The sequence below is a fragment of the Micromys minutus genome (assembly GCF_963924665.1).
Source record: "Micromys minutus genome assembly, chromosome: 10".
Taxonomy (NCBI): Eukaryota; Metazoa; Chordata; class Mammalia; order Rodentia; family Muridae; genus Micromys; species Micromys minutus.
Window position 1 is genome coordinate 30,650,293 of NC_137979.1, and position 117,130 is coordinate 30,767,422.

A 117,130-nucleotide genomic window follows, 5' to 3' on the forward strand; every position below is an offset into this window, starting at 1 on the left:
GCAGCCTTCAGGTGAAGATGTAGAACTCTCAGTTCCTGCATCATGCATGCCTGCATGCTGCCATGTTCTCACCTTGATGATAATGGACTGAACCTCTAAACTGTAAGCCAGCCCCAGTTAAAGGTTGTCCTTACAACAGTTGCCTTGGTCACAGTGTCTGTCCGCAGCAGTAAATCCCTAAGACACTAGCGATGCCTACATAGGGAAACCCTGTCTCCAAAAACAAACGAACAAAAACGTAGCCCAGGCTATACAGTGTTAAGAGCACTTTTCACTAATACAGAGGGCCTGGGCTCTGTTCCCACCACCCAGCTAACACCTATCCGTGACTCCTGGCCCAGGGTATCCAACACCTCATTCCTTTTGGCCTTCTTAGGCACCACACACAAGGGGTGTGAAGCTTATAACTGTCTGAAAGTTTTTGAAGGGCCTAAAAGCTACAGACTCACTCACTTGAACATAGTTGATAAAGTCTTCCTTAATGAGGGTTCTCCGATTTATCTTGTATTCTAGGTCAGAAGCCTTCTTGATGATAGCCCTGCAGAGAAAGACGGTTGGTTACACTGTAACATTTGAGAAGTTACTTTTATTTCAAGATATATGGAAAGCACATGTTTAACAGAAACATCTAGTTCCTGAACCTTTATCTCCACAAGCAAAGCACTTATTTTTATTCTCTTACACAATTACCTCTGTGCTGTTAAGAACATCCACATATAATCTTAAACTTTCAGGAGAATCACCCTAGTTGCCAGGATCATTGCTGTTCCCACCAGCAGAGTAAAGTAATGCCTAATGCTTTTAATTATTTATATATACTACTAACAAAGATTTCTCCTCCAAATTTAGGCAACTTAGGGGCTTGTCTTTGTGTGTGTGTGTGTATATACATTCCCTAGAATCAAACCCAAGGCCTTGTGCATACTAAGCAAGCATTCTGCAATGCTCTTAGACTCAAAGCTTAGGTTTTTATGTTAACCACATCTCTATCCTAAAACCCTGGATCTCTATATTATCAGTATGTAAGTTTTTAAAACCTAAATTGTCTCTATCTAAATATTACTACAAAGGAGTGAGCACACATGTGTTCTAGGTAAAGGCAGAATATGCAAGACAATATTTAAGAATAACACATTTAGCACCCCACCTCCCTCTGTTTTTCCAGACAGGGTTTCTCTGTATAGCCCTGGATGTCCTGGAACTTGATTTGTAGACCAGGCTAGCCTAGCCTACAGGGATCTGCCTACCTCTGCCTCCCAAGTGATGAGATTGAAGGCCGTTGCCCCCACTCCCGGCTATATCTAGCACTTTCTAAGAGACCTCGCTGTGTTTCCTAATGTTTACTTTGCAGATCCTACACTCACATTACTGTACTTGCATCTAGAGTCATGGTAAAGTGAATTGTCACAGAAAAATCACTAAAAGTAATTGATTTTTACCGAGTTACTGAATGCCAACCATGGGAGCTGAGGCAGGGCTCTAAAGAAGCCTATGAAATGAGTTGAAAGGTCCCCAGTACAAGTTTAGTTAGGAAGGCCTACCCAATGCCCCTGGGCTTCCATGCGCCGTTCACAAATATCTAAAGTTGTATACCCCAAACCTTTAAACTATAACCATTTTTTAATCTGAATTCTCCCGCCATTCACATTGCCCAGTAGTCCCTTCATGGGCTAGAATCCTGGCTGTATCACCTCACGGCCCCAAGATCCTGACTGTCAGTATGACTGACGAGTAAACAGATTGATGGATCGTCTTGCGATACGTTAAAGTTGAATTCTGACCGTCACCAAATTCCAGCAACTAGCTTTTCCCTCTTCTAGAATGGTAGTTAAAAACAGGCTCAGAAAAGTCCGCTCGCCGGTCCCCTCCACACTCGCCCGAAGCTCTCTTAAGTCCGCCCCAGTCCTTCCTCTTCCCTGATCCTCTCACTTAATCTCCGCGTGACTGAAGAGTCCGATGCGCTCCAGCTGTTCCAACTCCGGGATTCGGTCTTCTATGCGTTCCTGAATTATCTCCGCCATGAGGGTGGAACTTCACAAGCAGCCGAGCGAAGAACACGCGTAGAAAGGGCACACCTTTGAGCCTGCAGGCTCACCCTCAGTGATTGACTGACCTGGCTTCGTAAGTCCCGCCTTTTCCGCTTCCGCCATTAGGAAAGTCCTCTTTTCTATCGAAGCCGCTGTCGCCTCCTTGTGGTTGGCTATAGGATTGCAGCAAGAAGCCCTTCCGGTCTAGAGCACATCTTCTTGCGGGGGCGGGGCTGGGGTGGGGTTGGGATGGGGTGGAGCCAAATCCTCGCGCCACGGAGACCGGAAAAAGGTCCGCCGGGAATACCTGAAAGAAGGATCATGAAGAACGCTTCCTACTGGAGGTTTTCGGTTTTTATCTTGCTCCTGTCGCGGGTTCTGGCTTCCTGTCATCCAGAACACTGAAAACCAAAAAATGTAACTGAAGATGATATTGTTAATTATGCAAATTCGATGAGGCTCTAGGACCGCCGACTAGCTACCCGGGTCTTAGCAGTCTGCTAGCTTCACGAAACCAGTGTGGTAACCGCATTTTCACGTGCCAATGAAAGCCTCTAAATGGCTGGTTCGTTTGCAAATGGTGAGAAATAATTTATTATTTAAATAATTAGGGCCATCGTACTACCAAGCCTGGAAACCCAAGTTCAGTAGAAGGAAAGAATTGACTCCTGCAAATTATCATCGGACCTCAACGTGCGTTCTATGGCGCGTGTGCCCGCCCACGAGAATACACACACAATTTTAAAGTTAAAAATAAATATCTTGACTTATGTAGACAAAATATTTCAAAATATTAGGCGCTGGATAAATAACAGAAACTCATTTGTTTCAGAAAGCAGGACTTTGATAGTGAAAAGTTTGAAAGTTGGTGAAATAAATCAATATTTACACAGATCTTCCTTACAACATTGTCCAAGCAAATTAGCATTTCTAAGAGAACCATCTGGGTCGTTAACGCACTTAGGAAGTAGTATTGTTGCATAATTACTACAACCTAAAAAAAAAAAAAAAAAAAAATCTGTGGTTCCCTTCGCTGTTAAGTCCTAGAGGATGTTAAAAAGCCAAAGCAGGACTTGATACTAGACCTGTTATTAGAACACTCACCATTACCTTGGTCTTCTGTGTGATTTATGAGAGGGAACTAGACTTCCCAGTTACCCAGATCCGCCTTTCCTTTCCTTTCCGTTTCACATTTTGTCCCACTGATCTCAGAACTGACACAGAGGTTCATGTGGGCTTCATTGTTTCTCAGCCCTGTCAGATCTAAGATCTGAGAAGTAGAAGAAAGTCATGTATGTAAATTAAAGATGCAACTTCTTTGTAATAGTAAAACAGGACTTGTCATTAGCCAGAATGGAGATGACTATGAATAGCAAGTTCAGAATGGACAGGAAGTCCCCCAACACTGAAGGGTAGAAAATTCCCTAGCAAGTAATAAAAGATCAACAAATAAATGCTGGAGTGTAAGGCATTGACATTTCTTTAAGTACAAGAAAGTCAACAAGCCCTGACAGATTGTAATCCTTCATTTAGAGGGAAATTTGACAGAGAGTAACAAGCTAACTACAATTCTTAAATCAACCATGCTCTCCACTGTTGTTTTGGTATTTAGCAATTATATTTATCTATAATTAAAATGGCAAAATCACCTTTTTACCTCAGCCTGTCATAATAACAGCTGTCTCACTCTGTGCCCAGTACTGTGAGCATGGCTGAGACCTTTATGTGTCAATCTACCTAATCATATCACACAAATGTTTTAATTTAATTTTGGTTGTGAGCCTCCCCTTTAAAGGCTGAACCGTCTCTCCAGCCCAGTGTTTTTATTCATTTAGGTGGACCTGGTGGTGAACACTTTTAATCCCAGCACTTGAGGGGCAGAGGCAGGTGGCCTTTTATTTGCTTGTTTGGTTGTTTTGTTTTGGTTTTTGGTTTTGGTTATGGTTTTTGAAACAGGGAGTCTATATGCATCCCAGTCCATCTTGTAACTCTCTCTGTAGACCAGGCTGTCCTCCAATTCAGAGATCCATCTACCTCTGCATCCCCAGTCCTGAAATTAAAGGCATGCAATATCACACACAACTCTTTTTTTATTGTTGATATTGTATTTGTTGTTGTTATATCAACCTAAAAAGGCTGAAAGCACCTACTAATGGGTGGGAGGGACATCTAGTTCAGTGGCTAGAGATAGAATGCAGACAGTCCTGAGCTCAGTCCTCAGAAACAGCCCACCACCACCACCCCAAAAAAGGGGGGGGAGGAAAAATTACCATCCTTCTTCTCTAAAACATTTCCATGAATTTTGCATTGCATTTCATATAACTTACTAGTACAGCCAAGAATGACCTTGAACTCCTGATTCTTCTGCCAGTATCTCCCAAGTGCTGCTACTATAGGCCACAGTGCTTGGCTTTTTAAATTTTTATTTATTTTTTTATGTATATGAATGTTTTGCATACATCTATGTATGTGCACCACTCGTGTGTGATGTCTGAAGAAGATGGCAGATGTTGTGAGTTACAGAGAGTTGTGAGTGGCCATTTTGGGAAGTCCTCCGCAAGAGCTGCAAGTGCTCTTAACCACACCCAAGCCATCTCTCCAGCTCCATGTGCTTGACTTTTTAAGTAGTTGTTTTGTTTGCTTTAATCTTTTGTATGTCTAATGTATGTATGATATGTATTAGTGTATATGATATGTGTATGATGTGTGTTTGTGTGTATGATGTGTGTTTGTATGTATGATGTATGTTTGTGTGAATGATGTGTGTTTGTATGTATGATGTATGTTTGTGTGAATGGTGTATGTTTATCTATATGAGTGTGTGGAGCCACTGAACAACTTCAGGTACTGCATCCTGCCTTCCACTTTTTTCGCTTGATGCCTAAAACAAACTACCTGGCCCTTGAGTTTCCAGGATTCTCCTGTCTTCATTCTTGTAGAAACTGGATGACAGGTGGGTGTTTTATGTAAATTCTAGGGGTTCCAGTTTCTGGGGATTCAAACTCAGGGGCTCATACTTATATGGTAAGCACTTTGCCCACAGAACCAGCTCCCAAGTCAAGTGGTTATCTTAATATAGATTTTCATTACCATTTACCCAATTACCAAGAAAGAGAGATACCAGGAAAATGGATTCTGATCACCTACAACCTTCAGGGAACAGTTGGTCTCCATTTTGGTGCTGATGAGCCAGTTTGGAAAACAGCAAACAGCCTTCTGCTAAAGTCCTGAGACAATCTCACAAGGAGCCCATTATCAGGACACTAACCAGAAGCTACACCGCCTACTCCTACCTTTGACGCACTTGGATGCAAATTTAAAAGTAAACTTGAACATTTCCTTGGGATAGTCATATCGTACATCTGAAGGCCAAATTCATATAGGGTTCAGGGGCTCAAAATAGCAAAGAGAAAGAGATGCTAGCCTTCCCCAAGACCCTGTCATTATTTGAAAAATAAAATTAGCTAATTTCAGACACAATGAGAGGCAAAGCACCTGGAATCCCACCCCCACACACACATTGTTCAAAGTCCCCCTGCCTGCTTCCCCTACACAGAGAACCCTGAAGGACTTCAAAGTCAGGCATAAGTGAGAGACACAAACGGGTCTTTGATGCCTACAAACTTCAGAGGCCCCGGGTTGATTCCACAGTGGAACCAGTGGAACGTCTGCACCTTTCAATGTTATCTAGCACCGTGAAAAAACAAAAGCGTCCATGTTTTAGGTGACATTTGTTAACACGCATTAAGATATTTGGAACCAGTAACTTTTCTTTTTTTTTTTTTTTTTTCTATTATTTACAGCTCCTTTTTCACCACAAACTGCACTGGATAGTAAATTACTTCTGGCACTCAGCCTTGTCAGCTTGCCAAACTTCAACTGGAGCAAGTTTTTACAGCCCAGCTAATAAGCCCTGGAAATTAGGAGGTTCACATAATGGAAATAATGACTCGGATTTAACTGCAGGAGACAACGAGAGAGCCTAATAGATTCTACTTCTTAACGTTTGTTCTCCTAATTAAATCGTCACTTTTTTTTTAAGTTATCGTAGTTCAGAGCACATAGAAATGCAGAGGCTTTCTTTTCGTTGAAAAAAATAGTTTTGTGTCATTTTCCTGTAGTTTTTTTTTTGTGTGTGTGAACTCAAAAATAGCAACTAGATAAACAAAAAATAAATGAATTAATAAATGGAGGAACAGGTGAGAAAAAAAGAACTACAGAGCAGTTTAGGCAAACAACTTAACTATTAAAGTTAAATGGCATCTTTTAAAACCATATTCCAAGGTCCAATTCTAGACCTGGCAATCCTCTGTATGCGTTCTCTCAAAACGATGCCTGATTAGCTACAACTATTACTTTTCCCAGCTTACCCAGTTACAATCAAAACCATGTGCTATCCTTTTAAGTCTTTTCTAGACAAAAATTTCCAAAAAGCTGAAAGTGAAGACCATGTTTGATTTTTATCAAATGAAAACTTGAGACATAGTGTCCATTTCTCTAAACCTAATTGTTACATCTGCTCCCATCCACAATTCACAAGTCCAAGGGGGATGGATTCCTTTGCCTCCATCTTACTTTGCTTCCCATAAGCTCAGTTCAAAAGACATTGATGCAAAGTAGTTTACAGTTTGTGGTGTGTGCTTGTGTGAATGTGAGAGAGTGGGAGACCATGCATGTGTGTGTGAGTGTGTGTGTGTGTGTGTGTGTGTGTGTGTGTGTGTGTGTAAGCAGAGGTTAACATGGAAACTTCCTCTGTCACTCCCCACCTTACCTCCTGTTAAACCTGGAGCTTGCTTTGAAGAGTTCCAGTCAGTGTCTCCAGGGATAAGATGACTGCTGGGCTGGTGCGACCACATCCGCCCAGATTTTACATGGGTTCTGAGCATCCAAACACTGCTCCTAAGGGTTATATGCTCATGGTTTCAAGACTTTACCGACTGAGCCTTCTCCATATCCCCCAACTAAAGTTAATTTTATCTTATTTTGAGACATAGTCTGACAGTATAGCCCAGGCTACCTCAAACTGGCGATCTTCCTACCTTCCCTTCCCAAGTGCTAGCATACCTTCTCTTCCATGTGTAAAAATCGAAATATTCTCTGGCTACATTACCAATATGGAAGTCTCTAGCCACATGTGTCTTTTGACTATGTGAAATTGGCTAAAACAGATGGGAAACTGAATTTTTTAAAAGTATCCGTTAAAGCTGGGCACAGTGGATTTAATCCTGGCACTCAGGTGGCAGAGTCAGGTAGATAGCTATGAGTTTGAGGCCAGCCTGGTCTATATAGTGAGTTCCAGGACCATATGGGCTACATAGTAAGACCCTATCTCAAAAAAAATTTTTTAAGTTAAAGGAATGGTTAATATTTTTTTAATTTGTTTTTTGTTTTTGAGAAATGGTTTCTCTGTATAGCCCTGGTTCTCCTGAAACTCCCTGAAGACCAGGCTAGGCTCAAACTCAGAAATCTGTCTGCCTCTGCTTCCCAAAGATTGGGACTAAAGGTGAGTGCCACTATTCTCAACCCCATTTTTTAAATTTCTATGTGCACACACACCACTGTCCTGCTCTCTTCTTCCACCGTATGGATCTCCAGGAGCAAACTCAGTCTGAGGCAGGATAGCAAGTGCCTTTGCTCACCTCACCAGTGCGAGAGAAGCTGCATTTCAAATATCGCTTGACTCGTTCTCTTTTTATTGCCACATGTAGTTAGTCATTTCCAGGTTGAACAATACCGACCTAACTTTATTTTAAGATTTATTTATTGTGTATAGAATTCTGCCTGGGTGTACACTTGCACACCAGAAGAGGGCATCAGATCCCATTACAGATGGTTGTGAGCCACCATGTGGTTGCTGGGAATTGAACTCAGGACCTTTGGAAGAGCAGCCAGTGCTCTTAACCAAAGAGCCATCTCTCCATCCCCCGATCTAACTTTCAAACTTTAGCATCAATTCTAAATTTTAGTATACCCAACTGCATATTCAAAGGCTTCACTTGGAAATCTTAGCAGCATTAGAAATTTCATATACTTGTAGAGTTGTGACTATAGCTCAGGGATAGAGCACTTCCCCTAGCACTACCATATATAATGTGATTTAATATATGCCCATGCACACAGATGCTCTCATACCAGATCATGGTCTGGTGCCATGGTGGCAGCCCACACCTGAGATGCCAGCACTTTGGAGACTGAGGTAAGAGCATCACTTGGACACATTAGTTCAAGTCCAGTTGGGGAAGTCATCAAGATGGCTCAATGGTAGCCAACTCTGACAACTTGAGTCCCAACCCTAAGACCCATACTTGTGTTCTGAGTATGTCCTTCCACTGTGTGCACCATGGCACCTTAGCATGTATGCCTCCCCTACACACACACACACACATACACATACACACACACACACAAATAAATGTAATTTTTTTTTTAGGAAAAATAAATAGGCCAGGTGGTAGTGCCGCACTTGGGGGACAGAGGCAGACAGATCTTGGGGCTACACAAGAAACCTTGTCTCAAAAAAAAAATTATAAAAGCTAAAAAAAAAAAGAAGAAGAAATACAAAGATAAAGGAAGGTATAGGTGTACAGCTCTGGCAGGTTGCTTGCTTAACACATGTAGGGCCTTGGTCTAATCCCTCAACTCTACAAGAAGAAAAAAATATAAAAAGAAAATTATTTGGTAGAAATGTATTATTATTTATAGTACAAAAAAAAAAAAAAAAAAAAAAAAAAAAAAAAAAACCCTAAGAAAGATAGGGCCTTGAGAGAAAAAAGTTGGTTATTCTTGGTTTCTGAGACAGTCAGAATCTCAGCTGGTTGTTCAGGCACCCAACGTGATTCCTTCTCCCAGTGTCCCAAGTGCTAGGATAACACAGGCCACCACAGGCCACCACACCTGCCCAGCTGACAAGGGAACATTCGGAGGCAGCAAAACACACAGTAGGAACTATGCATTTTGGAAAGACATAGGCTACGGAGGAAGGGAAGAACACAGAAACTGAAAGGAGGCTGTAGATTCAGTGAGCCCCATTAGTAAGAGGACCCTGGACTGAGGTTCACGAACACCCACAGGTAAGGTCCTATCTTGACCTCTTTGGAATCCAAGTCTATTGGAGCTCTGTGCCTTTGACATCCTCTGTGTTAATTTACAATGGTGACAAACTGCCAAACAAGGAAACACTCATGTTCTCTGCAACTCTCAAGTCCCTCCCACAAACATTGGGGTGCAGATGCCTACAAAGAATGAGGGCATTTGTTTTCATACTTTCTCCCAAATAATACAACTGAGATGATCTCCAAAGCTCAGGGCAAATGGAGCCCATGAAGCTTTGAACGTTTATGACAAAGCTTAGGACAAAATGCTGTCTTACAAATCCTTTGGTTTGTCAAGAGAAAGTATAAGGGGGGGGGGGTGGTCATGAGCAAAGCACAATTATGTCTGAAAATGTCATAGTGAAACCTCTTCTTTTCAAAACCTACTCTTTCTTTTTAAGAAATCACTTTATTCTAATTATCTAATTAGCATTAGCATCACACAGCTGGTTTAAGTAAACCACACAAACACATGCCCAGTCCCAAACTCAGCAGAGTACTTCCGCACAGCTCCAATGCTATTTGGAGACGATATAACCTTGTTGGGCTTGTACAGTTTACTATCAAATGCATTTAAAAAAAAAATCAGTGAATGTATTTTTATGATTCCTGATACTTCAATATCCAGGTCGTTGAATTTACTTATCCGTCATGAAAAAATGAAAACCATAACAGAACTGAAACTAGAAAAACAAATCAGCTTTCCAACCCCAGGGTCATTTTGCCATTTTGTACTAATTACATAGTAGTGTATTATGATAAAATAAAATTTTCTCAAATTTTGTTTTTTCATTATTTTTATAAATATTCAATTATTGATTTTTGTGACAGGGTTTCTCTGTGTAGCCCTGGCTATTCTGGAACTCACTATGTAGACTGGCCCCAAACTCAGAAATCCAACTACCTCTGCTTCCAGAATGTTGAGATTAAAGGCATAAGCCACCACCACTCAGCTAAACATTTAATTTTTATTATCATTATGTTGAACATTTACTTTCTGAAAAAGGAGAAAGGGTAAATAGCAAGGGATATGGTAAGTTAGGCTCCACTTTCAGCCTGAACTTAATTTGCTTTCGTCGAATTTGAAGCTGTAGATTTACAGAAATAGATTACTTTTTAGTCACTTTGAACAACTGCTTGTATTTTTTTGTGGGAGTGGTGCCTGTTTGTTTTTATTTTTAGAGAAAGAAATATGTAGACCAAGCTGGTCTCAAATGAATAGAGGTCTGTCTTCTTTGAATCTCAAGTGCTAATGTGAAAGCATGTGCCACCAAACCCATCTTACATGTGACAAAAGCAATATACTGGTAGAAACTTAAATACTTTATGTTAAGCATAGTTGAATTTATTAAAGATATTTTTAAAATTTTTGAGTATAGGTGTTTCATGTGCATATACATATGAGCACCACAATTGTGCAGTGCCTTTGGAGACCAGAAGAGAACAGCAGACCCCTTAAAGCAGGAATCCTTTGTAAATTACAGTTCTTTGTAAGTAGGTATGTGGATTTCTAACCCAGGTCCTCTAGGAGCAAGCAATGCTCTTAACCAGTGAGCCATCTCTCCAACCCTTAAAGATATTTTTATTAATTATAAACATTAAAGATATATTTAAGCACTAGGGTTACCTTTTAGCTGTCTTCACATGGGTCAGGCATGGTAGTGTCATTGCATTTCTTTAATTCCAGCACTCGGGAGACAGTTTGAGGCCAACCTCATCCTGCAAATTCAGGACAGCTAGGGCTACCCAGAGAAGCCCTGTCTCCAAAATAAAATAAAATAAAATAAAATAACTTTTTTAGTGATTGTAATTAAGATTCATTAAGACCGTTATGCTTTATTCTGAGTACAGTTTGGCAATACGTAGCCACACTTTAAAATGCAAACGGTTTAAGCCCAGCAATGTCAATATTGCCAAACCTGTCCTGTACAAGAATGGTCAGTGAAGCACTGTTTGTAATGGCTTTAAAAAAAAAAAAGAGGAGGGCCGGAGAGATGGCTCAGTGGCTAAGAGCACTGACAGCTCTTCCAGAGGTCCTGAGTTCAATTCCCAGCAACCACATGGTGGCTCACAACCATCTGTAATGGGATCTGATGCCCTCTTCTGGTGTGTCTGAGGACAGCTACAGTGTACTTATATATAATAAATAAATAAATCTTTTAAAAATTTTTCTTTAATTTCATGTTTTTTTCAGACACACCAGAAGAGGGCATCATATCCCATTACAGATAGTTGTGAGCCACCAGTGGTTGCTGGGAATTGAAATCAGGTCTTCTAGGAAGAGCAGTCAAGGATCTTACTCTCTATTCTCCCAATGGGGGAAGTGTTTAAACAAGATAAATAAACAGGAGCGGATGAGATGACTCAGTGGATAAAGGCACTTACTTGCTTACTTGCTGCTCTGCTGGCCACCTGAATTTGTTCCCTGAAACCCATGTAAAAGTGGAAGAAAAGGACCAGCCCCACCGAGTTGTCCTCTGACCTCCACAGAAGGACTACACACCATACACACACACACACACACACACACACACACACACACCACACATACACACACACACACATACACACTCACACATACACACACACCACACACACACACACACAAACATACACACACACATACACACACACACACACACAAACATACACACACACATACACACACACACACACCACACACACACACACACACACACACACCACACACACACACACACCACACCACACACACACACATATACCCACCATACACATACATACACCACATGCACGCATACACACACATCATGCACCCACACATACAATAATAAATAAATAAAATTTTAATTGATAGATAAATCTTGGAGAATTGTTCCCCAGACCATTCGTATTCATATCAAGGGAATGGTGTTTCCAATGTAAATAATATAATGAAGACATTGTTTGTTGTAATTTCTGCTTAAAGAAAACACTTAATAGAGACTAAAGAAAAGCTCGAAAATTGAGCGGTGGTTCAAATCACATGTTCAGTATCGTTTTAGGTTTGGCTAGGATATCAAGGTGAAATTATACTTTACCTGAACTTCTCACTGATAACCCCTGCAGACGACCTCGGCTTTTCTTCTACACATTGTTAGTTTTAATCGTCAGAATCGTTTCTGCCTAAAGAAACTTGAGATTCATTTTTCATAGAAAACCTCGTTTTGTAAGATGAAATAAGATTCTCATAATGAGGAGAATTGTTCCTCTGGAAGATTCTGTGCCTTTTTGTCCCCCATTTCACCCTAAGCCTCTACAACCTGGGAACTGTCCAGGTACAAATTAACATTTTAAAAGAACTCAAATTGTTCACACAAGCAGCTCAATTATTGGTCGCTCTTTTACAACTTGGTTTGCTCCAAAAACAAAAAAAACAAAACAAAAAAAAAAAAAACCACATTCAAATTGGAGAGCCTCCGCACCAGCTCCTCAACACACAGGTATTGTGGACAAGAGGCCGCTTTTTGACTACAAACTGCCTTATTCATTTAGAATAACTTCATTCATAAGGTTCATTGGACAGCCAGTTTGTGCCCATCACGGGCACACAAAGCGCTTTGCCTACCTTGTCATTAATTCTTAAGCTGCTGTGTGTTAGTGCCCTCATTTAACAGATAGCAAACCAGGCCCTAAATGAAGTTATTTGGCCACGATCACACAGCCAGTGGGGATCTTGCTGGGAAATCTAACACTTGGAGTAAACAAAGGTGACTGGCGCTTCTTTTTAACAAGTTTTAGTTTAGTCCGTTCGTTTTCGATTTAAAAGCCAATGATTGTTCTGAGGTTGTAAATAATAATAATAATAATAATAATAATAATAGCATTCCCTGTCGGAGTACATTCCCTCTCATATTTTAACTTCGCTGTGCCATTATATGAAACTTGTCTAGCTATTTCTATTGATTTGCCACCAAATTTCTAGATGTTCCTTAGAACCAACGTGTAGCACCTTGGTGCTACCCAGATACCACCCCGCCCTCCCATTAGCTTTCTGGGTTCTTTTCTGCCCCCATCAGGAGGAGCCTTCTTCCTTCCACAGGCTGACAGCTCTTGTTCTCCCTGTGGCTTTTAGGCATAGAACCAACCGGTTTTGGCTCCCTTTGATCCGAACACACCCTGCAGGGAGTAGTAACCTGCCAGGGCTGAGACAGGGGAGTTGAGGGGGTGGGGAAACATGGGGCCGAGCCCCCACCTGCCCTTCTGCCTGCGCATTTTCTTTGAGCAGACCCTTTGAGGGCTAGGCCACGAGTTAGAGTAAGTCAGTGAGGGCTTGGGCTGAGGGCTAATGCAGCTCTGAGGTGAGAATGAATCTCCGCCGGGCCAGGGTGGGACGAAGGTGAGGTGAGGATGGAGGCAGGTCCTAGGCATGGAAGAGGGTTCCGGGTCTGGAATGAGGGTGGAAGAGGCCCATGATGGGAGACAGAGATCAAGATCTGAGGTGGTGGTTGGAGGGAGGTCCTGGGAGGATATGTGCGTCTTAAGTGATGATTTAGCTAAGACTAAGGAAGAGAGGGGATCCAGGTCTGAGGTCGGGTGGAGGTAAGACTGGGGAGGAAGAGGGGTATATAGGTCTGCGGTGGGGATGAGGCTGAGATGGGAGAGGGATCCAGGCCTGAGGCGGGGTGGGAATGGGAGGCTCTCAGCGTAGCTGGGTGTCGCGGCGTGGGGTGCAGGGGTGGAACTGATGCTTTTCTCCGGGGACAGGCACTGCCCTACGGCAGTCTCCCGCCGCCCGGGTCCTGCGACTGCGACAACAGGGCTGGGTCACCGTCCTCCCGCCGGGGCCCAGCTCCCGGTTCCTTCCCGCCGCGAGCGGCCGCCTCTCCGGGCCACACGGTCCTTGAGAAGGCAGGCTCAGGTCGGGGGTCGGTGCCCGGGCTTCAGTCTTCCCAGAAGCCGCCCTTCCTGGGACTCCCTACTTCTTCCCCCTAAGCAGGTAATTATGAAGTCTTCCTCAATCCGAGGGGGTTCAAGACTTTGGGAAAACTCTGTCTTTACGGAGACCAGCGGGAGTCTAGTTTCTACTAACTGAGGTATGGTCATTGGTCTCTGGCCAATTCTGCCCTTCATTCATCTTCCCCAATCCTCTCCAAACAGCAACTCAATTGTGGGCTAAATAAAATTTTAATTTACATTATTATGGAATCAAAACTACTATTCGCGAAGTCCCTGTATAGTAAATGCAGCTGTATTTCCTATACCAGCCTTTTGTTTTCCCCTGAATCAATTACTGCGAAATGTGGTTTATTAAGCTTTCTATGTACCCATGATGCATTAAAGTCCTCTCCAATGCTCTGTCCGAACTGTAAATATTCACATCTTTCTAACAACTTTTGAATATGAAGCCAATTGCACAACTGTTGTCCTGGGATTTCTCTTCACTGTCATCCTGGGATTTCAGCTCTTGTGTGAATCCCCTGTGTTCTGAATTCTGTATTTGTTTTTCTCTTATAGTTTGGTAGAGCACGTTCTCCAGTAACTTTCTGAAAAAGGGTAAGATGATTAAAAAAAAATTAACGATCTTAATTGTCTCAAAATATCTTTGTTTGATCACCTCACTTGATTAATGTGGTAATTCGTCTGAGTATATTATTGGTTTTGTTTGTTAGGTTTTGGCTTTTTCTTTTTTTTTTTTAATTTATTTATTTATATTATGTGTTATGAGTACACTGTTTCCAGCTTCAGACACACCAGAAGAGGGCATCGGATCCCATTACAGATGGTTGTGAGCCACCATGTGGTTGCTGGGAATTGAAGAATTCGGGACCTTTGGAAGAGCAGCCAGTGCTCTTAACCACTGAGTCATCTCTCCAGCCCGGTTTTGGCTTTTTCAAGACAGAATTTCTCTATCTATTCTCTGTCAAGAGAGGCCTTGATGTGATCTTTTCATTCATTGAGCTGGATAGTCGGCCTTTAAGTTCATTTGAGTTCTGGAAAGTGTTACTTTGTCTCCCTTTACATTGTTCTTTATGTTTTTGTTCTAGCTTCATTTCTCTTGCTGTGACAAAAACACCCCGACAAAAGCAACTTAGTGGAGACAGGATCTGCTTTAGATCACAATTCCAGGTTGCAGACAGTCCATTAATGTGGGGAAGTCAAAGTAATGGAACTTGGAAACAGCTAGTCACACACATCACATCCATAGTCAAAAGCAGGGATGTGGGGACAGGGAGAAGGAGAGAAATGTATGTGATCTAACTTGCATTCAACACCCTTTCTAAATTTGCACAGTTCTCAAACCCCTTGCCTGTACTGCCCCCAGTGACCTGGATCTTCACATAAAATCAAGATAATCTCCCACAGGCCAACCTGATCTAGACAGTCCCTCACTGTGACTCTCTTCCCGGGTGATTCTAGATTGAGTCAAAGTGACAATTAAAAATAATTATCACAATCTCTTCACACACACATTCTCTCTCTCTCTCTCCCCCTCACCCCTTCTCTCTCTACCCTCTCCCCATCCCCCTTCTGCATCTCTGCTCTTTCTTGTTATGGGTATCCAGGAATGTCCATATCATTCTATTCCTTTCCACTTTCCCCTCACAACCCTGGTCTTCTACTGCCCGCAATGTCTTCCAACCTACATCCCTTCCTTGCCTCCTCCTCAATTTTGACTTTTTTTTTTTTTTAAGATTTATTTATTTATTTTATGTAAGTATACTGTAGCTGTTTTCAGACACACCAGAAGAGGTCACCAGATCCCATTACAGATGGTTGTGAGCCACCATGTGGTTGCTGGGAGTTGAACTCAGGACCTCTGGAAGAGCAGTCAGTGCTCTTAACCACTGAGCCATCTCTCCAGCCCAATTTTGACTTTCAACAATGGCTTGTACACTAGTCAATGCTCAGCCGCCACCTCTTACGGAGTGGGAAGAAGGAAAGGCCTTGATTTGTAGCACTTGACCATTGGCATAGTGTAAATCTGTCCCTCATGTTGGTTTCAAGCTACTAAGATTATATCACAGAACAAGACAGTGGGAAGAGATACGTAATAGTAAATCATATTAATATGTCTAGCGTACAGCTTAGGTGGACATAATCTCAAGAGCACATAAAATAATAAAATCACCTGAAATGATGAACTTTAAATATTACGTTAAAAATTAAAATGTACTGTTTGAGTGGGGTTGGGGTTTGTGTATGCCAAGGCACACCTGTGGAAATCAGAAGACAACGTTGTGGAGTTGATTCTCTTTCCACCTCTACACAGGATTGGGGGATCAAACTCAGGTCAACAGGCCTGCATGAGATGTGCTTTACCTAATGAGCCATCCTCATGGCCTCAAATATAATTTATTTAATCAGAATATTATAAAGCCTGATTTTTAATAATGAATTATATAACAAATTTGAAAATTTCTAAAAATTCAACAACTGGCTCTAGCAATCTGGTATGAGCCAGTTCCTGCAGTTATTGCTTCAAAATAATTGTAGTCCCTAGTAGATAAGCCAGGGTAATCTTTCAGAAAGTTTTCTTCTCTTTTTTTAATGTATTGTTTTCATTTATTCTTTTAATATTTATTTATTTTATTTTATATAAGTACACTGTAGCTGTCTTCAGACACACCAGAACAGGACATCAGATTCCATTACAGATGGTTGTGAGCCACCATGTGGTTGCTGGGAATTGAAGTCAGGACCTCTGGAAGAGCAGTCAGTGCTCTTAACCACTGAGCCATCTCTCCAGCTCCCTCAGAAACTTTTCTGATTATCCCACATACATTATGTGAGTAGATTTCTTAAAATGACTGATCTGCCTACAGAAACCATTAACAGTTAAGGTTTAATTCACAATCCATCTTTCTTGTTAGTTCATCAAACAAAGATCAATTAGGTATCGGCTATGGGCAAAGCACAGAGCTTGATGGCACTTTCTTCCTTTCATCCCAACACTGAGGGGACAGATGTAGGCAGATCTCTGAGTTTAAGGTCAGCCTGGTCTATAGAGCAAGTTCCAAGACAGGCAGAACTATATAGTAAAACCCTGTCTCAAAAAAACACTTTTAAAAAAAGAGAAAAATGCTCACAATATAAATATAACTTTTTTCTTTACATTTATTTATTATATGTAAGTATCCTGTAGCTGTCTTCAGACACGCCAGAAGAGGGCGTCAGATCCCATTACTGATGGTTGTGAGCCACCATGTGGTTGCTGGGAATTGAACTCAGGACCTCTAAAAGAGCAGTCTTAACCACTGAGCCATCTCTCCAGCCCTTTTCTTTCTTTCCATACATTTATTTATTATTTTTTCCCCCAAGAAAGGTCTCACTATGTAGTTCTGGCTGTCCTAGAATTCACTATGTAGACTAGGTTAGCTTTGAATTCACAGAACTCCTCCTGCCCCTGCCTCCCTAGTGTAGTGGAAGAAATAAAAGATAAGAAGAAATAGCACAATTAAATGTGATAAGTAAGTAGAAAGGATACACAAAAGTCTTATAAAACACCTCACAAATAACTCATTTAGCTTGAATCAGCCAAGGAGAAACTTGGCAGATATTTTAGATATTTTATTGTTTTTAGATTGCTATTTTTGTATTTGTTTGTTTTTTGTTTTTTTGAGACAGGGTTTCTTTGTGTAGCCCTGGCTGTCCTGGAACTAACTAACTCTCTCTCTCTCTTTCTCTCTCTCTCTCTCTCTCTCTCTCTCTCTCTCTCTCTATATATATATATATATATATATATACACATAGGCTAGCCTCAAACTCACAGAGACCTGCCTGCCTCTGCCTCCTGAGTGCTCAGATTAAAGGCATGTGCCACCACTGCCCAGGTTGTTTTCTCACTATATAGCCCAGGCTGGCTTTGAACCAGCAGTGAGCCTCCTGTCTCCACTTCCTGGGGTTACAAATGTGTTCCATCATACCAAATCTCCTTCAGTAGAAGCAATAAGTTCTCTTTGTTGTCCAGATTGGCCTCTAACTCCTGGGCTCAAACCATCCTGCTAGGCCAGCTACCCAAGCAGCTCAGACTACAGTGAACACCCCCAATGCTCCCAGTCCTGGCCCTTCAGGTCTAATTCTGGCTGCTTTAATGCCCTTATTGCTCACAAAGGCACTACTGGTCAGCTGACTTGTCATGAGCCATCTTGTAGGAGCTTGGACTCTAACCTGGACCTCTGAAAGAGCAGCAAGTACTCCTAACTACTCAGCCATTTTCCCAGCCTCTTGCTTTAGGCTCTTTATGCTGGGATTCTGTCATGAATGAAGAATGTACCTGGTAACTTTTGTTTTTCTTTCCAGTACTGCGAATTGAACCCAGATACTGAAGGAAAACATGCAAGTACCCTGTCACTGAGACACACCTGTTGCCCAGTCAAGTTAATAAGCAAAATCTTCATGAGAGGGGCTGAGGGGGTTGACAAGAATGTTCAGTAGAATTGGTGAAAGTGTTTAGCTTATAGGCCTGGTGACCTACACTCAATCTCTTGAAACCACATTAAAGTGGAAAGAGAGAACCAGTTCCACAAAGTTGTCTTCTTACCTACACAATATACAGGCCGTGTGTGTGTGTGTGTGTGTGTGTGTGTGTGTGTGTGTGTGTGTGTATGTGTGTGTGTGCATGACACAAGGTGAAACATGTGCATTTTAACAAAATCTGAAGCACTCAGTTTTTACCAACGACTCGGATACTAGCTCAGAGAGGGTGAGAAAGTGCCAGGCAACCTTCCTCTCAGTTGCTGTACCACCAGAAATGCCCCTTACTCATGCCTATCAGTAAACCTCCTACCAACTCAGTGTCCCTTCCTTCTACTTCCTGTGCATTTCTCTATCCATCTCCTGACTTCTTACTCTCTATGGTTTCTTTCCTTAATAATTCGTTTCCTGTTCACAGCCTGCTTGCTCAGCCTCTTGACCTATTATTATTGACTTTATTTAATCCTGTTTGCAATATTCAAGCAGAAAGCTCTTGGATTAAAAGTAAGTGCTAGGGCCAAAGAGATGGCTAAGCAGTTAACAGCACTGGCTGCTCTTCCAGAGGTCCTGAGTTCAAATCCCAGCAACCACATGGTGGTTCACAACCATCTGAGAAATTAGGGCAATTCATTTACAACAAGTTCTCACAACAGAGGGAACCCTGGTTGGCCTGGAACTTGCTCAAATAACCAGGCTAATGTCAAACTTTGGTCAGTTCTGCCTCCACCTCCCAAGTGCTTGTGTTACTGGCATGAATCATAATTGGGTCTATCTTAATTTTTTTTTCCTTTTGAAGTGGGGTTTTATGGACCCCATATTGGTCTCCAATGCTTCATATAGTTGGAGATGATTTTGAACTGATCCTGTGCTAGTTTCTTAAGTACTCGGATTGTTTCACCACATCTGTTTATGCAATGCTGGGAAAGAAGCCCAAGATCCTATGAATGACAGGCAAGCAAAATTGTCCCCAGCTTTCTAAATACTTCTTGCGGTGAGAGTCAGTAACTGGGCTCTTAAGAAAGTCTTCCTGACCCAGAGCTTTCCCAGATATTTGTTAGGTACCATACTCTCTAGAAAATGCTTCAAGCATTAGGAAACACTGAGCTCCTGATATAACAAATTCCCCAATTCTGTTTGGGTGTTTTATAGTGAATTTATTCTCTCTGTTTCTGACTCTGTTCTTTCTTCTGCTTTTCAAATATTTAACCAAAAAGCAAAGACTTCTAAGATACAAAAAAAAACTTATCAGTTAATGAGGAAAAAGGAACTTGGCTTTAATTATCGGCATGGCCAATACAATTAGAATCGTGAAACTAACTGGGCATAGTGGAACATGTTGTAGTGCCAGCGCTTTGGGATCAGAGGCAGGTGTGTCTTTGTGAATTCAAAGCCAGCCTGGTCTATAAAGTGAGTTCCTGGACAGTCAGGGCTACACACACACACACACACACACACACACACACACACACACACACACAAAACCCTGTCTCAAAAAACAACAAACAAACAACAAACGAACAAAAGGAATCTTAAAAATAGGATTTTCATGTTACAATTTGTAGCACTCACAGTGTACCCAACATGTCCTTTATGATGTGGATTATCTGCAGGGAGGAAAATCTCCTGCTTTAGAGTGACTCCCGTTAAACCGGACACACAACTAATAAGCCTTCAGCCCAGTGTCTCTCTCACCAGCACTCTCAGCAAAGGGTACTAGGAAAAACTCTCCAGGATCCGGTGGTCATTTCTCTCTGCTCTAACACTTAAAGGTCCTAAAGAAAAGAAAGTCTTTCTCACTAAAATATGGTGGCGTTTGGTAAGTACATGAGTAAGTATGTTGACAGTACCGGCTGGGGCCCATTACTGAGGAAAGAGAGATTGAAGAGGAAAGTTCCTTAAAAAACAGGTTTGGCAGGTAAAGGTGCTTGACACACATTCCCAGTGACCTCATCTTGAGCTCTGGAATCCATGTAAGGTAAAAAGAGAGTACTGACTCCACAAAGTTGTCCTCTGACCTCCACATGCACGTCCCAGCTTGTGGATGTCCCTGTCTCCATCACAAGCACACGCACACAGTAATAATAAAATAAAAAGTAAAAGATGTGTGGAGGTGTGTAACTTTGATCCCAGCACTTGGAGGCAAGACGCAAACAGATCTCTGTAAATTCAAAGTCAGCATGGTCTACACAGCAAGTTGTAGTTGGCCTTCAAACTTCCAAAACTCTCTATACTCAACAACAGGATCAGTAGTGTGATAAACAATAATACAAGAAAGCTAATTGGGGCACAGTCCTGGAAGGTGAGTCGGTTTCACATGCTTCTCACACAGAGGGAACAAGCTAGAAAGAGTAGGGAATGAAGCCAAACAGCCAAATTCTACTATCAGGAAGTATGCTACAGTCCAGCTGATTAAACAAACAAACAGCCAGGCAATGTTAGCACCTTTAATCCCAGCACTGAGGAGGCAGGGGCAGGCGGGTCCATGAGTTCAAGACCACCCTGCTCTACAGAGTGAGTTCCAGGAAAGCCAGGAGTATACAGAGAAACCCTGTCTCAAAAAACAAGACAAACAAACAAACAAAAATACCCAACAACAGCAAAAAGGAAGAGAGAGAAAATTTCAGGGTAGTTTTTGATTTTTAGATTTACTTATTTTTATGTGAAGTGTGTGTGTGTGTGTGTGTGTGTGTGTGTGTGTTTGCCTGTGGAATGCATGTGTGCTGTGTTGTCAGAGGCCAGAAAAAGGCATTTTGGATCCCATGGAACTGGAGTTAAAAATGGTTTTGAGGGGACTGGAGAGATGGCTCAGTGGTTAAGAGCTCTGACTGCTCTTCCAGAGGTCCTGAGTTCAATTTCCAGCAACCACATAGTAGCTCACAACCATCTGTAATGGGATCTGATGCCTCTTATGTTGTGTCTAAAGACAGCTACCATGTACTCATATACATAAAATAAATTAATCTTCTAAAAAATGGTTTTGAACCTCTATCTGGGTGCTAGGAACCAAACCCTAGTCTTCAGTAAGGGCCATTGTAGGCATAAAGTCTTCGTGCACTGAGTAAAGTTTACCCTTGTATTATTCAAATGCTGATTTCTCTGCCTTTTCATCTTATTTCAACCCAGGTACAACATTGTAATGTTTATACTAAGAATCTTCTGTCTCAAGTTTGTGTAAACAATTCTTACCATTTATTCTCTGCTTTGTTAATAAATGCTGACCACCCAATGTCTGGGCAGAAGAGAAAATAGGGTGGGCATCTGAAAGAGACAAGGGGGTGGTGTGTACTGTAGGGGGGTGAGGGAGGGGGAAGGAGACAGAGGGAGAGAGAAGGGCAGAAAGAGGGAGAGAGAAGAGAGACAGAGAGTGTGTGTTTGAGAGACTGAAGGAGGAAGAAAGGGACTGAGAAGACAGCATGAGAAAAAATGTCTGAAGACCAAAGAGCCAGAACAATAATAATTTGCAAGTATTTGGGATAATGGGAGGAAGCCATATTATTTTAGGGAGTCATTATAAATCATTTATGTACCCAGTATTGAGGTGTGGTTTGAAATAAATCTTGTTTTTTCTGTATGGTTACTGGGGAATAGAAAGGGTAAAGAAATACAGCTGCTGGATACAGCTACTAATATTTATATTTATTTTTATTTATATAAATCATTTTAGAGCAGTTGTTGTTTTTACCTGCTGAACCATCTTTCCAGCCTTGAAAGTCACAGTTTTTGTGCCCAATTCAAGTATCACTGAGGAAAATGATCTTCTAGTTCCTGGATTTGACAAAAAGATAGTATAATAGGTAATATTTCTAGAATCTGCTTTAATTTTTTTTTTAAAGTAATCAATGTTTCTTGTGCCCCTGAACAAGCAGGGGTATCTGAGTTTGATCCTAGGCGCCCACTTAAAAACCGGGCACAGAGCCAGATGGTAGCACAGGCACCCAGCTAGGGAGGCAGAGGCAAGCAGATTTCTGTGAGTTTGAGACCTTCTGGTCTACAGAGCTAATTTCAGGACATCCTGTCTTGTACTGTACCACTATGCCTACCCCACCCCAGCCCACACCCAGGAAAAAAAGCAAACACAGCGGCACACACATGCAATGCCAGCTCCAGAGGCAGGAGGATACTTGGGACTTGCTAGCCAGTCAGTCTAGCTGAATGAGGAAACTCTGTCTTCAGTGTCTATTTTTTTTTTTCAAGGAATTAGGAAGCATTTTACCAAAGAATTGCAAAGGGCTAGCAAGATGGCTCTAGACTTGAGTTCCACCCCCAGGACCCACAGAGTAGAGGGAGAGAACTGATTCTCAAAAATTATCCTCTAACCTCCATACATGCAAATGTGTATGCACACCTATCCCTACCCCCCCCCCCAAGCTGAAAAATGTACAACAACAACAAAAAAAATATGGCCTAGTAAAATAGCTCAGTGGGTAAAGACACTTGCTGCTAGGCCCTAGTTCACTGGGACCCACAGGGCAGGAGAAATGAAAAAGACGACACCTTTGTCCTCCACATGAATGCAGTGTCAGGCACACAGGCACACACTCACACAAATGGATGAAGAGCTGGAGAGACAGCTCAGCAGTAGAGCTCCAGTTGTTCTTCCAGAGGACCCAGGTTTGATGTCTAGCACCATATAGTGCTTGCAACTGTCTGTAACTCCAGTTCCAAGTGATCCAATACCCATTTCTGGACTTCGTGGGCAGCAGGCATGCCTGAGGTACACAGACGTATATGCAGGCAAAATATCTACACACATAAATAAATTAACAATACATTTTTTAAAAATGTAAGGCAATGCAATTTTGAGATATAACAACAACAACCCAAAGGCCTGAAGTGGACACTTCAAGGGTTCTTTGGAAAGCCAGTTGTGTTGGATGGTGTTTTGCTAGGGCAAACACGTGAAGGAATGTTTAACTTAAGTGGACACAGGTGAAAGACTGAGGCGGACTGGTTAAGGACCATTTAGGTGAAAGAAATGCAAAGGAAAAGATGTTCTGCTAAAGCAAGTTCATAAAAGGACACGTGGTGAAATTCTTTGTTAATAACACACATGTATTGCCTGCCTTACTTTGAGCTGCATTTATCCGGACTCTGCGGACTCAGGCTGATTGGATACAGGTGCTGAGGCAAGGCACATGGAGGACATGTGATGTCTGGAGGGTATAAATAGGACTCTATGGAGAGCCAGAGACAGGGCTTGGCTTGCTTATAGAACTAGCTATGCAATGCTTGTGGGTCTTCACTGACCTGTGCTTCACTGAGAAAAGCATGGCCAAGAACTTCTGGTATTCCTGCTGGTCCCTCCTTTTGACTCCCGCATAGCCTGGCTGTCTCTACTAGGTAATGCCAACTCTGCTAATGTGTTTGCTATCCCAACTCTAACAAACTGGATAGCTGCAGTGTTTGCGAGTGTAGAGCAGCTGCTGGTTTCTCTCTGTATCCCACTACCTCTGGTGTGTGGGCTAAAAGAGAGATTAAAATATTTAAGAACCACCGTTAACATAGATTTTTTTTTAAAAATTAAAGCTACAGATGCCCACAGATAGTAATAATGTACTGTCCCTGATTTGGACACTACACAATGCACACAAATACAGAAATATATGGTATCTCAGAATACGCAAGAGCTAGCCAAGTGTGTTGGTGCATGCTCTTGGGAGATGGGATCACTGGGAGGCAGAGGCAGGAAGATCAGAAGTATCTGGTCATCTTTAGCTACATAGCAAGTTCAAGACCAGCCTAGCTATGTGAGACCCTGTATCAAAAATAAACAACGTTGGAGCTGGAAAAATGTCTTAGTGGATAAAAGTACACATTGCTCTTCCAGAAGATCTGAGTTCTATTCCCAGAATCAGGCAGCTTACAACACCTGCAAGTCCAGCTGCAGGGGGATGTAACACATCTGGTCTCTGCAGGCACCTGGACTAATGTGCATATAACTCCCTGATACACATACACATGCACGCGTGCTTTAAACAAATAAGTCTCTGAGACACAGAGAAGCTAAACTCCTTAAAGCCACATGGAACTGAGAACAACTTCAAATACATAGAATAATTAATTCTCAGGTTTTTTTTTTTTTAAAGTAGAGTTTGAGAAAAATAGATTTTTAAAGTAGCAATAGAAAGTTTATGGTAGTCTGTGCTTGCATCCCAGCACTCAGGAGGTTAACAGGAATTGCTAATTCAGGTTTGAAGACAGCTTGCATGCTAGTTACATTTCTCTTCTATGAAAACAAAACTTTTTTTTAACCGAGTTAAAAACTTTTTGTGTCTCTGTTACTTTGATCCTCAACTTCCAGAGTACAGAATTTTATCTTGACATCAAAATACTACCTGCCAATCATTTGCTCTGTTTACAGTTCCCCTCTGAGAAAAGATGTCACAGAATTCTGAATTCTATTGTTGAACACTTTTATAATCTCTCTTTCTTTCTAAGCCTACAGCACCCAGCTTTCCCAGGAGGTCTCCCACTCAAGTTCTAACCAGGCTGGACCTGGCTTAGCTCCCAAGATCAGAGGAGATCGGGCGCCTTTAAGGGTGGTATGGCCATTACTTTTATAATCTCAAGAAATCTTTTTCTGGGCACACAGCAGCAACATATAGACCCTATATTGTTCTTGATAAAGCAGATGCTAAATCATGCAGTACTCTCTTCAGGATACCTAACTCAGTTCAACCGTGAAGGTAGCAGCTTGTTGCTGCTTATATTGGTATTATTATTAATATTAATATTATTATACTTTATTTTTCAAGACAGGGTTTCTCTGTGTAGTCTTGGTCTTCCTAGAACTTTCTTTGTAGATCAGGCTGGTCTCAAACTCAGAGATCTTTCTGCCTCTGCCCCTGGAGTGCTGGAATTAAAGGCATGTGCCACCACTGGGCCTCTCATTCCTCTTCTTCCTCATTCTTCTTCCTCTGACAGGATCTCTCTGCATAGCCCTGGCTGTCCTGTTTGTAGATCAGGCCAGCCTCCAACTCAAAGAGATCCAGCTGCCTCAGACTCCAAAATATTTGAATTAAAGGTGTGTACCACCATTTCCAGCCTGGGAGCTCTGTAAGCTTGGAACTGTAAAGACTGCAGGGAACAAGGAGAGGCAGTGCTTTAAAAAGGATTCCAGACAGGTTTCTAATCCCTACAGGGTTGAGGAAGCTCTTTCTACAGTTTAAAATCAGGGAAGTTACGAGCATGGACTTATTCTCTTTCTCTCTCACTCTCTCTTTCTCTGTGAGTGGTGTGTGTGTGTGTGTGTGTGTGTGTGTGTGTGTGTGTGTGTGGGTGTGTGTGTGTGTGTGTATGTGTGTGTGCGCGCATGCATCACTATGTTTCCCAAGTTGACCTCAAACTCTGAGTTCAAATGGTTCTCCTCAGTGTACCAAGTAGCTAAGAATACAAGCAGGTGCCACTTGTTGTTAAAAAAGAAAAAAAAATCAACTGTAAATAATTGCAGTATTTTCCCAAGAAGCCATTTTACTGGAGAGTGTGCAAACAGAAATAAAATTGCATGTATAAGGTAGATAAAGATGCTTTATTGTTTTTTAAGATTTATTTATTTATCTATTATATATAAGTACACTGTGGCTGTCTTCAGACATGCCAGAAGAGGGCATGAGATCCCATTACAGATGGTTGTGAGCCATCATGTGGTTGCTGAGAATTGAACTCAGAACCTCTAGAAGAGCAGTCAGTGCTCTTAACCACTGAGCCATCTCTCCAGCCAAATGTTTTATTTCTTATGTGTATGGGTGTTTTTTCTACTTGTATGTATGTGCACCATGTGCATGTTTATTACCCTAGGAGGCTAGAAGAGGGTATCAGATCCTGTGGAGCTGGAGTTACAGATGCCATATGGGTGCCAGGAATTGAGCCCAGGTTCTCTAGAAGAGCAGCCTATGCCCCTAACTGCTGAGTCACCTCTTTAGGCTATGAAGATGGACTTTTGATTGTTTGAAGCACATGAAACATTTTAAGAGCACTGAAGCAAGGTATTGTGGCACATACCTTCAGAGCCAGCACTTGGGATGAAGAGGTAGGTGGATCTCTGTGGGTGCCAGAGCAGCCTGCTATACACGGTGAGTTTACAGCTCATGCTACATAGAAAGACCTTGTTTCAGAAGTCAACATGAAACAAAAATGTGTTTCTATATTTCAAATTAATTTGGAAACACCAATTGCTAAATGTAGAGTAGCTGGAAACAGCAGCAGGTCTCTTTCTCATTTCGCTCCAATCCCCAACCCTGTCACAGTCTCACTGTATAGCTCAGGCTGGCCTCAAACTCACACAGTAACCCAGACTATACATGTTAACCCAAGACACTCATGCATTTCTGTGCTGTTTTTTTGGTCTGTTTTTTTGAGATGGTTTCTCTGTATGGCCCTGGCTGTCCTGGAAGGAGCTGCTTGTCTCCGGAGTGTGGGGGGTTCAAGTTGCACCCAGTCTCCCTCAATCTCATTTGTTTTTATTCACCGTAATAAACTAGCAATTGTAAAATGGCATTCATTTATAAAACTTGAGTAGAAATCTAGCATCACAGAAATAGAGAAGCAATTACAGTCTTGGTTCTACAGACATGAATACCGAGGGACAATGGTTTAGGGTTGTGGCTTTAATATATCCCCCCAGTGTTCAGGTACAGGTAGTACTCAGAGTCTCATTGTTAAGCTGATTATGCCTTGAGTGGAGAAAGAAGGCTCAAAGGTCTTTTTACCTCCATGAAGCTAGAGGACAACCTGGAATGTTAAGCACACAGGGCTGTTCCTTCCGGGGTGGGATAGTGATGTGTGTTCTCTGCCCGGAAGGCAGGAGAGGACGTGCTTCCTAGCCTGTTCGCCTTTGCTCTGTCTGTGTGGTCAGAGACTCCCAGTGCAGAACTCTCTCCCAGATCTCTACTTTACTCCTCAAGGAGAGTTATGTATGTTTTGTGCTCCTGGAATCGGGCTAATTCTCACTAGAATAGTTTTCATAAAATTGTGTTGTGCCTAAAATAAACGGCTTGGAGTCAGACCCTGGAAATTTGAACAAATGTGGGGTACTGAGTTGTGTTGAGCTTTCTTGCCTTTTGCTTCCCATGACTTGTCACTCTGCTGGTCATGAAGGTCTCAGAGATCTCAAAACAAAGGTGTCTTTATGGGTGTGTGGAGGACATTGTTGTGGGAGAAGGTTTGATAATGGGTTTACTTGAAAACTGAGTTTAATACTTTCTTGTCCTAAGAGGTTTTTAAGTCTGCATGTAGTTTTGGTGAGGTTTTTACTATTGTTTTAACCATGTGATGCCTTCTGTCAAAGGATGAAACAGTTAGTTATTGTACAATTGTTTGCTCCAAGATTAAAACATTCCATCTGGCCGGGAAGCTTCTTAAGCAGGACGTTAAAGAACTCAAGTAGCTTCATGAAGTCCCCTGAACTGACCAGATTCACAAGGCCAGAGTAATAAAGAGAGCTGAGACCCTCTCAGAGGAGATGAAGCCATGGAGACTCAGACCAGAGTCACCTGGAAAAGGTTTAGACCAGAAGGGGCAGGAAGGAACAGCTCACCACACTGTTAAGCTGCCAGCAAGCAAGTTGTATGCTCCAGGTTCCATGCTGGGGTGGGCTTTGGTGATGGACCAGCCTTTCAGTTTTATCTGCTCCTGTAAGCAACCCCATATCCTTCTGAGTTACCCCAATAAAACTCATTGGTTCACCAAGTTGGATTTTGATAGTGTCTGTACTTTGGTCTGTCTTTGGATCCCTGTCTGCGGTAAATAGAGGTGTGTTACCACCTCCCCAGGAAAGATTTTGGTCACACAACAGCAGTGTAGCATGGAGACCCTCACCAGGTGTATCCTGGATCTTCAGATTCTCGACCAACCTTATGAATTATCAGCCAAATGAATTTCTACTGTTTATAACTTGCTCAGAATGTAGTATGTTCTGTGACAGCAGTCAAATGAACTAAGGAACATATAGTACTCCCCCCTCCCCAGAAAACTGAAGCAAACATTTATTTTAGAAGCAATAAAAAGAGGGCATGGTAGCATAGTCCTTTACCCGAAGTCTCAGGAGGCAGGCAGATCTCTCTGTGAGTTCTAGGCTAGCTTAGCAAGTTCAAAGCCAGCCAGAGCTACAGAATGAGAGCTTGTCAAACAACAGCAAAAGCAGCCGAACTTGGAAGTCACTATGGGACTAAACTCTTTCCTAGACAGAGAATGCATGAGAAATAAGGATACGCTTTTGCTTACAGTATGGATATATCCCCGTGAGTCCACTGTAAGCTGAAAATAAAAATGCATTTGCTGGCTCCCCTGCTTCAGGGAGCTGTTACTTTACTCTTCAATAAAACCTGGTTTGCTTGCCCTTAATATTGCCATATTAGCTCAGCGACACTGTGCACAGAAAAATGTAATTTGTTTCCCATTTTGAGCATGTAATGGGTAACGGAACGGGAAGCTAGATGCAGCTGCCAGGGCCATGAGAGACATTGTGTAGCACCAGCTTTTGAATAAAATAAAACTGAGGGCTAGGGAAGCAGCATGACTGGGGGAGTGTTTGTGCAGCACAGACAGAGCCTGGGTTCGTGTCAGCTCCATAGAAACCAGGTACAGCAGCTCAAGCCTAAAATCCCAGCACTGGGTGTCGAGAGTGAGTAGTGTGTGTGTGGGGAAGCAGACAAGAAAATCAAAAGTTCAGGTTTGAATTCAGTTATTGTTAGGGTTCAAAACTAGCCTAGGATACCTGAGATCCTGTCTCAAAAACAAACACAACTAACCAAACAACAACAAAACAAACAAGCACACCTACAAATACACACAGAGAACAAACACCAAAACAACAAACAACTCAATAGGCTACAGAGATGCGTCAATCAGTGGTCAAGACCATTTGCTTCTCTTCAAGATGTCAGGTCTCAAAGAAACCCTGGACAAGTCTCATTCAGGACCTGTGGTTCCTCCTAGCACATCTCACTACCCTAAAGCTCTCCATTGTTGGGGCTGGGTGTGGAGTCCCTTGGCCTCTTGACTTGGGCTTGTTCCTGTCACATGCACCCTCCAGGCCTCACTGCTCTCTCAGGAGCTCCGTGCCCTTTCTTCCTCCTTTTCTCTTTTTCTCTTACAGAGCCCTGTCTCCTCTCATGGCCCTGTCTGTTTTGCTGGCCCTCCCTGATCAGTCTGGACTCTTCCACTCTGGCTATTCTCTCAATTAATCCTTCTCCTCAACTCTACCTAGGAGTGGTCATGTCTCCTTTTCATTCAGAGGACATGAGGTCCAGATTCAAGGTCGAGATCAGTTGGGTCAAAACCCGTAACTCTAGCTCCAGCCGATCTGATACCCTCCAGTGGATGCTGCACTTAGACATGCACATACCACACACTAATAAAAATAACAGTACCGATGCTGATACTGAAAAACTGGGTGTGTTTGTTTATACCTATAGCCCAGGCACCTGGGCTAGATCTTCAGAACTTCAAGGTCATTGATTTCAATGTTTGGGCTACCTTAGACTCAGAGTAGGAAGAAATAAACACAAACACACACACTTCTTTTTTTCTTTTTTTCTTTTTCTTTTTTTTTTTTTTTTTGAAAAAAAGGCCCAAATTGAAACTTCCAAGTAAGGTCTCTATTGAATGCATATTGTTTTCATATCAAGATAAAGTTGAAAAAAAAAAAAAAAAACGGTAAGTTTAACCACAAATCAGGAATGGGGTTGGGAAGGAAGGTCAGTGCACAGCCCTAGCCTTAGGGATAGGAGAGGCACAGGATAGGAACCATAGCAATGCAAAAAAATAAAAGCTTAACTCACAGCCTCCCTCCCCTCCCTCAACCCTATTAGCATTCTCTGAGAGGACAAAAGGAGGATCTTAATGGGCTGCACAAAGCTCAAGGTCAGTTTAGGCTAAATAACGAGACCTTGCCTTATAAAATTAAAACTCTGGGCTAGGGGTACAGCCCAGCCGGTAAAGGATGGAGGAGCTGGTAAACTAGTGTGAAGAGCCCTGGGACTGGCCCTCAGCACCCTATAAACAGGGAGTGTTAGTATACAGGCCTATAATCCTGGGCAGAAGCGGAGGGATCAAGAATCCAAGGCCATCTTGAGTCTTAACTCCTTGCTGGCTAACATTGCATACATGATATTTTGTTTCAAAACAGTAAAGAAGTTAGACTTCAAAAAATGAAAACACAGTGAGGTACCTGGTGGTGGTGCATGCCTCTAATCCCAGCACTCAGAAGGCAGAGGCAGGCAGATCTCTGAGTTTGAGGTCAGCATGATCTACAGAGTGAGTTCCAGGACAGGCAGGGCTTCACAGAGACTGTCTCAAAAACAAACACCACCCTCCCTCCAACAAAACAAGATAATATAGATCATAGGCTATCTCTTTTCATGTACTCTTACTATGAGGCAAAACAATCCTCATCCTTACTCCTGAATTTTGAGGTCTATTCTGGAATGCACAATTCTTGCATTTAGTGACTCTCACTAGACGACACTTCTAGAAGATAAGTGTGATACAGTGGTGGAAAAGAAATTTAGCAAATAGTAGCATTCCTTTCAATATATAAAAGAATAAAAGCTGAACAGAGTGCATTGGAAATCAGTTGGGCTGTAGACCTAGCTGCAGTGTAGTTTAGATTTCTCCCTGAGAATCTTCCTGAAACTGGGGAGCTTCCTATCTAACACCTATGTAACCTATGATTGGTGCCATTCAGGAAAACATATTGAATACCTATTGATTAGAAGGCTGTTGAATACACTTGTAACTGGATAGTGTATGTTATCTTTCTTCCTTCCATTCTCTCTCTCTTTCTCTTTCTTTCTTCTTTCTTTCTTTCTTTCTTCCGTCCTTCCTTCCTCCCTTTCCTTTGTCTTTTTAGAGAGAGCTTTAAGTAGGCAAGGCTAGCCTTGAACTCCTGATCCTCCTTCCTCTGGAATGCTGGATAGTGGCACAATGATCCCAACTCCTGGCTCTGCAACTGGGTTTAATTTTAGCCCTTCCCTTTACAAGCCGGTAGGAGGGTTACTTACTTAAATTGAAGTTCACGTGTATGTATGTGTGTGTGTGTATGCAGTGTTTTGGATACTATCATTAATGTTTATGGTTGCTATCTGGATAAATGCTCAACAAATATCACTTTACTTCACTTTTTAAATTAAATACAAGTAACTTTTGCCATAGTTTTAAAAAATGGGTATAATAGCTATTTCCTAACACAGGGCTCTCAAACTCCAACTTTAGACAATTTGGCTCAGGTGGTTTGTTTTCCCTCTGGCTATTAGTGTCAAGTTCCTTCTTGTCCCAGGGGCTCTAACTATGGCTTAGTACCCCCACTTATTATTTCTAGTTAACTCTAGACACACACACACACACACACACACACACACACTAGTGGTTTATTATGAAAACCTCATAACAGGTAGCAAACATCCCATGGTTCTTATGTTTTCCTTTTCCTAGACAAAGGAAACAAAAATGATATAACATTTAATCTTAAGTTTTACATAAGATGAGCAAACCATCCCTTCACACTGCTGTCTATTGGGCATGTTGGTGCTGTTTTTATTGTGGGGCATTTTTGGTTTTGTTTTGTTTTAAAGCTGAATCTAACTATATTTCCCTCAAAATTACCATAAAACTTAACTAGTTTACTCAGAGACTGGCAAATATTCTACAGTGCTTATAAGCATTTTTTTTGTGTGTGTAATTTCAGCCCTTGACTTTAAGTGGATAAGGGTAGATGGGGGAGAAATACAGTGTATGTTAAAAAATAAAAAAAACAGGAGGCTGGAGAGATCACTTAGTGGTTAAGAGCACTGACTGCTGTTCCAAAGGTCCTGAGTTCAATTCCCAGCAACCACATGATGGCTCACAACCATCTGTAATAAGATCCGATGTCCTCTTCTGGTATGTCTGAAGACAGATACAGTACTTGTATATAATAAATAAATAAATAAATCTCTTAAAAAATGAAAACAAACAAACAAAAAACCCCAGAATTGATATATCTTGGTTAAGTTTTAGAAAATGCACAGATACTTATGCATGTACACCCACAAACCCACATAAAACAAAGACAACAAAGAAACAAAACAAAAATTGCTATCTTGGTTAACTTTTAGAAAATGCACAGCATATGTACTACCCGGACACAGTACTCACATCTATGGCATTGCACACTGGGGAGAGTTTTATGGTTTTGGCTGGAGAATCGAGGTTGCCCTCTTTTGAAAGAAATTTTAAACATAGGCAAATTCATTTTGATTGTAAAATGAGCACAGAGAAACTGTATTGTAGTGATACATGAAAGAGCAGCTAGATAAACAAGTCATTTCATCTCCCTGGGTATGTTTTCTCAGCTGTAAAATAATGCCCATGTCAAAATTAGGAAAAAGCGAGTTAGTGTCTATAAGAGCATATTGACAACTGCAGGTGATAAAACAATTAAAAAACAATCCCTATTCTTCTCTCCTTACAGACACATCTGGTCATGTGCTGGGAAAAATGAGAAGAAATGGAGCTCGGCCTTTGCCTTTCAGTCCCAGGTATGGCATGAAGGAAAAAGACATCTGGAAAGCAGCCTAAATTAATTGTTTGGTAGGGGAATTAAATATCTGTATTATTGACAGTGAATTGCTACCACAAATCTCAAAAGCACTTGTCATCCCAAGTAACAAGGAAGCTAGAGAAGAGCAACCTAGAGGTGCTCTGTAAATGCTTTCTGCCTGTCTGCTTAGGATGCTGATGAAACTGAAATGACCCTTCAATTAATTAAATTTGCCTCAAGTCAAAGTTTGCTTTTGTTTTATTTTTGCATTCTATAAGACATTCCCGATAAAGAATGTAAAAGTGAGAAAGTGAGAATTTGTCAGTAGTGACTCTGTCTCATAGCATGGCTGGCTTGTTTATGTTTAATGGTGGCCAGCACAGATGTGTAACATCACACCAATGCCTGATACTGCCATTTGCTTCAAGAATACCCAAATCCCTCAGGTCCATTTCTCTTTTCGTCATTCATGATAATCTTTCACTCGGTTATTTGACTGTATCTGTCCCTCCGTCCTCTCCCTCCCTACAACTGAACCCTGACAAATGGTACAGAGGGAGCGTTTTGACAGTTATATTTATGGCTAGTTAAATTAGCACTCTAGTTTGTAACTCGATATTTTTGGATTTGCTTAGAGTGATTTAATTATCCAGACCCTGACTGAATTTCCTAACACTATAAAGCAAAAGGGCAGCTAAAACTCCAGAAATCTTAGTGGGGTGGCATTAATCAGAGATGTACTTCAGAAATCTAAAGGGGAAATAGAACATATACCTATTTTGCAGTAAGAAATATTCTTAAATACTGACTAGTATAATGAGAGAGCAGTCTAAAGTTTCTTCTGAATATAAAATATAGGGTGGGGTTGGACATACAGCTCTGCAGTTAGAGCATTGTTGCTTTCACAAAGACCTTGATTTGATTCCTCTGACTCCAGTTCCAGGAGACCCAACACCTTTTGGTCTGCAAGGACAGCAGCACACACTCGTGCACATATACTTTTTAAAATGATTTTACTTTATATGCATTGGTGTTTTGCTTGCACATATTTCTGTGTGAAAGTGTCAGATCACTTGTTTCAAGTGTTCCTCCATGTAGCTCTGTCTTGGAACTCACTCTGTAGACCAGGCTGGCCTCCCAACTCACAGAGATCTGCCTGCCTCTGCCTCCAGAGTGCTGCAAATAAGGAAAGTGCCATCATCACCCAGCATAGTAACATTTTTAAAAAGTGAAAATATAGGCTGGTTATTTTGTAACTTGAAATTCAAACCGTTCAGAATAAGCCAATTTGTACCAACAAACATAGACGGGTCTGTTCATCTTTTTAAGCAAGACACTCAAAAAGACAGAGTACCTCACAAGCTTTTTACAGTACAATAAATAGAATCTCAAGGAATGCCCCTACATCGAATCACCTATTTCTCTTGGAGAAAATAAAAGTATCTACTTTGCTCGCACCGTGTTGAGAAGCCACAGCCTTAATTCCAAAGAATCCTGAAACCTCACAGCACTTAACAAAACCAAGTCTCCTTATTTCTGAGAAATGCCCGCCACAAAACAGATCGCTCCCTTTCGTAGGCGAGCCCATTCACGTCCGACAACCCTGTGGTTGCGCTGGGGGATTTCGGCCATGGATGACTTGGGGCACGTGGCGACCAGGAGACCCGATCTCCTTCTGCCTCCGTTGAGATCAGACTGTGAGCACACATCAACCCTTGGGCAGGTCACTTCCTGAGACCACACAGTCTCCCGATCCGCGGAGGATCTCAGTTCCTTTCAAAGGCCCTTCGCCGAGTTTCCCCGACACCCGCCTCTCTTCGGGGGTTCTCTACCCCCCTGGGGGCGGCGACTGACGAAGCTCTCAAGGCGAGAAACGCCTGTCTAATCCACTCACTGGTCCCCCTCTGCCCACAATGCACCGGGACCAGCAGGAAGGCCGCTCCGACCCCTAATTTTCCCGCGAATTCAGTTCAAAGAGGCGGCCCGGCCCGCGATCGGCAGCGCGCACGGGCCAACCAAGCCGCGCCTCCGCGAGAAGCGCCTCCGCGTGACTGACGGGGGAATCCGCGGACCAACGGGCTGGGCAGCCGGGCGGCGCGCGCTCCCGCTGGCCAATCAGAGCGCCGGGCGGGGAAGTGGGCGGAGCGAGGCCAGGGTAGGGTGAGCGGCCTCCGAAGCGGAGCGGGGCTCGGAGGAGACACTTTTTTTTTCCTCCCTCCTTTCCCTCCTCTCCTCCTCCCTTCCCTTCCCCTCTCCTCCCCTCTCTCCTCCTTCCCCCCTCGGTCCGCCGGAGCCTGCTGGGGCGAGCGGTTGGTGTAGCAGGCGCTCACTCTCCGGGGCCGCCCGGCGGGTAGCTGGCGGGGGGAGGAGGCAGGAACCGCGATGGCGCCTCAGAAACACGGCGGTGGGGGAGGGGGCGGCTCGGGGCCCAGCGCGGGGTCCGGGGGAGGCGGCTTCGGGGGTTCGGCGGCGGCGGTGGCGGCGGCCGCAGCGGCTTCGGGCGGCAAATCCGGCGGCGGGGGCTGTGGAGGCGGCGGCGGTTACTCGGCCTCCTCCTCCTCGGCGGCGGCGGGGGCCGCGGTGTTACCGGTGAAGAAGCCGAAAATGGAGCACGTCCAGGCTGACCACGAGCTTTTCCTCCAGGCCTTTGAGAGTGAGTGTGAGAGGCTTCGAAGGCAGGAGCGCCCCTCTCGAAGCGTTCGGGGCGCGGGGCACTCCGCCGGGTTCTCGGAGAGTCCACTTGGTTTGGGAGTGGAGGGAGGACTCGAGGGGAAACGTCCCGGCTCTTGGGGTCCTGAGCAGGTCCCTGACTCCCGGAAGGTCCGCCTGGGGGCCTCCCAGGTTTAGGACAGCTTTTTAGGTGAGGACGTGACGGTTGAAATAAGCGCAGACAGATCCTGAGACGAGTTCGTGTTTTCTTTCACGCCTTTCCTACTCTACAAGTATCGGGGTTCTAGTTGTAGGTTTCGGGGGACAAGATACATCCTGTGCGGAGATGAGTGTAGTAAAACCGAGGAAAATGTCATTGGTTTGAAATGCCTTCGCATCCACTTGGGCTGCGTGTTAACACGCACCATTTGAAACCATTAAGCCTTTCAAACCCGTCTGCCCATTTTATGGATATATAGACTGAGAGAGACAGAATGAGCAAGCTTCCTCTCAGTGGACAGACTTGAGTTGTCATACTTCCAGAACACTTTTTTTTTTAATCTCAGTTTTTTTGTTTTAAAAGATGCGTGGAGGGCGAAACTGACTTATTTGGAAAGGGAGCCTACAGCGTCTGGAAACAATAGAATTTATAAACATTTTGAAATAAATAAAATTACTTAGTGGATATTATATCCTGATTGTTTTGCTTCTTTTTTGTGTAAACAGTGGAATTTAGCTGAGTATTTTTACGGCCACTTGAATAAGAATACACTCAGCTTTACCGCTGAATCTCTTTATTTACTATGTTACCGTGGCATATGTCACGGGCTTGGTGTCAGCTGTGCTTGGAAAGACGTTTTACATTGTCTTAATACTCTTCCTTCATTTTTATTGGTGCTTCACGGAATTCTGACTGGAATTTAATACAAATCATTTTTACTTTTGAATATTGAAGCAAATATTAAACCTGCTTCGGAGGCGTTATTCTTTCGTTTAATATGCTTTTACAAAAGTCTGAAAAGCTCTTAAATATAAACAACTGAAGGACAGTATAAGAATTGTTTGTACATCTTCTAAAATATCTCCTTTTGCTTTGATTTGAAACTAAAACTAAATTAAAGATTAAGTGGAAATTTAAAACTTTCTAAATGTTATAAGAAAACCAATCCTCTAGGAAGGTTTTAACTACTAGCTTTCAGATGAGTCCACCCTCAAGAAATCAGTTACCATTAAGAGTGGGATTTTTTTTTTCTAATACTGACTTCAGTTTCTGGACTTTGGTTTTAATATAATTATTAATCTAGGTATAAATATGTAGTACACTATTTTCATATTGAGAGATTGTTTTACATTGGTTAGGATGTGGGTTGTCCTGGGCTGGACTGAGAATTTACTGACAAGTTCATTAATGTTTGGATTTTGTTTCCTGTTACCTAGAACCAACACAGATATATAGATTTCTTCGAACTCGGAATCTTATAGCAGTAAGTAGTCAATGAAATTCACCAATATTATTTCATTCTTATAATTTCATCTTTAATTTTAATATTTTTAATTTTTTATAGCCAATATTTTTGCACAGAACTCTTACTTACATGTCTCATCGAAACTCCAGAACAAACATCAAAAGGTATGGCTTATGAATCTTTATTTCAAGCTGATCAACTATTAGAAAGTTCTGTTTTAGAGTCGGGGAGAGCAGCTCAGGAAAATGCACTTTAAAGCTTTTTTTTCCCTTAAAGTTCAGATCTCGTATTAGGAAAATTGAAAGATCAATTTGTTGAAAAATTTAAAAGTATCTCTTTTGTAGTAATTCTAGTTTGTCACTAGTTTATATTACAGTATTTAGTGAATGATTTTACTGACGACTAATTTTTTTACCCTGTATTATTAGTTATTTTCAAGTTTGGTTGCTTTTTTGGGACTTAAAATGATTTCTAAAAAGTCGAGGCTATGTATCTTTGATACTTTTGAAGTTAATAGAAGGATCTCTAAAAGTGAGACGTGTTGATCATCTGGTCTTAAAGCAGGGTCTGGAAGTGTTATTCCAAACTTTTTTTACTGAATAAACTTTCTGTATGATATTTAGTACTTACTCAGTTAATACAGAAGACAAGTTTCTTGATTTATGTGCAAGATTTACTTACTGAGCATATCAAAGTGAAGCACTTTATATTGAAAGGAGAGACCTTTAAACTTTTGGTATCAATATAATCTTATTGCTAGTTTGTTGAGTTAAAGTCTTTTTGCTAGGTAGACCTAGCTGGCCTGATAACTCACTCTATAACCTAGATTGGCTAGAAACTTACTATTCTGTTTCAGTACACCTTTCTGCCCCCACAGCTACTGGGATTATAGTTGTGAACCACCACGTCTGTCTAATAGTCTTGACTTAATACAGTCATTAAGCTATTTTAATACATTTTGAAACTAAACTGCTTAGGAGGCATCACATTTCTAGAGCAAGTTACAGTTTTATAAGGGCATCATATTTTATTATGAAGACTTGAAATGTACAGAAACTGTCTTCTGGTAATTGAGGGACCTGTGAGTAAGATAAATTATTTTCATTTAATAGATTAAAAGTTGCTAAGCACCCAAATAACTAGGAGAAAGATAACAAATTAGACAAACAGAATTAGATTATTTACTTATCAAGGTACTTCATATAAAGAAAAAAATGTCTGTAGATGTTTTATTATTGAAATTCAATAACAAAACTACAAAGTATAGTTTTTTGTAATATAAACCTACTAGAGAGAAATGTAGAATCCTTTTTGTTTTGGGGAGGGATTAGAGAGTAGTTTACTCAATAGGGATTCACAGTTTCTGTCTTCAGGTCGGCTAGCTATTCACTCTTATCTTTAAAGACCTTTCTTGGCTTGTGGGTTATACACAAAGGTAAGCCAGATTTGACTTGTGGTCTGGAGTTAATTTACACTCGATTCATTCCGTTGAACTTTGAATTCAAACTTTCTTAGTTATTCTAGGATATGACCTGATTTTGATTTTAAAATGATAAACTTTTAAAAAAGTTAAATTTGGAATAATTTATGAATAGATTTAAAGCACATTTAAAAATGTATCATTTTCATAACATGTTTGCTTATTAGACTATTTGTCTCATTAGACATATGCCAATAGAGACAATACAAAAAGTTGGGTTGAGCTGGGCATGGTTGCAGGTTCCTTTAATTTAGCACTTGGAATAGCATTGGCAGGTGGATCTCTGAGTTCAAGGCTGCTCTGGTCTACATGGTGAGTTCCAGTGCCCAACACTTATATAATGAGACTGTGTCAAAAATAATGCAAACTTTGGGTAATAGAAACTTTTTCTGATTAATGCCCTTTGGGTTCTTAAAACTTTGGAGATTTTGAAGCAAATTTGCTAGTCTAGAAACATTTAAATCTCACTTAGATTATTTCCTTACAAAAATACATAGGGATTATTTAATTCTCTTGTTATATATAACTTCAAGACTTAGGACTAAGACCTTTTAGATGAATGGTCTTTGAAGTTAGTGATGTTAAAGGTGTATGTTCCACAGTGATGCTTTTGCATGATTTTTGGAACTCAGTTCTTATTATTATAATGTATATATTTACATTTATGTATATGTACTATTAGTATAACGGTATTTTGTGGGGGAAGGGTACTGTTGGGAATTGAATTCAGGGTTTTAGGCTTGATAGACAGTTAGCTATTACTACTTAGCTATATCTTTAGCTCTCCTGTTACTTACTCTCTTTGAAGTCATACCATTGGTTATAATATTAATTCTGGTGTTTTTGTTAAATGCATACTTTAGTCTTCATAGAAGAATTCAAATACTAGAGGCTTACTCTACTGTGATACAGTAGGATTAAAGACGAGAACACTTATTTAGTGGTTTTAAAAATTTATTTGAGAAAGGATTTTTCACAGTGAATCCAAAGCTAGGCTGGAAGTTGTAATCCTCCTACCTCATATTCCTGGGCATTCTGATTATAGGAATCCAGCTACATAACTCAAAGAGATTTTTATTGAATCTTGCTTTATTATATATCTTTTTAAGTAATTTGAAACCCTTCCGGTCCCCTCTACCCTTAAACTTCTTGTAATTTTAATCATTTTACTTTTTGGTGACCGTATGATTACTACTTATTTCATTTGTTAGTCTCAGTGGTGGTATGGTGTTGATCTTGTAAAGTTGTGCTTACTATGGGAGAGGTGTAATTTTCTGTAGTTGGCCCTACAGAAAGCTGGATTGCTCTTATCATCTTACCTATTTCAAATGGTTGCTGCTGTTCAGTTCTAGATTCTCCTAAATGAAACTCAACATTGGAAAAAATGTTTTGATTTTTGAGTCTAATCCTTTTTTCTGCAGACAAAACTAAATTTTTTTCTTAGTTATTATCAAAAATTACCATTCTTTTTTGTTTTGTTCTATGTGCATTTAGTGTTTGGTCTGTATGCATGTCCCTGTGAGAGTTACAGATTTACATGGGGGTGAGACATGGCAACTGCCATGTGGGTCCTGAGAATTGAACTTGGGGCCATCTCTCCAGCCCTGCAACCCTGTTACTATTCTACTACTCTTTAAGTATTTTAAGTTAAGTGGTTAAAGTTAAGTACTAAAGCAATTTTTAAGTCCTTCAGTATTTATACTGAATAGTTTTTAGTAATGAGCCTAAGAGCCCTTCAGTTTCTTCTTATTTGTAGATTGAAAATAGATCTCTTTTTTTTCTAAACTACTTCTTAATATGCTCTGTGATAAAAACTTTAAATTTGTTATTGTTATGCTAGAGACAGTTATGTTATTCACCTAAAATATATACAGTTGCAGTCTTTCAATATTTTACTGTAACCCTTCCCTATTTTTATTAAAGCAGTTGAGTATTGGCCCAGTAAAGTGGCTCACATTTGTCATATGAAGTCTGGGAGGGCACAGAAAGGAGGATACTTGTCAAGAGCCAGTTTTTGTTTTTTAAGGCTTTTTTTTAAAAGGCTGTTTTTGGAGAATAAGCAAGCCTTCTGTACATTTTGTCATCTACATATAAGTATTATCAAATTATAACTGGAATGCATTGAACTTTTCAATTCCTAATTTTGAAAATATCTCTGTAAAAAGAGAAACACTTGTTTCTAACTAACAAATTATATGAAACAATACTTTTATCCCTAGAATATAGCTCATTTTGAAGAGTAAGATGGGGCATATTTTGTAAACCACTCAACTTTAATTACTTTGGAGTGTGTGTGTATTAGAAATTTTTTTTCTTTTAAACAGATTTAGCCAGATGTGGGGTATGCCTATTAACCCAGCACTCAGGAGGCTAAAGCTGTCTTGTGTTTGAGGACAGTCTGAGATTATAAAGTGAGTGATAGGCCAGTTACAGCCATATAACAAGACCCTCTATCAAAAATCAGTGTCAAGTTAAAGTATAATATATAATTTTATGATTGGATTGCATGTACCCTAACTTTATTTATTTATTTTTTGAGGTGGTTGTTTGTTTTAATCTTTGGTGTGGAATATTGTTTAACTGATCCTTTGAGGATATTTTATGACCAGCAGGGCATGGTGGCATATGCCTTTAATCCTAGCACTGGGGGGCAGAGACAGGGAAATCTCTTGAGTTCAAGATCAACCTGGTATACAAAGAGAGTTAGTTCTAGGTCAGCCAGGGCCACACAGAGAAACCCCTGTCTCAAAAAGTAAAAAAACAAAACCACAAAAAAAAAAAAAAAGGATGTTTAAAAAATATATAATACTTTGAATTTGTTTGGCTCAATCTGATACTGATGCTTATTTAAATATCTACTAAGTCTTGTGGCAAAACTATATGCTTAACAAAAAAGTAAGCATTGCCCTTTAGGAAATTACAGTCAAGTAATAGAAATAAAATAGAGAGGTTTTACATATAGGAGACTTGAAAAATAAGTAAAATGAAATGCCATGAGTAAGGAGAATTACTCATGACTGGGAGATAATTACAGGAGGTTTCATGGAAAATAATATTAATGGTTGAGCTTAAAGGCATGTCTACTTGTATTATATTGTCTCAATAGTGTGTTCATTGTTATGCCTACTCATCTAATTTAAATTTTAAAGTAATAAAAAATCAAATTTCTGCTTTGTTTATTGCAGTATAATTTGTGTTTTTCCTAGTTGAGAAGTGATTATTGTGCTTATCTGTTTCTTCCAGGAAAACATTTAAAGTTGATGATATGTTATCAAAAGTAGAGAAAATGAAAGGAGAGCAAGAATCTCATAGGTAAGAGAATGTCAGTTTACACTAAGTGATATACTTGAGGAAAGAGGGACAATTAGATTGGCCTTTTCTCTAGTGATCACCAAGGTCAGTGGGAGGTGTTTTTTTTTTTAAGTCTTAGAACCAGTTGCTCCAGGTGTACACATGAGTCAGAAATTAATTTCTGTAGCATCTCTGGCAGAGAATCTTCAAGACTGTTTTACTACCTCTAAGATTGGGAACTGTTTTACAGGACATATTTCATTATTGCTTATCTTTTAGCAATTTTTGGTATTTTTTAAGTCAAATTTTTTAACATAGGCACTTGGTCTTAATCTTACTAATTCACCTGTGGAGAAGTGGCAACTAGTATTCATACTTTGTGCTAGGTGTCTCACAGTATTGTATTTCCTCTTAAGTTAGTGCTTCTCAGTCTTCCTGATGCTGCGACCCTAAATATAGTTCCTCAAGTTGAGGTGACCAACCAATTATTCTTGTTGCTAAAATTTTATAACTGTAAGTTTACCACTGTTATGAATCATAATGTAAATATCTGTTTTCCCATGGTCTTATGTGATCTCTGTGTAAGGGTCATTTGATTTCCAAAGGACTCACAACTGTGGCTCTAAATAATTTTCTTTAAATATCAGAGAGAGATCTCATTTTTCCTTTCCTTATTTATCTCTTATATGCAAAAAATACTCATACTTTTAGCTGAGCATGGTGGCACATGGATTCCGAGTTCAAGGTCTGTTTGGTTTACAAAGTGATATCTAGGACATCCAGGGCTCTTAAACAGGGAAACCCTGTCTCAAACCAAAAAAGAGACAAACAAAAAAATTTAATAATGTTCCATTTAAATATTTCCAGGAGCTAGGGTGCTGCTTATTTGTGTATTGACTATGGAATATTTAGAAACTGGAATTTTTGAATAACTTTCTACCTATCCCTCAATGTTTGTGTTGGAGATTGAATACAGATTTCTGTGAATGTTAGGCAAGTGCTCTAGCAGTGAGTACTTCAAAAATATTTTAAATAGGATAATTGTGGTAGTGTATTTTCTTTTCCTCAAAGTTTTTTTTGTCTGTGGAGAAAGGGTTTGCTATTTATATAAATAGTCTGTCCTCAAACTTATGACCCTCCTGAATTAGCCTCCAAGTAAAGAAAGCCATATGCTGTATAATATCTTTCCAGTCAAAACAGGATATTGTCCAATTAGTGTTGTGATAAAACATACTGACCAAAAGCATATTGGGAAAGAAAAGGCTTATTTCTACTTAGTCCATCACTGAGAAAAGTCTGAACTGGGAGTCTAGAAAGGAAAACCCGAAGACAGAAACTGAAGCAGAGGAGTGCTTTTTACTCCCAAAATTTGCTCCCAAAATTTGCTCCCAAAATTTGCTCAACCTGCATTCTTAAGGATTCCCCAACCCAGGGCATGGTATCATTTGTAGGGAGCTGGGTTCTCTTACATGCATCATCAATTAAGTATGTGCCTTACAGGCAAATTGGGGCTAGGAATTTCTGGACTGGAGTACTGTTTTTTTTTTGGGGGGGGGGGGGTTGAGGATTCTCTGTACCCCTGCCTGTCCTAGACCTGACTCTGTTAGGCTAGCCTTGAACTCGAAGGGCCTCCTGAATGGAGTAAATTTGACATCAAGGTTTCCTCTGCTGTAAAATGACTACTATGTCTAGTTGACATAAAACTAGCAAACACAGATCATACACTTAATTTGTTTTCTTATTTAGTGATTTGTTTGACACTGGATTTCTCTGTGTTCTGGAACTTGCTTTGTAGACCAGGCTGACCTCAAAATCATAGAAATCTGCTTGCCTCTGCCTTCTGAGTGATGGGATTAAAGGCATGCACCTTTAATACTATGCCCCTCATAATTTGTCTTCTAGTTCTTTAAAGATTTTAGGAGTAATAAGCCAATAAGTGGAAAACGTGATCCCTTTATTTTTTTCAAATTGACAACAATTCTACAATGTCTTAATTACCATAGCTGTGTAAATCTTTTGTTTTTTTGAGATGATCCCACTCTGTATAATACCAAGTGGTCTAGAATGCACAGTGTAGATCAGGCTGACCTTGAAATCACATAGGTTTGCTTGTCTCTGCTTCCTGAGAACTGGGATTAAAGACATGAACCCCCCCATACCTGCCTGGCTATATAAAATTCTTGGAAGTCCTTAGATCAACTCCTAAGTATCCATAGTCATGTATATACACTTATACCACATACACTCAAAATTATGAACACTGGCTGGCCAATGAGCTTCAAGGGATTACCTTGACCCTAGTGCTAGTGTGTACCTAGTCTTGTATCTCCCCAGATCCTTGCCCACAGTTTTGAAAGGCAAATTTTGGGTGTTTGTTTCCATTACTGAGTCTCTCTATATAACATCCTAGCAGCCCTAAACACACTTTGTAAACCAAGCTGACTTGGAACTCAGATCACCTGCCTCTACAGTAAATTGGTCTTTTAACCTTCAAGATTTGTACAATACTTTCTCAGTGTTGTTTCCTGAGCTAATTTGAGACCCATTTTTCAATCAGTTCCCTGTTCTGTTCCCTGTCCTAGTACTGTTATTTCAGTGCAGTTCTCATCTATAGATTACCTGTAGCCCCATTGTTATGTTAATGTATCACAGGGTTGTTGGGAGTAGCTTAGATATCAGTATGTAATGCTGGTACTATAAAAGTATGTGGTCCCTTATCAAGTTTATTTTTAGAATAATGTAAGTCTTTGTTCCTTGACATTAATCAAAGTTTAAAATCTTCAGCCATATGCAAGAGTCATATACATTTCTCCTCCATTTATCTTCTCTGCATTGTCACAGACCTCATTGAGTTTGATAGAGCTGTGTCCCTTCAGCATTTTAAGTGTCCTCTTCAGGAATTCAGTTTCTTGAGCACACACTTTATTCCCATGCCTAGTGTATTTCATTCCCCAGAACTGAAGGTGATTTTCTAAATTCACAGGAATATCACAGTACTGCAAACTAAAATCTATTATATATCAAAGTGCCTAAGTTTTTTGAAATTTATAGAAAATATTAACATTATGCAAAATAAGTTTGTAGTCTGTGGTTTTAATACTTAAGATCTACAATTGTCTTATATATTAGTTATAGAAACTTGTTAGAAGAAATTATGGACAGAAAAAAGAATTGTGAGTCTCATCATGGGTTTTATTTTTCTTTTTGATATTTCAATATGGTTTCTCTATATAATCCTGACAGTTCTGGGGTTTGCTCTGTAGATCAGACTGGCCTCAAACTTACCTGCCTCATTCTTTCCTAAGTGCTGGGTATCACCATACCCTGCAGTTACTTCCTTTTTTTTTTTTTTTCCTTTAAATATGTAAGTACACTGTAGCTGTCTTCAGACACACCTGAAGAAGGCATTGGATCTCATTACAGATGGTTGTGAGCCACCATATGGTTGTTGGGGATTGAACTCAGGACCTCTGGAAGAACAGTCAGTGCTCTTCACCACTGAGCCATGTCTTCAGCCCTAGTTTTTGCTTTTTTTGTTTTGTTCTGTTTTGGGGTTTTTTTACGTTTATTTTTACTTCAGTTGTGTGCATATGCACACACTCACTACCTGATGTATGTTTGAACTTAACCTGAGTCCTTTGATTTTTGTTTCTGTTTTTAAGATTCGTTTATTTTATGTATATGAGTTCACTATAGCTGAGCCATCTCTCCAGCCCTAGTTTTTGATTTTTCTAAGATGTTAGTTTGTCACAATAGATGAGAGTTATTTTGATACTAAAGTCCAATGGTTAAACTATCATTTATATACATTATTATTTGCAAAAGTAGCATCTTCAAAAGTAGCATAATTTAAAAAAAGAAAATTAAAAAAGTAGCATACTTCAAAGCACCTAGCAACTTTTAGCAACTCAGTAGGGTCACACTGATACTTTGCACCCATTTTTGTTTCTCCTTCCTCTTTTGGTGTGTTTGTGGATACCTAAAATACATCTCTCTCTTTAGCTTAAAATACCTTATGTCTCCTCAAGCTCTTGGTTTTGATGTTCAAGTTTGAGTTTGGAGGTTTTGACCATGCATAATGGCTTACTAGAATAAGTAAATTCTCATGTTTTACGGTAGTTGTTTAACCTAGTAGTAGGATCCTAGGGAATTCTTTTGTAACAATTCTGCTAGCTTTAGGATTCTCTAATCAAAACTTTTTATTGTTGGGGAGGGAGGTGTTGTAGATTTTTTTTGTTTTTTCAAGACAGGGTTTCTCTGTAGTCTTGGCTGTCTTGGAATTTGCTCTATAGACTATACTGGCCTGACTCACTCAGATCCTCCTGCTTCTTCTGCCTTCCAAGTGCTGGGATTAAAGACATACACTACTACTGTCTGACAGCACTCTACTTGTAAATGTATCCCCATTTACATAAAGCACATAATGTAAACTTTTTGAATATTGGAGTTTGTTTTAAAGGTATCTTTTAGGAGCAGATTAGAAGTAAAATGTCTTATGTCTTATTATCATTTTGCATTCTTAGTTTAATATTAGTAACTAGAGAAATCCCCTGAAAAGTTTACTTGAATTAGAGTTTTTGTTGTAAGCTATGTTTCCTAGGTAAGCTTTCAACTTTCTATTCTTCTGCCACCTTTAGCTTCCCAGATGCTGGCATTATATTAATTTGTTGTTTTTTTTTTTTTTTTGTAGTCATTTTGTTGGGAATTGAACTCAGAGCCTTGCACTTGTTAAGCAAGTTGTCTAATTTTTCAGAGGCATCCCTAGTCCCAAAGGCCCTTTTATCATTGTTTCTGCTAAAACCTAAGCTTTTGAATCACCCTTCTTCCTTTTGTAAACAGTTCTTTTGGGAAGCATCTTTTTCTACAATAGCAAAGTCTGAGTCAGGCATTAGTGGTACATGCCTGTTAATTCCAGTACTCAGGAGGCAGAGGCAGGTGGCGGTCTGAGTTCCAGGACAGCAAGGTCTGTGACACAGGGAAACTCCATCTCAAGGATATAATGAAAGTAAAATGTCCTCTTTTAAGGAGGGAAAGAAATGGTCATCTAATAAATAGTGAAAGGAAAAGTACAGGGAAACCATGAGTACAAGAGAAGCAGTTCTTGTTTAAATTACTGAACATGGGAATATAATGACTATCTGGCAAATGTCGTGGCCACGTCTTGTCTGGAGAAATAAGCTGAAATATGAGACAAATACAGGAATGAAATGGTGAGGGACACAGAGCGTGTAAGTGGTTCTGGAAAAGGGAACCATTTGATGTAAACAAGGTGCCCAAGAAGGGAGAAAAGCAGGAGTGGCATGAGTAGCCTCGGAAAGATGCCTATGATCTGATAATACAGGATCTTTGAGCCTGTATAAATAAAGGCAAGCAAGGTCTTGTGGGGTGAAGTGGTAAACGCCTTTAACTCTTATCACTAGGGAAGGCCAGCCTGGTCTACAGTGAGTTTCAGGATAGAAGTTACACTGTGAGATCTTTTCTTGAAAAATACTTAGTCTTTTAGTCAATAGATACATGATGTAGTCTTTATCTTGACAAAACTATTAAATTCTGTGTATATACATATCTTTGTAGTTCTGGGGATGGAATCTAGAACCCTGTACAGTTGCTCTATTAAACTATAGAACTAAAGAGATTATTTTAAACTGTACTTTTGGCATTAATAGCTTTTCACTGCCCTTCTATTTTGTAGATAATATTCAAGCTTCTTTAGTTGGTTGTGTATATAGTTCTCCTATGTCTGTCCTTTTTAAGCACCCCAGTCAGGATTTTAAGGTTTTGTTACTTTTTTCTTGTACTGCAGGCTGGCCCAGAACTCTTTATGTAGCTGTCTTATATAGTCTCTAGAGTTCAGATGTTTATCAGTCGTCTTGTGTCTTGAAAAGGCTGTTTCCTTGAAGTCATTTACTACCTCTGGCTCTTAAAATCTTTCTGCTGCCTCTTGTGCTGAGATAGATAAACCCCTGTTTGACCTTTGTATTTAAAAGTACCTGAATTTTAGCCAGAAAGTAGCATGAAAGTGCTTACAACAAACATATGAATCATTTTCTCCTTTTGTTTTTGTAGCCTGGGTTGGCCTTGACTTTATGAACTCCCTGCATCAGCCTCCAGAGTGCTATGATTTCTTTGCCATTGTTCTTTTTTCCCTTCTTTAAACCACCATTTATAATTTATGTTTTTACTTAGTTTTTAATGATTATTAGTGTTTGTTGGCTTGTTTATCTACCCCATTTGCAGAGAAGACTGGATTCCCTGGAACTGAAATGACTGACTGATGGTTGAGAACTACCTTGTGTGTGCTGGAAATGGAACCCAGATTATCTGGAAGAGTGGCCAATGCTCTTAACTGTTGTACTATCTCACCAGAACAGTTAGTTTGTTTGTATGGCTGGTTGGTTGGTTTATGTTTTGTTTTGTTTTGTTTTTTTTGTTTTGTTTTTTAAAGTGTGTTGGGGAGGTAATCATTCCCAACACTTACTAGAAAGAGGCAGGCAGATCTATTGAGTTCTGGATTTGTTCTACAGCCAGGGAAACACAAAACAAAGGCAAGGAAGGGTTCATGTAGCTAGCCTTGAAATTTTTATATAGTTGAAGCTTGCTTTATATTTGCTATGTAGCTGGTGATGGCTTTGAGTCCTGCTTTTCCTTGAATGTTGTAATTACCGGCATAAGCCATCATACCAGTCCTGTTTTATGAATCCCAGTCCCATTGTATGACTGTTTTGTTTCCATTTAAGTTATGGTTGTTGCTCTTAAGTCTTCGTTCATGTTTTATTCTAGCTCAATATCTGCCTTTATTAAACTTCCATAGTCTTGTTTTTTTTTTTCATAGTTTTGTTTTTTACTGATACACTTTGGTTTGGTTGGTTTTTCAACCAAACAGGGACACTCAATGTGGCTTTGGCTTTCCTAGAACTCTGTAAACCAGGGCCCCTCTTGCATTCTTAGCATTGTTCTGAAATGCCATCTCATCACCCTTCCCTATAGTGTCCTAGAAGACAAGTTTCATGTCATATTCTGCTAAGGATAAAGGTATCCTTGTATCTGTTACTGAAAAAAAACTCAATTCACTTGCCTTTAATTTCTCTGAGGAAAAAAAAAGACCTGGGAAGATTTTCCAGATTAGCTTCCTCTCTATTATGTTCTCATTTCCAGTCCTTATGTATGTAACTCTTTGTAGCATGCTTCGCTCTCTGAAACTTCTATATAGATACCCAGAGTGTCCTTCCCATTTAACAAAACCATATGTTGTTCTGGAGAGATGGCACAGTGGTTAAGAGCACTCACTAACTGCTCTTCCAGAGGTCCTGAGTTCAATTCCCAGTAACCACATGGTGGCTCAAAATCATCTGTAATGAGATCTAATGCCCTCTTCTGGTGTGTCTGAACACAGCTATAGTGTACTTACATACACATCTTTTTTAAAAATTAAAAAAAAAACCATATGTACTGGATTATAGCTTTTGTATACGTGTGAAGCAAAATACCCAAGATAAAGAGGAAGATATATTTTTGGCTCATGGTTTCAGAAGTGTCAGTCCATTGGGGTGGTAGTAAACTCCATATTGTGTCAGCTAGAAAATAGAGATGTGACATATAGGAGACATGTCCCAATTATGTCTTCAAAATTCTGAATCCCAGTCTTTATTAGCTAGAACTGTCACCCTAGCCTCATTCATAAGTGTTTTTCTCAGTACCATTCATAACCTTTCCTTTAATGAGCTGTGTTGCTGTTCGTTTCTCTGAAAAATACCTGCTATCTTCTCTTTTTTTTGGTCTTTAATCTTGGTTCTCCATCACCATAGAAACTGCAACAAATTTTCTCTTTTGTTGTTTAAAAATACTAGCCTATTGATGTTTTTGTTCATATTAGTATATTATCATTTTTCTTTTTTTTTTTTTGTTTTAAAAGAATTTATATAAATGAGTACACTGTAGCTGTCTTCAGACACACCAGAAGAGGGCATCAGATTGCTGGGAATTGAACTTTCAGTACCTCCAGAACTGAGGGCTCTAAACAGTGAGCCATCTCTCCAGCCCCTAATAGTTTTCTTATATTATCTAATTTTTCAGATTAAAAGTTACCAGTAGTTCATGCTTGATTTTCTTACTGTAGAGCTTCTAATTCATAAGTAAAAGTGGCATGCTAAAATAGTAAATTTTAAACCTATAGCAATTTTGTGACTTGTTTTACTTTTAGTTGTACAATAATCTGTTAATAAGAATGAATTTCCATTGCTTTAATAAATTTGAAAGGTTAGGATGGTAGAAAAAACTTGCCTAACATGTCCTAGTACCAGGGGGAGTATATTTAATTCTTTTTACATTGATTTAGCTTCTTGGGCAACTTTTTCTTTTGTAACATGGAATGATAGGAAATCTTTTACTTTATAACAAAGATGATAAAGTATCATGATTATGGAGTATTTGTGTATTGTAATAGAAGCAGGCTTACTATTTTGTTTGCTACACTTAAGAGGAGAAAGCACATTGGGTTTCTGAGCCACTGTAGTTAAACATTATAAGTTACCTTTGCTCAATGAGTATTTTAAGGTCTGTTCTGTGCTGTATTGTAGAATTTTAAATTGATAACTTTTTGTTTTATTTAGCTTGTCTGCGCATTTACAACTTACATTTACTGGTTTCTTCCACAAAAATGGTAAGTATTGGAATGGAAAAGATGTTGATTCTGAGTTCTTTGTGTTCTTTTTAACTAATTTTAATTTGTTGTAGTGTGTGTTTGTTTTTTTGTTTGAGGTGGATATTAAATCCAATGTCCCTTTCAGACAAAGCAACTATGTTACCACTGAGCTGTACCCATATCCCTCTGATAATGCTTTTCAATCTTAAGTTTAAAAACATAATGATGAAAATTTTTAAATAGTTACCTAAGAAGTTCCAGAGGCTAACGATCTTGGTCTGAACAGGTTTTGTTGAGTTGGTGTTGAGTCAACAACATTTCTTTGGTATTTTGGTATTCTTTTAAGCTGAACAATAAACAGCTGAAGTAACTGCTACCACTAACGGTATTATCATAATGTCAGTTATTGATGAGAAAATATATAGCATTTATTAGTGTTAGTAAAACCTAAAAGCATAATTAGGAACTTGAGTATTTTAAAAAATGGAGAAGGACCAGGCATGGTGGTATATGCAGATAGCAGGCAGATTTGTTCAAGGCCAGTCTGGTCTACATAGTGAGTTCTAGTCCCGCGATGAATGACCTTATAGTGAGACCCTGACTCCAAAAACAAAAACAACCCAAAAGGTGAATATGAAGTCTTTGAGATGGCTCAGCAGATAAGCCTGCTGAAGACCAAGCCTTATGACCTTAGTTTGATCTCTAAAACTCACATGGTAAAGAACAGACTCCCAAGTAAGTTGTCCTCTGTCTCTGTATTCACATGTGCCTATGAACAAACACATACAAATTCAAATAATAAATGAATGTAAAAAAAATGGATAGTGCCTGTTTCCTTGTTTATATTAAGTTTGTATATTCTCTTATACAGTGAAATACAATTTTTATCAAAACAGCTAAGCTTTCCTTGGAATTTCAGTATGAAAAGTTTAAAGGGCTGAGGAGTAAAGAGTGGTGGTCTGATTGCCTAGTAGACAAGGTCCTGCCTTTTCTCTGTAGTCCTACAACAATAGATGAGGGGTTAATAAAGTAATGTGGTAACCGCTTGATACATGATCCATGGCTTTTATATTACAAACTAAATATTATGTAATTCTTAGGTAATAGTTTTTAGGCTTTGTCTTATTGGCCTGTTTTATATATTTCTGGCTTTTTCCTCTTAACAATTCATAATTATTCATACTTATTTTTAATTCATCAATTTATTTTCTGTAATACTTACATGAACTCATTTTAGCTATAATTTAACTTTTATGGATTTTTGTTAGCTCTGTTTCTAGGGACTTGTTAGAAACATACTTAACCAGAATAGAAAACTAGCATTAAGGTTGCTAACATTGTTGGATCTTGTGGCATGTGCCTGTGTCTAACTTCAACACCTGTGGGGGGGACTAGGTCTAAGGATCAGAAGTTCCTGGCCAACCTGGCTTACATGAACCTGTGTAAAAAACACAAAATGCCTAAAAGAGCAGTTAATTATTTGAGAGATCTGGGAAGTAATTTGTGTACTTTGTTAGGTCTTTATTCTCATGGTAAGCATTGTGTTAGCAATCTTTATTTGGGACACTGGATTATTTTTGCTGTCTTAAAATATTTTGAGGGGCTGGAGAGATGAAGAGGCTGCTCTTCCAGAGGTCTTAAGTTCAATTCCCAGCAACCACATGGTGTCTCAGAATCATCTGTAATGGTATCCAATGTCCTCTTCTGATGTGTCTGAACAGCCACAGTGTACTCAAAAAGAAAAATAAATTATTAAAAAAATACTTTCATTGAATTGTCATTTTCAAAAAACCAATTTAGCCATTTTTTCCTCGATATACTCTGCATAAAGGGATGAAATGGTTTGGTTTTGTTTGTTTGCTTGGTTTTTGTCATTGGTTTTCAATTGTTTTCGATGCTAGATATCAAACCCAGACAGAGCCTTAAGCATGCATGCTAGGGAAGCAGTAGACCTCTGAGCAATGCCTATAGCCCCAAAATACTGATTTTTATGCCAAAAGAAAATTACCTAAAAATCTAAGAAGGAAAAGAAAAAGTTGTTCACAATATGTATGTATGTATGTATGTATGTATGTATGTATGTATGTATGTATGTATGTATGTATGTATGTATGTTCATATTAATGATCTAATAGTTTTGCATATCACTGCAGTTTAGCATTTAAATATTTAGGTTTGAACTAATACTATTTAAAGGTAAGTAAAAAATAGAGCAGTATTCTGGAGTCTTTGCTTGTAAAGGTTTTTGTTATTTAATCAAAAATTACAGACTCTTACGTGCAAAACTACAATTTCTAAATTTCTAAATTTTGTAAGCCAAAGCATTGCCACTTAGATCAGTTCTCTCTCTCTTGCTCTCACTCTCTCTCTGAAACAAGGTCTTATCATATAGACTAGGCTGGCCTGAGAAATCTGCCTTTCTCTACTTCCCAAGTGGTGGCAAAAAGGATGTGTACCATGTCCCATCAAATTTTCTACTAATAGATTTTGAGAGAAGGAAAACATTAAAGTTTTTGGTGTAATTCTCTATTAAATCAAGTTTCCTGTCAAGCTTTACCTGCTTTTGTCAGTTTTGAAGAGATTTTCTCTACTATCAGAAAAATTATTTTCAGATGAGACATAATGAGTAAATAGATTTATTGCAAATTAAGATAATTAAGCTGTTTACTCAGATTGAGAGATAAATCAGTCTATAGGAAGATGTGAATGTTTGTCTTATGAATGGTTGATTTATTTTTAGAATGAATGGAGCTTCAAGTTTGGAGTTGGACTGGGAGGTATTTTTCCTTGTAGGAAGCTTTTTTTTTTTTTTGAGAGATTCTTTAACTTATTTATTTATTTATTTATTTAAAAATTTTGTAAAGATATTGGTTTTTCTATTTAGATAAGCCATCACAAAACTCAGAAAATGAACAAAATTCTGTTACCCTGGAAGTCCTGCTTGTGAAAGTTTGCCACAAAAAAAGGAAGGTAATGTATAAAATATTAGTAGATGAAATAGAATAATCTCTAATTGAACATGTTTCTACATAGCTACTAAGTTTGTGAGACATTTAAAATTTATTTATTTCATGTATGTGAGAACACTGTAACTGTCTTCAGACACACCAGAAGAGGGCATCAGATCCCATTACAGATGGTTGTGAGCCACCATGTCAGTACTCTTAACTACTGAGCCATCTCTCCAGCCCAAGAATTACTTCTTTTATTGTTACAGAGGAGAAACTTTTACGGTCAACATTATTATCCATTAATTTATTAATGCATTGCTTCAGATTTTATTTAAAAAATGGTTGTTTCATCATAGAAAAACTTGTCATAGTGCTGTTTCCTAAAAAAACCTACTAAAGCCCATAGGTTGTACTCTTAAGAAACTTAAGTCCTTGAGTCTCTTTTGTTAGAGGCAACAAAACTAATAAGGCTACAATAGGAATAAGTATTCCTTTCCAAAGAGGAGGAGTGGGTAGGTGGGTGAGGGATGAGTAGGTAGATAGGTGTGTCCTCTAGGGTGTCTGTGACATGAAAGATGAAGGGTTTTTTTAAACTATGCTCTAGTAAGATTGTACCTATGTATCATTACACCTCAAGCAGGAGTTAAAATATATAGAGCTCTTGTTGGTGAAGCTCTCCCAAATGATTTTAAAGTGATAAGGAGCTTGAAAACCTGCCTAAGACCTAAAAGGGAGAAGTCTGGATGATAGGAGGCTCTTCTGTAACATACCATAGTTATTCCTACTTAACTCCCTGTAAAATTTATCACAGTGAATTTTTAAAATTCATTATTATGAGGGGGCAAAACCTAAAGTTATGAGTATATTTTTAAAAAATTACAGTTGTAAACAACTTTGAAGAACATACATACCCAACTGTTTATTTTAGTCATTTATGAAATCTAAAACTTAGTGTATAGGTGAGACTTAGATTTCTCCTGTAGAGTAGAATTTTCTTCTCATCCCTAAGTACCTATGTATAGATTTCTTATATCTATTTATCTATATATATATCTTTTGATGTTGTTTGGTTTTTGTGTTCTTTTTGGGTTTTGTTTGTTTGCTTGTTTGTTTTTGTTTTTCAAAGACAGGTTTTTTTTTGGATGTCCTGAAACTCATTAGTAGACTATGAATGCCTCAACACAGAGCTAGGAATAAAGGCACCCAACATCACTGTTCAATTTTATTTTATTTTCCTATTTTCAGTTTTAGTGCTTGGAATTGAACCCAGGGACTCAATGCATTCTCTGCTGCTCACCTTTATCACCAACCCCTTAAATTTTTCTTTTTTTTTTTTTTTTTTTTTCTTGTATTTCTAGTTATTGTGTTTATTTTTAGGAAGTCTTAAAGAAATAGTTGGTGCTATACAATCCAGGATGAACTTGTTTTTCTGATCCTCCAGCTGTACCACCATGCCTGTTCATACAGTGCTTGGAGTTGAGCACAGCACTCATGACCTTGTGAATACAAGGGACTTTCTAGCAACTGCACTACCTTCCCGGTCTTGTTTTACTTACTCCTTTTATTTTTTTCTATTGCTGGTACATGGTAAGCAAGTGCTTTGCCCACTGTTCTGTATTGAGACCCCATATATCCACTCCAGCCCATTATTCCATGTTGGTAATTGAAAATTGGAAGTAATTTCAGCTTAATATAGGATAAACTATCATTATATTGTACTAATCTTTAGTTGCTTTAATATTGGGAATCTTAACTATTCAATTTTAATTTTTGCTTTCTAATTTTCAGCAGTATATTATTTAACATTCCATTTTATGATTGTGGCTTATACTGTGTTTCTTATAGCTGTGATTTTAAGTTTTAAGTATAATTTATTGTTGATATATAAATATAATTTATGAATCTTTACTTTTCAGGATGTGAGTTGTCCAATAAGGCAAGTTCCTACTGGTAAAAAGCAGGTGCCTTTGAATCCTGACCTCAATCAAACAAAACCCGGAAATTTCCCATCCCTGGCAGTTTCCAGTAATGAATTTGAACCTAGTAACAGCCATATGGTGAAGTCTTACTCATTACTGTTTAGAGTAACTCGTCCAGGAAGAAGAGAATTTAATGGATTGATTAATGGAGAAACCAATGAAAATATTGGTAATTTTATTTTTGTAACTTCACTAGGTTTTATTATTGGAGATTAAAGTGGTTGTCTGAATTATGTATGAGGTACTGAATTATGTATGTTTGAAACTTACATGGTGAGGGAGATATGGTTCCAGTTTAGAGACTGGTTAGTCATACAGAGGGCCCAGGTTTGGTTCCCATATACCATATGGGTTGATTGTTGTCTGTAACTTCAGTTCTAAAGGATCTGATGCAAGCTCTAATGGGCACTGTATGCATGTGGCACAAAAATAGAAATGCAGGCAAAAACATTCCTACATACAATATAAAAACAAATCTCTTAAGTTTTTTAATTTACAATGGAACTCTTGAGGGGTGATGAGAAACCTGCCTAGAATGAGTCATTCTAAACAACTTAGCTTTTTTGCAAAGGTAAATCCTAATAGTCAGTAATGTTAGGAAGTAAGATGTAAGCTGAGATGTAAGGCTTATATAGTCCCAGCCTCCAGGAAACCAAGTCATGGAGATTGGAGTTGAAGGCCAGCCAATTTGTACAAACGTGTAGCCATTTCCACACAAGCCTGGGATATATTGTGAGACTATGTAGTAGAGAAATAAATGATGAGTATAACATATTTAAAAGTCTAAAGTTGAAACAAGTGAGTCTTTATATCAAAACAAATCATTGCAATTTGTACTTGTAGTAATTGTTTTTGTTTTCTCTTCTAAATTCAGATGTCAGTGAAGAACTTCCAGCCAGAAGAAAACGAAATCGTGAAGATGGGGAAAAGACATTCGTTGCACAAATGACAGTGTTTGATAAAAACAGGTAATGGTGATGGGCAAATAAGGCTTCAGTACTGTCTGCAGATCTGCAAATGTTTTTATCCTGAAGCAAAATGATGGTGATACTGCTTCTGTTTGTATTTTTCTAATGAACTTAAAAACAAATTTGTAAATACTTAATATTTTCCTATCATAGAGAGCAGAGAACTATGAGTGCCTCAGTTAATTCTTATTCAAGGATTATTTTCTGGCTTTTGGATGGGAAGGAAGATGGAGATAACCTGATGGTAGGGGAGGGCCCTGGATCAGGTGGAGGATCCATTAGGAACCGCTACAGGAGGATTTATTACTTATGGATTATTCCAAGACAATTTTTCTTATCTAGATGGGAAGTTTTTATCATTATCAGTTGGCTCTGAGTTTATTGTGTGGGTGTTTTATGGGGTGAGAATTTACTTAAATAAAACTGATTGACTAAAACAAAAAGGAAATTTTTCTAAATATCTGCTCTTTCACAAACACTTATGAATTGAGGGGGAAGCATGAAATTCCTATCTTCATGACTCTAAAGCTAGAGACAACTCTAAAAATATCAGTATGTGCTGTAAAGAAATATTAGCAAGTGGTTATTATTTAACATTAGAGATAGTGTTTGAACAAAGGCCACAATGTAGTGGGTTCAAGACAAATCTTAGGATAGCAACTAAAGCTAAGATAGCCAGTTTTCTATAGTCCTGTGCGACCATCTGTACCTTGGCACAGGGTATCAAGGAAAGGAAGATGTAGAAAGAACATTTTTTTCTTTTTTTAAGTAGACCATTGAAAAATGGTACCTGAAGTGTTATGGTTTCTTATGCTAGGTTGATTGCTGGTGCTTTGAAATATAATTCAAGGAAATGAAGTGAGATTTGATTGTAGATGTGTTCAGTTAAAAACACCCGGAGGGAAGGATGTAGCTTAATCACAGAGCTAACCTAGCATATGATCTGGGGTTTGATCCCTAATAGTGACTAGGAGAGGCTTAGAAACACAGTAACAAATATACTAGAAAGCAGTGGTGCAGTCTAGTGGCAAAGTGAGAGGAGGTGCCCATAGTAGGATTCACTGATACTGTGTGTTCTGTATAGCTAGGGGCACATTTTGTTTCTTTTTTATTCTTTGTGCCATGCATGCATATGCATATATGTATATTTTTTGATATAGGTTTGTTTTTCAAGGTGGTTTCTCTGTGTTGCCCTGCCTGTCCTGGAACTGTCTCTGTATACCAGGCTAGCCTAGACTTCAGAGATTTGCCTACCCTTGCTAATCCTGCTGGGATTAAAAGCATATGCCACTACTGCCATGCTAATTTGTTTGGCTTTTTGATTTTGGTAATAATTCTTTATATGAAATATTTTACTTCTTTTGTTTCAATGGAAAAAAATGCTAAGAGGAAACTAACATGAGTTTTTCTTTAAGGTTTAATATTAAACATTTCTAAATGTGCAGAAAAGTTCAATGACTACTGTTTGTGTAACTTTCTCACACCCTTATACTGGTTAAAATCTCCTTTTGCTAAGTCTTCTGATAGTTCCTATTATTTGGGGAGTCTTGGTATGGCTTTTAGTAAAGAAATTATATTTATGAACCACAATACTAAGGTTAATTGTATCATTTTTTTCTTATAATCTCACATTGAGGTCTTCAGTTTGAAATACTGAGCAAAAGTAAAAACCTAAGACTTTGAGAGAAGAAAGGCAACCGTAGCAACAGTGAATCTATGATACACAGAAGTTGTATCACATGTGTGTTAGTTTCAATTAGACTTTCTCAGGCTCTGGCAGATACACAAATGTATCACATTCCTATAGTCTCAATTCAGAGTAGTATTCTTAAATATTCATTTTAAAAGCCTCCAAAACGAGTAACAAATAAGGAAATTACTTTGAAATCATGTTGAAAGTTCTTATTTCTCTGATATTGTGTAGGTCTTAAGGACTGTGGCCTAAAGAAAGTGAAATAGATCAAGTTAGATTCTAGCCTGTGCTTCCTAAAAGGACCCTGTCTCAAAATAGTAATAGTAACAAAAATGTCCCATAGTCCAATGGCACAACAAAGGATATAATAAACTTTAAAGAGAATATGTATATAGTTCTTAAACAATTAAAAGGTAAGACATCTGAAGTAAAAGTAGACTGAGACGTAATTTTATCATTTAATGAGATTGACAAACCAAAAAAGTTGATACAGCACTATTCATAAGGCTGAGGAGCAAAGGCCTCCAAACATGGTAGAAGTAGGAGAGTAGTTAAGATTGCAGCTTTAAAAGAATAGCGACCATAATGTAGAATATTGATAATAGAGAGTTTTTAAAAATTTGATAGTGCATGATTGTATTTCCCACTAAAGTGACACGGTTTGCAAAGTTCAAAGTTAATTTTTAAAAAATTTTTATTATATATAAGTACACTGTAGCTGTCTTCAGACACACCAGAAGAGGGCATCAGATCTCATTACAGATGGTTGTGAGCCACCATCTGGTTGCTGGGATTTGAACTTCGGATTCTGGAAAAACAGTGCTTTTAACCATTGAGCCATCTCTCCAGCCCCTCAGTTAAATTTTAAAAGAAAATTGAATTAATTCTTGTCATACCATAAAAGACTAAATTCAAGTAGTAGGGTGTGGAGACGAGAATACCAAAAAACCCTTAACTCTCAGTAGTTGTTTGATACTGGGAATCAGGCTTTAGTGATTGGTTTTACTTGCTAGGTTTGGCTATTTATTATTGGTATTATTTTTCAGGCAGGATACTTAATATTTCTGACTTGCATTCCTTTTCTGAAAACAGCAGCACCTGGTATGCAAGAGTGTGTGCAAGGTTAAAGTAGCAGTCCAGTGCATTCAGTACATCTTAGGTATCATCATCTAACAAGACCTCTGAGACTGGAGAAAAACCAATCTTCTTATGTACAATTAGCTCTTAGCACGATAAAGGAATGGTTTTTAGGAGGCCAGTGTTTAAGCATGGAAATGATTTCCATGAACATGTCCACAAATGTTAAAACTATGCTGTTTATCTTTGATAGTTTGATTCATTATTTACTGAGCACCTGTAAGTGCCAGATTCCCTTAGGTATCTTTAGTTCACAGGTTTGTTCTTTTTATCATTAACTTACTGAACAAACATGAAAATAATGATTGCAGTTAAAACACTGACATGCATACTTTGTAATAATTCCCTATAAGTAGAAATGTATCACCACAGCTATTGTCCTGGTTTCAAAAGCATGAAATCTGCACAGCTGGTTTATACTAAATGCAAAAAATTAACTAGGTTTTGAAACAGGCATTATGTCTATGTAGCTAAGGTGAAACAAATATTTATTGATTTGGTCTTTGTGGGTATAAATAGACTTGGTAAGTTCCAGAATACTAGTCAGGCATGTAGTGCATACATTTAATCCCAGCTCTCAGGCAGGTGGATTTCATTGAGTGTACATAGTAGAAGAGACCCTGTTTCAAATGGAAAAGAATCCTGCCAATTTTCTCACAAGTTTATGAACATAAATATAAGTTTCACAACTTTAGAAAAATGTTAGTATTTGTTAATAAACATTTGTGCTGAAATGCTGGGTGTGCATAACTTAAAGAATGCCAGATTAACACTTTTTTACTGCTTTTGTCGGATCTGTATTGTAGGTATTTAAAATAAAATTCTGCTATGTATAGAAGCTAGTATACCAATTTAATGCTTTTTTAGAGTGTTAACATGTAACACATAAGTTAATTTATTAAGTATATGTTTTTTTTTGTTTTGTTTTGTTTTTACCAGGCGTTTACAGCTCTTAGATGGGGACTATGAAGTAGCCATGCAAGAAATGGAAGAGTGTCCAATAAGCAAGAAAAGAGCAACGTGGGAGACTATTCTTGATGGGAAGGTATGGATTACTTAAAGATTGAACACACTTTTGTTGTCAACTCTTATTTTGATTGTTTTCTTTCCCAAATAGAAATTGTATTTGAAATAGGAGTCATTGTTTTTTTCACATTAAATAATTAATTTGCTTACTTGTGAGATCAGATGTTACTATATAGCTCTGGCTTTTCTAGTACTCTTTAAACCATGCTGTAAATCACGTTTGCTTCGAAGGCCCAAAGATCCCTCTGGCTCCCAAATGCCAGCATTAATGGCATGCACAACCACATTCAACACTAAATCTATGGGGACTGCCTTTTCCCACTGAGCCATATTTGCCTTTAGAATCCCTTCAGTTTTAATACTTAGAAAAATGGCATATTTAAAAAAATGTAGTAGAGGACATGGTGCTTAGGAACCTGCCTGTCTGAGTCACATCTCTGCTGTTAGTTAGCTTTGTTGCTTTTGTCAGGTTAACTTACTTGCCTTGTTTTTTAAAATTAGGGCTAGATTTGAAGATAAAATACAAGAACGAAATCCTATTTAGAAATATTTCTTAAAGATATATATTATGTATACAGTGTTCTGCCTGCAGGCCAGAAGAGGGCACCAGATATCATTACAGATCGCTATGAGCCACCAAGGGGTTGCTGGAAATTGAACCCAGGACCTCTGGAAGAGCAGATGTTGCTCTTAACCTCTGAGCCATCTCTCCAGCCCTAGAAATATCTTTTACTGAAATACCATATTTATAAATATATTTTGTGGGAACCTGTTTCATCAGAAGGGTTCTAGGGATCCAACTTGGGTCATTATGCTTCTCAGCAAGCATTTTTACACTGAGCCATCTCAACATCAACCAGCAGGTCTAAACAGACGTTAAGAAAGATAGATGATAGTTTGTGTGTGTGTGTGTGCTTTCTCTGCCTCCTGAATGTGGGGATTGAAAGTGCTACCAAGCTCCTAATTTATAATTTTTTGCATATTAATTCATGAGTAGAATTTGTAAGTAGCAATATTTTCCTAAATAGTGTATCTAGGGGATCTAACACCCTCTTCTGGAATTTATAGTGCATCAATGACATCTGTGATATATATGTGGGCAAAAATGAAAATAACTCCCAATATTTATGAGCATGGATTCTTCGCTCATGTGTAAATGAAATTGATAAAGAAGATTTTAAGGTTCTAGAGGGAATGTTTTAGAGCATTGGCTCTTCTTCCAGAGGACCCAAGTGCACAATTCAGGTGCTCACAGCCACTAAGCGGGCACTATGCTGCACTCATGTCCACATACACACATGCAGAAACAAACACATAATTTAATAGAACTTTCTGAGACAAGTAAAAGGCAGTCTTCCAGATTCTTTGTTTTCTAAGAGTGCAAATCAGAGGAAACAGCTATGATACTGTTGCAGAAGGGACTGTTCTTGTAATTGCTCTACATTCCACAAGAGCAGTGGAGAAAGGGTAAAATAGAATAAATAAATGCCAGGTGCAAAAATAGTCATTCCTTGGAAAAAGTGGGTTTGATTTATTGCCTTTTTTTGGGGGGGGAGGGGGGGTTCTTTCTAGCCAGATTTTTGTGTAGCTCTGGCTGTCCTGTAACTCACTCTGTAGATCAGGCTGGCTTTGAACTCAGAGATACTTATCTCTGCTTCCCAAATGCTGGGATTACCGGTATGTGCCACCATTGTCAGGCAAGAGTGTTTTTTTCTTTTTTTTTTTTTAAGATTTATTTATTATATTATATATAAGTACACTGTAGCTGTCTTCAGACACACCAGAAGAGGGCATCAGATGCATTACAGATGGTTGTGAGCCACCATGTGATTGCTGGGAATTGAACTCAGGACCTCTGGATTTAAGAGAAAGCTAATGGATTTATTTTTAAACATATTGAACATCAAAGCTACATGAATACAATCAATGGCTATATGTAAGAGGCTATTCGAGGCGTGAGATTATGTGTGTGACAGTCATTGTAATTGATAAACTACTGAAGGATTGAAGCAAGTGGCTAGAGAAGAGTTAAGGCCTATGGAGACCAAGAATCCAGTTCTCTTATTAAGTGATTTGAGTAAGAAGCAACATCAGAGACAATTACTTTCCCCAAACCAAAGAAACGCAAGCAAGCATTGTATTTGATATTTGGCAGCATTTTGGTGTCACTTTTGCTTTGCTTGTATTACCTTTAAGTTTTATTTTTTAATTAATTTTCTGAGACAAGAGACAAAAGCTTTCTTTTTTCTTAAAGATTTATTTATTTATATGAGTACACTGGGAATTGAACTCAGGACCTCTAGAAGTGCAGTCAGTGCTCTTAACTGCTGAGCCAATTCTTCAGCCCGAAGATCTTGAAAATTTGTTTTCTGCCTCTTGAGAAATCTGAGCCTAATTTCAGTTCTTAGGGAAAAAAAATCTGGAAGTCTGTTTGTGTCAATTATTTTCACATAGTAATAATTCAGCTTTTGTTGTAAACAGCTGCCACTTCATACTTCCATTTCTCTTGTGATGAAGCATTTTATACATTATTTGGCTATGTTTGTTGGCTTTTGAACTTTAAAAGTTAAATGTATTGGGATGGACAGATGACCCAATATGAACTCTTCTTTTAGAGGACCTGATCAGTCCTCAGCATCAATGTTGGTTATAAGACTCAACTCTAGAGTATCTCATGCCCACTTGGCTTTCTTTGGCACTGCACTGAAGCACATATCACAGCTTTGCACATGTGCATATACATAGTTTTAAAATTAAAGGTTATAAAAGTATTTTAAATAAACCCACATTGGCATATCATGATTATCTTTATTTCATTTCTACAATATCTTTGTCATCATAAGTCTTCCCATTTTTATTTATTTATTTATTTTTACTGTTTAGAGGCTGCCGCCATTTGAAACATTTTCTCAGGGACCCACGTTGCAATTTACACTTCGATGGACAGGAGAAGCCAACGATAAGTCTACAGCTCCTGTTGCCAAGCCCCTTGCAACTAGAAATTCAGAGAGCCTTCATCAGGAAAATAAGCCTGGTTCTGTTAAACCTGCACAAACTATTGGTAAAAATACTGTTGCTATCTAAATAGTGGTTTTAATGTTTTAGGCTTAGAGTATCTCAGCTGCCTATATTAAATGTAAACCATGTTAAAGACAGTCCCCTATATAGAACCGTTGTGACAGACATTTCTGAGAATTTCACTTTGTCATTAACATTTCAGTAGTATAATATATATACCTATACGTGTGACTACAGTTATCCCTGTATCAATTTATAACACATTTTCCCACTAATTTGCCAAGAGAGTGATTGATTTCCAATGCATTTTTAAAATGTAAAGGTTTGGATTGCATAGAATATTTGCCCAGCAAGATTAGTGCCCTGGGTCCAAACCCCTATTCTGCACCTTAGGAATGGGTATAGATAGAATAAGAGCTCTTCTGTATTAAGTCCTAACTTGAGATGTTTTAAATCCATCTCATAAGAACACTGCTCTTGATTTAACACATCTAAGTATTTTTATCTCTCAGAAGAGGGAAATTTCTCTTTGATGTGTAAGGTCATGTGCAACTGTTATGTGCATCCAGAGGTGTGGCACGTGGTAGATCCATTTAATCTCAGAGAAAGAGGCAGGTTCAAGGCTTCTTAGAGTTTATAGTGAGACCCCATCTGCTTTCTACACTAGCCTGCCAACCTGAATTGATGCCAAAATCCCACATGGTGGAAAGACAGCCGACTTCTGAAAGTTGTCTTCTGACCTCCACATGTGTGCCCTGGTACCTGGTACTTAGGCATCTCGGGAGGAAAGTCTGAAATTCTGGTTGTTATGTGTCATTTGTTTTCATATAGCAATAATTCAGCTTTTGTAAGTAGTTGCCACTTTGTAAAACTTCATTTAGCAAGTGTTAAAAATTGTAAACAGAGATGATAAATAAAATTTGAAAGGATAAAAATGAAATGACACGAATCATGGGAAACATTTCATGCTTTGTGTACTTCTTAAAGTATTCAGCTAATGAAACAGGTAAACAAAGCTTTATGAGAGATTATATGTGTGATCATTAGTTTTGTCTCACATTAAATAATATAATTTCTTTAATATTTGACATTAAGTCTTAAATATACTAAAATCTTGAAGGATTATATTTTGGGGGCTGGGGTGATTTTTCAAACAGTTTTCACTTTCTAATAGCCAGTCAAAGCCACAGTCAGGCCTAGGTTTGAACCTCAGTGACAGAGCAGGTAACTAGCATTTGGGAAGGGGTGGGTTCAGCCACAACAGCACCACCCGAAACAAAACCAAATACCTGTGACCTTAAACTTTGTGGTTACTATGGGTTACTTTTGTTATGGTTCAGGGTATCAGAGGAGTTCTTGGGCTTTATTTTTATGGTTATTGTTTTTTAAAGGAAAAATGAAGTCTTCTCAGCATGGTGATGCAGCTTGCATTTTTAATCCAAGCTCATGGGAGTCAGGGGGCAGGTGCATCGCTGAGTTCAAGGGCAGCCTGGTCTACAGAGAGAATCCCTATGGGTTGCAGTGGTATGAGTCCTCAATATAGACCTTTCATTATCAGTTGAAGTTAACAGAAATACTATAATTCTATGTCTTTGTTTAATAATATTGGCAACATACTTTATAAAAGAGACAGTCCTTCATCAATTACTTGGGTATATATTTTCAGCTGTTAAGGAAACACTGACTACAGAGCTGCAAACAAGAAAAGAAAAGGATACTTCAAATGAAAGTCGCCAGAAGTTAAGAATATTTTATCAGGTAAATACAACTGCTATGTCTTACAGAGTAATCATGAGATACCTTTTTTGTATGTAGTTTCTGAATATTTTTCAAAGGTACACTGCTTTAGAGGTGCTAAAGAAAAAGTGCTTAGAAATGTGCAAGTTGTAAGCGTGATTCTTTTTTATTTTTTAGTTCCTTTATAACAATAATACAAGACAACAGACAGAAGCCAGAGATGACCTGCACTGCCCATGGTGCACTCTCAACTGCCGTAAGCTGTATAGCCTACTCAAGCATCTAAAACTCTGCCACAGCAGATTTATCTTCAATTATGTAGTAAGTAGGTTTTCATTTTGTTTACCAACAGTACACATTACACATAGCAGTCTTGGAAAAAGTGCATTGTGCATGTGCCCAGGTACAGTGGGTCATTCAGTTTATTGTATTTATTTTATATAATAATATTTGCATATATTCACTGAATATACTTGAGGAGAATTTTCTTGATTAAGAAAAATAGTATAGGGCTGGAGAGATGGCTCATTGTTTAACATCACTGACTGCTCTTCCAGAGCTTCCAAGTTCAATTCCCAGTAACCACATGTTGGCTCAAAACCATCTGTAGTGGGATCCTATTTCCTCTTCTGGTGTGTCTGAAGACAGCTAGAGTGTACCCGTGCATGGAATAAGTTTTTTTTTTTTTAAATCTTAAAAATAAAAAGTTTATACAAAGTCTCCAGACCAATAGATGAGAGCATAAGTATTTTAATTCACTTTTTGTAAGGGTTTTATTTATAAGACCAGGTCTTATTCTGTAGCTAGACTGCCTTGTTTTCCTGTCTCCCTTCCAAGAACTGGGATTGCATGTGGAGCCACAGAGCCTGGCCTGCATTTTTTTTTCCCTTAAGTCTTCAGGTATGCTTTTCAGTCTAGGTGATCATATTTTTAGTGTTCACAACACTAAAAAATCTTAAGTATTTTAATTAAATTGAAAAATGTTTCATATAGAATTTTTATCTTCTTTTTATAAATACCCTACTTTTGTTTTTGTTTTCTTTGTAGTATCATCCAAAAGGTGCTAGGATAGATGTTTCTATCAATGAGTGTTATGATGGCTCCTATGCAGGAAATCCTCAGGATATTCATCGCCAACCTGGATTTGCTTTTAGTAGAAATGGACCAGTAAAAAGAACACCTATCACACATATTCTTGTGTGCAGGTAGGCAGAAAGCTTACATTTTTATTTTTTATCAATTCCTGCATGCGTGTGTGTGTGTGTGTGTGTGTGTGTGTGTGTGCGTGCGCGCGCGCGCGCGCGCGCGCCTGTACTCATAGAGAAGACAGAGGTAGATTTACTCAGGTTAGTTGTCTACTTCAACCATATGGGTTCCATGAATTGAATTTAAGCAGTCAGACTTGGCAGCATGTACTTCACCTTTATTGATGTTAGAATAACAAAAGGGATCGAGAAAAAGAGTATTTTGACAGAGTTTTCATTTCAGTTTGGCCAGTGAAATAGTATAGTTGGCTGTGTGTGAAAAGCAGGCTGGCCTGGAACTCAAAAGATATTCACCTGCTTCTGCCTCCCACGCACTGCGTTTAGAGGCGTGCGTGCCACCATACCTGTCTGGCAGTTTTTATGTTGCCACTCCTACGCTGATTTGTGGAATTAATGAATTTCCCTTATTAAGGCTGGCCAGAGGTTAAAATTAGTTGCTCTTGTGCGTACATACATACACAGTAACTTGCAAAAAAGGGATATATACTTTTTGGATGGTGTGAAATATAAATGATTCTATCCTTGTTGTCTAATGTTTTATAAGAGATGCTATCCTAAGATAGCCAATTATTTCTCCTTTAATTGAGCTTTGTAACTATACAATAGTGGTGATTTTACAATGGCAGTTTTGACTGCTGAAATGAAAGCTTCATTTTCATAAAACCTAAAAAATCAGAATTTTTGGCTAGATGTTATCTGTAAACTATTTTATTTTTCTACCTTGTATTAGTATGATAAATATTGGGCTGGAGAGGTTGCTCAGCCATTAAAGTAATATATAATAATATATGTCTATGTAGCACATTGCATTTCTCTGAATGTGCCATGTACAAGTGGATGCCCAAGAAGCCAAAAGAGGGACTCATATCACCTGCAGCTGGAAATCCCAGCAGTTGTGATCTGCCCCATGTAGTATTAGGATCCTCTGCAAGCTCATTTCACCTCTGAACTATTTCTCCAGCTCCCTCAAATGTTTCCTTTTATTTTGTTTTTGACGTGTCCTCTTTTTGGGAGGGGGTTGTTTGTTGTGGGGTTGTTTTGCTTTTGGTTTTTGGTGGGGACAGGGTTTCTCTGTGTAGCCCTACATGTTCTGGAACTCAGGATGAAGACCAGTGTTGGCATAAATTTTTTGCAATTTAGTAAGGATTGAACCTCTCCTTTAGCCCACTACCCAGTGGGGGTAGGAAAGTTATTAGGATGTGGGAGAAGTTGACCTGTTTAGCAATAGTTCTTTGGGGGCAAGCTTGATCTTTGGCAGCAGTCCACTCCCATAGTAAACACCAAATACAATTGAGCAGCTGTAGTTCATTTCTGAAGTAATTATCTGCGTAAGTTGAGTCCTTATAAGAAGCAAGGAGCTGTGTGATGGTTTGCACATGGTTGGCCCAGGGAGTGGCACTATTAGAAGGTGTGGCCTTGTTGGAGGAAGTGTGTCACTCTGGGGGTGGGCTTGGAGACACTCCTTAGCTGTCTGAGGATACTTAGTGTGTTCCTGGCTTCCTTTGGATGAAGATTTTTCTCAGTTCTTTCTGAACCATACCTGAACCTGTAACCATGCCTGCACGTCGCAAACTGTAAGCCAGTCTCAATTAAATGTTGTTATTTATAAGACTTGTCTTGGTCATGGTGTCTGTTCACAGCAATAAAACACTAAGACTTCTGTTGGTACCAGGGACTGGGGTATTGCTGTGATAGGCCTGACGTTTTGTTTAGCAGAATGTGGATTTTGGGACTTTGAACTTGGAAAGCTGTGGAAGGCTTTAAATGTGGCTTAATAGGCTATCCTAGTAGGACTATCCGACTTAGTTGCTGAGAATGATTTGAAACGCACTGACTTGGCCCAAGAGGTTTCAGTGGAAAATTTCAGTTTGTGGTCAAGAGACTGGTTTTGTTGTATTTTGTTGAAGAACATGGCTGCTTTTTGTTCTTGCCTGAGTTTAAAAGAGATTTAGACTAATTGCTTTGAAAAAGGAAGTCTCAAAACATCCTGGTGTAAATTCTGTTGTGTGGTTACTAAAGCTCACCCTAATGAAGAGCATTTTAATGAAAAGTAGCAAATTGAGAAAGGAAAGATACAAAATAATGTGGTTGAAGTATTAATGGGACACCAGGAAGTGAAATGGAGCTAAATCCTGCTTTCAAGAGTTTTAAATTGAATTAAGAGACAGGTAAATTAGCTCCAGGCAATTTAGTGCAAACCTTCAATCCCAGGAGATTGACATACAGATCTCTAAATTCAAGGTCAATATACAGAGAAAGATCCAGGAGAGCTAAGCTTAGTGAAGGAGTTAGAAAGGAGGAATCTAGTGATACTGTAATAGAACAAGGGGGCCAAATTTCAGCTCCTGCAAGCAGCAGAACTTGGCAGCTTCAGTCATGTGGCTCTGGATTTCTATTCAAGAGAAGAAAGAGACCGTTGGGACCATTGATGCTGGTTAGCTGGAGATAAGAAATTAGTGATGATTAAGAAGAGACCAGCATCATTGAGGTGAAATCTTCTGGGAAGTGTTTTCTGAGAGAATAAAAAACTGTGTTCCAGAGATGGCCAAGGTTGTGCCTCATGCTGCAGCTGTACTTGGTAATGTGTAAGCGTCACCCAGGTGGTACTGGTTTTGAAGGCATGATGGTGTCATGAAGAACAGCTGAGGTTTGGGACTGTAAGAGGCCATGGAAAGAGTGCAGTCTCAGTTGTAGTTGACAATCCAGGATTGAAGGGGTCATGCAAAGGATTTGAGGCTTGGCACCATGAAAGGAGCCTATGAAAGGCTATTGGTGAAGCGTAGTTGCAGCAGAAGACCCCAATGTATTAGAGATGCCAGTTCCATACACCAAGAACAATAGCAAAGATGTAGTGGATCAACCTGAGCTTGAAGTGGTACAGAGGGCAGAGATAGAGAAGTGAAGCCAGCTCTTGTAGGAGCCCAAAAGATCATGTGTGGATCCCAGACATTGAAACGAGAAGCTGTCACATTGAAATTGCCTTGGAGACCCAAATATATTAAAGATGCCAGAGCAGTGGGATACCTACTAAGGAAAGCTGCTAGTAGTGAGTGGAACCAGCCCAGGAGAAAGAAGTTTGTTGCCATCAACAATGATGAAAAGGAGTTGAAGATCTGAAGAATGCTTTGACATCAGGCATAGAAATGGCAGAATTTGAAGTTTGCCCAGCTGGTTGCCTGACTTAAGGATTACAGTTAAGTGATTGGATGGATCTCAGAGGAGACTTTGAACTTGTTGATACTGCTACAGATTATGGGGACTTTGGAAGTTGGACTTTTTATTATTTTAGGTATGGCCCCCATAGACTTATGTGTTTGAACAAGCCTATAGGGACCAGGGAGTGGAATGTGATGGTTTGCATATGCTCGGCCCGGGGAGTGGCATGAGTGGCACTGTTAGAATGTATAGCCTTAGAGGAGACCCCCCTCCTAGCTGCTCAGTCTATTCCTGGCTTCATTGGATGAAGATATAGAACTCTCAGCTCCTTCTGCCTCATGCCTGCCTGGATGCTGCCATGTTCCTGCCTTGATGATAATTGACTGCACCTCTGAATCTGTAAGCCATCCTCAATTAAATGTTGTTTCAACACTTGCCTTGGTCATGGTGTCTGTTCAGAGCAATAAAACTCTAACTAAGACAAGCTGCAAGAACCCTTCCAGCAATACTTAGGTTTTCTCTCAATGGTACCATTAACACAAGTTAAGCTCAGCAAAGCTATATGTAAGGTGAACCAATAAGTGGGTATCTTTAGCAAAAGAATATTGAGGAGGAACAAACCAAACCAACGCTCAGTGCTCATTTCCCACTTCCTGCAGGGACATATTTATACCCCATCAAGCGTCCTTTCACCTGTGTGCCCTGGCAAAACATCATGTAACATAGCCAACATTCCAAAGAATAAGTTTCTACTTCAGACCAGACTGACCCTGAACTCAGTGAGCTGCTTGCCTTTGCCTCTAGAATGCCCCACCCCACCTTGCCCTCTTGAATATTTTTAAGGTGTCCTACCTATCCATTTATTAATTTTCCTTATATTTTTGTTGATTTGCTTTCTAAGACAGGGTTGCTCTATGTGGTCCTAGAATTTACTGTATAATCAGGTTGGCCTTGATTGAACCTGGAGATATGCCTCCCTCTGCCTCCTGAATGCCTGGAGTAAAGATGTGGGCAACCCCTGCTGGTCTCTTGTATACATCTTTAATTTTATTCTTTTTGTTTGTTTTAAGTTTATTTTCCAGAAAGCCATTGTTCTCTATGAAACTGTTTAGTAAGCAGAACTGGGGCTATAGCTCAGGCTTTGATCTTTGGTTCTTGGGCTGGGGGCAGGGCATTACTTGTATACATTTTGCATTATATATTGGAAAAAAAAACCACTATAAGAGGGTGTTGCTTCAAGTACTATTATGTCCTTTGATTCACAGAATAGTAACATTACAGATATTAGCTCATATTCCATGTCATATGTGTGTAGAAGTTGTTTTGTTTTATCTTTTTATTTCATCAGGCCAAAACGAACAAAAGCAAGCATGTCGGAGTTTCTTGAATCTGAAGATGGAGAAGTAGAACAGCAAAGGACATACAGTAGTGGCCACAATCGTCTCTATTTCCACAGTGATACCTGCTTACCTCTTCGGCCACAAGAAATGGAAGTAGATAGTGAAGATGAGAAAGATCCAGAATGGCTGAGAGAAAAAACCATTACTGTAATTACCTTTATTTTCCTCTTCCCCAGCAGTGCTCATTCAAGTTTTATAACTTTCATTTACAAAGTGGTTTAAATAAGGAAAATTTTACTTTCCTGTGTGAGTTTCTATTGGATGCTTTCATTTTTATTTTTATTGCTGTTTTATAACTTAGACTTTTCCTTCTAAGATAAATGTTTAAGTAAAAGTTGGTTTTATTAAATGCTGCTGGATTTGTTGGCTCATGCCTTTGGTCCCAGTACTCTGGACCTAAGGCAGGTGAATTTATGAATTTGAAGACATCCTGGTCTATCTACATCCTGTCTGAAAAAAAAAGCTACATCTTTGCCCTTTCTGTCCCAAAATATTCTGCTTTGACAGCCTTTTTTCTTAAAAATATTACTAATGTTACAAATTTAATAGATTTTTTTTTTCTTTCAGCAAATCGAGGAATTTTCTGATGTGAATGAAGGAGAGAAAGAAGTAATGAAATTGTGGAATCTCCATGTCATGAAGCATGGGTAGAGTGTTTCTGTTCCATTACTTCCTTCCTTTTGCTGCTTCTCATTCTGAGTTTGTGCAGGTTTTTTGTTGTTCTTAGTTATTTTATGTGGGGGTGTTTTGCTTGCGTGTATGTCTGTGTTTTCTGTATGCCTAGTGGCTCCAAAGGACACTTGTAAGCTGTGTCATGGGACATTGACACCCAGGAGTTGAGCCCAGGAATTTACTATGTAAATCCCAGTCTCAGCTTTTTGAGTACTGGGATTAAAGATGTGTACCACACACCATCAAAGATCATTTTTTATATGGTGCCTTGCAAAGATTTAAGGGAGTGTGGCAATAATTAGAGAATTGTCTGCCAGAATCTTATTTAAACTTACTTCAGATGAGTATTCTAAATATTACCCTTATCCAAAAGTATATTAAATGTAATTAAATTAGCCGATGATTGTTACAGAATGAACCCATAGTTTTAAATTCCTTGAGATTGTCTAAAGTATATATGTAGAGGTTTTTTGTGTTTTTAAATTTGTGGTATGTGTGTATGTGTATGTGTGTGTGTTGCCTCTAAAAGCCATAAGATTATATTCCTGAAGCTCTAGTTACCCGAGCTCCCCACATGTACTGAGAAATAAACTCAGGTCCTCCATAGGAGCAACAAATACTCTTAACCTCTTAGTCATTTCTTTTGCCCCTCACCACATCCTCTTGACTCAGCATTCCAAATAGCTAAAACTACGGGGATGTGAAACTATCCTTGATACTTTTTTCTTTATATTGCCAGTGAATGCAAAAAAGGTGACACACTTAAAAACTATGGAAGTCACATGATGAGTGTTTGCCAGACATTTCTGAAGCCCTGAAACAGAGAGAAAAGGAATTAACTAACTCTACAAAGATGTCCTAACTCACACATGCACATACACAATGCTAAAAATAAGCTTTTAAAAAGAATTGGAAGAGTAAAGAAATGATTCAGTGGTTAAGAGCAAAGCATCCAAGTTCAATTCCCATCACTCCCATGGTGGTTCATACCTGTCAGTCCATCCAAACATGTGGTATGTTGACACATGTGCTGGCAAAAAAAAATAATACAGATGTATTGAAATTTTATATACATATACATTTATAAGGATTGGGTTAAATGTTTCTCTCCTCCCCTCTTGATAGTCCCATTTAAATGTAGTCAATGTTTTAAGTAGATTGCTGACCTAGAATGTATAGAGAGCAGCATCTCTCACATCCCAGAAGTCATGATTTTAGTCAGTTTCCTGGTCTACATCTGTCAGTTTGACAGCTATTGAGGCTCCTGGTTAAAGTCTTCCTCATGATTGAAGTATCATGTCTTACTAGTAGTAACTTTGCATTAAGTAATTCGCTTGGGCATGTTTGTCATGTTACACATTGTTTATCTCTTGTTGTTTTCCCAAAGAGTTTGTATCATTAATGCTTTGTTTTTCTTGAATAGATTTATTGCTGACAATCAAATGAATCATGCCTGTATGCTGTTTGTAGAAAATTATGGACAGAAAATAATTAAGAAGAATTTATGTCGAAACTTCATGCTTCATCTAGTCAGCATGCATGACTTTAATCTTATTAGCATAATGTCAATAGATAAAGCTGTTACCAAGCTCCGAGAAATGCAGCAAAAACTAGAAAAAGGAGACTCTGCGGCCCCTGCAAATGAAGAAATAGCTGAGGAACAAACTGGGACAGCAAATGGATTCAGTGAAAGTAACTCAAAAGAGAAAACTTTGGAAACAGATGGTGTCTCAGGGGTTCCAAAACAGAGCAAGAAACAAAAACTCTGAGAATTAGCACGAGTTGCGGACAGACACTGAAGTTGCTTCTAGGGAATTCAGCCTCTAGCAAGAGTTTGGTTTTAGGTTGTTTGGTTTTTAATCATGGATTCAGAACAGGCAGTGTTAGACAATGTTGTTGATTTCAGCACGGAAGTTCTGTGGGTCCGCTTGGCTTGTCACGTGCTCATCAGCTTTAGCGATGTCCTCACAATTTGGTTTCAGCCTGAAAAGCAGTTTTTCAAATAGTTAATTTTTTTCTTAGCTATAACAGTCATCTTTTTAAATGTATTGGGTTAATCTAGAAATTTCACACCTAATTTTAATGCTTCTTTCATTTGTGACCGTTTTTCTGCTTTGTAATTATGAAACATTTTCTGGGAAAGGAAAGTTGGAATGTTATACTGTCTTAGAGATGGAGAATTTTTGTGAAATTGTTACATTGCTACTTTCCCCCATCTTTGACCCGTGATTCAGAAATCATTTCTGCATTTGGGATGAGAAGTTACAATGCGAGTTCTGCATCAGTTCGTGTTACAAGTTCAAAGCAGCAGTGTCCTGCCTGTGGGAGGTCATGCGACCTTTCCCTGCAGCCACACACTGTCATCCTCACTAATGGGAGTTACTATTTGTTTTCAAGTGACTGATTTTAGTGATTATTTTCCCAATTTAGTTTTTTACTTGAACATGTTTTTAGTTTTTTCTTTTTGATTAGGTAATTCCAAGGAAAATTGTTCAGTGCACATCTTTGCTCTAGGATGGTAAAGCAAGAGAAACAGTTGGAGATTTTAAAGATGCCATTTTGTGGTGGAGGGTGTCCTGAGCATGAACCAGAAGGTGTCACTTTGTTTTCTTTGTGATGTCCTTCATTATTAGAATATCCATACAGATAAGCTGACTTGAATTGTTTTGAGCAATTTTCCCTGTGTTCTGTGTTTTATGCACATACTTGCAGTTGGGTTTTCTCCAACAGAAAGTGGTTTCACTACTGGCATATTAATAAGCACCAATAGGTTTTTATTCCAGCTCCAAGCACTGTGGTTGAATAACATCACCTCAATTTTTTATTATCCTTTAAAGATATTGCATTTTCATATTCTTTATTTATAAAGGATCAATGCTGCTGTAAATACTGGTATTTTTAATGTTTTAATTTCATTCCACCACCATCAGGTGCAGTTCCCTGTTTTGTTTATTAAAGGGACATAAGCTTTCTCATGGTGTCTTCAGAGATTTATAAATGTAAATACTGATTTGGCTGGTCTTTACGATGTGTTTAACTGTGAGGCTATTTAAATAGTGTGGATGTGACTTGTCATCCAGTATTAAGTTCTTAGTTACTGGTTTTTGTGTTAAATAAGAAAGAGGGAAGCTGCAGTTTTCAGTGTAGGCTCCCTGGCTGGTAAACTCTCCTCATGAGTTCACTGAACTCTTGTTTTGCCTCTGGGTGTAGTGGGTTCTGAGCATTTCTCCTGGGCTTTAATTTGCTAAAGCTGTGCACATATGTAAAAATAGATTATTTTAGGAAGATGTGGTGTAGGATTACTGCTTACGTCAGCTCTTAAAGCAGTCATGCTCTTAACGCTTAAAAGAAGGCTAGCATTGTTTGCACAAAATAAAATTGGTGATTTCCCTCCCCTGAATAGTAATGAAATTACTTCTGTTGAGTAAACTTTTTATGTCATCTTATAATAAAAGCTGAAAATGCCCTTGTTTCTATTTATAAAAAAAGCTTTTCTATATGTACCCTTGAGAACAGATTTTGAAGAAATCATGTAAGATGATAAAGCATTTGAATGGTACAATAGATGTAAAAAAAATTCAGTTTAAAAGAAACGTTTGTTTTTACATTAAATGTTTATTTGAAATCAAATGATTTTGTACATAAAGTTCAATAATATAAAGCTGTATTCTGCTTTTCTTCATTCGTGGTCTGCATTGTTAATGTGTGCATTTAGGCTTTGCTTAGATGGCTTAGGGCGGATATGGAAAAGAACAGTAGTGTGAGTGCTTTCAACACTCACAGGTGGTACACTGTCATTTATAGTGATTCTGATGTGCTGTGCATGTTGTTGGATCCTTGCCTGGGCTCTACCATTTAGACAAATGCTATTCTTCAAATTCATTTAGAAAATATTATTGGCCCCAAATTGTTCTCTTAGTACATCATTCAGAGCAAAGCCAGTAAATCAAACTGGTATCTCCAGTTTTAGATAGTTTTTGTTTTAATGTGTTTGTTTGTCTTTTATTGTTATTGTTTTGAGACAGGGTTTTCTAAGTATAGCCCTAGCTGTCTCAGAGCTGGCTCTGTAGACCAAATTAGCCACAGAGACCTTTATCCCTTTTTCGACCCTCACCCGCACACCACCCCTCCCCCCAGAATTAAAGTTGTAAACCGTCACACCTGGCTTGCTTTTTTTTTCTTTCCTTCCTTCCCTCCCTCCCTCCCTCTCAAGAATTATTGTATGTGAGAACACTCACTTTTTTAGACTCTTGCTTTTTCCTGGGGTATTGATAGCTGGTACCAGCCCTCTGTCCAGTTGCCTGCTAGTTTATAGTGCCCTGCTGTTAAAACTCTGGGCGGTACATGGTTCCCATTCAGCTTAAGAATGGCTTTATTGGAATGTATCCTCATCCAAACTCCAGCATGGAAAGTGACTGAGGAGACAGCCCAGCTGTTAGGAGTACTTCCTGCAGAGGATTTCAGTTCCCAGCACCCATGAAAAGCAGCTCACAGCCAAACTCAAGAGTCTCTGGCACCTTCATGCCCTGAGACATGTGCACACATAAAATCTCTTAAAATAGTTGAGCTGGACAGATGGTCTAGTGGCTGAGAGCACTGGCTACACTTCTAGAGGTCTGGTATCGGTTCCTAGCACCTATTTGGTGACTCAACAATTCGGAACACTTGCCGTTCTTGCAGAGGGATAGAGTTTAGTTCCCAACCTACAGCAGGCTCAAAATTGCCCATAAACTCCCACTCCAGGAAATCCTTTTTTCTGGCCTCTGGGCACTACACTCACATAACACAAATATACAAATTTAAAATGGCTTTTTTTTTTTATAAAGAGCTGATTGGCTAGGGACTTCAGAACATGGAAACACAGTGTGTGGTATTCCTTCTATTCTGTCTTTACTCCAGGCAAGACTGAAGAAACAAGGCAACAAAAATCCACTCTGACAAAAGCATAAAGGCAGCCTCACCATGGCCACTGGTTAAGACATGCATAGGTTCAAATATGTAATACTTTTTGTATTGGCCATACTTTGGGAAATAATTTTTGAAATACAAAAAAAAAGTAAAAAATTAAGCAGTTTGGAGATTATCTGGGTGTATCTTAAATCCCTTAGAGACAGATGGCTCAGTGAGTGTTTGCTGCTGAGCCTGGAAAAGTGAAACTTCCTTACTGCTCTGGCCTCCACAGATATATGGTACATGGGTAAGCAGACCCAGGCGCACATGCTTATGTAAATAAATGTGAGCACCAACCATGTACAGGCACAAAATGACTGGAGGCTCGTGGCCACAGAAACACATGGAAGAAGCTAGATGGCCTCCCCTAGGGCTCATGTTACACATCACCCTCCAATGTATAAGAGGCTCAATGAGCCTGGTCTGCAGCCGGTGCTCTAAACTGCTGAGCCAACTCTAGCCCTAAAGATATCTTAATAGAAACTTAAGGGTCAAGGGAAAGAAGCACTCAGCCTAATTGTGGCATCTCAAAGACATTCAGTCTTGCTTTCTTTCAGATTTGATTTGCTGTAGTCATGGTAACCAAGACTTTAGCAGCTTTTCGATGTGTGTGTAGAGTGAAAGCATGTATGCGCACACACTTGTGTGAACGTGGAGGTCAGAGGACATGAGTGTCAGTCCCACCATACACCTTGCTAGGGACGTGTCTCCTTTCTCTACTGAGTATACAGGACAGGCTGACATGGAGGAGTCCTGGATAACACGCTTTTACATAAGTTCTGGAAATCTGAAATCAGGTCATCCCTCAGCAAGCTATCTCCTCAACACAATAGCAGCTTTTCTGAGTTCTATATCCTGATAAGTCCCTGAAGCTATGGGTAGGGTAGCCTGCTTTCTTGTTTTCTTTTGTGTGTTTGTGAATCAGCACTTGTGAATGCAGATACCCACACTGGCCAGAAGAGGGCACTGGATCTCCTAGAGCAGGAGTTACTGTTCATTGTGAGCTAACTGCCTTGCCTGGGGGAAAACTGAAGTCTTGTCTTCTGGAAGAGCAATTTAAAGTGCTCTTAAGTAGAGCCACTTTACTAGTCCCTTTATGTTTTGAGAAGGGGCCTCACTAATTCACCCTGTGTTGGGCAGAAATTCCAGATTCCCTTGCCATTGACTTCCGCCATATAGGTGTACAACCACAGCCAGCTCTGGGCAACCAGAGCACTGCAGACACACATCGGGGCCTCATGCTCAATCAGGACTGATGGGAAATCCCCCAAATTTTACTATTATTTCCAAACGTCTTCATGGTACTTTCCAGGGAGCATCTGACGATTTGGGGTTCCTCCTGTTCTCATGTCTGCTCATCTTTAATTTCCTCTTCCTGTGGAGACACAGGGCTTGCAGTATTTGTGGTTTCTCTCTACCAACTTAGATTTGTGATGGGAATTCCCTGCCACACAGCCTTCTAGTGTTACCTATATAATTTTATGTCTATGTAGCTGCTCTATTTCATTTATTTGTGTATATCTACATGTGTAGAGGTCAGAAGGGTAAATTCTGTCCTACGTGTTTCTTGGACAGAACATAGGGTGCCAGCCAGGCTTAGTGGCAAGGCTTTTTTTTTTTTGACCTCTCTTATCCTGGCCAGATAGGGCTGTATTCCAGGTTTGCTTCTTTCTTGTAACACTCCTAAGAATGTTCCCCCAAATGACCTTCTGCCTTCGTTTAACTGAGTGCTGGGATTACAGGCTTGTTCTGGTCATGCTGTTTTATGAAGTACTGGGGATCAAACTCAGGACTTTATGGATGCCAAGGCAAGTACTCTAGCAATGAAGCTATACCCCATACCTTATCTCCTCCTCTTCCTTTTACAACAGGGTCTAACTATGACACCCTGACTATCCTGGAACTCTCTGTAGACCAGGTTGGTCTCAAACTCATGTCTCACTAGTGCTGGGATCAAAGCTGTATACCACTGGGCCTGACTAGCTGTTCTCTCTGTGAGATGCTGAGATATGAGAAGCTGCAAATAATCAGGACAAACTCCTTGGAATCGATCTAGAGCATTTTAGCTCACTGAATGAATATACCAAGATCTGTAAAGACAAACTCACTAAGTATAAAGAGCTAGGTACATAGAGAATGAAGACAAGGGTACATTCACAGAAAACCCTCTTGTTCATACAGAACAACTACCAGAAACAAGAAGCCCAGAGAAGATAGTAAATTTTTCTATGTAGAACAGGATGGCCTCTAAGTTCTAATGCTGGAGGTGGTGCACCACCACACTTGGCCCAGAGTTTTTCAAACTCACTGTATTTTGCTGATGCCCTCCTTAAAGAAGTACAACTAATGTGTATGTGAGTGAGAACAGACTGGACTACGACTGCTCCAGTTTGAAGCCATCAGTCAGCCAGGTTATAAAGCCAACTTGATCCTCTGGACAATTTCCATCAATTCCTAAGCCCGGGAAGAGGGGATCACAGCAGAGGAACTGACTCCTGGGGGCACACCTACCAGCATTTTCTTGGTCATGACTAATGAAGGAGGGCCCATCCTACTATGAGCTGTGAAGCCCTGGAGGAAGTCCTAGGCTGTATAAGAAAGGTGGCTAAGTCCAGGGCAAGCAAGCCAAAGGCAGCATTCTTCCATGCTTCCATGGTTTCTTTGTCAAGCTCCTGCTTTCAGTCCTTGCCTTGGCTTCCCTACATAACTGACTGAAAGCCACAGGCCAAATAAACCTTTCCCACCCCAAGTTGCTTTTGATCGTGATCAAAGTTGCTTCCTCCCCAAGACAGAAGCAAACTAGAACCTCTTCTGTGTCCGAGTTCACATCTGTCACCAAGCCCTTTCTATATGTCTGTTAGTTACAGATTCCCTACTGTTACCGGCTCATTTCACAGCTCAGTGTCTCTCTAGGATGACCAATCTGCTTGACTGGTGTCCTTCATGTTAATTCATCATCTGGAGAGGCTGGTAAGATGGCCCATAGATGAAGGCAGAGGCATGCAGATCTCTCTGAGGTCCAGGCTAGCCAGGTTTATGGAGAGAGTTCCAAGACAGCTAGGGCTACATAGAGAAATTCTTTCTCAGACAAACTAATGGGAAGAAAGGAGGCTGGGGGGCAAAGAATCAAGCCAGGAGGATTTCTAAATAGGCCAGCCTACTCTACACATTGAGTTCCAGACTAGCCAGGGCTACATAGAGACCACAAACAAACAAAACCCACACAAATGAAGCTGTGCAGAGAAAATACCCCATCTCCATTCACTCAATTAAATATTATAATGTGTATTATGTGTAAGGCACTGTGCTTGGTATGAGGTGAGATACAGAATGTGAACAGAACTCATAAGCAGCCTTTTACAAGTTTTAATAATAGCTAAGAAAAATGCCTGGAGCCACAACAAACCTTATTTGTTCTATTTTATTTCTAATAAAAAAATATAAAATTGGATTCATAATACTCATTTAAAAAAAAAAACACAAAATACATACTGTTAACTTTTCATTTTTATTTTATTTTCAGAAGGCTGGATAAGGCACCTATTCTTGAACCGCTATTAACATGAGAAAGAGCACTTATACATAAAACAGGAGGAGGAAAGTCATGATTGTCGAAAAGGGAACATGAATCCCCAAATAAATTATCTTACAAAAATATCACACTTGCTTTTCCACTTTTTTTTTTTTTACTATTGGTAAAAACAAACAAAAATTCACATTAAAATTATCTGTACGCTGGTATAACAAGACCACAATTTTTTTTTTACATATTAAGTAAGTCAAATAAATATTCTACAGAACTTTAAGTTTAAAAAAAAAATAGGTCAAGTATTTGTCCTTTATTTCTTTGGTCCACTAAAAGACCATTTCTCAGCCTGACATTACACTGACGACACTCGGCACAGGTCATGTGCACGGCTGAGGCAGGATGCACATGGGACATGGCTAACACTGCTGTGTTCTTCCATAAGTGGCTTCACCTTGAGGAATGCCGACCTTCTGCCCTCTCTTGTGTCACGCTGCCAGTAAGAAGAAAAGATGCTAACACTGGCTATCACAGATGCTTGCTCAGACACTGTAAAAATGCAGAATTCACTAAACTTTTCAGACCCTGCGTGTACTGAGCGCAGGAGTGAAGTCGGCACACTCCCTGGGGAGGGAGGGAGAGAGGGGCACACACGCAGGACTGGACAAGCTCTGCAGAGGCCTGGCATCTCGCTGCCTTCTGTTGTTTACTTCTGGCCTTCTGTCTTGATGAAGATTCACTGTGACATTTTCTGTTCTAACAACCAACTTTAGGAAGAACAGTGGAAGAAAGTATGCAGACTTTTAAGGCTAGTTTAGTATTTGTACTAAAAACAAAACTGAGCTATGGTTTTATCCACGCCGTTCAGCTTACTTCTTACTGAAATCTTACAAGGTGAACCAGCAACACTTCCAATTCTTGGTGGACAGCGAGGTAAGCTCACCTTTTCAAAGCCAGATACAACTAAACCAAGGACAGAAACAGCAAACCCTCACACCAAAGCCAAGCCCTCCAAATGCTAAAACACCAGCACTTTCCATCCAGGGTAGAAAAAGGAGCATCCAAAGTACAGAGAGCCACAGGGCTGCTCAAGCAGCCAGTCAAACACCACCTCCCTATTACTGGAGCTGATGGTCACCCGGAGCTTGGCGTTCCCGCCTTCACTGCCGTTAGATGTTCCTAGAGTCACAGCTTCAATGTCGAACGTAACAGTAGAGCCAGAGGTAACTGCAGGCAGCTGATTGGTCATTTCTTTTCCATTGACAAAGACTGCACCTAAAACGTTAAAGTCAGTCACTTCACAGTGAGAGAATTAAATGGCTTCCACATGACTGAAGGCCACCTCCTTAGTCCAGAAAAAGAAGACTCCAGAAGACTGTGTATAGATAATGAATTTAAATAAACATTACCCCCCACTCCCACAGGTGAAGCAAAAATAAGACTTTAATCACACTTGAGAATTCTGGTGCAAGTCTCCATGAGAAGAACATGGAAGGAAAAACCTTTTCTGTCAGCCCTCAACAGCTACACGGCCTCCCATGTGACATTCAGGAATCTTGCTCTAACGTTTTACTTTGTGCCACAGAAAATTAACCATCGGCTTAGGAGTGATTTCTGTCTTTTATTCCCCCAAAGATGGAGGAAAACAAAATCATCCCAGATTGGCCTCCAACTCCCACATGTGAGGATTAGAGGTGTGTGCCGGCCACGTCTGGATTTGGGAAGTGAGGTTGAAAACACCAATACTATGGAACAAGGAGCTAAAACTCTTGAGTTACTTCATGTGTGTGATGTGTATGTAAATGTGGCTTGTACGTGCTGTGGCACACATGTGCAAGCCTCAGGACAACTCAGGAGTTGGTTCTCTCCTTTCACCATGTGGGCTCCAGGTTTCGGGATCTGCATGGCAGTGCTTTACTGCGGAGCCAGCTCACAGCCCTAAGTAGTCCGTGTGTGGGGAGGATTGCTGGTTCAGTCCCTCCTTTGTGGGCTTGAGGTGCCTTCTGGTACCAGTGCTCAGACCTTAAGGAGGAGGCTTTCGGGGCAGCTCCTGCTAGTGGTCTGTTTTAAGGGTGCAGTCATGCATGTCTTACCGTTCGTGCTGACACACACGGCTTGGTCCCGCTGCAGAGACTCATGGCCACTCTGCTTTTCTGCACACACTCCTATGCTGTCTCTTCTGTCTGGCTGCCCCACAGTCTCAACTCTGCAATTGAAGTAGAAAGGTCATTTTGTCTTTCTTTTCAAATGTGGCATGAGATGGGCAGGATGGTTCAGTGGTTAGGGGTACATGCTGCTCTTTCAGGGGACAGGAGTTCAGCACCTAGCACTTGTAGGTGATCTTTGCTACTCTGTGGATTCTTCATTTTCCCCCCGCCCTTTATCCCCTTGGTTTCACTCCCTGTCACTAGCTAGGAGAGAAAGAAGGATAGAGGGGGACTAGAGAGGGGAAGATAAATATCTGTGAATCTAATTTCTTTCTTGTTCCTTCTTTGCTTGTAGCTGGCCTTTGCTACTTTGTAGGTATTTTCCCCATTCTTTATCTGCCCCTCCCTTTCACCCCATATTACTAGCACAAGGCAGATCACAGCTGCTGCACACAGCCAAATGCAGCCCCATATCCCACACCTGGAATTTAAAAAAATACTCATAATATTTCTGTTTTTTTTTTAAATTTATGAGTACACTGTAACTGTCTTCAGACAGTTGTGAGCAACAATATGGTTGCTGGGAATTAAACTCAGGACCTCTGGAAGAGAGCAGTTAGTGTTCTTAACCGCTGAGCCATCTCCAGCCCCTATTCCTGTGGGTTTTTTTTTTTTTTTTTTTTTTGTCTGTTTGTTTTAAAGATTTATTTATTTATATGAGTCCACTGTGAGTCCACTGTAGCTGTCTTCAGACACACCAGAAGAGGGCATCAGATTTCATTACAGATGGTTGTGAGCCACCATGTAGTTGCTGGGAATTGAACTCAGAATCTCTAAAGAGCCATCTCTCCAGCCCCCTGTTTTTTAATAGACCAAAATTCTGGAATTCTCACTATAAGCACCCACATCAAGTGGCTCAACCACCTGTAACTCAGTTTCAAGAGACCCAGCACTTTCTGGTCTCCTCAGTCACTTGCACACACATAACACATACTCACACAGACACATACACACATACATAAATGAAAAATAAATAAATCTTAAGAGCATGCTAGCTGAGTGTGATGGTGCACATCTTTTTTTTTCTTAAGATTTGTTTATTTATTTTATGTGTATGAGTACACTGCAGTTGTCTTCAGACACACCAGAAGAGGGCATCTCATTACAGATGGTTGTGAGCCACCATGCAGTTGCTGGAAATTGAACTCAGGACCTCTGGAAGAGAAGTCGGTGCTCTTAACCACTGAGCCATCTCTCCAGCCGGTGGTGCACATATTTAATCCTGGCACTTGGGAGACTGAAAAAAGTGCATCTCTGAGTTCTAGGCCAGCCTGCTTTAAAGAGTAAGTTCCAGGACAGCAAGGGTTAAATAGAGAAACCCTGTCTCAATAAACAAATAAAAACCCGAACAAATAAATAAATAAAACATCCCTAACAGTCACTATGTTTAAAGGACCAATTTTATCCCAACTAGCATTTTTCAAATAGTAGCTAATGACTAAGAACTTCGATGCAGCTTTAAATAGAATCATGTGTTTTACATAACATATCTCTTAGAGTCCAGGAAGATGACTCAGTAGTTAGAGAACCGGCTGACTGCTCTTCCAGAGGTCCCAAGTGCAATTTCCAGCACCCACATGGCAGACCACAAACTTCTGTGACTCTAGTTCCAGGGATCCAATGCCCTCTTCTGGCCTCCACGGAAATTGTTCTCACATAGAACCCAGACACAAACACTCATATACATGTTTAAAAAAAAGAAAAAAAAACTTAAATTAAAAACAAAGGTGAAAAAAAACCCCCAAACCCAGCATCTGTTCAGTGATGTTTAATGTTGTCAACTTGACTGGATTTTAAATCTCCCAGGAAGCCAGATGCAGGAGCCCACATCTGTAATCCAAAATTCAGAGGGGCAGGTAGGAGGTACATAGAGGCAGGCAGATCTCTGACCTTGTCGCCAGCCTCCGCTACATATTGAGTTCCAGGACAGCCAGCTCTACATTTAGAGACACAGTCTCAGAATTAAAAAAAAAAAAAAAAAAAAAAGCAAAACAATAACAAAACAAACCCACATCACTTTTAGTAAGAGTACTTCTAAGATTTAAATAAGGGGGGGGGGGTCTTCGTGTTTGGCATGACCTCAGTCCTAATTTAAAAGGCAGTTAAGTGAAGAAATTTTGAAAACTCCAACATTTCCTGCTTTCTGCTTCTTAGTCTGCTCAGATGTTAGGAGTCCTAGTGCCACTCAGCCAATACTGAGTAATACGCCTCCTAGCTTGTTTGAGTCTGTGCATGCGTGAGTGCATGTGTGTGTGTGTGTGTGTGTGTGTGTGTGTGTAGCAGGCTAGCTGGCCTGAAACCTTCCAGGGACTCTACTGTCTCTGCCACCCCCTTCTCCTCACATGGACACAGGGTATGTTGGCTAGTTTTATGTCACCTTGATATAAGCTAGAGTTAACTAAAAGGAGGGAGCCTCATTTGAGAAAATGCCTCCAGAATATCTGTCTTTAGGGTGGTGATGCCATATCTGGGCTGGTAGTCTTCACTTAAGCCAGTTAATCAGTACCTCTCCCTGGCTCCTGCCTCCAGGTTCCTGCCCTGCTTGAGTTCCTGCCCTCACAGCTTTTGATGGTGAACTGTTCGATGGAACTGTGAGTGAGATAAACCCGTTCCTCCCCATGTTGCTTTTGGTTACCATAGCAGTCACCCTAACTAGGACCCTGGGATTACAGAGACTCATACATGTCTGGTTTTCATGTGTATCCTGGGAATTCAAACTGAGGTTTTTACACTTATGTGGCAAGCACTTTACCCACAGACCATCTTTACAGCTGCTAGCTTGATTTTTCTTTCCTGAGACAGGGTTTCTCTGTGTAGCCCTGGCTGTCCTGGAACTCATTCTGTAGACCAGGCTGGCAGAGAACTTAAAGAGATCTGCCTGCCTTTGCTTCCTGAGTGCTGGGATTAAAAGCATGCACCAATACCACGAGGCATTTTATGGTTCTTTTTAAAGATAGGGTCTCAATCTGTAGCCCAAGATGACTTGAAACTTACTATGTAGCCTCCCTGGCTTTGAATTTTTGGTTATCTTCCTGCTTCACCCTCTCGAGTACTAGATATAAGATGCCACGCCCGGCATTTCCTCTTTTTCTTAACCCCGCATTCCCTACGATCCCCAGTGCAGCAGACCCAGAGTGAGAAGAGATCGATGCGCTGATGTGGTTCACATAGAAACAAACAACAACTGCAGTCAATCAAGAGAACTGGCTTTCCATTTTAGAAAAGTGATATCTAAGAAACAGAGAAGAAAGCCTATTAGTTCTGTCATAACCAGGACTATGCCTGAACACCCAAGGCAGGAATGTCCACTGACTTCGTGCAATCCTACCCGTGCACACAAATTAAAAGCCAGGGAGGGACTCCTGGCAGGTTCTCAGCTTATCTCACCCACGCTATAATAGAGTGTGTGAAGGAGAATTCCTCTGGGTGACATTACCCATATCTGTAATTTGAGCCTGCTTCACAGGACTGCTGTACCTCTCTACAGGTTCCCTTGTAGCAAAACCACAAAGCCCTAGCCTAGCTGCACTCTCCCTGGGACTATGCAGTGTCTCTCCACACAGCATATGGAGGACCAGACAAGATTCAAAGATACTAGTTAAAAACAAATTCACTTCATTGCGGTGTTGTGTTGAGACAAGGTCTTGCTTCTGGAGCCTAAGATGACCTTGAAGTCACGATCCTCCTACCCTAGCCTCTCTGGTGCTTGGAGGGATCATTATATATGCTGTGCCTCACTCAGACACCAACTTTTAAAAACTAGTGTTTTTATGTATCTTTTAAAGTGTCATTTAAGACTAAAATATACTTTAGTAATATCCATCTTCCTTTCTGCCTCCAGCTCCTCCCAACACTACCCTCCAACATGCCCCCTCTCACTTCAGGCTTTTCTTTTCTCTTATATCCCAGGATGCAATTAATGCTGCCTGTGTATGGGGCCATCGACTGGAGCAAGGGTAGCCTACCAAGGTACACATCCTGCCCCTATATAAAAAATACCCCCATGGCAGCTTCTCCACAGGCTTTTCTAGGAAATGTTGAATTGTGCTGTTGGTTTTGTGTATGTTGTTTGCTGGGGATGGGACGTAGTCTTCCGTATGTTAACTGCGCACAATACCACTGAGTGTACCCAGCCTAGACTACTTTTTGAATAGAAGAAGCTAACAAAATATACCTGGTAATGGCAGAGATGAACTCTGTACAGAAAATAAGGGTCTCCTTGAGCTTAAAATCATTCAAAAAGAGCACTGTTAATATTTAATGAAAGGAAACATGGTAAGGGTGTAGCTCAGTGGCAGAGGCCTTGCCTGCATACGAAAGGCCTGGGTTTCTCAGTACTGACAGAAAAAAAAGCCAGACATGGTTGGTGCAGAGTTGTTTTGTTTTTTCCCCCCAAGACAGAGAGAGGGTTTCTCTGTGTAGCCCTGGCTGCTTGTTCTATAGACCAGACTGGCCTCAAACTCAGAGGTTGAGCTACCTTTGCCTCTGGAGTCCTGAGATTAAAGGGATGTACCACCACTGCCCAGCTCATAGGTGAATGCTTGTAATCCTAGTAGTTAGGAGAGTCCAAGGTCAGCCTGGGATACATAACAAGACAGTCTCAGAAACAAAAAAACCAGGGACTGAGACAAGGTTTGGTGGGTAAAATGCTTGTGACACAAATCTGACAACCTGAGCTTGATCCACAGAACTCACACTGTGGAAGCTGCGAGTTGTCATCTGCCCTTCAATGCATGCTACAAGTGTACCTACATTCATAGGCACGCATGCAAATCATACATATGTATATGTCTGTACACACATATGCAATAATAATAAATAAAACAAGCCAAGTACGTGACACATGTAATCTTGGCACCAAGGAGGCAAAAACAGAATTGCTGAAAATTTGAAGTCAGCCTGGAATACACAGTGAATTCAAAGTAAGACCCTTATGATGGGGCCCTGGGGATGGGGAATGGGACATATGTCACAGCTATTAACCACTGGGTGTGGCAGTTGCTGCAAATTCAAGACCCGGATGGGCACATATTAAATTCTAACCCAGCCAGGGCACCATAGTGAGAACTTGTTTCAAAACACAAGTGATTTTGATTTTTTAAGTTGTGACTGACGTAGGAGGGCCCAGCCCACTGTGAGATGTACCATTCCTAAGCAGGTGGTGTGGGGCACACGCAAGAAAGGTAGTGAAGCAAGTCAGAGAAAGGCAGTTAGTAGCCTTCCTCTATCTTCTCTGCTTCAGTTCCAGACTGCATGTTCCTCTGACCTCCTGCCCTAGCTTCCCTCAGTGAGGACTGTGGCCTGTAAGACGCAATAAACTGGTCTTCCCACACTGCTCTTGGTCATTGTTTTATCACAGCAACAGAAGGCAAACCGTGACACAAGACAGAGGCGACAGTGCTACAAGCACAGAGCCCGGAGTAACTACACTTCCAATACTGGAGGCCTGACATGATGATCCCAGCTGCTCGTTTCTTAGCTTGAAGAGGGAAGACGAGCAGCTCATCCCCAAGGCTTCAAGAACTAAGAAAGGCTATGGGGTGGGGGCTGCTTTAAAAAAAGCCCTCAGGTGGCGAGGCCTGGTTTGGTAGCTCAGCATAAAAGGAGTGTGCAGGCATGCTCAGTCTCTGCAGTAGGGAGGGGGAGGCAAGGCCACCGTTCTTGGCTTTATGGTGAGTTTGAGGCCAGCCTGGGACACACTAGACCTGATCTTAACATGACAAAACAAACTAAGAAACGGGTGACAGGAAAGAGGTTAACATATAGCTTAAAAATTAATAAGGGTTAGGAGCATGTATCTGCAGCTCTGGGGACCAACACCTCTGGCCTGAGGGGGCACCTGCGCAAAGCCATGTAACTAAGAGGTAAACTGAAGACTTGGGCACCAAGGCAGAGAGGCTAAGCATTCAGCCAGAGTCAAGGCTTCACTGTTTCAGAGGCTCTACCAAGCACAGCGAAGCTGTGGCCCACAGCCCACCTGCAGCCAAGGATAATTATGAATTCATCCCGACACAAAATCGCAGGCTTACTTAAAATATTTTGACTTTGAAAAAAAAAAAAAAAGATTTTGGTACCGCACCCTCTATAATGGCACTGCTCAGTCCTTAAGTGCACATTTTCTAGATGACAACACTAAGCAAGTCACGATGCCAGAAGTCTGGCCATACCTGCAAGCCATCCAGAAGCCACAGCAGAGGAGTGCCTGGGAGTGGGCCGCTGCCTAAGAGGAGGTCCTTAAGTAGAGCCTCATCTGCCCCTCCCAATTACCTTGTGCTTTAACTGGTGCTGCCTTTGAACAAGGGTAGAAAATTCCTAGTCCACATTCAATGACAGCCATGCAAAGTCTACCTGAGACTGAGCTTTCCCTTAATCACCCTGCCAGTGGCCCAAGTGAGGCTTCTCTGGGAGACAGAGAACAGTTTGACTGCGCCTGCCGTCAGCCCAGTCAGCAGACAGCAGGCAGTGGGATCTGAGTGGGATCTGATCAATCTAGATCACTGCCAAGTATGTAAGCCATCAACCAAACATTCCTTTGGATCCACAGAGGGAATCTAAACCATAAGACCACATTAGGATCAAGAAATATAGAGAGGAAGACACTAAAATCAGAAGGGAAGGGGCAGCCCTGTGGAAGAACAAACGCTTCACACACCAAGGCCTGACGTGCAGCTACGGCATCAACACCAACATTAAAGAACTAAGAAGGCAGCGGCAGGACTGTGGCCTCCACATTAGAGAGAACCACACTCACTTCCTCACAAAAAACACAAAGAAGATGCGATGGCCTGTGGTGAAGGTCGCCCATTTCCCTGGGTGCAATGCATGTCTACGTAGCTTGGGTACATGAAACCATGTGCACTAGTACTTGGCATAGAGTAAGCACCATTTAGATAGCAACTACAATTATTTATTTATCATTATTCTTATTTGAGCTCACTGGCCAGCATCTAACAGGTTGTAGAAGGTAATTTCACTAATGAAGGTATTTCTATACACAAAGACACAGGAGTATGTTAATATAGAAAACTCAGTACATGGGGCATAAGTAGATTTTGGGTTTCAAGTTCTGCCTAAATTAGATACAGAATTATTTCCATGTTCCTGAGAGGCACAAGTATCAATGATTTGGTCCTCGGCTAGCACTGTTAGGGATGGAGAAAACACTGCCACCATAATGGCTAGCATGAACCCACAGAAACGGAGCTGACCTGTCACGGCTACAGCACTGGAGTGAGCAGGACAGCCCTCTTCTGTGAGCCCATCTCAAGTGTTTATTGAACAAGTGGAAGGCTGACAGACTCATTTTTCTCCTCTCTTGGCATTCTTCTGGTGACTCAACCATTCTTTCTTTATGACTTAATGGTAAGAGGAAGTGTCAAATGTAAGACAAAGCATGAATACATCCTAACAGTGGGGTCAGTTCAAATGATGGCTGGAGGGAAATTGCAACACTGGCTCAGACAAAACTTCCAGATGTTCTCCCATGCCTCACACAAGGAAACAGAACAGAAAGAATCCCTACCACGTGAGGTGGTGAAATGCTCGAGTTCAGATGAAGACATTGGCTACAAACCCAGAATGGGATTTGAAATCAAGGACCTACGTGGTGGAAAGAGAGAATCCACTCCTGCAAGTCTGTGTCCCATAATACCCACGCATATAATTAAAAACATTTTTAAAAGGATTATTTGTTTCTTTTTATTTTATTTTTTTAATATCTAAATTTTTTTTATTGCCCTCAAATTGTACTTGTGATCAGGGTCTTGTTTCTGGAGCCAGGAAACTGAGGTCTCACTCATCAGCCTGCTGCATGATTCCCTTCTCAGACACAGATGCCATCCAAAAACTTTCTGATATCCTTGTTTTTAACTGTTGTAGCTTGCTGAATCAGAGCCACTGAATTTGAAACAAGTTCAATATCATTTCCTTCAAGGATTAATTCATCCTTCTGGGTTTGAGAGATCGAACAAGCAACACCTGTCCTCATCAGAACCCTGCGGATGTATTTTTCACCCAAGAAATTTTGGATTTCAACCAAAGACCCATTCTCCTGAATAACGACGTTGATGGGGAAGTGAGCATCCACAGACCTCGTTTTATACGGAAGCCCAGAGTAACACCCTTGATCATGTTCTGAACATGACTGCAGATGGTTCTGACAGTGGCCAGCTCCTTTCTGTTACCCCACCATTTGTCAACACAGAGCCTCTTCTTTTTCTTCCCAAGAAGACTCAGCTCTACATTGATGTGATTGACATCCCTTTGCAGAGTTCCCCTGAGGCCCTTCACAATGACAGTGCGCCCCTTCAGAGTGATTTTGACATTATCTGGAATGTCGACTGTCTGATTGCTGAGAATGGTCTTCATTCTCGCAGTAGATGGGGGCAAAAAGCAATTTTTTTCTTTTAAGTATATAAGCACCCTGTCAACACACACTAGAAAAGAGCATCAGATTAATTACAAGTCATTGTGAGCCATCCATGCGGTTGCTGGGAATTAAACTTAGAAACTCTAGAAAAAGCAGGCAATGTTCTTAGATACTGAGACATTTCCCTAGTCCCATAATTAAGAACGTTTTTAAAAATTATTTTGTTTATATGAGTACACTGTCACTGTCTTCAGATATACCAGAAGAGGGCATCAGATCCCATTACAGATGGCTATGAACAACCCTGTGGTTGCTGGGAATTGAACTCAGGACCTCTGGAAGAGCAGTCAGTGCTCTTAACCACTGAGCCATCTATCCAGCCCAATAAAAAGCATTTTTAAAGAAATAAAAATATTCAATAATCTTGAGACTCAAAACTAAGAGGAGATCCTCCACACTGAAGTAAGCAAGGTAAAACCAGGCAGATGTTCAGTCACTCAAATCAAAACTGGGCTTAGACAAAAACAAAACAAAACAAAACATCTGGGCTTTGGTTTTCAACAAAGAGCTCTTTAGAAATACGACCATAGAACACACTGCTGGGCTAACAAGAAAGTGTTTCCTGATTTCCTGTCTAGAAAAGCAGGGGAAGGAAAACTGACAGTCGGAAAGACTTCTTTCAGTTGTGTTCTACAGAGAACTGCACACACGACGTGTTCACAATAGTGAGCTGCTCTTCAGAGACAAGGGAATAATTCTTGGCCTCCAAGCAGTGTGCACTGTGATATACACAGGGTCTTATACAGCCAATGCTGGACTTGCTCTGTGCTGAGGCCATCTTGAATTCCCCCATCTCCTGAGTTGTGGAGTGACAGGTTTGCACCACCATGCCTCTGACTTTTAAAACACATTTATGGGGCATTCTGTTCATCCCTGCTGACCAGATCAAAAGAGACAAACCAAGCACCCAGCCTTTATACAGAACCCCACAGACACAGAGGACTGAAACAGAAAAATTTCTAAAGCCTTGTCAAAAGTCAGGTGTGGTGGGGCACACCTTTAATTCTAGCACTTGGGAAAAAGAGGCAAGCAGATTTCTGCGTTTGAGCCCAGCCTGGTCTTTGCAAGTTCCAGGCCAGCCAGGGTTACATAGTGAGACCTGTTTCAACAAAACAACACAAAACAAGACCATTGCCAGACTGACGCTGTAAGCGATGGAAAGCTGGGGTGTGTCAAGCTCAGACTCATGCACACCCCACCCCCTCCATTTCATAGCCAGAGGCACGTCAGGCATTTCCCAATCTACTTGCCTGAATGTCAGCGTCTGCCCACAGAAGTAGGTTGGAGCGCTGGAGTAGAGAACACCCGAGGACTCGGCATCGTTCCGGAGGGCCATATTCCTTCGACTGCTCAGACTGTATCCCTCAAAGCCAGCCGTCCACTCTTTCAAAAAACAGAATTGTAACAATCTTTTCAAGGACATACTGAATACAGACGCATTAAATAGAATTGAGTGAAAGTAACTACTTAGAGGGGTCTTGCCTAACTTTAATAAAGATTTAGTAACCAGGAATTGGGCTTAGACCCACAAATTACAAAAAAAAAAGATTTTAGTGAATTCCTGTACTGTTTTAAAAATTAAATGATAGTTAGCTTCTATCTGAAAAAAAAGGTATGTTCAAATTTAAGATTTTAAGGTTGGGGGGGTGAATAAAAAATTAAAAAAAAAAAGAGTTTAAGGTTATGCCACTCTGAATACGAATGAGTTAATAAGGGGTAGAGAAAGGCTCTATAATAGAACATGTATTTATTAGTACATAAAGGGGTCTGATTGGAGGGAGGATGGGATAGGAGGTCTGTGGAGGGGAAACTGGAAAGGGGGATAACATTTGAAATGTAAATAAATAAAATAACCAATTAAAAAAAAAAGCATCTGAGTTCAATCCACAGCACCATATTAAAAATAAATAAATAAAACATCTGGAGAGATGACTTAGCCGTGAAGAACACTTTAGAGGACCAAAGTTCAGTTCCCAACACCCTCTTTCAGTCAGCTTATGATTATCTACAGCTACAGTGGCTTCCATAAAACAGCAAACATGTGAACACATACACACACATACACAAATAAATATATCTCTAAAAAATTTATGTATTTATTTTATGTATATGTAGTTGTCTTCAAACACACCAGAGGAGGGCATCAGTTCCCATTACAGATGGTGTGAGCTACCATGTAGATGCTGGGATTTGAACTCAGGACCTCTGGAAGAGCTCTTAACTGCCAAGCCATCTCTCTAGTTGAATATATCTTTAAATAAAGGAAAACAAAACAAAACTACTAAGTATATAGACACTCATGTGACACGTGGTTGTAGCCCAGCTATATGGGAAGCTGCAATGAGACTTCTTGAGTTCAAGGTAATGTTGGGCAACACAGCAAAACCCTAACTCTCCTAGGAAAAAGAAAAAAGGGGTATGTCCTCTATTCAATAATGGGGGAGGCAAACCAACTTTAAGTTTATAAGACTTTTATGAGGGTCTAGAAAAGGCAGTGTTCTAGGCACTGTTTTCAGTGTGTGGTTTTAGGTGATACTCAACTGTGAATTCAAAGGCCAACCCACTACACAGATCCAATGAAAACCATTTCCACAAACGATCTAAGGCAGTTTCCATGTGCTCTCAATTCAGGATTATCCTTAGGAAAAACAGTTGCGACTCTCAGCACAGATGGTAAGCATTCCTTCAACCCATTGAGCTTCCAGTGTGACAGGGTAAGACATACATACCATGAGGCACCAGTGTGGAGTGACCTGTCTGGGGAACACTCCAAGGACTCCACTCCTGCCGGCCGTCTCCTCGGGCGCAGACTCTGAACTGATAATCAACATTGGGGTCTATGTGCAACACTATGAATTCCATTTCAGAGCCTACATACACGTCTTCAAAAGGATTTGCAGGACATTTACGGAACTGAAGCCTGTAGTCTTGGGCTGTAAAGTCATCATCCACCTGTGGAGGATTTTTAAGTTACGTAAAATCCACAGAACAGGGACATCTAGACCAACACACAGGTTCATGTGCTGAACAGGGTGATATTGAACATTCTGGAGGAAGACACAAGCAATGTGCTATCAGTATTTCCTTTCCTTTCATTTCATTTTACCTGAGACCGGGTCTCACTCTATGAAGCCCGGGCTGCCCTTGAATTCATGGTGATCTTCCTGCCTCAACTTCCGGAGGGCTAGGATTATAGGTCTGCATTATCACACCCAGTTGCTTCTCCTTTCCTTCTTTTCTGTTTCCCAGCCTGGCCTTGAACTGACCATCCTCCTGCCTTGGCATCCCAATGCTAGGTTCCCACGTCTGGAGCCTTCCTTCTCTGTGTGGTATGTGTGTGTGCACATATTTATGCATACTATAAAGCACATGTAAGGTCAGAGGACAACGTGTGGGGGTCAGTTCCTTACTACCATGTGGGCTCCAGGAACTGAACTCTGTCAGTCTTCACAACAAATGCCTTTATCTGCTAGTCATCTTATCAGCTTCATCCTTTTTAAAAAAGAAACTGAAAGGTGTCTTTAATATTACCTGTGCTAGAGCTGGAAGTGGAGAAGAGGCTAAAGAGTATAGTTCAAGGCTACTCTGGATGATTTTGTTTCAAAAATGGCTCAGCAGGAGAGTGCCTGACACAAAGTCCAGAGGCCTGAGTCCAACCTCTAAGATCCACACGGCAGAATGAAAACCAACTCTTATAGGGTTTGCCCTCCAGACGCGTAGGCACGTGACATGGCATGCATGCCCACACATACACACAAATAAAAAAATGTAATTTAAAAAGAAAGGATGAGGGAAAGAACAGCTGAACAGAGAGGCACATAGCTGTAATCTCAGCACTTGAAAGAACAAGGCAAGGGACCACAGATCTGGAATTAGCCTAAGACACACGCTGAGTTGTTTGTTTATTTTGTATGTGTGTAGTACTAGGGATTGAACTCAGTACCTTGCATAGGCAAAGACTCTACCACTGAGTCACAGTCTCAGCTCTACAGCAAGTTCTAGGCCAACCTCAACTATATGACAAGTTCAAATTCAAAGTTTAAAGGAAAAAAAATGCAAAGGAAAGAAATAAAAGTCTGAATAGCCAATTATGAAAACACAGAGAAAAACCATGAGATAGCATTTGGGCAAAGCACAAGACTGACAAACCTAAGTATCGGTGAAGTGAGAAGGTATCCACACCAAGCACTTGGGAAAGCGAATCAGGAAAATTGGGATGAGTCTGAGGATAGCCTGTTGTAGGTAGAAAGGCTCTGCCCTCCCTCCAAACCAATTCACAAAACCATTTAGAGTAAAGATCTGGCATTACCTAATACAGATCCAAAACACTACATAACTCTACAGTGAGGTATACTTTAGCATAAAATGTACATGTGTGCACAAAGAAACACAAAGAACACTCACAGTGAACAACAACAAAGCAATCAGCAAGCAAAAAAACCCCTGGAAATAAGTAGAGTCCTTGTGGTTTTGTTGTTAGAGCTTTTGGTGATGACAGCAGTGGAGAATGGAGGTACTGAGAGAATCCTGTTTTAATCCTGCAAACGCCTATCCCTGCCTTCTACACGAAGGCTTCAATTTAAAAAATATCATTTAAGGAAAGGGCTTGTAGAAGCTATTTTGTGTGCACTGGTACAGACGTGTGCGTATACGTGCATTCCTGTACATATTTCACAACATGCAAGTGAAGGTCAGGGGACAACTTTTGAGAATCAATTCTCTCTTTTCAACATGTGAATCCCTGGGAACAAACTCACCAAGCTAGGAGGCAAGTGCTTTTACCTACTGAGCTGATGCTGGCTTTGAATGACTTATCAGCAGCCAAGATACAATGGCTACTTAGAACATGGTTTCTTATTAAAATATAGTAACTTATATATACATTTTTAAAGAATGTATGTTATATATGAATAAAGTATATTCATAAACATACTGACACATATATTTATATAATTTTTTAAAGAAAATAATTCTAGGCAATACCAGTGTAAGGAAATTATAGAAATATTTGTATCATTACTATTTGTCTGTTTTGATACAGAGTAGTATGTAGTCCTGGCTGGTTTGGAACTTACTATATACATTAAGTTGGCCTCAAAATCACCTGTGTCTACTTCCTGAGTGCTGGTAGTGGGCACCTCCAGGACAGGCCTATGCTTTCTCTTTTTTTTTAAAGATGTATTTATTATATATACATACAATGTTCTGTCTGCATATATGCCTGCATACCACCAGAAGGGGGCACCAGACTTCATTACAGATGGTTGTGAGTCACCATGTGGTTGCTGAAAATTGAACTCAGGACCTCTGGAAGAGCAGCCAGTGCTCTTAACCACTGAGTCATCTCTCCAGCCCGGGGCCTATACTTCCAAAATCTGAAACAAGTATGAGGATGCTGAAAATGCACTATTATCTTCTGGCTTTCTGCAGCAATAAGAATGGGAGAAATCCTCATTAAGTATTACATGTGGAAGTAGTTTCTAGGTTGTCTCACTGATGTTAGAAATCCTTTCAAGGGGCTTTGACTGCCAGCACACAAAACAAATAAAACTGAGCTCTTTACTGATACCACAAGAATACAAGGATACCTTGGTCCACATTTTCTGTGAATTAGACTACTTTATTTGTTATAGATACTATTAGTTCTTAAGAAAGAATCATAAAGTCCAATCATGAAAGTCTCCAATCACAGGCCCATCATGTTGAAATCACTTCTGCAATTTGGTACATACCTTACACCATCTCACTATGATGCCTCCAGGTTTCTCTATTAATTCTTCAATCTGTACTGGTGGGCGGGAAGCTACTGTTCCATGCTTAAAAATGTGGTCTTTCACTATGTTAAGAACGGAATCGTCCAACTGAGCCGACAAACAGGGAACATCAACTAGCAAAGGCACTTCTGGTAAGCTGAGGAAACAAAGTTCAAGTGTTTAAGACATGCTTCAATGAAGATGGAAAGGATGATTTTACCCTGGCCACAAGCTAGAAGAACACTGAAGGCCTCAGCAGTAAGAAGCTGAAGCCTTTGTTGTGAGAGGCCTTCATCTTTATACTACATGAAGATTCTCCTCCCCAGTAATCATAAGCATGACAACAAACTGGAAACGGTGTGGTACACATGCTTACAATCCCAGCACTCCAGAGTCTGACAGGAGAGTCACAAGCCAGAGGTTAGCCTGAGCTATTTACACAGTGAGACCCCTGCCTTAATTAAAAACATCAATAAACTCACAGCTATCGAGTTTATAGTGAAAGATCTTGTCTGCTGAAATGAGAGTTGGTTTTAATAAGGCTTTCAAATGTTTTTTTTTTTTTCCCCTTGTGCAGAAACCATGACAATCCTCTCCGTATTGCTCCAATTTCACCGTGTGCTGCTTTAAAAGCAGGCACTGGAAGTTTTAGAATTTAACAATTCTCTACTGGACTCGCAAAGAATCTATAGCAATACCACGTCAAAGATTCCAGCCACAACCACCGGACGCTCGCAGTAATGATAACGGGCAGTGTAACTCTGAAAAACAGATTCTCTATTTCCTGTAGTCAGAATATTTTCAACAGGAAAAATTGGGAGGAAGGCAAAATACTCTAAATACTTAAAAATAAGTCTAAAAGGAACAGACTCTGTTACCTGTCCAACTGAATGTGTGAGGCCTTTTTGGTAAAGTTCCACAATTTATCATTCTGCTCTTCAATACCACCAAGAATGGCGATCTCACCTGCAAATGAGGGTAAGGAAACTAGCTGAGTACAACCCAGTCACATCTGGAAGCCAATACTATCCAGTAACCAACACGGCTCATGTCTAGTGGACTTCCCGAGCGACACACCAATGAAGTCTCAAAACAACTTGGTAAGCCACAGAGAAAGGGGGGTTAGCAAAATCTTCCCAGAGACCAAAGATTCTGTTCCATAACTGAAAATCTAGTTCAACAACCACTTTTATACAGAGCAAAAGGCCAGGGACATTTCCTTATTCCTCTTTTTCAATTCTTTAAGGTTTTTCCTCTCCTGTTTTTTCTTTACATCAATTTACTGGGGAGAAAGATCTATGCATATGCAGGCTAGGATGGCTTGAGTGAGTGAGTTCTGTCCTCAGGTGAGTTTCAGGAACCTACCTCAGGCTGACAGGCTTGACACCAAGCTCCTTTACCCACTGAGCCACCTGGCCAGCACTTTTAACTGTCATTTTAAATATCACTATATAGTCTTAGCTAGCCTGAAAGTTGCTATGAAGACCAGATTAGCCTCAAATCACAAGATATTCCTGTCTCCACCTCTTGAATGCTGGATTCCAGGGGTGAGCTACCAAATTCCTGGCTCCCCTTTGTCAGTTCTCATAGAAACAAAGTATTATCCTAAATGCAACAATGGGACATGGGATCTTAAACAGCCAAATGATGCCAATAACATGTCTGTCATCCTAGCACGTGTGAAGCAGAGGCAGAAGGATCTGAGTTTGAGACAAGCCTGTGCTATATAATAAGACCCTGTCTCAAATAAAAAAAAAAAAGTCAAATGATGCAGACAGAGTCCCCTGAGAGCACACTATTAATTGGGTCAGAAATTACTCAACAGGGGATAAGAAGGAATGCTATACAAAGGGTAAGAAATTGGCCAACCTCTACACTGTCTACATGATGAAGGATACTGTCATATAATCCTGGAGTTACTAAAAGATTTTTAAAAATTCTGTACCATTTACTGATTGGAGGGCATGCATAATGGCATTTGTATGGAAGTCAGAGGATGACTTCTAGGAATTGGTCCTTTCCCTCTACCATGTGGTTCCCAAGATCAAACTTAAGTCATCAGACTTGGCAACAAGTACCTTTACCCAATGAGCCATCTTGTTAGCCCCAACTCAAGTTCTGTGAAGAGAGTATGACCTTCTTTATGGAAAGAAAACACACTTTGAATGCTGCTTCAAAAGAACCTAGCACCTGGGAGGTACAGGCAGTGTGATCAGAAGTTCAAGGGCACCTTCAACTAATAGGAAGTTCAAAGCCAGCCTGGGTTATAAGGCTCGGTCTTTTTTTTTTTTTTTTTAAAGATTTATTTATTTATTCAGACACACCAGAAGAGGGCATAAGATCCCATTACAGATGGTTGTGAGCCACCATGTGGATTTGAACTCAGGACCTCTGGAAGAGTAGTCAGTGCTCTTAAAACACTGAGTCAACTCTCCAGACCCAGAGGCTGTTTTTTTTAAAGAAAAAAAAATTGGGGGGGCTGGAGAAATGGTTCTCTTGGAGAAGAACCAGGTTTGTTTCCTAGCACCCACATGGTTCATAATCATTTATAACTCCCTTTTCAGGAAAACTGGCCTCCACAGACACCAAGCATTCATATGCTACATACATATATGCAGGCAAAAAATTATAAAAATAAAACAAAGAATAATAAGCTAAAAAAACATGAAAAGAGATGCTTTTATCCCTTTGGAAGAAGAGAGAAGAATATAAAATTTAAAGTATTTCCAAACTATAAAAAAAAAAAACCTCAAGCATTAGTGCTAGGACAAACAAGTATGTGTCTCAAAAGATTTATTTTCAAAAATGAAAGCACAGTCCTTAATGTAACGGGTGTTCCACTCCTGCCCTGTGCTGACCTACTTCTGGGTCTTTTTCCAAATTCACAGCCTCCAGGGGAAGACGGTCTGTGGTTCTGCTAAAAAGAATGTTCTCAAAGGCACTATTATGTCAGTAAAAGATAAACACGGCTCACTGAGGATTACAATTAGCTACACAGCAATTGTGAGGCCTGGGCCAATCTCATTACATAACTCTCGCTTGAAACATTCACTCCACTTCTGATGTTACTTCGGCTCCAATCACAGTGGCCGCTTTCTCCTTTGCTTGATGAATTTCTTCAAGCCTCTGTGGAATTCCCACAGAGGGCTGGCCTGTACTTCTCCAGACAGAGCCCTTTGTTCTTCGGTTTTTTTTAAAGATTTATTTATTTTTATTTATATGAGTACATACACTGCAGCTGTCTTCGGACACACACTAGAAGAGTGAATCGTATCACAATTACAGATGGTTGTGAGCCACCATGTGGTTGCTGGGAACTGAACTCAGGACCTTTGGAAGAGCAGTCAGTGCTCTTAACAGATGAGCCATCTCTCCAGCCCTGAGTCCTTTGTTCTTAAGATTTTAGATCTTACTCAGCATAACTCCCATGAATTACAAACCCCAACATAGAGAACTGTTACCTTCTCATTTAAAATACCTAGCAAGTGCCTGCCCTGGAAGTAGGAAGATCAACACCAAGGAAGAAAGATAGTGATCCACACTCTAAGACCTACACATGTCTTAACAACAACAAAACTAACTTCTGGAATATAAGAACCAAGCCTGAAGCCAGATGCAAAGGCTCATCCCAGAAAGCCCAGTGCTTAGTCAAATGGACTGCTGAGATTAACTGACCGCTGTCTGCACAATCATAGGGGATGCAAAACAAAACAGTAAACAGACAAAAGCTGAGTAAGAGACTGAAAATGTAATGGGTCAGGCGGTAAGACAGCTCAGCAGATAGAGTGACAAGCCTGCTGCCCTGAGAGCTGTATCCCTGGGACACGTTTAGAACCAACATTGTTGGTTGTCCTCTGACCTCTATGTACATGCTGTGGCATGTGTGACCCCACCCCACAACACATATGGAATGTAATTTTTTTAAAAATTACACCCTTCAAAAAAAAATTGTAAAGTAGGGCAGTGGTGGCGTACACCTTTAATCTCAGCACTGGGGATGCAGAGACTGACAGATCTCTGTCAGAGGACAGCCAGAGCTACACAGAGAAAAAAAAATTGTGAACTAGATACCATAATCATAGAGCCTTCTGAAGCAATCACTCTTAGTTTTACAAATGATTCCAATCAATACTTTGATGATACTTAGACAGGGTTCCTCACAGCTTATTCTGTATTATAAACTATTTCAAGCAGAAACACCCCAGGCCCTCATCAGATGGTAAGAAGTCTGCTGGTATCCTAAGAAATCACCCAGGCAACAATGGAGTGTAAGGATGTAACAGGCTCCCCTCGTCCCACCTTCTCGGACCAGGTCCTCTGCAGTGCTGACCCCATGCTCTATGAGTTTCTGGCAGTCATCTAGTGGTTTGATGGTCTCCTGTTCAATGGTGTCCACTTCTTGCAAAAGGGTCACCAATCGCTCATCCAATAGCTTCCCGAGGGTTCCTTTTAAATCATTAAAGTGCTGTTTGAGGACATCTCTTGTCTGTGAAGCACTCTCCTTTATCTAAAAAGAACATAAAAAATCAAATTCAGAATCTTTACACAAAGTTACATTCATGATGACCTAATTGTATCACATAACTATCATCTTGCACTCATTAAAAAGAGATTGTATGCTGTGCTGGGATTGAATCTATGGCCTTATACACACTAGATAAGCATTCTAATGCTGAGTTATTTATATAACTCAGTGCTCCCTTCCCTTGCTTTTCTTCTTTTTTTTAAAGATTTATTTATTGATTTTATGTATATGAGTACACAGTGTCTTTAGACACAGCAGAAGGCATTGGATCTCATTACAGATGGTTGTGAACCAACCCACCATGTGGTTGTTGGGATTTGAACTCAGGACCTCTGGAAGAGCAGGCAGTGCTCTTAACCACTGAGCCATCTCTCCAGCACCCTCTGCTTTTCTTAATTAAGATAGGATCTCACTATGTAACCTATATGTTACATAGTAAGTTTATAATGTTCCTACCTTCCAAGTGATAGGATTCCAGAGTAAAGTATCAACCCAGATCACACTTATTTAAAAAGAAGGGTGGGGGATGACATAGGGTCTTCAGTATAGCTCTGGCTGGCCTGGAGCTTGCATTGATCCTGTGATCCTCTGACCTCGGTTTAGTGGAAAACTTTAATGCATGTAAGCAAGGGAGAACATGCTTGTAATACCAGCACTCAGGAGGCTGAGGCTAAAGCCTCATAAATTTGAAGCTTGCTCAGATTATATAGCAAGACCGTCTCACAAAGAAATTTTTTAAATTAAATTATATACACTTATATATATGTTTTGATACACATATAAACAGGTGATATATTCCTTTCAAGCTCATCAATGTATCCGTCTTTTGACACAGTTATTTTATTTTTAGTTTTCTGTGGGGGTGAGATGGGGGGCAAAGTTTCCCTGTATTGCTCTGACTGTCCTGGAACTCATTCTGTAGACCAGGCTGGCCTCAAACTCAGATCCAAGAGTGCTGGAATGAAAGATGAGAGCCACCACACCTGGTTTGATGTAGTAAAGAAAACTTTTAAAACAACATGGAGGGGTGTGTGTGTGTGTGTGAGTGTGTGTGAGTGTGTGTGAGTGTGCAGGGAATGTGTGCCAGTGCTCCTGCTCCATGGCACCTGGGCCCTCACCTGTATGTAGAGGTCTGAGAATGACTTCTGGGAGTCAGTTCTCTCCCTCCACTATGTGGGCTTCAAGGACTGAACTCAGGTCGTCAGACTTGGAGCAAGCACCTTTATCCAACAAGCCATCTTGCCAACCCAATGATTACTTTCTGTGGTAAGAACACGGAAGCTCTCTCTTGGCAATTTTCAAAATACAATACATTATAGGCCACAATCCCCAACCTATACATTAATGCTCCAGAATATGTTCATCACATCACAGAAGCACTGCACTTGGGACCACCATATCACTACTTCTCCCCACCTCATCCCTGCTAACCAGTATTCTACCGCATGTGCCTATGAATTGGGTCCTTTTCAGATTCCATCCAAGTGAGATTGTGTAATCCATCCCTTGTGTTTGCTTGTTTCACTCAGCCTCTAGATGACAAGCATGTGTCACCGTAATCAGCTTTGTTGTTGTTGCAGCTGTCTTTCCCCCCCCCCACAAATCTGCTTTAGTTTGTGTGTGTGTGTGTGTGTATGTGTGTGTGTGTGTGTGTGTCCATCTCACTGATCATAGACCTCAGTGATAGGTTAGACTGGCTGGCCGGTAATCGAAGTGAGTTGTAATTATGAAATGTTCTTTGCAAAGGGATTCTGTGTGCTCCCTGTTAACTGGGACTGCCAGGGTTGGGACTAACTGAACACAGCTTAGGAGGGGCGTACGCTTATAACTCTCACTTGTCACAGGCACACTGGTGATTCTGTCCACATTTTGAGACACACTGTCCTCAGTCTACAGAGCCAAGTTTAAAAATCTTTGTGCCAAGAGTTATGACAGAAAAGTCTGTGTCTCACATATATTCTGAAAGCAAATAAGCTGTTTGTATAGTCACCAGATTTTTTTTTAATGTAATGGATAAAACAGTCCATTTTCTCTCAAATACTAACTATAAGTTGGACAGTTAAGTTATGGCAAATACATGAACTGGGATATGACCTGGTCCTAGGGCACTTGCCTAGAAGTACAAGCTTCTGGATTCAACCTCCAGCAATAAAAATGAGTTCCCAAACCCATCATTTTGCTTTACAAACAATAGTAGTTTTATGACATTATATACTAACCTAATCTTCTTGCCAGCTTGCTCTTAACCAGAGTGTTAAGTACCTGTATACACACACACACACACACACACACACACACACACACACACACACCTACCAAGAATAAACATGAATATACATATAAAAGTTTCAGCTTCAAGGTGGGGTTGGGGGCTGGAGCACAAGCCCTTAATCTCAGCACTCAGGAAGCAGAGGCAGATGGATCTCTGAGTTCGAGGCCACCCTGGTCTACAGAGCAAATTCCAGGATAGGGTACACAGAGAAACCCTATCTCAAAAAAACAAAAAAGAAAAAAAAAAAAAAAAAAAAACAAAAAAAACTACAGAAAGATTATCTTATGATTTTTATGTTGTTAGCAATGCACAGTATTAGACTCTAGACCTGATTCATTTTTTTGCTGTTGTTATTTTAAAAAACAAGATCTCACAGATACCAAGCCTCAACCTCATATGTAGGTCAATAGGACCCTGAACTTCTGACCCTTCTTCCTCCACCCTCCAAAACTGATATTACAGAGAGGTCCCCCACATTCAGCTTCATGCATGCTTGGCAAATACTCTCCTGACTGAACTCAATCTCAGACCCAGAGCCTGCATTTTTTAAGATTACAGTTGACTTGTAAATGCAATACAGATAGAATAAAGTTATCACGCCAGAGCACTGCACATTTCAGACCCTCCTCTAAGGGGAAACTCTGCACTTGCACACTGACCCAGCAGGGCCCTGCCCGGGTCTTTAACGGATACTGCATATGCAGGAAATGCCCTGGTTAGGTAAAGTCAATTTCCTCTTTAGAAAGAATTCAAAAGCTCCCTCAGAAACTGCAAGCCCATGTTACGTTGCTTCTTTCTCAGAACCTCGGGGGAAGGGGAAGTGTGCAAACATCAGTGAGAACTGAGGACTGGAAGGGAGACTCCACGTCTAACCTCCTCGGTACTCGGCATGCACGTATGTCGTGTCTTGTGATTCACACAATACCAACTACTGCCTTTTCAAACCTACTTTTCCCCCAGTCAACATTAATCACATATCAAGTCTCTTGGCTTCATGAAAACAGTTCCCTGATGAGTCTCCCTGTGTTTGAGGAGGTCTGATGTGATTCCCTTGGCTCAGGGCAGCATCACAGCTCTCTGAGTCTACACTGCATTCAACAGAGGGAAAGGCAGCTCTAAACCACTTAGAAAGACTTCACTCTGCCCCACATGAGTCCAGGAGCCATGTTCTTGCTTCTGAGGTGGTTTTTACTTACAGGCATGATTTTAAGAAGTTCCAAGCATCAAGCACGGTGGCACACTTCTATAACCCAAGCTCTCAAATGTAGAGGCAAGAGCCAGAGATCTACTGAGTAAATTCCAGACTAGCCAGTGCTATACTATAAAACAATGCCAATAAGTAAATGGTACCCAGGGAAACTGGTAAATTTAGTAGTGTCTGAAGACACTATCATACTATCTGTTTTCCTCTTAGATGTATTCCAAGCTAGCCTTGAACTTGCTATACAGCTCACTCAAAGATGACCCTGAACTGATTGATCCTCCTGCCTCCACCCCAAGTGCTGGGATTATACATGCATTATGTGGTGCTGTGGATCCAACCCAGGGCTTCATACATGCTAAGTAGGTATTCTACCAACTGAATTGTATTCTCAGCTCCTATATCGCACATTCCTTGTGCCTGAATAAATCACAATGTATTTAACAACCATTAGTCTCAAATGATAACTAGCCAACTAGGTTAGAGGCTCTCAACCAGTAGGTCGAGACCCCTTTGATGGTCAAATGACCCTTTCACTGGGGTCACTTAAGACCATCAGAAAACATAGATATTTATATTATAATTCTAACAGTAGCAAAATCACAACTATGAATTAGCAATGAAGAGAATTTTAAGGTTGGGTGTCCACAACATGTTAAAGGGTTGAAGCACTAGGGGAGTTAGAAGCACTGGTGGAAGACAACCATATCTTTGTAACAAAGCAGACTTAAGAATATAAATGGCCAGTCACCATGCCTCTAACCTTAGTATTCAGAAGGCAGAAGCAGGTGAATGTGAACTCAAAAGTCAGCTAGGTCTACGAGGCAAGTCCTAGGCCAGGCAAGAGAGAAAGTATACAGTAGGCAGGCAGCCCAAGGATTTCAGGAGGAAGCTGTAGTGCAGTTACACTCATCAGTCACATCTCAACTCCTGCTGAAGCCTCAGTGTGGCCAATCCTTAAAACCTCCCTTTCTTTCTTTAATTATTTATATGAGAGTCTCTACATAGCTCTAGCTTTCCTGGAACTCACAGAGATCTATCTGCCTGCCTCTGCCTCCTCAATGCTGGAATTAAAAGCTGGCTGCCACCGACCACCTTTGCAAGATTATTAAAACTGACAAGATTAGTTAAACTCACTGAAGCTGAGTCTAAACTTCTGAAGTAACCTTCTGAAGTTAACAGGATGATGAGCTCACAAAATACGACCCACTGATTCAAAACAACATACAACTGACATGCTTTCCTCTAGTTATCAAAAGGTCATAAAGTCGGGGCTGGAGAGATGGCTCAGCAGTTAAGAACACTGGCTGATCTTCCAGAGGTCCTGAGTTCAATTCCCAGCACCCACATGGTAGCTCACAACTCTGTAACTCCGGCTCCAGAGAATCTGACACCTTCACATCGCTATACAAGCAGGCAAAACACCAATGCACATAAAATAAATATGTCATTTAAAGAGATCATAATCCACGTCCTCAGGTATGAGCAGCAAGCACTAGATTTGCTGAACCATCTCACTGGCCACAGTAATTATTTTATGCTATTTACTTGTTTTGCTTTGTTTTCTGAGACAGGGTTGTTTGTAAAACTGGCTGTTGTAAAACTCTGTGTAGACCAGGCTGGCTTCAACCTCAGAGATCTGCCCTGAGTATTGAGTTTAAAGTCCATTCGAAGCCCAGCTCTGCTTATCTTATTTCCCACACTGGGTCAGGTAAAGTAAGCAGTAGTATTTTTTAACCTTCATTTACAGATAAGGAAACTGAAGACCAGGAAAGTCACATTATAGCTCTACTAGATCTCCTGACTAAAAAGGATAAGCAAAATAATCACAATAACGAGAGGCTCACTCCCAGCTCTCAGTAATAAAAATAATCCCTACACTTGATGGACTTTGTAAAAAGCAAGTTGCTGTATGTGATGGTTTGCATATGCTCGGCCAGTGGCCTGGGGAGTGGCACAAGTGGCACTGTTAGAAGGTGTGGCTTTGGAGGGAGTGTGTCACTGTGGGGGTGGGCTTGGAGACCCTCCTCCTAGCTGCCTGAGAATGCAGTCTGTTCCTGGCTTCCTTTGGATCAAGATGTAGAATTCTCAGCTCTTCCTGAACCATGTTGAGTGAGATGCTGCCCTGTTTCTGCTGATGATAATGGAATGCACCTCTGAACCTGTAAGCCGGCCCAATCAAATGATGTCATTTATAAGACTTGCCTTGGTCATGGTGTCTGTTCACAGCAGGAAAACCCTAACTAAGACACTGTACTCTCAGTTTAAAAATAAGTGCAGTTTTTCTCTATCAGAATTATATGTATGATGGGAGCTAAGGAGAGGACTTGTGGTTTAAGAACACATGCTGCTCCTGGAAAAGATCTGGGCTCAGTTCCCAGCACCCACATAGTTCCTAAAAACCATCTGTATCATCTGTATCACTAGGATCAGATGGCCTCCACAAGCACTACATGCACATAATGCAAAGATATGCAGGTAAACATGAAAACCCTAAAATACATTGTGTATGTGTGCTTATGCGTGTGTGTATGTGAATGTGTGTGTGTATGCATGTGTGTGTGTGTGTGTGTATGTGTGTGTGTATACACACTAAAGGCATAGCTCAGAAGTTTCAAGCCCTCACTGCTCTTCTAAAGGACCTGGGTTCAGTTCCTTGCACCCGTTATCAGGCAGTTCACTCACAATCACATGCAACTCTGGTCCCAGTGACTCCATCACCCTCCTCTGGCCTAGACTGACACCGCATGAATGTGGGTGCACAGACATCCATTTGTGCCCATGCCCACACACACATCCTCTCAAATTTTAAAAATACTCACTGGGTGGTAGTGGCGCACACCATTTATCCCAGCACTGGGAGGCAAGGGCAGGTAGGATCTCTGAGTTCGAGTTCAGCCTGGTCTACACATTGAGTTCTAAGATAGAACTCTACACAGAGAACCCCATCTTTAAAAAAAAAAAAAAGTATATATTATAATCCATATTAAAAACAAACTATAAGTAGCTTGCAGATTTATAAGACCTATAACTTAAGGCTGAAGAGATGGATCAGTGATTAATAGCACTGACTGACTTCCAAAGGTCCTAAGTTCAATTCCCAGCAACCACACGGTAGCTCACAACCATCTGTAATGGGAAGTGATGCTCTCTTCTGGTGTACAGCTACAGTGTACTCATATACATAAAATAAATAAATCTTTTTTAAAAAAAGACTGTGGGATGGAGAGGAAGCTCAGTGATTAAGAAGAACCCTGCTGGTCTTGCAAAGGACTAACATTCAATTCTCAGAACACACACGAGAGTCAGGTCACAATTACCTGTGGATCCAATGCCCTCTGAAAATCTCTATGTGAGCCTGACTTGTCTTGAACTCAGAGATCCACCTGAGTCTGCCTCCCAAGTGCTGTGATTAAAGGCATATGCCACTATGACTGTCCTAAAATAAGATGAAATATAGACCATTTGTGGCTGGTAATGAATCTCAGTTGGTAGAGTGTTTGTATAGCATACACTGGGAGCTGTTGCCCAAGCCTAGGAAAATATTCTTAATAAATGCTTATACTGATGATCAAAAGAAAAATATAAGATACATAGTTATATATACAGCAGTTTCTCACCTCTGTAGACTATTCACTGACAGACACATCAAAATGTTAATTAACCACAGCTATCTGTGACTGCAATAGTAGGTTATTTCCAAATGATTTTCTGTTTTTAGCTTCCCCTAGACCTAGATTTAGATGTTTTCTCAGGATACACACCAGTGTTATGCTGTACCAAGACAGAGCTAAACAGAGTCCAGAGCTGTTGTGAAAATGGTAACAGAAGGGGAAGTCAAAGATAAAAGCGGCAACAATTGCTTTCCTTTCTTCACTGAGCTACTAAGACTTCCTGTCTTGGTTTTCTGAAATAAACTGTTTTTCTTCATGAGTCTTTAGTTTGCTATGTGTTTTCAAGGCCTGTGGGAATAAAGAGCTATAGAGAATCTGGTATTATACAGAAGAGGAAAAGAAAAACAAGGATAGTAATTAAGTCTTCAAAAAGTAATCTGAAATCAATTATCTGAAACAAAAACCAATACTAAGCTAACACTTAATAACACTGTGTTGGACACAGTCACTAACAGGACTAGGAGAAAGGATCTTCTGAGCCCAGGAATGCAGCTCAGTGAGACCCCAACACAAACAAAACCGGGTGTCTGTTACGCCAGCACTCTGAAGACTGAGAGAGAAAAACAACAGTTAGAACCCCACTGCTCTCAACAGTGGGTTCTAGGCCCAGAGGGACTATGAGACCACAATTAAAAGACCAACCAATCAAAGAAAAAACAAGTTATAACTAAAAACACAGTATACAGAAAGTGTATCCATTGACTAGCTACATTAGAATATCCTAGAACCTGAAAGACTGAGGCAGGTGGATCTCTGTGACTTTGAGGCCAGCCTAACATGGTCTACACAGTGAATTCCAAAACAGCCAGAGCTACTTAGTGTGATCCAGTCTCAAAAAAAATTTCAAAAATATAAAAATAAGATTATCAGCTATCCAGTTTCATGTTCTGTGAAACTATCTAACATACAAATGGCTGATACTTTCAACACTGTTTTGAGACAGTCTCACTAGGTCTTTCAGACAAGTGTGGGATTTGTCATCCTCCTCCTTGAGCCTCCTATGTGCTGGGATTTCCAAAATGCACAACCATGCCCAAACAATATTTCAATCTTGGAGGAAAAAAAAATACAATATATAAAAATCATCTTAGTTTAAACAGTAGAGATCAGAGAAGTTCTGCTGAAGTGAAGTTGTCATGGACTGAGTACTTCTGTCTCAGTCTTTAATGAGTATTTTTTTTATTTTAGGTGTATTTATGTACGTATGTATGTATTGGGTATGAATGTATGTAGTGGGTATATGCCAGTGAGTGCAGGTACTAAGAAGTGAATGCAGACACTGTGGAGGCCAAGGGCATTACATCACCTAGAGCTAGAGTTAGAAACAACCGTAAGCCACTTGAGATGGGCTGTGAACAGAGCCTAAGTCTACAAGGGAAGTATGTACTCCAAATTACTAAACCAACTCTCCAGCCTTTTATAATGTGTTTTCTTATAACTCCTAGGAAGATTGCTCAAATAGATTTAATGAGTCTGGTCTGCATTCTTTGCAAGATGAAGTCACTGCTACAAGTCGTGGGCCACAGTTATAGTAGCAAGTACACAGGCGTCACCACTGGCCAGAGCTATGTAGAGCCTTCACCAAATAGTACCTCAATTAGGATCTCACATATACTCCGAGGAAGACTTGAATTTGTGAGTGTCTAGAGGCTAAAGGAATCACCTTACTAGAAGACATAGGAAAGGCAAGATTGTCATTTTAGAGGGTGAACTGCATACAGACTAAACACTGGCACTTCTCGCTATGCGAACTTTCTAGTACCTCACTCTGACTCCCCTTCAGTGATGAAAGATGGAGTTTCTGGATCTGCAAGTGTTAGGCCTAAGACTCTAGAATGACCTTAAGGTACTGCTGCTTTAGGCTTGAGTGGACTGCTGGCACCCCTGATCTGCAATCTCTGCTTACAAGCAGAGACATCGATGTTCTAGATGGCCAAGCAATGAAAAATACAGCAAAAGTACTAAAATGAAATATACGATTTTGGCTTCTCTTGTTTATCTTTTTTAAGGGTGACAATATACCTATTAGGTCAGAGTAAATTCATGAAGGTTTATTTCCCTCAGTATACAGGACTTAGAAGTATCTCTGAAACACAATGAGTGAATGAACCAGTGAGTATTTAAAGGGAATGGGGGTTAATTTCTTTTTTTCTTTTTGTAGATTTATCTATTTATTTTATGTATGTGAGTACACTGTTGCTCAGATACACCAGATGCATTGGATCCCAATACAGATGGTCGTGAGCCACCATTGTATTGTGAACCACCATTGTGTGGTTGCTGGGAATTGTTGTTTCTTGCCATTTTAAAAAAAAAATCTCATGATTTTTGTTAACTGTTAAGAAATAATGTCTATCTGGGCTATGGTGGCACATGCCTTTAATCCCAGCACTCGGGAGGCAGAAGCAGGCAAATCTCTGAGTTTGAGGCTAGCCTGGTCTACAGAGTGAGTTCCAGTACAGCCAGGGCTACATAGAGAGAGACCCTTGAAAACCAAAACAAAGAAGTGGCATATATGAAAGTCTGGGGGAAGATGGATAAAAAAAAATCTTTTAAAACAGGTTAAAAAAAACTGTTAAAAACATGTAGCAGTTTCTCCTCTGTGGTTAAGTTTAGGCCCTACCCTCTGTTTTTAAAGAAAAGGAAGTTCTGTGTAGGAATGCAAGGGTTGTTGTCTCTAACTTACTTGTGTTTTTTTGGTTTTGGTTTGTTTCTTTTGAGACAAGTTTTCCTGCTGTCTAGGCTGGCTCTGAACATGTTTTTAGCTAAGATGATCTTAACTCCAGCCTCCATCTCTGAAGTGACAAGAACACAGACCTATTACCCAGCTAATCTTTACTGTTTACGAAAGTTAAAGGCTGGAGATATGTTCAGCTGTCAGGAAACCAGATAATGTTCACAGCCAGCCTATTCTTATATGCAGATCATTAAGAATAGTTTTCTATATCTCCCTGGAATCCTTGGTACTAAGAACTGACTATCAGGCCCAGAGAGATGGCTCAGCAGTTAAAATTACTAGCTGCTCTTCCAGAGGAACCCGGGTTCAGTTTCCAGCACCTAATGGCAGATCATAACTGTCTATAAGTCCAGTTCCAGAGACCCCTTATACAGGCATATGTACACGCAAGACACCAATGCAATTGAAATAAAATAAATAATTTTATAAAAGAAACCAAAGAAAAGATAAAACTGTATCTATGAATTTCTGAAACAGTTAAATCTTAAATGAAAAAAGTTCAATAATTGATAGTTACTTTCTAAAGAAAACTGAAAACATGTTAACACAAAAAAGTTTAGATATGTTCGTATTTCATAACTGTCAAAAAGTAGAATTAATCTCATTGCCTACCAACTGGTAAATGGGTAAATAACACAAGATATGTTCATATCACAATTACTATTCAGCCACAGGATTTAAGTACTATGAAATGCTACCACATAGAAAAACCCTGAAAATATGTTCTTTCTTTTCTTTTTAAAGATTTATTTGTTTTTAAAAAGATTTATTTATTTATTATATATAAGTACAGTGTAGCTTCAGACACACCAGAAGAGGACATCAGATCTCATTACAGATGGTTGTGAACCACCATGTGGTTGCTGGGAATTGAACTCAGGACCTCTGGAAGAACAGTCAGTGCTCTTAACCACTGAGCCATCTCTCCAGCCCTTTCTTCTTTTTTATAATTTCTTTTTCTGGGGGGGGGAGGGGGAGGGTGTTGGTTTGTCTATTTTTCAAAACAGGGTTTATTTGTGTAGTTCTGGCTGTTATGGAACTCATTCTGTTGACTGGTCTCAAACTCATAAATCAGCCTCTACCTCCCAAGTGCTAGGAATGAAGGCACGCACCACCACTGCCCAGCTGGAAATACATTCTAAGCCAAGAAAGTCAGTAGGTAGGGCTACATATGTCATGATTCTGTTTATGCAGCATGTCTAGAATAGGGGCTAGTTTTGATCGCCACTTAAATTAGGAGTGATATGTCTGTAATCCAAGAATCTGAAGTACAGACAGGAAGATCAGAAGTTCAGGTCATACTCGGCTATACAGAGAATTCAAGGCCAGCCTTGGCTACATGATGCCCTGTCTGAAGGAAGGGTGCTGAGGAAAAAGAAGGAAAAAAGAAAGCTCCAGAATAGGTAAAGCCATAAAAATGGACAATAGTTTAGGCTTTTACTACATTAGTCAGAGTGACAATAAATACAGAGTATTTCCAGAGAAAAATGGAACATTCTAGAATTCACACATCATAATGGCTAAATACTTCTTAATTAAATACTTAATTGTTTGTAATGCTATGTATTTGGGTATTTTGCCTATATATGCATGTACAATGTGTGTGCCTGGTGATGATGGAGGCCAGAAGCCGGTGTACTGGTGTCTGTGTGCTGCCATGTATGTGGTTGCTGGAAACCGAACCCCCATCCTCTGGGAGAGCAGCCAGTTCTCTTAACCTCTGAGCCATCTCTCTAGTCCTATGGCTAAACAAATGTACACTAAAAAAAAAAAAAAAAAAAAAAAAAACCTGAATGGATTTCATGATGTAAATTTTATTTCAACTAAAAAAAAGAAAAAAAGAAAAAAAACACACTGGGCTTGGGAAGTAGCTGGTGGCAAAGTATTTGCTTGGTATGCACGAGGCCTTGGACTCGTCTCTCAAAATAAACGGGGGAGGGAGGGAAAAGCAGGTAAAAAAATATACCCAGTGTGGCGTCCCTGCCTCTCTGCTCTTCTCATCCATGACTGGAACCCCAAGAAATTCTACAAATCTGAACAAGCAGCATGAGCTGGTTGTAGCTGTGGTGACTTGAAACTGTAACAAAACATACCCCAGTTGACAAGGAGACTGATGTAGTCAGTAATGTCACCTGAAATCTGAACTGTGATCAATGTGCTCTTAGAGTCTGCTGTGTCAAGCAGGAGACAAGGCCTTTCAAAAATAAAACAAATGAAAACCACAGTGAACCAAACTAATTATAAGAGTTTGTTCTGAATTTAAATTATTGGATCCAAAACATAATTGTTCAAGAGGTAGGGTAGTTTTCCAGTATGTCTAAAGCCCTGGGTTCCATCACCAACACAACAGATAAATAAATAATAAGAGAATAGAAAAAATATAAGTTTAACTTTTCTTTTCAGGGCTGTAGATCTATTAGGTAACTGAGCCATACCCATACATCTAGGTTTAGCAACTGAACATTTAACTATCTAGGGTGGGAATCACATGAAGAAATGCACTCAACACACACACAAGACATTAATAAGCGCTACACCCAGGTGCTTACCTCAGTCTTCCAGTGCCAACCCTAATGCTTCTTAATTGCTGAGGGAGTTGAACTGAACAACAGCTATGCTCATGTGTAAGATACATGAACTGGCTGAAACATTAGTCATTTATTACAGGGTACTTTAGCCAAGATGGTGTAAGCATGCCTGTAATCCCAGTACTCCAGGGACTGAGACTGGAGGATTTCCAGTTTGTTGTCAGCCTGGGAGTCCTCCATAGTGAGTCCCAGGACAGCCTTGACTACTTAGCAAGATTTTGTATTTAAAAAAAAAAAAAAGCTGAGTGGTAGAGGCTGGCAAATCTCTGAGTTCAAGGCCAGCCTAATCTACAAGGCAAGTTCCAGGACGGCCAAGGCTACACAGAGAAACTCTGTCTCAAAAAAGCAAATGAAAAAATTAAAATTTAGAAATGTTTGAGGGGCTGAAGTGGGAGGTGGATAAGAAAATACACTTATACATAGGTGAAATTTACAGACTACACAATATTATATAAAGGGGGTATTTTAAACCTTTTTTTATAAGTCCTAGATTTTCAACATTTATTTCAAAACAGCAGACAGAATAATGCAGATTCTTTCCAAAAGAAACCCAGATGTGCACACTGGAAGACCTTGAAAGTAGTCATCAAATCAGGTTTAAATCATAAGTCATATCTAGATTCTGATCTCAGTTTCTTGTTAAGCTGTTGATGCCCGGCTTACACCAGCTCTACAAAGATCCAAAATACATAAAACTCAAAGCTTATGGAGAATTCCTAGCGATGACAATATTCAAAGACTATCACAGCACTGTGTCAGCATTTTCAGCTTCGGCACGGCAGCACAGGAGTTACCACGCGTGGCAAACTAGGCCTAGAGAAATTCGAATGGAATTCCATTTGCACAAAAAGCATTAACTAAGCACTTAATAGTAATGTGAGGATTATATATCTTATCTAGCATTAGCAGAGGCTTATATCTTTCTCTGTAGACCTTTGAGAGTGGAGAGGAGCCATGTGGCTTTCCTCTGTCTCTGTTCGACTTTCCCTGTGGAGAGATAACTGCAGTACTTCAAAGAGTATTTAGCCTCTTCTGTAACCAGTCCTCTCTTTAAATCTGCTTTTCCACTTCCCTTTACCTGTGTATACCCTCCCTGAAACATCCTGTTTTGCTCCTTTTGCTCTTCAACATCCTTCACCTTCAGTTCTAACCTGTCTAGAGATTACTCTAAATGACTGTTCAAGGCATTCGCAATCATGTGAGAAGTTCAAATATTAACACACATACCCCCATTCATTCGGCATTAATGTTACTGTTGCTCAACCTCTTCATTTCTTCCCTCTCCCTCTACTTCGTTTCCATCTTTACTGCCCCCAGGTCAGTACCCTCAGGCTTTCTAAACCGAGTATCTATCGCAGGTTTCCCCTAACTATGCCCAATTCCCTTCTTTGATCATCACTCCGAGATCCCTCGGATTTTGCACCGGTGGCTCAACCTCGGACACCACCCGTTACTCTCATCAAGTGCCCTGCACAGCGGATTAGGAGCGCTCCCCCGACCTCTTCCTCAGTCCCCCAAACTCATCTTTCCCTCCAAGAAGTCTGGAGCATCCACGTCTCCGTGTCACCTCTCTAACTAACAGCTCTGCGACCTCCTTCCTCCACAGAGCCTCCGGGCGCCCCCGCCGCGCGCGCCCACCCCCCGGCCCGCGCCCTCTAAGGCCCGCAGCGGCCCTCCGACCTGCCTCTGCGCCTCCCGCAGCCCCTGCAGCCGCTGGCCCAGCTCCCGCCGGTAGCTCTGCGCCGCCTCCACGTTCTCGCGGGCTTCTTGCAGCAGCACCTCGGGCTCTGGCTCCATCGCGCCCTTCATCTGGCCGCGCGGCCCGCCGGATACCCGACTGCGCCGGGCTCCCGCGAGCGACCCCGAGCGGCCTCGCGCAGCGGAAGCGCCGCCCCGCCCTGCTCTACCCGTCACGCCCCGCCCCCGTTGCCTCTTGATTGACAGGCGCCAAAAGTGGGGGTGGGGATAGGGACTGGGGTGGGGGTAGGCACACGCGCTAATGGCGTCTTGGTCTGAGTGAGTGGGATCGCTGCGCCGTCTGCTCAGCTCCTCCTCCGGCCTCTGTGCTGCGTGCGCCTGGACACTTCCTCAGGAAACGAGTGGAGGCATGAGTAGAAACACGTGAACACGTCTCTAAGTGCTTCCCACTTCTTATCGTACAGCCCTACGTTATCGGCCATGCTCAGAGGAGGAAGTGGAGGGACAAAGTGGGAAATCTACTCTCCTAAACTCAGAGCATGGTCTCCAGAGCAAGTCTACAGCTCTGGGCCTTAAATCGTCCGTGTACTACCTCCCTAGTAAATGCCAGCGGAGGCGGGCATTTTGGAGTTACTTGACCCAGGCGCCACCACCTCGATACTCTTTGAAAGGAAGTAAGAGAGAGGCCCAAGTGATGACCAGCTGTACAGCAATCTTGGCAGAAGTCCAAGGCGGGTGATGGCACGATTTTTCTGTAAGGGCCACCTGATAAATATCTGCTGACATGTGGTAAAGTGTGTGTTTCGCAGTATTAAGTAAATGGGTGTGACCATGTATAGTAAAAACAAGAGAAGTCGTGGGCTCCTGCAGTTTCAGCTTTCAGAGAGGCTGGGGACAGAGAGTTGTTTGGGACAGGGAACTAGGAGGGCCGATTGGAAAACAAAGCTGTAAAAATAAATTTTTGATATGGCATATTAACTTTCACATGTCACAACATGGTCTTTGTAAATTTTTTTTCCCTCAAACTATTTTAAAAGGTTGTTGAAAAGCCATACAAAAACTGGTTTGGTTTGAGTCCTTAAATGAGCCATAAACTCAAGGTGTGTAAATTGTCTTCAGCAGGACCAGACACGATACAGAATTATTCCAGGATTATGCAATGAATCTGTTTTAGAGGCCAGATCACAGATGTTCTGGGCCAGACTATTTTTCCTACATTTGGGCTAAACACAGGGGCATACCCTGTTATCCCAGCTCTCGGGAAGACCTAGAACTCAGGATAATTCTCTGGTTGTTACACAATGTGTCTGGGGACAACATGAGTGATATGAGACCCTGACTCTGTCAAAAGCGAGGAGGGAAATTGAGAGAGGAGAAAAGAGGAAATAAAAGAAAACTTGAAAGTACAGAAAATAGCTGGGCAGTGGTGACAAACTCCTTTAATCCCAGCCAGAGACAGGCAAGCAAATCTTTAAGTTTGATGTGTCTTGTCTAAGTACTAAGTTTCATAATGGCCAGGGCTACACAAAGAAACCTTGTCTTAAACAAACAAACAAACAAAAAGAAATAAATCAAATAAGAAAGTGAAGAAAATAGAAGGAAGCCCCTTTTGAAAGAAAAATGGAGAGTGGCCAGGAGAGCTGGTTTTATCCTGAGGGTAATATTGCCTGGTTCTTAGTAAATAGTTGGGATCTGCTACATGAATTAGGTAGGAAAGAACAGTGCTGTCCTCGATAGGACAGAGTGGAAATGAACAAACTTGAGGATAGGAGTAGAAGGAGACTCCTTAATAAACGTGTAGATAACTGTCTCTGGGAAGCCAGAATAGAATATTATCTTTGAAGATGAACATTAAAGAGATGCCTCAGTAGTTAAGAGCATTGGCTGTTCTTCCAGAGGACCCAGGATAAGTTCCCAACACTGACAAGGTAACCCATGACTGTATGTAACTTCACTCATGGGGAATCTGAT

The 117,130-nt window shown here is 40.3% G+C and overlaps 3 protein-coding genes and 1 pseudogene across 6 annotated transcripts in view; 1 reads left to right on the top strand and 3 right to left on the bottom strand.

The window, feature by feature from the left end:
* Window positions 1-2,059, bottom strand: part of UTP6 (UTP6 small subunit processome component) — a 26,795-nt gene extending 24,736 nt beyond the window's left edge. The window contains exons 1-2 of the mRNA XM_080922528.1: window positions 1,930-2,059; window positions 454-538 (exon numbers count right to left, since the gene is read on the bottom strand). Of these exons, the coding sequence (XP_080778654.1) occupies window positions 454-538; window positions 1,930-2,021 (177 nt within the window). The 5' untranslated portion in view covers window positions 2,022-2,059. The remainder of the gene's footprint in view (window positions 1-453; window positions 539-1,929) is intronic.
* A 33,394-nt stretch (window positions 2,060-35,453) lies between these two features.
* On the top strand, window positions 35,454-75,151 carry SUZ12 (SUZ12 polycomb repressive complex 2 subunit; the record flags this gene model as incomplete). Of its 2 annotated transcripts, none has more annotated exons than XR_013975154.1 (16): window positions 35,454-35,724; window positions 37,158-37,204; window positions 37,286-37,350; window positions 41,910-41,978; window positions 50,567-50,616; window positions 53,483-53,568; window positions 55,466-55,697; window positions 56,403-56,496; window positions 60,266-60,371; window positions 63,236-63,413; window positions 65,037-65,128; window positions 65,285-65,428; window positions 66,155-66,312; window positions 70,877-71,075; window positions 71,496-71,637; window positions 73,024-73,155. XR_013975154.1 is itself a non-coding variant. In XM_080922624.1 (16 exons), the coding sequence occupies 16 exons, from the start codon at window positions 35,454-35,456 to the stop codon at window positions 73,367-73,369; spliced, it is 2,217 nt and encodes a 738-aa protein (XP_080778750.1). In that variant the 3' UTR covers window positions 73,370-75,151. The 2 variants fall into 2 exon arrangements, 1 of the variants encoding a protein (XP_080778750.1); XM_080922624.1 differs by having other exon boundaries at window positions 71,496-71,575; window positions 73,024-75,151.
* Window positions 75,152-80,106: 4,955 nt separating this feature from the next.
* On the bottom strand, window positions 80,107-115,270 carry CRLF3 (cytokine receptor like factor 3; the record flags this gene model as incomplete). 2 transcript variants are annotated; one of them, XM_080922905.1, is made up of 8 exons in its annotated part: window positions 80,107-81,351; window positions 82,170-82,282; window positions 91,962-92,094; window positions 93,441-93,663; window positions 96,444-96,621; window positions 97,343-97,430; window positions 100,764-100,971; window positions 115,142-115,270. In XM_080922905.1, 8 exons carry the CDS (start codon window positions 115,268-115,270, stop codon window positions 81,095-81,097), a joined length of 1,329 nt encoding a protein of 442 aa, XP_080779031.1. In that variant the 3' UTR covers window positions 80,107-81,094. The 2 variants fall into 2 exon arrangements, with proteins under 2 accessions (XP_080779031.1, XP_080779032.1); XM_080922906.1 differs by lacking the exon at window positions 82,170-82,282 and having other exon boundaries at window positions 81,158-81,351.
* LOC308425865 (large ribosomal subunit protein uL6-like) lies at window positions 90,075-90,656 on the bottom strand (annotated as a pseudogene). The gene has a single exon. The product of its transcript is annotated as a large ribosomal subunit protein uL6-like (transcript).
* Window positions 115,271-117,130: the final 1,860 nt, after the last annotated feature.